The 106,387-nt window shown below is 41.4% G+C and overlaps 6 protein-coding genes, 1 long non-coding RNA gene and 1 other non-coding gene across 51 annotated transcripts; 5 read left to right on the top strand and 3 right to left on the bottom strand.

The window, feature by feature from the left end:
• Nucleotides 1–21,732: 21,732 nt before the first annotated feature.
• Nucleotides 21,733–29,190, bottom strand: LOC4335559 (fatty acyl-CoA reductase 1). Its single transcript, XM_015779783.3, has 10 exons — nt 29,067–29,190; nt 27,860–27,963; nt 27,050–27,249; nt 25,789–25,889; nt 24,232–24,421; nt 23,980–24,141; nt 23,509–23,590; nt 22,707–22,973; nt 22,466–22,593; nt 21,733–22,121 (listed from the first exon to the last, which is right to left on the bottom strand). Exons 1-10 carry the CDS (start codon nt 29,143–29,145, stop codon nt 21,941–21,943), a joined length of 1,494 nt encoding a protein of 497 aa, XP_015635269.1. The 5' UTR covers nt 29,146–29,190; the 3' UTR covers nt 21,733–21,940.
• A 10,114-nt stretch (nt 29,191–39,304) lies between these two features.
• LOC9267440 (uncharacterized) lies at nt 39,305–49,858 on the top strand. 38 transcript variants are annotated; one of them, XM_066309389.1, is made up of 13 exons: nt 39,305–39,528; nt 40,189–40,290; nt 40,398–41,276; nt 41,438–41,554; nt 41,685–41,810; nt 41,892–41,936; nt 42,060–42,165; nt 42,249–42,489; nt 43,552–43,642; nt 43,742–44,835; nt 46,724–46,823; nt 46,946–47,098; nt 49,151–49,858. In XM_066309389.1, exons 3-7 carry the CDS (start codon nt 41,096–41,098, stop codon nt 42,110–42,112), a joined length of 522 nt encoding a protein of 173 aa, XP_066165486.1. In that variant the 5' UTR covers nt 39,305–39,528; nt 40,189–40,290; nt 40,398–41,095; the 3' UTR covers nt 42,113–42,165; nt 42,249–42,489; nt 43,552–43,642; nt 43,742–44,835; nt 46,724–46,823; nt 46,946–47,098; nt 49,151–49,858. The 38 variants fall into 38 exon arrangements, with proteins under 38 accessions (XP_066165486.1, XP_066165479.1, XP_066165474.1 ...); XM_066309382.1 differs by having other exon boundaries at nt 43,742–46,630; XM_066309377.1 differs by lacking the exon at nt 49,151–49,858 and adding an exon at nt 47,693–48,001.
• On the top strand, nt 44,173–46,156 carry LOC107280629 (uncharacterized). Its single transcript, XM_015779318.1, has 4 exons — nt 44,173–44,605; nt 44,677–44,778; nt 44,878–45,366; nt 45,882–46,156. The coding sequence occupies exons 1-4, from the start codon at nt 44,173–44,175 to the stop codon at nt 46,154–46,156; spliced, it is 1,299 nt and encodes a 432-aa protein (XP_015634804.1).
• Nucleotides 49,859–51,214: 1,356 nt separating the features above from the next.
• Nucleotides 51,215–51,353, bottom strand: LOC112938823 (small nucleolar RNA Z247). Its single transcript, XR_003242143.1, has one exon. It is a non-coding gene; the product is annotated as a small nucleolar RNA Z247 (small nucleolar RNA).
• A 3,097-nt stretch (nt 51,354–54,450) lies between these two features.
• On the top strand, nt 54,451–68,467 carry LOC9271365 (phospholipid-transporting ATPase 2). Of its 5 annotated transcripts, XR_001545613.3 has the most exons (26): nt 54,451–54,813; nt 55,259–55,442; nt 56,196–56,409; nt 57,164–57,280; nt 58,139–58,231; nt 58,305–58,479; nt 58,615–58,781; nt 58,987–59,091; nt 59,853–59,950; nt 60,047–60,189; nt 61,285–61,381; nt 61,467–61,576; nt 61,692–61,856; nt 62,467–62,621; nt 62,758–62,838; nt 62,939–63,059; nt 63,761–63,864; nt 64,331–64,462; nt 65,365–65,518; nt 66,386–66,503; nt 66,621–66,794; nt 66,909–66,960; nt 67,238–67,338; nt 67,455–67,582; nt 67,653–67,803; nt 67,910–68,467. XR_001545613.3 is itself a non-coding variant. In XM_066309356.1 (25 exons), the coding sequence occupies exons 6-25, from the start codon at nt 58,359–58,361 to the stop codon at nt 68,156–68,158; spliced, it is 2,625 nt and encodes an 874-aa protein (XP_066165453.1). In that variant the 5' UTR covers nt 54,451–54,813; nt 55,259–55,442; nt 56,196–56,409; nt 57,246–57,280; nt 58,139–58,231; nt 58,305–58,358; the 3' UTR covers nt 68,159–68,467. The 5 variants fall into 5 exon arrangements, 3 of the variants coding, with proteins under 3 accessions (XP_066165453.1, XP_015636805.1, XP_015636808.1); XM_066309356.1 differs by lacking the exon at nt 67,238–67,338 and having other exon boundaries at nt 57,246–57,280; XM_015781319.3 differs by lacking the exon at nt 67,238–67,338.
• A 555-nt stretch (nt 68,468–69,022) lies between these two features.
• On the top strand, nt 69,023–74,174 carry LOC107280628 (pentatricopeptide repeat-containing protein At2g13600-like). Its single transcript, XM_015779317.1, has 2 exons — nt 69,023–71,020; nt 74,160–74,174. The coding sequence occupies exons 1-2, from the start codon at nt 69,023–69,025 to the stop codon at nt 74,172–74,174; spliced, it is 2,013 nt and encodes a 670-aa protein (XP_015634803.1).
• Nucleotides 74,175–84,215: 10,041 nt separating this feature from the next.
• LOC136356381 (uncharacterized) lies at nt 84,216–85,418 on the bottom strand. 2 transcript variants are annotated; one of them, XR_010741138.1, is made up of 3 exons: nt 85,195–85,418; nt 84,723–84,771; nt 84,216–84,598 (listed from the first exon to the last, which is right to left on the bottom strand). It is a non-coding gene; the product is annotated as an uncharacterized lncRNA (long non-coding RNA). The 2 variants fall into 2 exon arrangements; XR_010741137.1 differs by lacking the exon at nt 84,723–84,771.
• An 8,744-nt stretch (nt 85,419–94,162) lies between these two features.
• LOC4335556 (70 kDa peptidyl-prolyl isomerase) lies at nt 94,163–98,145 on the top strand. 2 transcript variants are annotated; one of them, XM_015778615.3, is made up of 12 exons: nt 94,163–94,435; nt 94,560–94,646; nt 94,749–95,009; nt 95,449–95,523; nt 95,622–95,702; nt 95,826–96,020; nt 96,119–96,384; nt 96,472–96,597; nt 96,676–96,822; nt 97,405–97,532; nt 97,615–97,735; nt 97,833–98,145. In XM_015778615.3, the coding sequence occupies exons 1-12, from the start codon at nt 94,219–94,221 to the stop codon at nt 97,884–97,886; spliced, it is 1,758 nt and encodes a 585-aa protein (XP_015634101.1). In that variant the 5' UTR covers nt 94,163–94,218; the 3' UTR covers nt 97,887–98,145. The 2 variants fall into 2 exon arrangements, with proteins under 2 accessions (XP_015634101.1, XP_066166169.1); XM_066310072.1 differs by having other exon boundaries at nt 94,560–95,009.
• Nucleotides 98,146–106,387: the final 8,242 nt, after the last annotated feature.

Below are 106,387 nucleotides of genomic sequence, written 5' to 3'. Positions count from 1 at the left end.
GCTCCGCGGTTTCGGCGGAGAAACAGTTCAAGTTCTCAGCCAAGCACTTTTGCTAATAGCCTTTGGCTCGGGGGAGAACAGACGCGAAGAGCAAATACTGTTCGATGTCGTCGACATCCCGTACAACTACAATGCCATCTTCGGGCGTGCAACCCTGAACAAGTTCGAAGCCATTTCCCACCACAATTATCTCAAGCTCAAGATGCCCGGCCCGATAGGGGTGATAGTAGTCAAGGGGCTTCAGCCTTCGGCCGCTTCAAAAGGCGATCTAGCCATAATCAACAGAGCAGTGCACAGTGTTGAGACCGAACCGCATGAACGGCCGAAGCACACGCCAAAGCCTACCCCTCACGGCAAGATAACAAAAGTGCAGATTGATGATGCCGACCCCACAAAGCTCGTATCACTGGGGGGCGACAAGGGCGAAGAAGAAGTTGAGAGTATCCTAGAGGTGCTGAAAAAGAACATCGATATCTTCGCCTAGAGCCCTGACGAGGTGGGGGGTGTCCCGGCGGATCTCATCATGCATCACCTAGCAGTCAAGCCAGACATTAAGCCAAGAAAACAAAAGTTGCGCAAGATGTCTACCGATCGCCAAGAAGCGGTGAAAGCCGAGGTGCAAAAATTGCTCAGGGCGGGGGTTATCCAAGAGATTGACCATCCGGAGTGGTTGGCGAATCCAGTGCTGGTGCGGAAGTCAAACGGCAAATGGCGCATGTGTGTCGATTTCACAGACCTGAACAAAGCATGTCCGAAAGACGACTTTCCCTTACCGCAAATCGACCAGCTTGTGGATTCAACAGCTGGATGCGAGCTCATGAGTTTCCTGGATGCATATTCCAGTTACCACCAGATCCACATGAACCTGCTCGACATCCCCAAAACATTCTTCATCACTCCATTCGGCACATTTTGTCACCTCAGGATGCCTTTCGGCTTAAGGAACGCAGGAGCAACTTTCGCCAGGCTGGTGTACAAGGTCCTTGGCAAGCAGTTAGGGCGGAATGTGGAAGCTTACGTCGACGACATCGTCGTAAAAAGCCGCAAGGCTTTCAACCAAGCGATCGACCTGCAGGAGACATTCGATAGCTTGCGCACAGCAGGCATAAGGCTGAATCCGGAGAAGTGCGTTTTCGGCGTCCGCGCAGGCAAGTTGTTGGGTTTCCTTGTTTCCGAAAGAGGCATCGAGGCGAATCCCGAGAAAATTGATGCCATCCAGCAAATGAAGCCTCCGTCAAGCGTACATGAAGTACAAAAGCTTGCAGGCCGAATAGCGGCACTCAGCCGATTCCTCTCAAAGACAGCTGAAAGAGGTTTGCCCTTCTTCAAGACCCTACGGGGCGCAGGAAAGTTTAATTCGACACCAGAGTGCCAAGCAGCATTCAACGAGCTAAAGCAATACTTGCAAAGCCCACCAACTCTGATAAGCCCACCCCCAGGAAGCGCACTGCTATTATACTTAGCAGCTTCGCCGGTGGCAGTCAGTGCTGCCCTCGTCCAAGAAACAGAGTTCGGACAAAAACCGGTCTACTTCGTCTCCGAAGCACTGCAAGGAGCGAAAACAAGGTACATTGAAATGGAAAAGCTCGCTTACGCCCTAGTGATGGCTTCGCGCAAGCTTAAGCACTACTTCCAGGCCCACAAAGTCATAGTAACATCACAGTACCCCTTGGGCGAAATACTCTGAGGCAAGTAAGTCACTGGCCGGCTCAGCAAGTGGGCGGCAGAGCTATCCCCGTTCGACTTACATTTTGTTGCACGCTCTGCTATCAAGTCTCAAGTGCTAGCCGACTTCGTAGCTGAATAGACACCGGTACATACCCCCGACCCCGAGCCCGCCGAACAATTCTGGGTGATGTGCTCTGACGGCTCGTGGTCGCACAGGGGAGCAGGCATTGCGGCTGTCCTATTTTCGCCGAAAGGTGTGCCGATTCGGTACACAGCAAGACTACAGTTCGACACAACCAATAATGCAGCAGAATACGAAGCCGTTCTCCTGGGCCTAAGAAAGGCGAAAGCACTGGGAGTCCGGCGCCTGCTAATTCGAACTGACTCCAAGTTGGTAGCAGGCCATGTTGACAAATCCTTCGAGGCAAAAGAAGAGGGAATGAAGAGGTATCTGGAGGCTGTTCGGTCCATGGAAAAATGCTTCACCGGCATAACGGTCGAACACTTGCCTAAAGACCAGAACGAGGAAGCAGACGCCTTGGCGAAATCCGCTGCTTGTGGTGGCCCACATTCGCCTGGCATCTTTTTCGAAGTCCTACATGCTCCAAGTGTGCCCATGGACAGCTCAGAAGTCATGGCAATCGACAGGAGAAACTGGGTGAAGACCCATATGATTGGCGAACCCTATTTGTGAAACACCTTCAAACTGGCTGGCTTCCGATAGACGAAGCAGAAGCGAAGCATTTGCAACTCAGAGCCACGATGTATAAGATGGTCTCGGGTCAGCTTTACCGCTCCGGGGTACTTCAACCCTTACTTCGTTGCATCTCTTTTGCCGAAGGCGAAGAAATGGCAAAGGAGATACACCAGGGGCTATGTGGCGCGCACCAAGCTGCAAGAACAGTGGCCTCCAAAGTATTTAGACAAGGAGTTTATTGGCCCACTGTGTTGAAAGTCTGTGTTGAGCAAATCAAGAAGTGCGAAAGTAGCCAGCGTCATGGCCGAAGCCAAACCGCGCCCTAGTATGATCTGCAGCCCATTGCGCCAATATGGCCCTTCGCCAGATGGGGACTGGACATCATCGGGCCGTTCTCGGTGGCGCGAAACGGGTATAAATTCGCAATTGTAGCTGTGGAATATTTCTCTCGATGGATTGAAGCCGAACCCCTTGGGGCAATCACTTCGGCAGTAGTACAGAAGTTTGTATGGAAAAACATTGTTTGCTGTTTCGGAGTGCCAAAAGAGTTCATTACTGACAACGGCAAGCAGTTTGACTCTGATAAGTTCAGAGAAATGTGCGAAGGGTTTAACCTGGAAATCAGGTTCACGTCGGTCGCGCACCCGCAGTCAAATGGGGCGGCCGAACGTACAAATGGCAAGATCCTAGAAGCACTAAAGAAAAGACTCGAGGGGGCAGCGAAAGGCAAATGGCCAGAGGAATTGCTATCAGTTCTCTGGGCCCTTCGGACGACCCCCACAAGACCAACCAAGTTTAGCCCGTTTATGCTTCTTTATGGCGATGAGGTAATGACCCCAGCAGAGCTAGGGGCTAACTCACCAAGGGTTATGTTCTCTGGGGCGAAGAGGGGCGCGAAGTATCGCTCGAACTCTTGGAAGGGGTAAGGGTCAAAGCGCTCGAGCACATGCACAAGTACGCCACAAGCACTTCGGCAACTTACAACAAAAAAGTTCGACCCACGGAGCTGATGCCTGGTCATCTTGTCCTAAGGAAGAAGGCGAACCCAGTAGCGGTTGGTAAGCTTGAATCAAAGTGGGAAGGACCGTACCTCATCAAACACAAGTCCAGGACGGGATCTTTTCGCCTAGCGACACTCGAAGGCAAGGAGTTCGACCATTCCTAGAACGCCGCCTCTCTCAAGCGTTTCTATGCCTAGAATGGGTGGCACCCAAATCGCCAACTTGTAAAAATGTACCTGCAGTCATGTAAGCCCGCTAGAATGGGTGGCACCCAAATCGCCAACTTGTAAAAATGTACATACAGTCATGTAAGCCCTTCGGCACTATGTAAGCCTTTCGGCAAAGAAAAAAAAAGAAGAGAGGAAAAAGGAAAAAAACTGGATGTAGGGCTATTATCCACCATGGAGGCCCGAACCAGTATAAAATCTCTGTGTCCTCCGCCTTCTTTTCATTTTTTCGTGTGATTGATAATTTGTGGAAAAACCCCAAGGCAAACGCCTGATCAGCGAAAAAGGCCAGGGGGGAGAAACAAATCGGCCGAAGCATCGCTCGCCGAACGTTGAAACCGCAACAGCTTGTCTCGGAAAATAACTAGCCGAACGACGTTACGATTCGATCAACATAAAAGCAAAAGTGTCTCTTTCGACACAAAATGCTACAGATCGAAAACGAATGACGAAAAGCTGAAAAGTCAGTACACCTATTTCGCTAATATACGCAAAGGGGCCGGCATGTTCCGACCTAATAAAAGCACAAAATGTGACGATGTGAAGAATAGCGAAAAGGAAATAAAGCACGTTCTTTATTAACTTCGAAAAAATAATCGAAGAATAGAAGTTTCACAACACGATACGCGATACGATTCACCTTACAAGTAAATTACATCTTCGTCCCCGTAATCACTATCCCTCCCTTAGGCATGATCAGGCGAACTAGGTTCGTCATCACTACTAATATCCTATACAACCTTAAGAGGAGTAGGGGCGAAACACAGACTAAACTGTAACGACGCTGAAAGATCGTTTCCTGAGGTTTAGTCTTCTGATGGTTTCGCCAAAAGCGAGCCATATCATCCAAACGTCTTGAATGAACAAGATCGTAATCTTCTAAGGTTCGCCCGGGGTGCGCTCGCAGCCAGTCGGCAACCTTGAAATCCTTATAGCTGCGACCATTTATCTCCATTTCGCGATAAACAGGCCGAAATAGACATCGCACCTTCGGCAGACCCTTCACTGCCACAAATTTCTCGTTTTGACTTCGCCAGCTCCTGGAAGGGGGCCGGATGCACGACTTTCGGCGAACCCCCTGATGGACAGTGCAGAAAAAGCAAAACACAGCTTACATAGTAAGGGGGAGGTATGGCATAATGCGAGATGAGCGAAATAATAATATGCCAAAGACTTTGATCATCAAAAAGTAGTTAAGATTGTGTCATATATTCCAAATATACAAAAAAGCCTTTTTTAAGGTTTGGCGGCAGCCTGCCGAATGTACATCATTCGCCTCTCCAGGCAAACGCAAAAGAGGGTGGGAAACTACAAAAATCTAAGGAAAGGGCGGAGGGCCTCACACCTCTGGGTGATCCTGTGCATCGCCTCCAACCTCTTCGCCTGCCGCGCCCTCTCCTTCGCCCCGATCTGCCGCCTCCGCCTTCGCCAGTTGCTCCAGAAGGCGCGCTTTGGCAGCGGACCGGCCATCTTTCTGCCAGAACTGTTTTCGCCACGCGCGAAGAGCGGGCGAAATGTTCTACGCACTAATCTCCCAGTCCCCCTTCGCATAGGTAGGGAACTCGGCGACGTGCTCGCAGCCGAACTGTTGCAAAAGGCCTAAGGTGAAGGCCGCCGATACACGTGCACAGCAATCGCCGTACGCGGTGGCACAATCCAAAACTGATCCGCCAGCCTGCTGGGTCCATTCGGAGAAGTCGAAGGCTGAGGCATCCTCGGCAGGGACCCCCCGCACCTTCACGCCCATATCGGTAAGGGCGAGGCGGAGCGTTTGGCAAGCCGTTCTCGCGGATTCGGTGCTCTTCGCCATCTCCCGCGAAAACCGCTGCGACTCCTCCGCGGCGCTCGCTTCGGCCCTGCTAGCCTTCTGGCGAAGAGCCTCGATCTTCGGCTCAGTAAGGTTGTAGTAATCGATGAGCACCGCCGAATGGGCCTTCTCCTTCTCCAGTTCGGCCTTGAGGTGATCAACCTCGGCCCTGGCCTCTTTCCCCTTATCCAGCTCAGACTGAAGGCGTTTGACTTTAGTTTTCGCCTCCTTGAGGGTATTGGCCAGGGCCTCCACCTCCAGGTTCTTGCGGCTTATTTCATCGTCCTTGGCCCGAAGACGGCTCTTAAAACCGTCAAAACGGGTCCGTACGGTTCGCTCCGTCGAACAGTGAGCCGCAAGAACCTAGGTGAAAGATAGGAGTGGGCGAAAAGAACAAAAGATCAATTGTCAGACGTAAAAAACAAAGGGGACGAAGAAGAAAACGAAGAAGGAAGAAAAGGCATACCCGAACCGCCAGGCTTTTAATGGTGGAACACCCCTCGTCGAACTCATTAAGTTCGGTGAACAAGCTCGGGGTGCCGGCGGCAAAGACAAGGTTGCTCACCCCCTCCACAAAGGGAATAAGGTCCGCCCAAGTCTCGAAATCACCAGGGGCGAAGTGGGGCGCCGCAAAGGAATACTCCGAGGCAGATGCTTCGGCGGCCGCACACTTCCCCTTCGCCTTGACTAGCGGCGAAATAGCTGGCTCGCGCAGAGGGCTCCCCAGCAACGCCGAGCGGAGCGAGAGGAGCAGTCGAAAGGTCCAAACTGCGGCCAGCGGGCGAAGTTGGAGTCCCGTCAGAAGATTCGTCGTCGCTGAAAACGCGGGCGATGTCGACGAGTCCTTTCTATTTAGAGACTTTCTGCACCGGACCTCCCTTCGCCGCCTTGCCCGAGGAGAACGCAACTAGGACCTTCGCCCCTTCCAAATCCTTCCGTCGAAGGGGGGAGCTGTTCGACTCCACCCCGGTCTCGTTGTGACCGGGACTTGAGGTAGCAGTGTAGCCGGGGGTGTCGACGCGATCTTCGATCGCCTCGTTCGAGGCCTTATCGGCCACGGCCTCCTCCTCTTCCTCCTCTCCTTCCTCCTCGCCGTCGCGTTCTTCGGCATCGTCCTCGTCGTCGGCGTCGGAGTCCGACGAAGCAGGAACCCTTCGCTTCCTAGGGGCAAGCTTCACTTGTCCGCGCATTCACTTTCGCGAAGGCCCTGCATCGTCGTTAGCTTTGTGGGGGTTTGCCCGAGGAGGCAATTCGCCGTTGTAAACCCGGTTCGCCCGCTCAGACGCTTGTCGTGTTAGCAGCTGGCTATACTCGACGACTGATACGTCGCCGATCATCCTGTGGGTTTCGGTTTCAGCCTGGTCGAGGGTCAACACTGCAAAAGTAAAAGTGTGTAGCCATGTTAAAAGTCAGACAAGACAAAATAACAAAGCACAGCAGTATATAGCAAAACAACAGTCTTATTGTTCGTCCCCTCAGGAAGAATCAGGTTCGGCAAACCGTCAACCTCTTCGCCTTGATCAACCGTGACTTGCCATGCCTGGGAGAAGGCAAAGATGCGAAGCATACAGAATTCCTCTACCAAGTTACGGCAGCTAAGGCGGGAGCAAACTTTGCGCAACAGAATGAACCGCGCCTCCATAGCGCTGTCCACGGCGATCTTGGGTTTCCGGTTCGGCGCGATCGCCCTGCGCCGGCACCGGAGCGCTTTCGCCGAGTCAGAACCAGCCTCGAAGGGGATGAAGTGATAGAACCACCTAGCCATCCAATGGCGGTCCCACTTCGACATGACAGCGTTCACCGGCCAGAGATCAGACCGCTCGGGACGAACGTTGAAGTTCACTCTCTCGAACACGGTCTTCTTCGTCCCAGCTAGGGTAATCACCATCTTCGAGTTCACGGTGGCGAAGAATATGGCGCCAAAAAGCTCGGCGTTAGGCTCAAACCCCGAAGTCCGGCATGCCCAGTCGAAAATAGCAATCCGAAAAAGCGCCGACGGGCTCAGCTGTGTAAGTTCCACCTGGAAGAGGCGAAGGATCTCCGGCAACAACACGTTGCAGGGAAACCGTAGCCCTGCCTCAAAAAAGACGACGAACACCACCGTCCGATTGTCGATTGGTTTCGGTACCACGGCTTTCCCTGGGGCGAAGGCCTGCCCCTCAACCAACGCCCCAGAGCTGACCAGCTTCGCCAGCTCGACGTCGTCCATAAGAGAAACCCCCAAAAAGGCGGTACTGTCGTCATCGACTCGGCCGGGATCCGGCCCTTTCGCCGAAGCAGGGTTTGGCTTGCGAGGGGCCATGGCGAACGGTGCGTTTGCAATGGCGAAGAAAGATAATGGGCGAAACGCTTGAGGGGTCAAGAGATGTTGTGGAAGAAAGAAACGGAGGAAGAGAGCGCACGCGGTAAAATGGCAAGTGTGGCGGTGAAAAGGAAAGAGCGGCGGGAATATATAGCTCACCTGGGCGACCGTTCGCCTACCCACCAGTAATAAAGCACCACGTGTAGCAAGGGTAGTCGAAATGGTAAATTCCCACCGTCCGAGCGGCACAGTAAAAAGCCCACGAAGGGAAAGCCCAATACTGTTCCGTTCGGCCCGGGAAAAGAAAATATATAACCACCAATCGCAGGAGGCGAAGCGCGGCAAAATAATAATAGCCGCACAAGTAACAAACTTCATTCGCAGGAATAATGTAGGTTTCGGCAGGGGCATCGGTCGAAAGGGGGCGCCGCATACCATACCACATGGTTTGCACGGTCTCGGCCGAAGCTCCAATCTCACCCTTGCCCGTGAGGGGCTTGCTGGCGGATGGCATGAGGCCCCTCGACCAAATCTGCCGAAACCCGTGGCGAAGGCTATGAAGCAAGAACGGCGTGAGGCGAAGAGTCGTACGAGTGCCTTGCTAGGCCAGAGGCGTCTCAGGCGAAGGGTGCAAGGCGAAGACTATTTGCCGAAGGAAGACGACTTCGCCATAGCAAGTTCACCCCTGCGAGGGCCGAAGAAGCCTTTCCGGCCCATCAAGCCTAGGGGCTATAGGGCCGGCGATCGCCAGACGGCCCATCAGGGGCCCATGAGCCCCTATAACATTATGTACCCCTGTAAATGTCCCTTTTCGTAAGGGTAATCATGTAAATTCCCCTGTATAACCTAAACCCTAGTAGCAAGAACCTGTAATGGGGCTATAAATAGTCCCCTAGGGCCATGTAATGGGGGGATAAAAAAGAGAGGAAGAAATTCAAGATTCAATACACCTCGTTTCCTTCCAAGCACTGTTGAGTAACCACGTCTTTCGACGTATGCAGTTGTCATTTCGACAACAAAATATTTAATACATTTTAGGATATACATATATTTCACTATTAGTCCTGTATACCGATGAAATGTCTGATACACATGTATTTCATTATTTGTATTTATATATACTTATATGCTTATAAATGATATCAAATGTAACTACATAAACACAATCTATTAATATCTTTCTCACATACTATATCATAATATTTTTTGCACAAATTAGTGATTTAAGATTTCAATGTTTATAACTGATAACAGCAGCATTACCTATACTTATGGCGAGCTTACGTATGCACTACTGTAGTTTTTCTGTTCACTTGATGTAGGATTAAATAATAGAAAAAATATGCAAGAATGAATAGAAACTGACTATCACCAGTATAATGAATTTTATATATATGGGACTTGTAAATTGGTATAATCTACGTCACATTTTCCCCCATATAATTGCTAGTTTGGAAAGCGTATTCATAACGAGTTTCAATACGATCCAACTGATAAGTACGTCAGACCTTTTGAAAAAACCAAAGTCAGGATCATTAAGCAACATGAATTTCATCTGTTCATTTTTTTTCTCCTGCATGTATATAGACACTCCAAATAGCATAGCAGGAGCATAGTACTGCGGATCACATGAGAAGTGATAAGGTATATATGGGGGAAATTTGCAACCAAAACTCGTTTTTTCTTCTTCACTGAGCCAGCAGCCATGCACCTTTCTGTTCTTTTATGTTCTTTAAGTTGCATGTATAGACACTCCAAATAGCATAAGCAGGAGCTTCGTGCTGCGTATCACATGACAAGTGATGAGCTAACTGGGAAATTTGCAACCAATCTCCTTTTTTCTTCTTCCACTGAGCCAACAGCCAAGCACCTTTCTGTTGTTTAAGTTTCTTTCTGTTCTTTAAGTTGCCATGACATTTGAAAACAAAGCTCTGTTTTGCTTCTTCCACTGAACCAACAGCCATGCACCTTCCTGTTCTTTTCTGTTTTTTAAGTTGCCATTTTGATTAAAAAAAAGGATTCAAAATCATGTGCTTAAAACCAGATCTCACACACAACTCTTTTAAGCCATGTTCGTCATATATCCAACCGCTCATGATAAAAATTATAAGTACATATAGATTCATGACATTAAACTTGTAAACTAGCATAATCAAATCATATGATCTATATATGATCTATGCATATATACAGGACAACTACACATAAATATTCCCTCCGTCCCATTTTAAGTGTAATAGTGAGTTTCTATATCCAATGTTTGACCGTCCGTCTTATTTATAACAATTATGAAAAAATTCAAAAAAAAGAAAAAAAGTCATGTATTACTATTCATGTTTTATCATCTAATAATAATAAAATATACTATTCATAAAAAGAATTTAAACATTGAACACTGAATTCTACAACTGCACTAAAAATGGCATGGACGAAGTAGATCGAATCAACAGAACATGGTGGAATTTATATATATATTTTTTAAACTTGATAAAAAAAATTTCTATATGATACAAATCCTCCAGAATTTCTACTAGACTAAAACCGGCTGCCTCGAGCTTGCAATGTGCTGCAGGCTGTTGCCCGGCCCATTTAGTTTAGGTCGGCTCGGCTCGGCTGCGAAATTATCTACTTACCTCAACATTGAGAGAAATTTTCACGCCGTTGCCATTGTGCGACGCATCCGGCGACCAAGAAACCCTAGCGTCGTGCCCGGTGGATCCTGGCCACCGCCGCCGTTCTCCACGGCGAGCGGAGCCGCTGGTATTCCTCTGCATCCTCCACAACGGAAGTGGGTTCTCGCCGCCTCAAGATCCCCTCCCCACCGAGCATCCGTCGCGACAGCCCCCTCCTGCCGTTGGAGCTTCTCCGCCGAGTGCAGATGATCTTCGCCGGCCTCCATCGCCGTTCTGCCAGTACTCGACGATCTGCTTCCTGTTTTTCCTCTCCGACCTCGACAAGGCGGAGCCCCATAGCGCTGCCGATTTTGGCCTCCCTGCACGTTTGGTTAGGGTAAGTGCATCTGGACCCCCGTTTTTATAACAGGAATCAATCATGTAAACATTACCATTTCCCTGGATCAAGTAGTCTGGTACACACGAGTTCATGGCTGAAATATCAAGTGCGCATACACGAGAGTCTAGCGCAAATTATTACATCATAGGTCCGCAGGGATAGTCTTAGAGCATAGGACCAAATGGTCCAGAATACATTTCAAAAGCAGAAGTAAATAAGGTAATGGAGTTAAGGCAGCGGCATGCCATTACCAGAGGCAACAACCATAACTAAGACCTAATGAGTGCCACCATCTTCAACACCCTCCTGGTAGTAGGCGTATGGATCCTCTGAAGCGTCATCTCCAACTTCTGGTTGAGTTTGTAAATTTGCAAGGGTGAATACCAACCATACTCAGCAAGCCACCACAAGAACAATGCTTATGATAGAAGGTATTCAAGGAATGTCAATGGTTCTTTGGCACAAAGCAAGTTTTGCAATTCTTTTGACAAGCCTAAGACCTAGCATAGACTAATCAAATTTTGTACCAGTGTTCCCATATAACAACGGCGGTTCTATCCACCATCCATTGTGATCCTAAGGATAGCTTCTCATCATTGGGTTGTCATTGTTTTCTGAGGACGTCCACCTTCCCTCCTCTCAGGAAGTGGCTCTATCAGCATAAAAATCATCATGCAATATCCTATCCCACACAAGTTAAGAATTTAGAGTCTAGCCAAGTGTAATACATGTCCTGGTGCTCAATAACCGCGAGCACGGCTATTCGAATAGATTTGGTTTACTCACACTGCAGTGGATGTACACTTTACCCGTACTCCGCGACTGCCCAACACATGAGACGCGTCACGGCAAAGCCTTTCAATAACCTCGCATTGGCAGTACCCGCTCCATGAACTTACATCCTCATGCATTCTAGGCGTCCATGTTTCTAGCAGTGAGAGGAGTTCTGGCGCTCCCGGGAAGAGAAGTTTCACACACATATTAAGTTATGGTTTAAAGTAAAGTTCTCTCTCGCACACTCATGGTAGTCCTACCAATGGTGACACCGATGTAGGAGCACGCCTCGTGGCCCTACCTCAACGGTTGCCCCACCGTAGCGCACCTGCCTCACTCAACGGGTGAACCATCTATACAGGGATACTGCCTCCGCTTGGCTATCTAATCCGTTGGGTCTATACCCATTCGAGAAGTACGGTTGTATGGGGGTTGTTTCATGCTTAAATTCATGGCTCGGTCCTTAATTGACCGGGGACGGTCCTAGCTTTTTCCAGATACCACCCAAATCCTTAGTCTGCCCTAGTCGAAAACAGTTGTTTAGTTTATTTTTCCTTTCACAAATCATGTCATCAATATCATGGCAATGTGGCGCCCATGTCTCCACATGCCGCGTCTCAATTACCTTCCCAAAGGTAATTGCCCAAGCATATAGTATTTGATAAATATGAGTATGCATGAATCCAGAGTAGCATTTCTAAGCATTTGTCATAGTTGACTAGGGACTCATACGTAATCATGGTTACAAGGATTTAAGGGGTAAACAATAATCAAAGCATAGCATAATCACAAGTAGGATGTTCATCATTGCATGCAATTTTATTTGTAAACAAAATAATTTCGCAATTGGGATCATCATGTTCAAGGAATAGTGATGACTTGCCTTGCTTGTAGTCCTGCGGGTCTTGATCCTCGCTCGAATCTGCAACTCCCTCGGGGTCTAAAAGTACGTGCGCAGAAATTGATTTTGAATTCGATTAGAATTCAAATAAAATCCAAATAAATCCAAATAAAAATCGAACGCGAATTGATCTTTTTATAACGATTATATCATTTGCGAAACAAAGTTATTCCGATTTTAGATTTATTCAACCTAAGATATTTTGCGATTTAAAAGTACCTTCTAAGAATTCAACGCAAAATATAACTCTTAACAAATAAATCCGAATTTCTACCACGAATCTCCAAAATAATCTACGATAATATGAAATTTTGCAATTCTACGACTAAAAGTAATCTACAATTAAATCCCTATTATTTTAATTTCTAAACCTCCTTAATCTCTCCCCTAATTTCTCTTTTAATTTTTCCTCTCTATTCTCTCTCTTCTTTCTTTTCTCTCCCTCTCCCTCTCGGCTTCTTCTCCTTCCTCTCTTCTCTCTGCCTACTGAGACCGACACAGAGGGGGGGGTGGCGGCTTACCGACGACGACGGTGCAGCGGCAAAGGGGCGCGGCACACGGCACGGCACACGGAGCGGCGCAGCAGCACAAAGGCGGCGGCACAGTGGGGAAGAAAGGGGAGGGAGAGGGGGATGGTGTGGGAAGAAATGGGGAGGGGAAGGGGGTATTTATAGGTGAAGGGGGAGGGGGTGGCCGGTTTAATGACAATGGGACAGCGCGGCGCAAGGGGCTCGAGGTGATGGCGACGCGCGGCGACGGGACGGTGCGGCGGCGCAGGGCTCGGAGCGGCGACGCGACGGGCGATGGCGATGGCGCGGCACGGTGATGGGACGGCGACGGGCAAGCGGCGTAGCGCGGGGCTCGGTGTGGCTCGGCATGGGGCTCGGCGCGGCGGGGGTAGCGGAGAGCGGCGACGGCGACGGGCGCGCGGCGATCAGACGTCGATGGCGATGGACGGCGACGGCAGCTCAGGGCTCAAGGCCAGCAAGGGCGGCACAGCAGTGGGGAGGGAGAGGGCTAGGCTAGGACCTCATTGAGCACCTTAGGCACAATGAACAGTGCTAGATCCTATTTAGCCCTATTTAGCCTATTTCTTATACAATTTTGATCCTATAAATCCTAATCCTTCTTAGATAAATGTTTAACTACATCTAAGCACTAAATTCACATGGCAAATGTCCGCAATTACTACCACCCATTTATTATTTGTATACTTTGTATTTGAATTTTAATTAGGGCTAATTCTTATTCTATTGTAATTAAATTTAATTATTACTAATACGGTCGCGATAATATTTTATTTATTTCTAACCTCACCTAAGCTCCATTTTAGATTATAATTCTATCACACATTTAATTAAGCCTTTTTAGGATTTATTCCGAACTAATTCTTTATAGTAAACGATTAATTAAACTCCACAATCAAAATCCAATTAAAATAGGTGAACAAATCCGGCATGATGTAATTTATTTAAAAAGTTTTTGAAGGTCCGTATTTTTAGGGTTTCGGTTTCGTTGGTCGAATTTTCAGGGTGTTACAGTGCATTCCCTTTGATTTCTCCTTTTATGTGCGATTGGATTATACGTGGAACGCTTAGATAGGGAACTTGTGGTTTGCGATCTCATAATTCTTATATTATGCTTATGTTAATCCAATGCTTCTGAGATAAAAGAAATCAAATTCGTCTTTGCATGTCTGTACCAGAATATTTAGGCAAATTTAAAGAACGGTATCTTTTATGTGGAACATGTGGTTTTCTAAAATTTACTTTTGAAAACCACATAAATTAATATATATATATATATATATATATATATATATATATATATATATATATAACTATTATATGGCACCTTAAGTGCTACGTATCTATGTGGCACTCCTCACATCATCTTTTTAACCCTCACCCGAACCTGATAAATTTTTAACTCGTGCCTCCCCCCAGCATCCCTGCATCCCACCGTATCCTCTCTCTCAGGTTCAAATAGGAGTAATTTTTTTACTCATGCCAATAACTCTATTTATATATTTGTGCAACGGCTCAGCTTTTTATTTCCATTTTCTCTCTCCCCATACCTTCTCTGTTTTTTCCGCATCTGGGATCCAGAGCGGCGATGGGCTGGCCGGAGGCAACCTTCATCCTTCTCTTCCAGCGACGGGTTGCTTCAGCAGCGCTTTCTCATCTTAATCATCACGGTTAGATTGGTGGTTTGTGCCCGTGAGGTAATTAAGGAGGTAGATTATGGTTGGGCATGGTCTTCTCTTATGCATTTGAGTTTTCTGCAACTGCTCTTATCCTATTTGATCAATTTTACATGTTTGATCTCATTTTCAAGAACTCGATCCATTGATTTAAGGCCAGGACTTCTAGTGACATTTTGTTTGATAGGCTAGTAGGTTCTGCAAGAGGGTTCAAACGGAGCAGTTGTCCAAAATTGGTTGTTTTCCTTTTAGATGTAACTCGTCCTTTCTGGATCGATAAGGCTTGTCAATTTGATTGCTAATACATAAACACTAATCTGTAATCATTTTTTTTTATTTATCTTGCATTCTCTCTCCTTTTCCTGTTGTGCCGCAGCTGGCGCAGGCACGAAAATACCCGCCGCTTGCCCAAGTGCTCGTCGGCCCTTGGTCTCATCGTCCGAGCCTCCATCGATCTGCTCCGGTCGTTTCCCTCACTGCCGAGAAACAAGCTATCAGATTCAGATTGGGTGACATAGGTAGGCATGTCACAATGTGATATAGGTAGATCTCGGCCCTACAAAACAAATTCAACAGCTAAGATATATTCATTCATGTCATCATAGGTTAAAATTTAACTCCATTAAAATTTTAACTCCTGAAAGTTTACTCCCAGTAAAATTTTAACTTCTGCGAGTTAAAGTTTAACTCGTGATATCGTGGACGAATCTCAGCCGTTAGATTTATTTTGGAGGGCTGAGATTCACCCTGTGTCACCTCGTGACGTGCCTACCCTATGTCACATAATCTGAATCCCAATTCCCAAGCCATCATAGATCGACGCCCACGCGATCTTGCATACTTTCTCTGATTGTAAAATGGTGTAATTGCCATGTAATTTTTTTAGTCGAACTGATGCAATGCAACACTATGCATGTGTATTATACATGTATTATCCTGATGGAAAATTTTCTCTGATTTATGAGGTGCACACTAGAGTAAAATTTTCACTCATAAATGAGGTGCACACTGGAGTAAATATGTTACTCCACGTGCTAGTAGTCTTGTACTCCTGTGAGTAAAAATTTTTCACAACGTTACATAAAATTATCGAGTAGTAAAACTATTACTATCGTATATAACGGTAAGTAAAAAAATTACTTAAGGAAAAATGGCTCCATTCGTAGCACAAGATCCTTCTTTAATCAGAAGGACTGTGTTAAACGGTAAAAAAAATTACCGAAGAAAAAATGGTTCGATTAGTAGCACAAGATCTTTTGTTTAATTAAAAGAACTGGACGAGGAGAACAAGAATCACTGCGTCTGATGAGGATGAGTGGCGAGCGCAGATGTGGGCGGGGCGATCGGAAAACAGGATGCATGTGTTAAGAACAGAAAAAAGTGGAGAGTAATTTTTTTACGGGAGACCATAATAAACTGGACATCACATAGCACGTGGAGTAATTTTTTACTTAACAAATCAGGTAGAAACCCAAATAAAGTGGACATATATAGCATGCACAGTAATTTTTTTTTACTGAAGGAATAGGGATTTTTTTACTCGTAAGGATGGGAAGGGGAGATCTAGTTTGGAAAGAGAAGAAACGAAAAATCAGGAAGCGATCACGATAAAAAAAGTAAATCACGGAACCAACGAGAAAATAGGCAGCAACATAGTAATTTTTTTCCTGAGATGGCAGGGGGAGGGGTATCGCTAGGAACGGAAAATCGGGACGCGGCGCCACCGTCTCTCTCTCTCTCTATATATATATATATAGGACACTCATATGGGGCACCATGGTGCCCGGGCACCATGGTATCTAATGCACAAAATCACTCAAATTTTTTAAAATTTTCAAATTGTGAGTATATACCTAGTTATAATAATTTGATTCATAACTATACTTATCAACAAAACAACTCAAATTTAACTTTATTTCACAATACATGATTACATACCTAACTAATTATATGTATGGATGCTATATACCTAGAATCAAAATCTAACAAAAACAAGTTCAAATTCAGTTCAAACTTGCTTTAAACTAGTTAGTAAAGTAGTTAATGTTAATACCTAGGTAATTGAAAAAGTTTCATACTCATTTGAATTGGGTATATACTCAATTTCAACAATGGTACCCGGGCACCATGGAGCACCAAACAAATTTACTATATATATATATATATATATATATATATATATATATATATATATATATATATATATATATATATATATATATATATATATGTGTGTGTGTGTGTGTGTGTGTGTGTGTGTGTGTGTGTGTGTGTGTGTGTGTGTGTGTGTGTGTGTGTGTGTGTGTATGTATATGTATATGTATATGTATATGTATATGTATATGTATATGTATATGTATATGTATATGTATATATATATATATATTAAATTTGTTTGGTGCTCCATGGTGTCCGGGCACTATTGTTGAAATTGAGTATATACCCAATTCAAATGAGTATGAAACTTTTTCAAATATTTAGATATTAACACTAACTACTTTACTAACTAGTTCAAAGCAAGTTTGAACTGAATTTGAACTTGTTTTTGTTAGATTTTGATTCTAGGTATATAGCATCCAAACATATAATTAGTTAGGTATGTAATCATGGATTGTGAAATAAAGTTAAATTTGAGTTGTTTTGTTGATAGGTATAGGCATGAATCGAATTCTTATAACTAGGTATATACTCACAATTTGAAAATTTTGAAAAATTTGAGTGATTTTGTGCATTTGATACCATGATACCATGGTGCCCGGGCATATGAGTTTCATATATATATATAGGGAGCGTATCCTATGCACACAAGCATAGGATACGCTCCCTATATGGTATGTATATATATAAGTTAATATATACTCATAAATTTAGATTTATGGTATGTATATATATTACAATCCTCCTAACTTTCTAATGTTCTATCGGATATTACAAAATCTAGGACGCAGGGTGGGGGTTGATGAATAGGTTTTCCATCGTAGTAGAATTCTCCCGCGGGATCAATAACCTGATCCGTGATAAATCCCATCAGTTGTTCTTCAACAGACTTTATAAAATCATCATGGGAGAGCCGCTCCTCCATCCAAATAACCTATCTTTAGAATTAATGAGATATAAATATATGAAACCAATAAGAAATCAAGACATAATGTATGAATGATGTTTACGTACATCACTACAAGAAATCTTATGATAGATAACGCTTCATTTACGTCATAAAAACATAAAATTTCGTCACGTTCATAATCTGTGACGCTCGCGTGATGAAAATTCATTCGTAACCTATCATGCGTCTCTAATGGCGTTCTATGACGAAACCTTTTTTTTCGTCATTAATCTAGTGACGATCTTTCTGTCGTCATAACTTTGTGACGCTCATATTCGTTATTATCTAACCTAAAGAATATCATAAAATATCTTATGGCCCTTTAAAATCCATGTATTGAGCACCCTTATTATGGGCTTAGCCCAATGGCAAGCTCGACTAGATTTTAGCCTAGCCCATCTATGATGTGAAATTCAAAGTTTGTGAACTTCAAATAGAATTTTTTTATACAATAAAGTTGTATAACCCATCTAGATCTACAATTTTTATTTTGGTCATTTGTTCATCCGATAAGGTGATAATAACATTGTTCACAAATATTACATATCTCCCATATGGTTTCATAAATTATAAGACAGATGTGTAAAATTTGTGAACAATGTTACTATCACTTTGTCGGATGAAGAAATGACCAAAATAAAAGTTATAGATATTGATGAGTTATACAACTTTGTTGTTGATGACTTTTTCAGTTGAAATCATTTAATATTCGAAAATATTGTTTGAAGTTGTCATAATTTAAAATTCAAATTCAAATTATTGAAACAAAGTCATATAGCAAAATGACCAAAAACAAAAGTTGTAGATATTGATGATTTAGACAACTTTGTTGTTGACAATTTTTTCATTTGAAATCATTTACTACCCGAAAAATTATTTTAATTTCAAATTATGGAAAATTCAAACAACATTTTCAAATACTAAATGATTTCAACTGAAAAAGTTATCAACAACAAAGTTGTATAACTCATCAAGATCTACAAATTTTGTTTTGATTATTTTGCTATATGACTTTGTTTAAATAATTTGAATTTGAGTTTTAAATTATGACAACTTCAAACAACAATTTCAAATACTAAATGATTTAAACTGAAAAAGTCATCAACAACAAAGTTTTATAACTCACTAATATATATAACTTTTATTTTGGTCATTTCTTCATCCGATAAAGAGATAGTAACATTGTTCACAAAATTTACAACTCTTATAGAGATGTAATTTTTGTGAACAATGTTACTATCACTTTGTCAGATGAAGAAATGACCAAAATAAAAGTTATAGAAATTGGTGAGTTATACAACTTTGTTGTTGATGACTTTTTCAGTTTAAATCATTTACTATTTGAAAATGTTGTCTGAAGTTGTCATAATTTGAAATTCAAATTCAAATTATTGAAACAAAGTCATATAACAAAATGACCAAAATAAAAGTTGTAGATCTTGGTGAGTTATATAACTTTGTTATTGACAATGTTTTCATTTGAAATCATTTATTACCCGAAAAATTATTTGAATTGAGAGGAGGGAGGCAAATGGACTTCTCGGCGAGGGAGGAGCAAAAGGGCTGGGCCGGCAGCCTGAAGAGAGAGGAGGGGAAGGAGAAGCCGGTCCGGGGAGGGAGAGAGAGGTTGTGGGCTGAGGGAGGGAAAGAGTAACACTTGGGTTGAAAAAGGCCGAAGTACAAAGCGAGGGATTTTAATTTGTTTTCCATTTATTTTAATATATTAAATGAACTTTGTGGTATTAAAATTAGTTACTGGGCTCCGTAAATTCACGGAAATTTTCAGATAATAATTTAGACCACGTACAATATTACAAAAATATTTCTGACCATGATTTTTAAAGGAAAATTTTAGTTTCCTCATTAATTCACTTGATTAAATTGCTTTAACTTTTAATATATTTTTATAGAAATGCATTATATAAATCTGTGGCATTTGATTTTTGCCCTTATGACAAATTAATATTTGTCACAATGTTCCATTGAAATACTTTATGACGATTCCTAGTTGGTATTAATGACGAACACCTTTTTTTTCGTCACTAAGCCACCACATCTCATACTAATCGTCATAAAATGGAATGTGCTGAGACGAATAGCTCCGATGTCACGAGGAATTCGTCACAGAAGGTCATATTTCTTGTGGCATCCAGATTCTTGTCACTATTGATTGCATGTGTATAGCTGTGCATATAAGTGTAGACATAGTAGCCACAAAATTTCATCCCATGCTCCTGTTTAGGATACTAAAGGAGAAACAAGAGATTTAATATACATTCCTATTTTAGAACAAATGATTGAATATAATTTTGGAGCATGTACTAACCAGAAAATTCATCCTCACTTCTAGTTTTTCATCCCAAACCCCGCGGATGAGTGTACGGAACCGTGCCCATGCCCTATATGCAGTTGCAAGCTATGATTAATTATCACAGTTTCCTAGCTATGATTATGGAGGTGGAGTGTATGTTAGTCCTCCTAGCCTTATCAGGTAGCCTTATCATCCCCATGTTGGGCATTCAACAGTTGATGTCTTGACCTAACTAGATATTGAGGATCACTATCAACCATCCCTTAAAGGATCAGAACACAGCAGACTAAGTTGGTTGAAGTGGTGGCAAAATTGCTATTATAAATGGGGAGTGGAACAATCCATATGGGATGTATATTTCAAGGCAAAATTGTCTACCGAATACCTTAACTTTGCGGTCTTAGCTATACCGTAAAAGTATATCTTTGGGAAACAAACTATTGAGTTTTGGTTTATGGCAGCTAGTTATGCTACATATAGAGCAATCAATTTTACTTTCTTCTGCTCCAGTATTATAGGTGTCGGTTCCAGAGAACCGATGCCTACAAGGCTATTAGGGATGTGCTAGCAGCCTTATAGATGCTGGCTGCCATCTAAAAATCACCACCTATGTGAGATTGTAGGTACTGGTTCTAGCTTAGCGCTGGCAACTATGGGGCTGCCAGCGTATCTCTGAGAGCCTCATAGGTGCTGGTTCTAGAAACAACACTAATGAGTTAGTGCTAAGAGCAAATTTAATAGTATAGCCAACTACTAGCTCCAATTCATTTATAGCCAATCTAATAGCTCATTCATACAATAGTTACCTATAAACATATACTACACCATTAATATATGGTCCTACCTCTCATATACACATAATGTATATATTGGAGTCCGTGCTGCAGCTGGCTACAAATATGTAGCCCGCTTTTCTTCTCTCTCTTCTCTTTGCTTCTCCACATATTCTTACAGCTGATTTGTAATCTGTTATTGTACTCGCTCTAAGGTAGTTGTAGTAATCACCATGCAAGTTTAGCAATCATCGTAGTTATCGGATCAAAAGCAACAACCAGACCCTGATAAAATACTGCTCATTAATTATACCGTCTTGTATGAAGCATAGAGCGGGTACAATAGCAGGCTATAAGCTAGCTGCAAATATATTTTAAGAAGATAAATAATGAGAGAGAAAAGCAGCGGGCTACAGATTTGTAGCCAGCTGTAGCACGAACTCCAAGACACACTGTGTGTATGATAAGTGGGATCAGATATTAATAGTGTAGTATGTAACTATTGTATAAATGAGCTATAAGATTGACTATAGATGAATTGGAGCTAGTAGTTGGCTATACTATTAAACTTGCTCTAACGTGCATTAGTTTTTCACATGGTCCACATCGTCTAAACTTTGATAATCATTATTAATTCCTTTCATAGAGCATATGCTGCATATCATCAATATTATACGAATTTGACATCAAACGGAATATTTTTTTTGTACACGAGTCTAAGTGCCACTTATATGGCCCTAATTCGACATCAAAGGATATTAATGTTATGGGATGGATTGTTACTAAAAAAACTGATGTGTTTTATTTTCTTAAATACATGTGCACTCTAATTATATTCACCAATAGTAATGAATATAATGTCTCCACCGAGAACACGGTAGCACATGAAACAGTGCTTAATTTAGAGTAAATGTTGGCAACTGTGCAATACATTCTGGGAAGAATAGCAATGACAACTCTAGTGGAGCACCAATATTTATAACATGAATGTTTTATAATAGCAATGGCAACAGTGATAGTAAGCGCTCTCACTGCCATAGATGAGAGTTCCCACCCGACATAGATCACTTATTCCACACTATTTTTTCATATAATAATAGCAATATTTTCAGCATGCAAACTAACACCTTGCATGTACATCATCATCTAAATATGTTTTTATGCACTGCGTGCTTTCGTCTTCTGGTTATTGGCATACTTTATAGCAGCTGGAATGTGGGTGTTCACGAGGTATGAGCTCCAGTTAATGCACTTAGGATCAAAATTAAATATGGATGCATCATCATTTTGGTCCATAGCCGTCGCCTTCCACAGTTTCCTCAGGTTGGTGTCATCAAACCTTCATCAAAATGTATATATGCATGCAGAAGGAAAATCAGCGTGTAGGTAAATCAAGAAAGAATGCAGTTATTGATTTATTACCTACTTCAATGAATGGTAGATTTTTTAGTAAATAAATGTTAAAAAGCATGTGTAATTTATTATAATTCTAAAAGGGGCATTCTCAATTATAGGAACATCATTAGTTCTAGAGAAGTATAGGAAGATTGTCTTGCTAAAAAGAATGTGCTATTTTCTTCTGTAAATGAGAGTGGCAGGGGAACCTCAAATTAAAACGTACCAGAAATTAATACACAGTTTCCATCTTTTGGTCTACTAAATGCACATAAGAAATAAGCTCACCATCCTTTGAAGAATACATATGGGGCATACAGCTTTGCCACAGTCATTAAAATGTTGTAGCCTCGGTTAAGCTCATAGTAGTTCTTGGTGTATATCCCTCCCAACAGTACATTTGCTGCACGCATCATCTGCTTATTATCACACGATCAACATGCCAAAGTCAGCAAGTCAAATCAATTTGTACCCAAACTAGGCTGGGGATTTAATTTCTGGAACTAATCAAGAAAGGTATTGTCTATACCTCCAATGGTACCTTGTACCGTAGAATCATGTATGCCTGGAAGTATACTAACCTATTGAACGTTAAAATTTTTTCATTTTGTATTGCCTTCCCATCTTTACTTGTACGTGGATTTTTGTGAAAGTATTTGTACAATGATTCTTCAATAAGAGATAACGGTACGGGATTTTGGTGAGAGGAAGTCACATGGTATATCACTTGAGCTTGTTTATTCCACTGACTGTTTATGGCTGCCATCATTGCGTTGATCACCATATCCCCAGGTATCTGTGTAATTTACAAATTTCGATAAATAACCATATATATATATATATATATATACATATATATATATATATATACATATATATATATATATATAGTAAATTTGTTTGGTGCTCCATGGTGCCCGGGCACCATTGTTGAAATTGAGTATATACCCAATTCAAATGAGTATGAAACTTTTTCAATTACTTAGGTATTAACATTAACTACTTTACTAACTAGTTCAAAGCAAGTTTGAACTGAATTTGAACTTGTTTTTGTTAGATTTTGATTCTAGGTATATAGCATCCATACATATAATTAGTTAGGTATGTAATCATGGATTGTGAAATAAAGTTAAATTTGAGTTGTTTTGTTGATAGGTATAGGTATGAATCGAATTCTTATAACTAGGTATATACTCACAATTTGAAAATTTTGAAAAATTTAAGTGATTTTGTGCATTTGAAACCATGGTGCCCCATATGAGTGTCCTATATATATATATATATATATATATATATATATATAGTGTATATTGTGGTTGGGAAATACTCACCAGGTCAAATATAACACTACCATCAAATATAAAACATGGAAGGGTTTGGTCATTGTATGCAACAAATATGACATCAATTGTCCTGCAATAAAAGTTTGTAGCATCAAAATATTCAATTAATTGGACTAGTAAGACAAAAAACAAATAATTGGCACTCAGCACAATATATGTTTTCTTTTACAAATGATAAATAATTCTGCAAATAAAATTGCAAGAGTGATTTTTTTTAAAAAAAAATAACTCCTAGTACCTAAGACATCAAAAAAATATTACATTTAAAAATAGAATTGTACAATCAAGTAACTCCTTAAGGACCCTAAATTTCTCAAAAGGTAATTATTTCTCAAATAGCATCTAATTATACTGCAGACAAGTAAGGTCAAAGGGTTGGAGTTAATAAATTAGACAATTATTTTTTATAACCAAGTGTAGCAACTAACAACGACGTATAACACAATAGAATATATCCACCTAGTTTGTTCTATCCACCCAGGCATTGGTTCCTGAAAAGTGCTTGTTATCATGCTTGGCCGGACGATGACAACGGGAAGGTCTTGTCCCAATTGTTGAAGTAACATCTCCCCCATAGCTTTCGTCAGTGTGTATGTATTTGGCCAACCAAAGTGCACGGCCCTTCACAAAAATCATCATTATATCATATTATTCATACCCATGGCATTATTTGAAAGCTATGAGAAATTAAAAAGATTCTTTATTTAAAACCTTTCAAGCCCAAGTTTCCTCATGGTTATTTTTTCTAACTTGCTGTCACTGTTTATTCCGAGTTCTGACTTGATCTTGTCCACTAGTTGCAGCTCAGCTTCAATGTCCAACTGGTAATCCAGTCGTAATGCTGTACCGATCTGGAATGGTTTCTCGAATATCTGGCCTGCTTGCTCACCGGCTACATAAGCTGTTGATAGCAAATTCAGAACATCGCCTCTTTGACACAATATATACATATATATATGTATGTATGTATATATATATATATGTATATATATGTATGTATATGTATGTATATGTATGTATGTATATGTATATGTATATGTATATGTATATGTATGTGTATGTGTATGTGTATGTATATGTATATGTATGTGTATATGTATATGTATATGTATATGTATATGTATATGTATATGTATATGTATATGTATATGTATATGTATATGTATATATGTATGTATATGTGTATATATATGTATATATATATATGTATATATATATATATATATGTGTGTGTGTGTGTGTATCTGTGTGTGTGTGTGTGATACAATGTACTATAAAAGTGTTGCTCATAGAAACTTTCGTTTTACATTGGCCAGTTTGTGGTGCAGTGGTGGATTTGCAAGCAAATCACTAATATTAGGATTTTGTTGCTTAGGGTAAACTATGATACTGGAAAGGTTGGAAGAGCCAAAGATGTTGTATGAGTGGTGGTGCCACACAGAGAGGGCATATTAAAACATAAGTGGGTCGATAAGATTTGAGGGATCACATGGTAAGCCAATCAGAGTTGTGTACTTTTGGTGGTAAGGAAGTGAGCTGTGGTTGTATGGAGGACATGGGCCGTGGTGTGATATTGGCTGGACTCGTCATGCATGCACGGATAGGTGAAGTCAGAACCTTTTGTATGAAGTGAAGCCATGAGTTTAAATGTGATGCTATGCATCAGCTGGCCACTGTAAGAGCTGAGCTAAGCTATTGTGGATTTTGGAAAATAGGTTGTTACAGAGGCAAGGGGTAGGAGATGGTTATATAGTGGTGGGACGAGGGTTTTGTATTGAGGAAATAAAACATTATGATGACTGAGAATCAAAATTCTGAAAGTTGCTCAAAATTTGAGCGGTAAAACTGAAATTAGAATAAATTTTGCATGACAAAAAATACTAACCAAAGGAGTACCCTATAGAGGGATACTAAAGTTTTCGAAATTTTGTTCCGAACTATTCTATATGGAACATGTAGGTTGGGATGTGTTGGCAAAGATGTCAGGAATGAAGTGTAAAACATGTAGGAAATGACGGTTTATAGAACTTAAGGTGGAAAATTAACTGATTTCTATCGGTAGTAGTTAACTAATCAAGAAAATCTGTGATGAACTCCCATTTACAGAACTAGAGGTTTTGCATGTTCTAACGTTGAATACTACTCCTCTGTCTTAAAATAGATCCTAGGATAAGATGAGATAGGTCCTATTCAGATATATGGTACTGTTAGGTGATATGCTATTATTTGGTCTGTTTTGGGGTAGATGAAGTATTTATATAAGCTTACCGGTGGAAACATGAAGCACCATCTTGAGGTTATCACACTGCTTTGCAAACTGACATAAATGCACGACTCCTGTTGTATTTGTTGCTAAAGCGACATCATACCTGCACACAGTGATCCAATGAGATTATGGCATATCTATACCTATACTAATTAGGTACTTTCAATGAGCTTTCACGTTAATCAGAAAGATCTAACCATTAATTAAGAAAATTGTTTAATCATATCTGTTGATTTTTTATAACCTTCGTCATTATAAGCCTATTACTATGTTCTTCTAAAACCATCTAAGGCCTATCTCATCTCATCGTCTAGATACACAATGCCCATCATTCACGTAGGCACATGGATGTAATTTAGCAGATTAGATCATGGGAGTGCCACACACGATGGCCGGAGTGGTGTGCTCCTGCCATCGGGATAGCGTCCACGTTGACCTCCATCGCTCTTTACAACCTAAGGATTAGTTGCGATTGTACAGGCACAGCTTCACCAACACTCAACCCTAGAATTCATATCATTCGACTCATAATATAGAATAACACATATATCCAGGTACATACATATAGCCCGGCCTTCTCATGCGTTCAACTAATTGGTCTGATCGATTGCGTTGCGGAGACGTTGATCAGCTCATAGATCTCCATCACATATCCAAATATCTTTCTTAATTCGGATCCTTGCATTACCCTCTCATTGCAGCAAAGAAAAAGGGGAGGGTTCAATTCAGAGATAAGGCATTAGACTCCACAAATTGACAAGATTGCTTTGCAGTAGAAAGAGATCCATTCATGGTCATCGGATCGTATTCTATCAATTATTATATTCTGACAAATGTGAAGATATGTCATGTTGTAGGGTTTTAATCTCACTAAATGAAATGTCATACAGGGTAAACTTACGACATGTCGAGATAGAATAAATGAGTTTCATCTAGATGAAACTTGGTTTACACATTTAACTATGCCTTATAAACAGAATTAATGAAACCACTTTGGGACTGAATTATTTCACATCCTATGCATTGGAAATGGAAATAAATTAAACCTCATTGTAATTAAATAGTTTCATAACATCATTCAATAATTAAATGCTATGAAAAGCATATGAGATCACGAAATAAAATTATGCATTGAAGACACATTTGTTTCATTCAGCAACCCAAACATCTTTAGATTATGAGGCAGTACACAAGGAAATAACAAATTGAAATCCCCACGAGAACGATGTTATATATCAATCTTCAAGAGATATATATATATACCTCTCCATAAAGTTTGTCGTTGCAGCTCCATTGACGATGATATCTACCTTCTGGGATAACTGCAGGATGTCATAACTCTCAAGCCCAAAGTTTTCATGCGTCACATCTCCAGGTAGAGCGTATATTTTTTCCTTGATGAAGGAGTGGAACCCAGCACCGTATTGTTCTCGCAGAACATCAAATAGACCATTTCCTACAACCTATACGGCAACAAGTAAACCAGTTTGATTAATCCTCTTATTTATTTCACCGAAGCTCTGGCTATATTATACATAAGGTGCACTTGTTTTTAGCTACTGCCTATTGGATTATCGTGGGCATGCTTCTTAACCGATAAAAGGTGCCACTTTTGGAAAACATTCTATATGGAAGTTTCTTAAATTCAGTTTTCAAAGTTTGTAATATACTGTGCAATACTATATTGGATGCCTTTTGCCGGTAAGCTGACAGTAGAGATTTCATTAAGGCAATGAAATTAACAGCCTCATTTTTTCGCTTATGTTTATACTTATCAGCCAAAATTTAAATTTTTAACCTGAAATTTGGAGTTGATTTTAAGTTTATTTTTCAGCCTTTACTTTTAGATCGCTAAAAACACGAATATAAAAGTTTTATTCACAAATTATTTTTCGCTTGCAAATATGCCGTTTGGCTTATTCCATGGACCCGTAAGCATCCAGCTTCTGTTACTACGAATTAATTAATTAAGATTAGCCAAGCTGTATATATATGTTAGGATAGTAACACATTTCAACGTCCAGAACCAGTTCAAAAACTGAGAAAAATCTGTGGGCTCGTTTGTACTTGTACCTCAGTGAGAACACGTTCCTCGGCAGCTATGGCGTCCGGAGCACGAACTAGCAGGTATAGCTTCCTCACCTCCGGCTGAACTCGTAGTATCTTCTCCACCAGCACTGCGTACGTCGTAGACAGTAATAAACATGTGTAGCATTCACATATGTACAAACGGACATACAAGTTCTTTTGAAAATAAGAAAAACCCACATCATTAATTATTTTCCACCAATAAAATTAAAGCTTTTTTATAGCAGGCTAAAAGGGAATTTACATTATGTGCTTTTAGATCAACAGGCTTTGACCGACCGTCTATGAAAATATTATACTTTTATAGAGAGTATGTTAAAACAATCATCTCAAAAAATTAAATAGCCTAACCCATCCACATGTAGAATTGTGGCCTAGAAAACCCTCTATGCAGCAAAATGGAGGGCATCTACGAAAACATTTTTTTATAGTAGTCTACAAGTCATTTTTTTCTCACTATACATATTAACATCAAGGTAGCTCGTCTTTACTTTTTCCTCAAAGCAGAATGTTTCTAGCTAATTTGTAATGTAAAACACTTTACAAACATGTCGTCAAGCACTACTGCAGAATCCCTCTTATGGGATGGCCCATTGGTGCCAGTTCAACCGAAACCGACATCTTTTCTAACGTATAGTATAGGTACAGATTAGAAAAAAAAACCAACATATATAATATAGGTGTCGGTTGTTAACCTAAAACTGAACTGTCACCTATAGTTCAGTGACCACACACCTTTACATTGATACCAGCTATGAAACTGACACCTATGATAAATTTCCAATGGTGTCAATTAATAGAGGATAACCAACATCTATGGTGGGCTTCTAATCGGTACCAATTAATATGGGGTCGAGTGTATTCATCCTTATCCAATAACTGCAAAGTATAAACAGCTTCATCTTTTTTTACACTAAGGCCCAATAACATTTTATTTACACTATTGAGTGGATTATTTTTTACAACTCCAACTCCACGCCAGAACGTGCAATCGAGTTTGCAGAAAATGATAGCTTTCTATATACTCTGGATCGATGATGATCAGTCGAAAAGTTTATATACTGCCCACGGTGAGATAATGTATAAATACCAATCAATGAAGCCATATGACATTATATATGCGAAATGAAAATCACCAAAACTAGAGATGAACACACATAATATGAAGACATATTTTAGCTAGAGAGAGTACATTTTCCCAGGAAGCCAGTAGCGCCGGTGATGAGTATAGTCTTGTCTCTGAAACGCTCCGCTATGCCTCCTGTCTCCATGGCGTATCGATATATCTTCCTAGAGCTCGCAACCTCTCTGTCCTCAGGTTTGTGTACTAGCGCCCGTATTTATAGGCCACCTATTAGTCTGTGTTCTTTGCTCATTGTTTCCAACATCTCTCCCTCGTGTTCCACGTGCACGCTTTTTCAAACCGCTAAATGATACGTTTTTTTCAAAAAGTTTCTATATTAAAGTTGCTTTTTTAAAAAATATCTAATACTTAATTAATCACGCGCTAATGGACCGCTCCGTTTTCCGTGCGGAGGGAATGAGTTCCCAACGCACATAAATGAATGCATCTCACACACACATCCTTGGACTATACGTGGCCAACCCAATTTTGGGTTGGTTAGACAGGAGGTTCTTGAAAACTCTCACGCACGCAAAATGAAACGACTTATTAGCGCACGATTAGTCAAGTATTACTTAAATAATTCTGAAAATAAATTAATATAATTTTTTAAAGTAATTTTTCTATTGAATTTGTTTTTGAACAAAATGTAGTCATTCATAATTCGAAAAGCATGCAGAAAAAAAAAAGAGGAGAGCACAAGTTGATAATTTAGGTTCACTACAAAACACAGACATAAATGGATCCGAACAAACTCCATGCTGCACGGGGGGGGTGACGCGCAACCAACCATATGCATGCTACTCGATCACTCCATTCGTCATTTTTGGTTTTCACGTCTTGTATTATTGACATATATTCCGTTATTACTAGTATCTAGTATATGTTTATAAATGACGTTAAATATAACTACACGAAAACATATATTGTTATTATTATTCCCTTTCCTATACCGTACTGCCGTTCTTCTCAAAAAAGAAAGAAAAAGTTATTCTCTGGTTTTCCTTCCCGTTCTCCGCATCCCATTCAGAAATTTAGAGTAGAAAGTTAATTACTCTCATTTAAAGAGTAAACTGTCATCACGAGTTAAAATTAAAATTTCTTATCTTATCCGTTCAGATTATTTAATTTGTAGGAGTGATCTACATTTGCGCCACTCCACCGGTCAAAAAACGAATTGTAGATATTTGATATTTTTGTCAGGGAAGTGCAGTAACTTTTTTACCGCAGAATGGTAGTAACTTTTTTATGTTTTAATTTTATTAATTGACGATTTCCAAAAAAAATTTTAAATATGAACCTTTTATCCAGCCTGGTGACCAAATAACTCTATCACACCACGGGTAGCTGGTGTGGTAGCGTTGCCCTGCCACGCCAGCCTCTTATCACGTCACCACTGCAGACGTGGCCAAAAGGTTCAGTTTTCGGAAATACTTTTTTGAATGGTCTAATAATAAAGCATAAAAAAGTCTAAAAAAATAAAAAAATCCACGCGGCTGTGTTGAAGACGCGGGCTTTGGCGAGGGTAGGCAGCACTCACGCGGGATGCTTGCAGGCACCGACCACAAGTTGGCAGTTTGGCACGGATTAGAATCCTCTGACGTGAAGTCAGAGGAACGTGGTGACTGACATGCGGGCTCCACCGCTCACGGGCCCACCTGTCAGTGACCACGTCAAGTGGAAGTTCACATGAGAGGATTTGATTCCGTTTGGCACTTGGCAGGGAAGCTTGCACACCAGCAACACAAGCAGTGCATCATCCAGCGTCAATATATATAATATTACTCTCTCCGTTTGAAGAAATATTTTTGGCAACATTCCCCAAAAAAAATTGGCAACAGAACCTAAGGAATTTAAATTTTAAATCTTGATCACTGGAGTGACTAAAAAATTTTTGCCCCGGCCACTACCCTAGTTTTTCAATAGAATATAGCTAATTAAACACATTTTGGTTAGTTGGTTCTACACCTACATGTGGTTGCTGGCAGCGTGGGTGGGTACGACACAAGTAACCGGGACCCTGGGACACAGGCAGCTAGGACACAAGTAGCTGGGACAGGCAGCACTCGCGTCGGATGCGTTATGGTGATAGGCGACGTACTGTAAAGGTCTTCTAGGGAAAATTAAAGTATTTTCGTAGAAAATTTGTAAAATTTAAATCCAATAGAAATCCTTAATTTCTATGGAGCCCTTTAGTTTGAAGGATTTGGCTAGAAAATTTCCACAGGGATTTATATCTAATCCTATCTTAAGTTGCAATACTTTGGGATAGAAGGAAATATCTATAACTTTATGATTAGATAATGCTATGGGTGCCAACGGTTGTGAACTGTCACATTCGCACGGATGCAGCAGCCAGCATCGCCAATACATCCTATATAGGTAGAGAGCTTAATTATCGTCCATACTATAGACGTGAACTTCACTACATTATGAGAAAGGTATATGTTCAACAATGAATCGTGATATTTTTTGCGTATATTTCTGTATTACGTTCCTTTTCAATATTTATTTGAATACAGATGTGTTCTGAACGGATATCGTTTAAAACAACAGACATAAAATATTTATTTAATTGATGGAATCTTTTTTTCATTCTTCAAGTTATGACTTGGACTATAACTTTTTCTCAGTATGCTAACAAAAAATATATTCAAACGTATTTCGCATGACAAAATATAATTTGAGTTGTATAATCAATCCATAAAACTAAACATTTAGATGTACTACCAACTTATTGGTGTGGTATGCCAATATTTTTAGATTGAGCCTATATTTCTCACGTATAGGAAGGCATGGTTAATTTACTTGTTATCTATGTCTTGCTTAATTATATATTTGATCGATGATAGATTAATATTGTGTGGTGAATATAGCAGTAGTCACTACTACGTATCTGAGTGTCGGAGAAGTGCGAACAGGTATTCCCATTCCCTCGGATGTTCAAGGCCTACTTGAGGTCCTACCAACACCTATAGATATACATTTTCAAAGTGTCAAGAAGAATATCAATACTTAAAAAGATCTACATCTTCAAGGTATTAAAAAGAGTATCGAGAGCTATAAATATCTACATCTTTAAGTTGCTGAAACAGGTTTGTTATGACGGCGCAGGGGGACAACGCTCCGGCGAGGAGGGAGGGGCAGCCGGAGGAGGACGACGATGGCGTGCTCACTGTTCACTGGCGAGGACGAGCTTCCCACGGACTTCGAGCGAAAAGGAGGGAAGGCCAGGGAGGAGGTGGTTGCGAGGCCAAGGGTGGCGGTGGCGTGACGCTGAGCTGCTCCGGTTGACGGGAAGGGGAGGCCAGAGCTCACTGGCGCAGAGGAGGCCGAGCGGTAAGACAGTGGGGATAGCCTTGGCTTGCTGGGTGGTGGCAAAAGGGGGCGACGAGGAGGAGCAGCGCCAATTATAGGCCGGAGTGGGAGGGAAACAGCCGGGGAGAGGAGGGGAACGACCCTGGAGCTCGCCGGCCTGCCATAAAAGGTGGCGGTTCACCGGAGATTAAATTCGACGATGAAAGACTGAATCAAAAGGATAAAACAAGGGGGAATTGATGAGCAGGAGGAGAGGAACCGATTTTTTCATTCAAATGGAAAGGAAGATTTATTTTAGGTTTTTCTTTTCAATAAACTATGTTAATTGTTCTTATTGCTTAATAAATATTCTGGTGCTCTGAAAATTCAATAAAATTTGAGGGACCAATTTAGAACATGGAGAATTTAGGGAAAAAAAATACTCCAAGTCACTTTCAAATTTTTCTTAGTGTTTGAGATTTCTTTTAGATTTTTAATTATTTCTATTACTCCTTCTAGAAAGTGATTTTTAACTTGGAATGGATATATCAGGACGTGACTCGCCCCCGAGATTCAGAACGGCTAGCAAGAATATAGGTATTGGAAACAATGGCTGACTTCAAACGTGATGCGAATACACTCACGAGGGGTGGCCCGATCTTCACGGCAGTAGGTTCAAGACAAAAGAGCGCCGGTGTAAACCGAAAACAAGAGGGTAACTAGCTGCGAGCAGCAAGAGGATAACTAGCTTTATACCTGCCAAGGTCGGATGCGACCAAGTGGTGAGGGTGAGAACGATCCGAAGCCTCCTGGACTCTGACCCGTCACACCGAGCAACCACAGAACCACGATCTGGAATAACTAGCTTTATACTTGCCAATGTTGGATGCGACCAAGTAGTGAGGGTGAGAATGATCCGAAGCCTCCTGGACTCCGACCCGTCAAACCGAGCAATCACAGAACCACAATCCGGGACTAATCCATATAACGGTGCAGCCGAACTGGAAGCCGTAGAGCACGAACTAGGGGGCACCAGAGGAGCCTTCTCACAAGTCCAAAAGAACTCACAAGAACAAAGGGGTAAGACACTTATGTAGTCTTCAGCAATCTCTCATACATGAGGTTTTCAATTGAACAAAAGTTTCCTAATGGATGGAGTAGAGGGGTATTTATACTAGGAACATCCCTCCTAGCTGAGGTGTGAACATAAGAAGCCACGTTTTGGTGCTCAAGGCTAACATAAATCAGAATGTAAAGAGTTTTCTCGGGTTCGCGCACAGCCCTTCAGCTCATGCGCAGCTTTCAGTAAAAATGCCATAACTTATTATTGGAAAATGATATTGAGGTGGGGTTTGATGCGTTGGAAACTAGACTTGTCCCTCTTTCCAACCATGTATGCCATGCACCCCGTCTCTTGACTGGCTGGATCGCACAAGCCTAGAAAGTTGAGCCTTTGCAGCGTAAACCATCTTCTTGTTGGCGTAAACAGCTGCTGGTTAGGCATGGGCTGATTCCTCCTCAGCGTAACCCCTGTCATCCTTAACGTAACCCATCTTCATTGGCATAGTGATGATTTCCTCGGGTGTAAACCTTAGCAATACAAAGGTAGAGCATTTAGGTAGTATAAAATTCTCACTAAAATTTGGGTTAAGTTGAGTAAAGAGCGAGTTCACCTCTTGTTGTATTTTCCTAGCACGGTTGCGTGTAATTGGACCATGATAAGCTTGATCGTTCTTGCTGAGACGTAATCCATCAACTTGGTTTATGTCATCTTCATTTTCTTCATGTGATGTATGACGTAAACCATCACCCTTGTTTACGTAAAGTGTAGCTGGGATGTCCTCATCAAAACGGCCGTCAAATGTGCATACGAGCTTCATTTTTGGCCTATGGGCTTGTAACTTCATATGTGACCTAGGCCCAAGTAGGGCCCATGTGGGGTGCGCCCCAATCTGGTGGAGCACGACCCTAGGACCCTCTTGGTCGTCATCCCACCGCCTTAAATAGCTAAATACCCCTTCAGGGTTTCTCGGATTTTGTTAGATTAAAATTTTAGCCATTGCTACTTTACCTTGTAGTTACATGTGTTAGCTAGACCACCTAAGTACACGTCTTTGGAACCCTACCTTATCGTGAGCTTTAATTCCTATTTGCAATTCAGATTGTTTTTTTCTTATTCTTGCTTTTTTCTTCGATCTGCACCGGCAAGATCAACAACCATAGAGAAGTGTATCAATCGCTAAGGCGCAACACAATAACATCTTGTACGGTTGTAGTAGGATCGTTAACGTTTTTCACAAATCATCGTTATCTTTCAACTCACTGAAAGATCAGGCCAATCAAAGTCATGAGTGTATCAAGTGGAGCTCAGGGTTTATCACGAGCTATCCCTTAATATTTTCTACACTACTGTTTGGTGAGTATTGCAATGCAGTATTTCACATTTAAACTGATATCGCAATAATTAACCATCTCAAGTGCTATAATTTTTGAACTTTTTCCCCTACAGGCAAGTATTTCCTAGTGAACTCGGGTTATCTGTGTAGGTATGGATTCCTACGTTCGTACACACATGTCTACTACCACATGGATGATTTCGATGGTGACGAAGCTCCACAGACGGTTGGGAAGGAAAAGACTTTCAACTACATGCATTCTGCTATGCGTAATAATATTGTTGAAAGTGCTTTTGGAGTTATGAAAAATCAATGGAAAATCCTAAGGGGACTCCCATTATTTCCTGAGTGGGAGGATCAGACGAAGATTATACTTGTCGCATTTACTCCGCACAACTTCAGACTTGATAGTGATAACCCGCACTTCTAGATGCAGAATTCGTTATACAACGGGTTCCAGAACATACCACAGGCTCCACCCTTATCTCAGTGGTACGATTCACCGAACAACGCGGAAGCAATGAATGTGGTGCGTGAATCTATTTCAAATCAGGTGTATAATGGGTAGGGATGTTTGTTTCCATCGAGTAGTACTGCTGTGTGCCTCTTCAATATAGTTATAGTTGTGTCAAAATTCATAAGTGTCATGGGTATGTATCCTCAATGTATATATTTGTGTGTGATGTTGAGAAAATCTATTCCCTTGTTTGCATAATTAATGCACGTATTAATTAAATTATGTTTGTCACATATACACTGGTGGAGAAAGGGTCTTTAACCCTGGTTCGTAACCCCCTATAGTCCCGATTATGTAACCGGGAGTACGAATACGTGACTAAAGATGGGTATCTTTAGTCCCGGGTGAAATAACTGGGACTAAACATCCATCTTTAGTCCCGATTGGTACCGGGAGATGGATAGGGCCACGTCCGGGTTGGTATTTTTTTTTCTTTTTTATTGTTTTCTTTTTTGTTGCTTGTATCTATTCCCCCACCCAAATTCCCACAAATCATGCACAACAAAATCATCCAATACATACACATCCACAATCCACAAATCAATCATAAAATCATCCCCAAATCAAAAAAAAGAATCTCCAACAAAATATACAAATCATTCACTACAAAAAATTCACAAAATAAAAAAAATCCACAGCCATCGCCGGCCGCCGCACCGTCGTGCACCGCCTCCCGCCGCCCCCCCCCCCCCCCCCCCCCCCCGCGCGGGCCAACGCCGCCATCGTCGGAGGGGGATCACTACAACATGATTGATTTTTCTAGACGCCATCCCATTTTGTTTCTATGCAGTCCGTAAGTTGGACCGCACAGAAAAATAGAGGGACCGGAGCCGGGTCGTCGACCCCACAGGAAAATCAATTTTTGTGTGTGGGTCACTTAATAGGCCCACACGTGAAAATAAGCTTATTTTCACGTACGGGCCTCCTAATCTACCCGCACACAAAAATAGTCTTCCCTCCCATCCAATTTAAAATTTTTTAAATTTTTCTCTCCCCTGGTCCCTTCTCTCCTTTCTCTCCCCCTTATCTTCTCCTCACTTTCCTCTCCTCTCACTTTCCTCTCTCTCTGACCTTCTCCTTCTCCTCCTCCGGTCGGCTCTCGGCGGTGGGCTCGCGACGGCGGCGGGGCTTGGAGACTGGACGGGAGCGGTGTGCGCGCGCCGCCGCCCCCGCCCGACCTTCTCCCCCTCCTCCCGATGCTCGCGGGCGGCGGACAGATGGGGGCCACTGCCGCCGACGACGACAAGGAGGCAGTGGCTGGGAGCGGCGGCGGCTCGATGTTCTCCCCCTCCTCCCGACACTCGCGCGAGGCAGCTGGGAGCAGCGACGCCCTCCCCACACCCGGATCCAGCGGCGGCGGCTGCCCCCCGCCCAGATCCGGCGATGATGGCGGCCGGCGCGGTGGTGGTGACAGGGTGCCCGGATCTAGGGTTAGGGTTTCTATTTTTTGAAAAAATTTTCCCAGATTTTTATTTTCTCGTGCGGCGGCATAACCACCCACATGCGAAAATCCGATTTTCGTGTGCGGATGCGCCACCCGCACGAGAAAATCACAATTTTCCCAGACGCCTCGTTCCATACAGGCGAAAAAACCACACGCAAAAATAGCTATTGTAGTAGTGATGAGGAGGAGTGGGGAGGACTTAGGATTGAGAAAACTGAGGGGAGGAGGCCGGTTGAGAACAGGATTAGGCTCGCTAGGGGAGTAGACTTGAGTCGCGCGGTTGCCAAGGAAGCTGCCTTTTTTTCCTCAGTTTTGATCCCGGTTTATATAAACACCCAGGGGACTTAAAAATAGATCTTTAGTCCCAGTTGTTGTTACCAACAAAGAGTCCCTAAAGAAGATAGTAGAGGGGTCTAACACCGGCTGCCATTTATTGAACCGGGACTAATAATGATCTTTACACTACAACAAAAACCTCGTATAGAGGCACTTTTGTAGAGACGTTTTGCAAATTGCTTCTAAAATCAGAAGTTTTATAGTGTAGAGACACTTTATAAAGGCACTTTAAAAATTGCCTAGAAAACTTTTACTCTAGAGACATTTTTAGATCAGTTTGTTAGATTTTATCTCGTAGAGGCATTCTTTCGGCACTATAAAATGCGTCTAATATGTAAAGGCATTTCGTTGAGACATTTTAAACTATGTAGAGACACTTTCTAGAATGATAATATGTACTAAAGGACTAAATATAAGTAACTAGAGGAACAAGCATATAAGTAATGACATGGAGTTGAGTTGGTTAGTGTATTGAAGATTAAAATGATTTAATCAAGAGATCGTGAGTTCAAGACTTGTCGAAACCAAGGAAACTATTTTATTATCTTTTTTGGATTGGTTTTATATGTTTGCGGTACAATTTAATGTCTCTAGAAAATGCCTCTACCATCTTATAGACATTTTATAAAATATCTCTTCGTTTGTAGAGACAATTCACCATAAGACACTTATTAGACATTTTTTAAAATGCCTCTACATTGTTGTAAAGTCATTTGATAAGTGCCTCTACAGTACTAGAAAAATGTCTCTACAAAGCATTTTTGTTGTAGTGTTAGTTTCGGTTGGTAAAAAGTACCCCTGAGCTTTTGAACCGGGACTAAAAATAATTTTTAGTCACGGTTTTTTATCAACCAGAACTATTGTGCTTTTTGGTCAATAAAAAAAAGGTTTCTCCAGCAGTGATAATATCATGTATTATCTGCACTCCCTCCTTTCAATAGGTCTTCACGCGGAGCTGGAGCTGGTGCCTGCACTGACGTTACTCACCTCGATAAATGGTAATCAACTTTCCAATTTACTGAGAACAAACAACAGTGCAGCAGCTGTTCAGCGCTGCTCGTATCGGCACATTATAATGAAAGAAAACTAATCTAGATTAACGTCGACGGAGCGACGGATTCGTGTTGATTAGATCGCGCAAAACGGCGATAGGGAGAGTACATATATATGCGTTGGAGTTCTGGTAGCTGGATCCTAATTACACGAGATAATGACATCCTGGGCTAACTACCGGCTACCTTTAATCTCCAATGCATACGAATTACATAACAAAACCATGTATATACTCTAACACTCCCCCTCAATTGAAACTTCTTAAGTTGAGATTGTTTCTGAAATCTTCAAACTGTCTCACAGCCAAAGGCTTGGTGAACCCATCTACAACTTGATCCTTGGAAGAAATATATTCTATCTCAATTACTCTTTTCTCTGACAAAATGGTAGTCTACTTCTATATGATTAGTGCGTGCATGAAAAACTGGGTTAGCAGATAAATGTTTAGCTCTAATATTATCACACCAAATCTTAGCAGTTCTAGGCGTCTCAACACCTATTTCCTGTACCAATGTTTGTATCCACATAATTTCAGCTGTAGTATTAGCTAAAGCCTTATATTCTGCTTCAGTGCTAGATCTGGAGACTGTAGTCTGTTTTCTTGCACTCCATGACACCAAGTTTGACCCAAGATATATAGCAAAACCACCTATAGATCTCCTATCATCTACACAGCCTGCCCAGTCAACATCAGTAAACTCATTTACCAGCATAGAAGGAGATTTATGAATCTCTAAACCATGACCAACTGTATACTTAACATTACATATCTCAGAATTCTCTTGACCACTGTCCAATGTGTTAGAGTAGGAGCATGCAAAAATTGACGGACTTTATTTACTGAATAAGCAATATCAGGCCTAGTCAAAGTTAAATATTGCAAAGCTCCTACTACACTTCTATATTGTGTTGCATCATTTAGGCCAAGAAGTGTATCTTCGTGGGCTGAAAGTTTTTCTGAAACAAGTAATGGGGTACTTACAGGTTTACAATCTTGTATCCCTACTCGTTTGAGCATGTCATTTGCATACTTTTCTTGTGTCAGAATTACTCCATGATCTGTCTTATCATATAAAATCCTATAAAGCTAACGTCGGTACTGTACACTGTAGATCCGGCCGCGCGGCCACGTCGCCCCGAAATCAGCCGCGTCCGATCTCCTGTCCAGCCATGTGTTTGCATCGTATCGGGCCAGGTCAATTGAGCCCACCACCCAGGCTCACGACAGGCAGAAGAGAAAAAAAGGGGCACCCGTGAACCAGCCGATTCCCCATTCTCTCCACCGCGTCGTCGCCTCCGACGGCGCCGCCGTTCCCCTTTCATCTCGACCTCGGGCAAGTAGCTGGCATCGCTCGCCGTCGTCGCTTCCAGGCGAGGCCATCGGCGGCCGCCGTCGCTTCTTCCTAGAGACCGCCGCCGTCTCCCCACACCCGCGCGGCACCCCGTCTTGCCCTCTCCCTCTAGGGTTTTCTTGGGCGTCGAATCGCTGTAAGCCCCTCGATAACTTCTCTGGTTGTTTTGCTTGGAGCTCCAGCTCAGGGAGCACGGCTTTGATTTGGGGATCGTGCCTCTCCTGCCTCTCTGGTGTGGAGCTATCGGTGTCGCGTTGTTTTCTCTTAAGCTAGGGTTAGTGCTTGGTACTGTAGGTGGGAAAGCAATTTCTTTTTTGGAGGGATGAACTCCTGGCTTCTTCTCTAGATGGTAGCTTTGATTGGCTGTGCCATGGAATTGCCTGCAATGCTTGATAGTTTTGGTATCCCCTGTGTACAAAAATTATGCGTAATAAAATAGTTTGGAAATTTATTCACTGAACCGTTCGCTGAGTTATTTTTGGCCTGCTGCCGTATTTGATAGGTAGATGCAATATTTAGCATGATCTACTGGCTTTGTCCTGGTTGTAATCACTCACTTAATTGCTTTGCAAGTTCTGTTATAGGATGGAATCTGTTGCTTTTTGTGCTTTAGTTGATTGGTCTTAGTAAAGCTTATTTCCATTCTTAATAGTTGAAGCTATATATTCCATTGTATGCATGGGATGGTGCAGCTTGCAGTTAATAATGCCCGATGCGGTGTTGTGTGATTCCAGAAATACCAAATGTCTAAGCTTTATCTACACATGTAGTGATATTTTTTGTGTTTTATATACAGAAAAGCTTCAATTAAAGATGGCTTATATGTAACAACATGAGCAGTTTGCCAGCATCAGATCGGCTTTGCATCCTTTCTTCTTGAGTTCCGGCGTCACATCGTGTTTGCATTCTTAAACATTTCATCTCGATTATTTGTTTTTCTTCACCCATTATATTTGCTCATAGTTTATCGCTTTCCTTTCATTTCTTTTTCACCGACCAGAACAGATCGGGCCTCTTTTCACTAAATTGGGGAAAAATCAACAGAGTGTTGTTCTTGGCTTCTTGAAAATGCTATCGGCTCCACCTAGAGTGCACACCCGCTTCTTGAAAAATCAACAGAGTGTTGCTTACTTACTCCATATATATAGACCATTGCGCATATTTGCCTTTCCTGGCAATCTTTTCCTGCTCTTTCTCTCTCTCTCTACTTTGGTCACGGCAAGCTATTGTTAAGAATGCCTTCAGATACTATTAGGTTCAACCAGGGGAGATACTATTGTCTAATTTATATATAGGCCAGTCATGGTCTATAATTTTTATGTCAACCTCCTGTGTTGTTTTGTATCAAATTTGCTTATCGATGATTTATCGTTACCATATATCATTGCCTATTGTTGCGTTGATTAATATGTACCTCTTGATGGTAGATCGTGCTTGCTCCTATTATTACCATGGGTGATTCTTTTCTCAGCTTATATGTATATGTTTTTGTATTCTCGTGTAATATTCTAGCTCTTAAAGTAGCTTTGTATAGAGGGTTACATATGTTGAGTTATCTTCTCATTATTTATATTTCCTTTTATCAGTTCGTTGGTTCTCATTACTACCCAGTTTGTTACCTTACACAGTGTTATACCCCATGCCAACATGCAATAGATTCTTTGTTAGTTCCCACTTAATTTCAGCTCTAAAACTTTCAGATTATGTCTATGCCTGATGGAAAATCTCTGGTTTGTGCACGCCTTAAGCGTAAGCGACCAATATTAGAGATTAATGATGGTGAGCTACATGAATCGCTATCAAACGATGCCGATGACTTCCCCACAGCCTTCAATTTCAGATCTAACCGGCCTGTTCGACGCCGTTTGTGTACTCAACTTGCTGGTATATATGGCCACCATGGTGCTTAATCTTTTAAAACACCTCTGTGTGCTTGCTGCTCATTCTTATATCTTAATAAAAATATTACATTCACAAATAATGTTCTCCATCTGCCTTCACAGTGCACCCATGCAATGTAGCTAATGCTATTCTCTTACTTATAGAGACTAATGATGGTGAGTTACATGGATCACCATCAAGCCACGCGAATGACTTCCCCACAGCCTTCAATTTCAGATCTAACCGGCCTGTTCGACGCCGTTCGTATACTCAACTTACAGGCATGGCCACCATTGTGCTCAATTTTTTTTTAAAAAATTCTTATATTACATTCACAAATAATGTGCTCCATTTGCCTCCACAATGCGTCCATGCAATGTGCCTAATGCTATTCTCTTACTTATTCCTCAGATTTTCCTCGCCCAGATTCCGCCATGGCTGCTCAATCACGTAAAAAACGTAAAGCATATATGTCAGAGCGTTCTAGGGTATTGCGACAACGGTTGGCACATTCATCATCTTCCATATATGATAAAGGTGTCTGTACTGTGTCTCAAATTTACAGTTCCTTTTCTTTTGCATATTATGTGCCTAATATCCTAATATTGCCTTCCGCAGATGCATCGTCTTCTCATACCACTATCCCTACAAATGGTCATTCCCGTAAGTCCATCGCTAACATATATTTTCCCTGTTTGTTCTAAGCCATATGTATTCGAACACATTTTGTTTCTTGCAATTGAGAAGGCATACACGATACATACTAATTTGTGTTGATTCTCGCAGACGATTCGTATGTGATGCTCAATCATGATGTTATCTCGACTGTTCGATCATGACTGCTCATCAAACTGCTCGATTGTAAATGTTCAATCTCGATGCTGGTCTCGATGTATACACTCTTGCCTCAATAGATTTGTACATTTTACACTAGAATGAGAACTCGAGCTCACATTTCCCCCTTTTTATTGTCAGGCTCTGTTTTCTCACCATTAAACCTTGGTCCACCAAGTCACACATGTTGTTATTGTGGCGCATTATTTTGGTATGAGGAGCGCATCGACCGACGGCGTCACACAACAAGACCGTTATACAACAAGTGCTGCAAAGGAGGAAGTGTTATCTTGCCTTCCTACAAGCCACCTCCAGAGCCTTTGCATAGTCTGCTAACTGCGGTGGATAGAGCTAAATCAGCTCATTTCTGTGAGAATATAAGGTACTACAACTCTATGTTTGCTTTTACATCAATGGGGGTGAATGTGATTGATTCTATCAATGATGGTCGTGGTCCATATACATTCAAGAGAAGTGGCCAGCTCTGCCATCGTATTGGGTCGCTCCTACCAAAAAGGGATAAACGACCAGAATATGCTCAGCTGTACATATTTGACACTCAAAATGAGCTTATGAATAGATTGCGTGTTGGCACCTATAAAAATAGAGCCTTCCAACCTAACGAAGAAATTGTAGCTGCTCTCATGCAAATGTTTGATGCCCATAACCCAATTGTCAAGTTATTTAGGGTTGCCCGTGATAGGCTTTCTAGGGCAGGTGCACCCGATGACCACTATTTTATAAGATTGTTTGGATCTCCTGACAAGCATGGCGATATATTTAATGCTCCAGTAGCATCAGAGGTTGTTGGATTAGTTGTTGGTGACTTAGGTACAAGTGATATTGGACGTGACCTGATGGTAGAAGACAAGGCTGGCAATCTAAGGAAAGTTAAAGAAGATCACTGTAAATTTATGGCGATGCAGTACCCAATTTTATTTCCTTATGGAGAAGATGGGTATCATCAAAACATTGCATATAGACAGTGTCGAAGATCAGCAGGGATTAAACGGAAGCGTGTCACAGAGGTAGAATATTATGCCTATAGGCTTCATGATAGAGGTGATGATTTCAACACCCTAACGCGTTGCAAAAGAGGTACACAAGCCTATGTTATTGACGCATATTGTTGCATGGAAGAATCTCAGTTGAGTCACTTTAGGACTAAATCATTTCAACAGAAATATAGAACTGCTCCTCTCAAAGAAATTCATGATACAATACATAGAGGCATTATAGAAGGGTCTGAAGCAGGCCAAAGAATTATAAAACCTTCTTCCTATGTTGGAGGGCCACGCTATCTATACCAAAACTACCTTGATTGTGTTGCTCTTTGTCGAAAGTATGGTTGTCCTGATTTATTTATCACTTTCACATCGAACCCTTTATAGACAAAAATTACTTAGGCTTTGGCTCTAATTCCTGGGCAACATTCATCGAACAGCCTGATATTGTTGATCGTGTGTTTCATATGAAGCTGCATCTCTTCATCGATGATATCACAAAGAATGAATTTTTTGGTCCAATTACTGCAGGTTTGATACATTACTTTAATTCTAGACATACTCCTTTTATTTACCTTTCCATTTATTTTAAATATGTTTTTCACTTTATTTATTTATGATGTTTCGCAGTTGTATACATTATCGAATTTTAGAAACGTGGTCTTCCACATGTCCATATTATTTTATGGCTAAAAAAAACTGGTGCATTGACTGCTGATGAGGTTGATAAGTTCATATCAGCACAATTACCTGATCCTTCTGTCGATCCAATTGGTTTTGATGCTGTATCTGCATTTATGATTCATGGTCCTTGTGGTGAGGGACATCCATCATGTGCTTGCATGGTTAACGGCGAATGCTCTAAGAACTATCCAAAAGAATATTGTGAGAAGACAACAATCTTACAAAATGGACATGTTAGATATGCTCGACCAAAGAATAGAATATCTACCAAAAAGAATGGTGTTGCTGTTGATAATGCATTTGTTCTCCTGCATAATGTGGATTTATGTGTGAAGTACCAAGCACACATAAATGTAGAGAGAGTTAGCCGTGATGGGATGGAAAAATATTTATTCAAGTATTTTACCAAAGGTTTTGATTGTTCAAAGGTTGGTCTCCAACGTAAAAGAGCATCCGGTGAATCATCTACCTGTACCAAAGGTGTTAATGAGATCCAAGATTACCTAGAGTGCAGATGTATAGCTCCCAATGATGCAGCTTGGCGCTTGCTCCAGTTTGAAATTCACCACACTAACCCTTCTGTTGAGCGTCTTCCTGTCCATCTACCACTCGGAAACAGTGTAGTATACAATGAGGATGACAGCCTAGAACAAGTATTGCAGAACCCATGGAATCAAATTACAAAGCTCACTGCCTGGTTTGAAGCTAACAAGACCTATCCTGAGGCTGTGTGCTACACATATGCAGAGTTCCCAGAGCACTTCACTTGGCATGCTGATGGAAAGTATTGGGATTATCGACGTGGTACTGGTAACGTCGGAAGACTAGCCAATGTAGGCCCTAACCAGGGGGATTCCTACTATCTTCGTATGTTGCTATAGTGAAGGTGGCAAGGTCGTACTCAGAGATCAGAACAATTGAAGGCCAACAGTATCCAACATTCCAGGCTGCTTGCCAGGCTCCTGGTCTCCTAGGTGATGATCGTGAGTGGTTGTCCGCTATAGTTGATGCAGCGCATTGGGCTCTTCCATACCAGCTCCGTGAGTTGTTTGTCACACTTCTCCTCTTTTGCAATGTTACAGATCCATTGGCTTTATTTGAAGAACATTTTTCTAGAATGGGTGAGGACTACATGCATCGCATTGGGCATAGTATGACATACCATTCTACACCTTTTACACAACATGTTAGATCATTTGTTCTTGCTGAAATTGACAAGTTGCTTAGAAATTCTGGATATAGCTTACCACACTTTAACTTGCCTGAGCCCATTCTTACCAGTGCATGTGCAGTTGGCAATAGACTTTTAACAGATGAACAAGCTTATGATATTGATAGGATATCAGTAGAAGCAGCTGAACAACTCAATCAATTGAATCTGAATCAAAAACATGTTTATGATGTTGTCCTTCAATCAGTCAACAATTGCATTGGTCACACATTCTTTGTGCATGGCTATGGTGGTACCGGGAAGACATTTCTTTGGAATGCTTTGCTTAATGCTGTTAGAGCTCAAGGAAAAATTGCTTTGGCTGTTGCATCATCTAGCATTGCTGCACTTCTTCTGCCAGGTGGTCGCACACCGCATTCCCGCTTCAAAATACCATTAGATATACAAGAACATTCACTCTATGCTATCAAAAAAAAAAAACTCATCTAGCCCAATTGATACAACAAACATCTTTAGTTATATGGGATGAGGCACCTGTCAATCATAGACATTGTTTTGAAGCTCTGGATAGAACACTAAGGGATATCCTATCCTCAAATGATCCATCCCTAGCTAAGAAGCAATTTGGAGGCCTCACAGTTGTTTTCGGAGGGGATTTTAGGCAAACACTTCCAGTACTGCCTCATGCATAGAAATATGAGATCTTAAGTGCATCTATTACCCGCTCTTATTTGTGGTCCCACTGCATTATTCTGCATCTAACTGAGAATATGAGGCTTCAATCACCGTTGTTGTCTGATACTCAGCGAGATCACCTTAAAGAATTCTCAAAATGGCTTCTTCATATTGGAGAAGGAACATTGCCTGATAACTCTCCTACTGATAGACATGATACATGTTACATCAAAATTCCAGGATACTTGCTTTTGCCACCTGAATCAAGAAATATTTCATCACTGGTATCTTTTGTGTACAATGAATCAAGCATTTCAGATATGGTTGCTTATTTCTGTGAGCGAGCAATCCTTGCCCCAACTAATGACATAGCTGCAGAAATCAACTCCCACATGATATCTCAGTTGCCAACAGAACAAATGTCATATTATAGCTCAGACATCATAGATGATAGCACAGCTAATCGTGCTACACTTGAGGCCTTTTATCCAGTGGAGTTCCTCAACACAATATAAATGAGCGGCTTGCCAGATCATTGCTTGCAATTAAAAGTAGGGTTCCTATAATGTTGCTCCGCAATTTGAACCCATCAAAGGGCCTTTGCAATGGAACAAGACTCATAGTAACTCAGCTAACTCACTGTATAATAGAAGGAGAAATAATCATAGGAAAAGCTAAAGGATGTAAGGCATATATACCAAGGATAGTAACTACATCTACCGACAAAAGGTGGCCCTTTAAGATTAAGCGTCGCCAATTTCCAGTTCGAGTTTCATATGCAATGACTATAAATAAGAGACAAGGGCAGACACTTAGTAGGGTTGGAGTTTATCTACCTAGCCCGGTTTTTTCACACGGTCAGCTCTATGTTGCTTTCTCACGAGTGACATCCCCAGATGGTTTGCGTGTTCTGATAGATAACAACCCTCCTGAACATGCAGAAAGCACTCAAAATGTTGTCTACAAAGAAATTTTCGATGGTTTTACATGTAAGCTGAGCTCATAAGTACTATGTTTATGTAGTCTAATATTTTTTCCCCTTATCAAAATTGAATAAACATATTGTTTTCTATTTTTTGCAGGCTTCTACTAACTGCAAGCATTTCCCTTTTGGTTTCATGTACAACTACTGCCCACTGTTTACTGAATGACTTTCTTCCTCAGTTAATGATGCTTTTATTGGTGGGCCAATCTTTTCATGTTTGAGATGTCTTTCCATCATCCTGCATATTATTTTTATTCGTTCCCTTTGTTGTACTATAGTTACATAATCATGTGAAAGTTAATATTGTCATATTTTGCAGATTCACTGCTTATTCAGACTCCATGCAGTCCAACCTATGAAATGTGCCTGATTTCCCTGTTTTGTGTACAACAATAGAAGTACACCCTTCTTTCCTCTTGACGTTGGGAAACAACAGCGTTTTGGCTCAATCATTCACTTTCCTTCTCTCTAGGTGAGTATTAAAGGTGCACATGAACTAGGTATATAATTATTGGTCTTTCTTCAACTGCCATCCATAGAAAAGTTCTATTAGTTTCTCTGTTATTTTTTATCCAGATATACCTAAAATTTGTATTTATCTCTATGGTGCTGAGAATTGATATGTATGATTTTGCATTCTTAGAGAACTAATCAATTAACAACGTCCGTTCTTTTCAATGTCCATAACCACAGTTACAAAAAAAAACCCGTCTATTTTCACTATATGTGATCGCACTGTACAAGGCCTACATTTGCCTATATGTTTTCTTCTTTCCTGATCATCCATGGTATTTTTTTTCATGCAACATTCATTATTATACATCAATTTGTAGATCTCCATTCTATCTAATTACCCTTCTTCAATGTTACTTACAAATGTGCTTTCCAGTCGGAATACCTTTTCCTTCCAATGTATATCATCGTAGCAATGTATCAGTATATTCCAGTTTAGTCATATAATTAAACATTACTGCTAATCCATATGAGTGGTTACCCTTGCCCTTATGTCTATATCCAACTTACCTTCATATCAGACCCAGCTAAATTATTTCTTTTCTCTTCACAGGGTGCATCTTGAACTACTAGAATATTTACCGTGTGATGTGCCTCATTTTGTGCGCGCACGTGTGGATCATAACATGATATTGCTATATATATGCATGACTGATACGTCTATGTGCTTTGCCCGTGTATACTTGGCTTCGATAGTTTCTCAGACCTATGAATATGTTCTTTAAATATTGTTATACCATTCTACAGTCAATCTGTTAATCAGTTCTTATATGTTATTCGAACCCCACCTCTACAATCGTATATTAGTAAATGTTTGTCCTCAATTGTTTTAATGAAATATGTATATCCATCTTATATGACAGTATGGAATAACTGCAAAATTATGGAATAGCCTGAGTTCCAATTACGCCCGCGGCAACGCCGCGGGGTCCCTACTAGTTTACCTCAATTCCTAGGAAGAACTGCAGTTCTCCCAAGTCTTTCAAGGCAAAATCTTTAGTAAGATCCTTTAGCAGTGTTGCAGTTGCACTGGGTACAGAACTTACAACAATTATATCATCAACATAAATCAACAGGAAGATAGAGACATTTCCTTTACTATAAAAGAATAGAGAGGTATCCGCCTTTGATGGTTTAAAACCAAGTTCCTGCAGTTTAGTACATAACCTTGAATACCAGGCCCTGGGCGCCTGTTTAAGCCCATATAGAGCTTTATCAAGTTTACATATATGATCTGGATATTTAGGATCTTCATATCCTGGTGGTTGCCTCATGTACACCTCTTCTTCAAGAATTCCATGAAGAAAAGCATTCTGCACATCTAACTATCGCAAACTCCAAGATACAGCAATAGATAAAATGGTTCTAATAGTAACTGCTTTAACAACAGGACTAAAAGTATCCTCATAATCAATGCCATACCTTTGTTTGAAGCCTTTAGCAACCAACCTGGCCTTGTACCTATCTAGGATACCATCAGCTTTTCTCTTCACCTTATACACCCATTTGCAGTCAATTATATTTGTTCCTTTCTAATAAGGGACTAGGTGCCATGTGTTATTTTTCATCAAGGCATGATACTCTGCATCTATAGTATCTTTCCAATTTTTATCAGTAAAAGCTTCATCTAAAGACTGAGGTCCTGTTCTTTTCTCTAACAAGAGTTGGATGAAGATTAAGATTTTCGTGTCACGCTTTTCAAACTGGAAAACGATGTGTTTCGTGCGAAAACTTTCTATATAAAAGTTACTCTAAAATATCATATTAATCTATTTTTCAAGTTTGTCATAATTAAAACTCAATCAATCATACGTTAATACCACCTTGTTTTGCGTAAAAAAAACTTAATCTTCATCTTTATCTTCATCTACAGAAGAAAAGAACACCACCTGAGACTCACCTAACGCAGAGAAACACCCCCACTTCACTGTGCCATCTGTGTAAATTTTCTCTTTTCTTATACCACTTTGAAGCCTTGTTTTTGGTCTGACCGGAGCATCTTGCTGCACAGATGATCCTGGAGGTGTCAGCTGGTACTGTTCAGGAGATCAATGGCGTCAGACTGCGTGTTGTCAGCATTGGTGCCGTGTAAATCATGCATGCCTGCCTCAATTTCTTCGTTGGCTCCACTGACAAACAGCTGCACATGATCTGCAACCTCTGTTGTGTCCACCGTCGCCTGTACTTGAGCTGGAGAACCTGCTCCCGAGATTGCCTTGCCTGCTGTGTCTGCACGGTCCGCGACCTTGGAGTGGATTCTTCATCAGAATTTCTCCGTGTACATCCTCCTGCGTCCCAGCACTACTATCTGCATCATCTTCTGCTACATTTTCTCCAGAAAAATCATCAGATGGCTCATTAGGCGCAGTATTAAGCATATGATCAATACCATGTTCTCCCCCTTGATCAGTACAGTGTGGGACAAGGGAGCTAGGCAACAAAGATATCTCAGCACGGAGACGAGCTCCAGCATTAGAGTGAAGTTGGGAGAAAGGAAAAACATTTTCATCAAAGATAACATCACGGAATATATATACTCTCCCGGTAGATATATCTAGACATTTGAAACCCTTGTGAAGGTGACTATATCTAAGGAAGGCACATTGCTTAGAGCAAAATTGTAGTTTATGATTGTTGTATGGTCGAAGGTTAGGCCAGCAAGCACACCCAAAAACTTGTAAAAATTGGTAATTGGGTTTTCGATGAAACAATTTTTCTAGAGGTGTCTCAAATTGGATCACTTTGCTAGGGGTTCTGTTTATGAGATAGGATGCAGTAAGGAAAGCTTCATCCCAAAATTTTAAAGGCATAGATGCTTGAGCAAGTAGAGCAAGCCCAACCTCAACAATATGGCGATGCTTGCGCTCTGCTGAACCATTCTGTTGGTGAGCATGAGGGCAAGATACATGATGGGTTATCCTAATTTTCTCAAAGAAAGAGTGGAGTTTTTCATATTCTCCTCCCCAGTCAGTTTGCATGGCAATAATTTTGTGACCAAGCAATCGTTCTACAAGAACTTGAAACTCATGGAACCTTTGAAAAACATCAGATTTATACTTAATAGGATAAACCCAAGTAAACTTGCTATAATCATCAATAAAACTCATATAATATTTCTTGCCCCCAACAGAATCAGGAGCAGGACCCCATACATCAGAATAAATAAGATCCAAAGGATTACTTGAAAAACTAGATGACTTGGAATAAGGTAGCTGATGGCTTTTAGCCTTCTGACATGGATCACAGACTGACTCATCTCTAGACTCAGAAAGACATGGTAACTTATTTTTACTAATTATTCTTGCGACAATAGAAGTGGAAGGATGGCCGAGGCGACTATGACATCTTGTGAAAGATGGTATGACACTGTAGGATTGCTTGGATGTGCTGGAAGGCAGTGGATAGAGACCCCTGTGACGCCTCCCCCTAAGAATTATTTTCTTCGTGGCCAGATCCTTAACCAAAAAATATTTAGAGTGAATCTCAAGGAATGCATAATTATCTTCAGCAAGGCGAGATGCAGAAATAAGATTTTTCGAGGCTTGTGGAACATGAAGGACATTTTTTAAATGAAGTGTACGATCAGGGGTATAAATCAAGGAATGACCTATATGCTCAATTTTCATACCTGCGCCATTTGCAGTGTGAATTTGATCGGTCCCCTTGTATTTCTCCCGGGTCGTCAGCTTGTCCAGCTCGCTTGTGAGATGATCTGTAGCCCCAGTATCGATATACCAGTTGGTATCAAGACCATAGGCGTATGCGGCAGCAGCTACATGTCTTTCGCCAGGCACGTAGTTGGCATCAAAGCGATGCCAACACTCAGCAACGACGTGGCCTCTCTTGTAGTAGACCTGGCACACAGGGCGCGTGTCAACACGCTGCTGGTTGCCACCCCATCCACCGCGGTTTCCTCCTGTGCTTCCACGGCCGCGACCACTGTCACCATGGCCACGTCCAGGATTCGTTCCGCCAGCAGCGCCAATGGCACCGCCACGAGGGATGAAGTTTCCACGGCCGCCATTGCCGCGATGTGCTGCATTTGCTGAGCCTTGTTTTCGCAGATGTAGCCTGTTCTCAAAGTTGAGCAATTGTGCATACAATTCTGTCATAGTGATGGGTTCAACCCTCATCCCAAGAGCAGATACAAACGAGTCATAGTCGCCATCTAGGCCGTTTACAATATATGCAATCGTATCTTCCTCATCTAGAGGTTTTCCAGTAGATGCAATCTCATCGCTATAGGCTTTCATCTTGCCAAAGTACTCAGAAATTGACATTGTACCTTTGCTTGTTGTTTGGAGGGCGAGACGCACGTTCAACGTGCGCGCGCGTGTTTGGGATCCAACCATGTCGCTGATTGCTCTCCATGCCTGCGCCGAAGATCTTGCTCCGGCCACTTGATTCAATATATCACGTGACAGAGGAGAGGAGGAAGCCGAGCACCTATTGATCGGCCGCGAACCACTCCTCAAAAGCTGGATTTTCCACCATTGTTGTCTTCTCCCCTTTCTCTCCCTCTTTCCGCTCGATCTGAGCAGCTAGCGCCTCCTTCTTCCCGGTGATGTAGCCCTCCAGTCGTGCGCCACGAACAGCCGCCAGGATTTGTGCTGTCCATGCCGCATGATTCTGCTTGGTGAGTTTTTCAGTGACGTGCACACCGAAGAGAGGATTGCCGGTGGAGGTGGTAGATGAGGAGGAAGCCATGACAATCTATGTCGAAGGCTCTGATACCATGAAAGAAAACTAATCTAGATTAACGTCGACGAAGCGACGGATTCGTGTTGATTAGATCGCGCAAAACGGCGATAGGGAGAGTACATATATATGCGATGGAGTTCTGGTAGCCGGATCCTAATTACACGAGATAATAACATCCTGGACTAACTACCGGCCACCTTAATCTCCAATGCATACGAATTACATAACAGAAACATGTATATACTCTAACATATAACGCTGCCTTAGGCCATCTACAATGCTCCACCCTGTCCTGTGGTCTCAAGCCTCCACGTCGGAGCCGAGTCGAGCTGGCAGTTGGTGGTGTGGTTCTGCAGGGCGTAGCTGTGCTTGTAGAGGAAACAATTTCGTCTCTGTTCTTCGGCTCGGGAGCCGCGAAGCCACAGCTTGGGGCCACACGCTGGGAGAGAACCGTAGCCTCGTGAAGCGCTTGGGGAAAAGAAGAGGTCAGGGAGAACTTGCCGTGGTGGTCTCCACCGCCACCGAGGGCACGTTGCCGCTCCACGTCACCGATGAGGTCGTGTCGCCACTCCCAAGTCGCTGTCGTTCACCGCCATCGCAGATTCAGCGAGGTCAGATCCGTCACCGTCATCCAAATCCGCTGCCGTCGCCCAAAGAGAAGGAAAGGGGGAGAGCATGCAACGGTGGATGGGGAGGAGTGGGAGAGGTGGCATTGGATGTGGAGGCCAGCTGGGGAAGAGAGCGGTGGGATGGTGAATAGGGAGGAGGGGAGAGGCGGCGCCAGATGTGGAGGCCGGCGGTGGAAGAGGGAGGCGCAGTGGTGGATGGGGGGAGGAGGAGAGGCCGCGCTGCGGTCGTGGACTCGCGGTGTCACGGAAGAGAAGTGGCGACGATGGTGTTTGGGATAAGGAGAGAGAGTGGGGTAGGAAAAATTGAGAGGATGACAGTGGGATGTATAGTTTAGGGTATCTATCTATTTCTTTTTGCTGTTATAAGGTCTAAAATGTAAAATTTCTAATTGATTGAATAACTAGGAACTGACACATAAATAACGAGGGGTTGAAACAAAAACATACTCAATAGTGATCTCCATGGTAGATTGTATTGCTTTCATGTGGTCTTATCCTATTTGGGATGTTGAGACCACTGATACCCGTGGCCTCCATTGTACATGCCCTTATATAGGTGGTGTTTGACTTCGATAGCTAATCGGTAGTTGTGACCTTTGGGATTTAAATTTGTTGCGTGATTTGGTGTTGTGTTGTTATACTAGTTGATACCTTGTGCTTTGCTGCGGGATATGTGGAAAAATACATGTTATACATTATACAAATGGTAGATGTGCATATTTAAATAATGTGAAAATGATGTGAAGATAATGATTTAATATTGCTTACATATTCAATTCTAAAAATACAACAAAATTTTAAACGATATATCATGTTTACATGATATTTAAAAAACTTTACATAATAGTAGATGATAATGTGGCATACTTACATATTAAGCTTTAAGAGTTAATGGGCATAACATAAGATATGTTGAAATCTGGCATGATGTTCCGGTGTCCCATGCCTTCTCGCATCGTGTGGAAACTGGATCGGTTTGGTGTTGCTCGTTGAGTCGTCTCGCAACATACGGACGAACGGAAGAATGAATTGCATCTCCAATATATAGGTTAATCATTTGCCCATACCTCATGCCCTGATGGTAGTACGGGGTTTCTTGGATGTGTTAGTAAGAATGGAGTCATACGTTAGAATCATACTTCCTCCGTTCCATAAAAAACTAACTTAGTATCAGATGTGACATATCCCAAAACTATAAATCTGGACATAAATTTATCTAAATTTATAGTATTATAAAGTCTCACATTCGTTTTTCATTGTGACGGTGGGAGTATATACACCACGGTTGCGGAAAAATATACAAACATGATGATTTGTTAAATTAAACAGAATTGCCATATATCATTTGACATAAATTTGGGAATGGAATCTTACATATTTTAGACCATTAAATCTGTGCCAAGATTCGTGCATCGACTTCTTCTCCTCCATCTCTGGCGGACTCCCCTTTTTCTCTGACACCGGTGACACCCCTAACTTCGGCAGGGAGCACGCGGGTTAGGGTTTAAGGTTAGGGGAGGAGGAAGATGGGGCTTTTCTGGGGCTTAGAGGGATATCCATGGGCGGTGGGTGGTTGATACGGGCAGGCGGCGCCGGCGTTGGCGGTAGGGGAAAACGGGCCGGGACCTTGGGGAAGAGAAGAGGGATGGGTAGAAGGCTGGCTGGGAGGTCCTCGCCGGCGCCGTTGACTCCTTCCGGCCACCCAACGAGGCCGGGCGACGGGTAGCAGCGCGAGAGGCGAAGGAGCATTCGTGTGAAAGCGGCGGCGGCGGCGGCGGCGGGTGGACTAAGAAGTTAAGAAGTAGACGAATAGTAGGTTTTAGTTACGTTGCACGAATCTCAAAGTGATCAAATGGTTCATAATTTGTAAGATTTTGGGAGGTGTTTTTCTATCAAGCCCTAAATTAAAATTCGAGAAATTCTAGCCATCCGATCAATCCCCAATTCCCCATTCCCCAACGCTCTCCTCTACCGAAGCGTCGCGCTGCACGCTAGAACAACGCTACAAGGTGTCGTTTGCGTGGACCCGACGCCGCCGGCTTCCGTACGCTCCGCCGCCGCTGCGCCCACTCCCTCGCGGGCGCGCCGCTGCCGGAGCCGACGTCCCCCCCCCCCCCCCCCCCCCCCCCCGCGGTTACGCTACTCGCCGCGCGCGCTCACCACCACCACCTCGCCGCAGCGCTCGGTTCAACCTACTCGCGCGGGCGCGCGCGCGGGAGAGAGAGAGAGAGAGGGGGGCGAACCTCCCGGATCCTCCCTGGCTCCGCCTACTCACTTCCCTCCGGAATACGCTTCCCGTCCAGCCGCGGGGACACCACGCAATGGAAGAGGGATGCGATGTATGGTGCGATTCTCTTGCCGACTTGATTTCCGTTCGTTTGTCAGTGTGGGAAGCTTCGGGTGTAGAGGGGTTCTTCCATTTCCTAAGAATTCTTGCAGGCATTGTGCATTTTTTATTGGAATAAATCTCGAGCTATGCGCCGCGGTTATGTATAGTTTCCTTTATAGGAATAAATCTTGTGGATTTTTTTTGTTTAGCAGCTATCAACCTACCTGTTTTTCATGTCCTAGTTGGAGACTTGGAGTAGCATTTATGCGTTTTGTTTCCTTAGATATTATTAGTACTACGTTGATAACACATTAACAGATCGCATTTCAGATTTTGTAAGAATACGGGCAAGCATTAAAAGAACACAAAAGGCCGGAGGCTACAAAATTCAAAATGTGTGCTAGAATTATTTGTCCTTCAACTTTGGTACTTGTGAGTAATCATGTCTTTTTATGTTCAGATCTTTGACTGTCTCTTGCCATTGAAGTGATCAAATGGCACGGAATTGATATCGTTGTCAAAATGAAAAGATTCGTCTATATCAATGATGATTCATGGCAGGATTCCTATTGTGACAATCGAATATCAAATACCAAATATAATCTCTGGAATTTTCTCCCTAAGAACTTATGGGAGCAATTCAGGTTTGGACTTGTTTCCTGTGCTGACCTATAAATACACTTTCTGATCTTGGCAAAATGGACACACTATAGTTTTGCTACCCTGCTGTAGGCTGTAGCCATTTTATTTCACAAACTGTATGCCTACCTGTGAGGCTGTCACATTTTGTCTCAATTTATTGCAAGTTACAGCTGTATCCTTTTCGGGCTAACCTGTTGTAACATCCGTTGGTTGGTGCCACGTGCTTATTGTTAGTAGATAAAGTGAAATCCAATGGAGTTTAAGATGTGCTTTTGTGAAGCCTATGCTGCTAGTTATGACTGTTCAGCCTGCATACTGCAATTGCTAAATTGTATGCCTGTGTTATTCAAGATGGAGTCAAACCAGGCTCTTCTGTGTTATACTGCATGCTATTTGTTTATCTGGAAATGGCCATAACAGCTTATGTGTCTTCAAATAAACAGTATGTCACTAGGTTTAATTCCATTAGATTTGCAAGAATCGTACTAACCATAATAGATCAAACCTCCTGGGCAATTCATTTACTGGAGTTCATCCCCTTTGTAGTTTGTACTATAGATCTCTGTTCTGCACCATGAGACCCAGCTGACTAGCACTTCTTTAGGATTTTGTCAAAATATCTGCAGGGCCTTAGTGCTTATGTTTTGTTTATTAACCGTGAATCCATTGGTATATCTATGCTAAACCACTTTTCTTCTTTATGCGTGTCATAGAGATATCGATTTTAATTATAACCCATTTCTTTGAATATTCAGGCGTTTCATGAATCAGTATTTTCTTCTAATCGCCTGCCTTCAGTTATGGTCAAGTATCACACCTGTTAGTCCTGCAACTACATGGGGTCCACTTGCCATCATCTTCATAGTTTCAGCTTCAAAAGAGGCTTGGGATGATTACAATAGGTACCTTTCAGACAAGAAAGCAAACGGAAGGGAAGTTTTGGTGGTAAAGGATGGCAACCATAGACAGGTTTTTGTTTTCTCTGTTATATTTTCTGTTTTTTAAAACCGTAGTGAAACTTTGTCTAAATCTATTGTAAGTTTACATCAATATTTGAATTCATTATGTTATTGCTGGAAAGTCATTTGTCAGCCATGTGTTTTCACTTGTCTAGGTGAGATCTGCTGCCTGAAGGCATTGTATTTGATATTAGTTGGTGTTATATGAAAAAGGAAATTCTATAATTCCTTATTTGCTTATGTTTTCAACACCGTACTCCAAAAACTGATAAGATGGAAACCCTACATGTTACTTGCTGTTCAGTTCGCATTAAAAATAACATGAAAGATAATGGAACTCGTGAATGGCATTGTTTAGTCTCGTTCTATTTGGAGGTTGTAGTAGCAAAACTTATCTGAGAGCTCAGTTTACTCAGCCTTTTTGCATGATCTGCTGCCATAATAACCATTCAGTGGCTAAACTGTATTGATCGTATTTAGGTAAATAAAGCCTTAATTCTTGTAACCATTTTAAATTTGCAAATTCATCTTTATTGACACTTGTATACCCATTGATACATTTTAAGTACCAATCAGTATCTGCAAATGTAAACTGTAATTAAACCTAGGAGTTGTTGATACTGAGAAACGCTAAACATGTATGCAATACGGAGTTTTAATGTGCATGATATTCTTCATTTGCCAGAAGTATTACATTTAGGAGCACTTGAATTTACACACTGAACATGTAATTGTCTAATAATCAGATATTTACATGCTTTTAGATCAAAGCACAAGATATCCATGTTGGAAATATAGTGTGGCTTTATCAGAATGATGAGATACCATGTGATCTTGTTCTTATAGGAACTTCTGATCCTCAGGGCATCTGTTATGTTGAGGTAAATGAAGTTATTCACAACTAGCAGTTAATAACTTGCATTCTTCCTATGTTTATTTCCTGGACCTATAGGGATTAATAATAGTAGCATGTGGGATGTCCATAACCATGTTGTTAGTGTATTCGCTTGAAATGCTTGTACATGGCAACACATCAGAATATTGTGGAATGTGTACTTTACATATATTGACCATACACCGGGGCATATCCTGTACAATAATAACAGGCAAAATGATCTTTGTGCTAAAAGCAGCTAGATCACAGACCTGAGATTTTATTTCTACATGCTCGCTGTTCAGTGGGTTAGATGGTGCAGTTGTGCAAATTTAGGGACTTAATACTGTGCCTTATCTCAGGAGAAATTAACCTTCACAATTCTTGCAGTAGTTGATTTGGCTGTAGTGATCAGTGCACATTTACCAGATTTCAATGGATTGGCGTATTTCTTATACAGCGTGGCTTTATAGTGGTTTCTTAGAAGCACTTCTATTCTTCTATATATGAATGCGTTAATTAACCGATGGCATTCCTTATATTTTATTAGTATCTAACTATATTTTCGCAGCAATCAATACCAAATTGTTCTCAGTTTGTCAAACCCAGAGCATATGATATATGCAAAATCTCTTGCGGTGTCACTCCTTAGTAGATGAGAAACTTGACATGATGAACTTCCTTGCATTTATTTTTATCCTTGATCATATCTCTTTGGCTTAGGTGGTGGATTTATGTTGGTTTACGTGAACAGTGTGTTTTTTCAGATCCTTAGTTTTACCTAATGCTATCAGAAATATATAATTTTCTTTGGCTGCCGTAAATCAAGCTAATTCCAAATTATTGTTCCAATATTTTACTCCAGACAGCTGCTTTAGATGGTGAAACTGACTTGAAAACAAGAATTGTTCCTTCTATCTGTGCTAACCTTTCTCCAGATCAATTAGGCAGAGTCAAGGTGAATCTTTCTTCTACTTTCAATTCGTTTTGTTCTCTTGCACCTTTCTGATTGTACCCCTCTGAATTGGCAGGGTGTAGTTGAGTGCTCCAACCCAGATAATGACATAAGAAGATTTGACGCTAACATGCGCTTGTTTCCTCCTATCATTGATAGTGAAAAATGTCCTTTAACTATCAATAATACTCTTCTTCAATCATGTTACTTAAGGTACACAGAATGGGCGTGTGGAGTTGCAGTTTACACAGGTATACCTAGAACTTGAAGATACTATGCTTTTGTCTAGATCATTGATGATTTGCTTGCTCTAAAATGTATCTTTTAGTATTTGTGTACAGAAGACACCATGTAACGCATGGTTTACCTCCTAAATCATTTTCTAGGCAATCAAACAAAATCTGGAATGAGCAGGGGAACCGCAGAGCCCAAGCTCACTGCTGCTGATGCAATGATAGACAAACTCACTGTTGCAATATTTATGTTCCAAATTGTTGTTGTTCTTGTTCTGGGTTTTGCTGGCAATATCTGGAAGAAGAACCAGGGTCTTAAGGTGATATTTCTTCCTGAATTCTGATAACCATTGTCCTGTATTAGAAAAATCACTGTTACTTTCATTCATATTATGTTGTTGTGTTGTAGGCTTGTAGCTTCTTGAAGGCTCTTCTGTTATATTTTATAATTTTGAACTGTTATGGATTGCATGTAATGTTATGTTATTCCTGTTCTTGATCTGGTTATTTTCTTCCTTTGCATAGCAATGGTATCTGCTGTATCCTGTGGAAGGACCATGGTATGATTTCTTGATTATACCATTGCGCTTTGAGCTATTGTGTTCAATAATGATTCCTATTTCAGTGAAGGTATGCCTAATTTGAGTTATTGGTTTCACATGTGGTACTTGTTTTGAAGTATGCCATGCCGCGTACAATATGATGTTGCAGAAGTGATTTCTCCCCCAGTCCCCCCCCCCACATACATTAAAGGAAATATAAGAAGAATTTATTAATAATGTTTCGCCATGTGCATGATAGTGTAAAGAAAATAATATTTCCCTAGATATTTTTTTTACAAGTTCCTGTTTGTAACATGTGATTGAACATATATAATTGATGGCCAATTCAACTCCAGTACCTTGTTGACTTCTTTGGCAGCGGGGACCTCCTCTAGATAGCCACCTGTTGAGCCCTGTACTTGCCTGCAAGCCTTGTTTGAAAAACCTCAGATGCTCACAGCCTGGAGAAATCAGTAAACTATTGAGATAGCATGATATCGTGCTAATTATACACTGATGTAGATGTTCGCTATACAATGGTCACTGGGAAGTGATTGTTGTCGATTATTTGTTAAAGGGACTTGACAAGGGTATTCTTCACCCCCCCCCCCCAATGCATCATATGGATGAAGCGTGCCAGAACGTCTACACTGAACAAACACATACAATCCAAATTTTTTTCCCGTTGTTGGATACTTGGTTTGATTCTAGACAATCCATTTATCCATGTACAAGAAGTTAGACCAGGCAGTGAAAACAAGCTATTTTTAGTGTTCGGTTATGTTCTTGACAGTATTTCCTGCAATCCTTGTAATTTTCAAAATGTTTTTTTTTATGCACTGGTTGTAGGTAACTCTTGATCTGTCTAAAGGTGTATATGCAAAGTTCATTGACTGGGATGAACAAATGTTTGATCGGGAAACATGTACGCCTGCTCATTCAGCTAAGTATGTGGCATGTTATTTCCATATGTGTGAATTTAGATTTTTCATCCAACCTAGCTATTTATTTTTTAGTACAGCTTACATAAGTGTCTCTTTCAGCACAGCTATTAGTGAAGACCTTGGACAGGTTGAGTACGTTTTGAGTGACAAAACTGGAACGCTGACAGAAAACAGAATGATTTTCAGAAGATGTTGCATAAGTGATATTCTGTATGGAGAAAACAATGAAGATGCTTTAAAAGGTTATCCACTTGTGTTCTAGCTAGCAGCAGAAATTCTCTTTTCTCTGGGCTTAGGCCCTGTTTGATTCAGCTTAGGATTATTATAGTCTGGATTATTAGGAGTAAGCTGAAACAAACAGATAGCTTATTATGATAGATTATTATAATCTATAAGCCAGATTACTATAATTTGGTAAGCCACTCTAAAAGTGCTTTCTTTAGATTATTGGGTGGCTAACAGCTAACAAACAAATAATAATCCAGAGAAACAAACAGCTAGCAGCTTATTCTGTATTGGCTTATTATAATTCAGCTTATAGTAATCTAGTTCTATAATCTAGATTACAATAATCTTAAGATGAAACAAACAGGGCTTTAGTGTGATACAATGTTATTTGTTCATGAACTGTCTGACTTTCTTCAGTGGCATGTCAAATGTTGATTCACAAGTGTTGGGTTAAATAGGAATTTGCAAACAGCAACAATAGATGCTCCCCATTTGTAAGTCCTTACAATACATTGTAAACTCAATCAACCTTCTGTTTCTGGCTCAGCATATGTGAAGGTGTCAGGGATAATAAAGGGGGTGTTTGGTTCATTCCCTCACTTTGCCACACACACTTTAGTCATGCCACAGCTTCTTAGGTGTGTATTTGTTCTGTTCCCACAGTTGTGTCATGCCACACTTAGCCTTAGGTCCCACTTGTCATACTCAGTTTAGAGCTAACTGTACCACACTTGTGGCCAACTATTTTCTAGCCACACTTTTGCTTCATGCCACAATTTTCCTAAGCTTGTGGCATCCTTAGGCATCATCCAAACATCCGCTTAGGTGCCTGGGTTAACACTCATTTTTTGGAGATTTTACCTTCTATAAATGTGCCTGGGTATTAACTCGTGCTTTTTAAGTAGGTGAATTGTTCATGCATTACATCTAACACACTAATCTTTGTTTCAGCCTTTCAGATTATACTGCATGATACCTTTTTCTAGGTTGTAGGAACTACACAGAATTTTTTCATGGATTTGTTCAATTATATTATCAATATTGATATATCATTTATTGGTCAATATTTTGTTTTGCTCTCTGACTAATGGTTTTTCCTCTCTAATTAGATGCCAGACTTCTAGATGCTGTTTCGCGTAACGATCCTGATATTGTCAAATTTCTCATGGTGATGGCTCTTTGCAATACAGTTGTTCCTATCAAAAGGTAAGTGGCATCTTCTTCATGTTACAGTACTGAACTTTGAAAATACCTGCTGTTTAGTTGTTCCTTATAACTTTCCTAATTTCAGCAATGATGGTACTATAACATACCAAGCACAATCACAAGACGAGGAAGCTTTGGTCACTGCTGCATCAAAACTAAATATGGTGCTTGTGAGTAAAGACAGCAACACTGCTGGTTGGTATATTTTTGTTAGATTAAGATGATATGACAATGAATTGCTCTAACTAGGTTGCTTTTTCTTATCTCAGACTGATTTTTGCTTTCATTTCACTATTTTCTATTTCTACAGAGATTTCTTTCAACGGTTCTAAGTTCTATTATGATTTGTTGGATATTTTGGAGTTTACTTCCGATCGCAAAAGAATGTCTGCTGTGGTAAAGGATGTCCAGAGTGGGAAGATCCTTCTTCTTTCTAAAGGAGCTGATGAAGCTATTCTTCCTCGTTGCCATCAAGGTACATGGTATAACAGGGAAAACTGCATCGTGTTTATGTGATATCATGCATGTACACCCCTCCAGAGTAATTAATCCATTTCGCTTGAATATAAATACATTCTTAGGTGTCATTTTCTGAATTTAATTATCTCGAGGCAAGAGTAATTATGCTTGTTCTAACTCGAAACCTGTCTTCTGGTAGATAAAGATCCCTCCAGAATTTTAAATGGAACAGCTTCCTTGTTCTGATACTGATGGAACTAATTAATTAAACAGAATATCGCTCTTAGGAAATATATATATATATGAGTAATGTCTTAGTTCTATTCATACTATAAAAAATTATAGTCCATATAATCCTGTGATGTAAGGCAGTAATGCATCTTTATGTGGATCAACTTATCTATTACAAACATGGGATATACCTATTGCATACCTTGACTAGGGAAAATATTACCAACCTTTTAAATTTGGGCATCAAACTAAATTGGAAAATTCCCAAACTTTTTGGAGGCAGTCATTTATGTAATGTACCATCAGATTTCAAGTCTAAACATGATCAGTACTAATGGACACTAAAGGTAAGATGTGCTGCTAATTTAGTTAGCGTTTTTCTCCATATGTCACAGGACAGCAAATTAGAACCTATCTTGAGACAGTAGAAATGTATTCTCAGTTGGGCTTGCGAACATTATGTTTGGGATGGCGTGAATTAGAAGAAGATGAATACAAAGATTGGTCCAAAACATTTCAAGATGCTAGCTGCTCCTTGGAGAACAGGGAGGTAAGTTGTTGAGCCTGACCTTGGCTATTATTTATTGTTTAACTATTTTCTGTATCTTTTGTTGTTCACACTGTTATCTCACCAACTTTAACTACTGTATTCTTAGCTAAATATTGCAATGCTTCATCATATGTAGCGTAAAATTGCCGAAGTATGTCACCGTTTAGAGCAAGATCTTCAAATTCTTGGTGTTAGTGCCATAGAAGACCGTCTCCAGGTATTCACGACCTTCCATTTTTCTTAGAATAAGTAGAATTACTTGTTGCAATTGTTATCATTGCATTCTTGCACCTCTAATAGAGTCTTGTGGCTAGCAGGATGGTGTGCCGGAAACCATTAAATTGCTAAAGAGTGCCGGAATCAATGTGTGGATGCTAACTGGTGATAAGCAACACACAGCAATTCAGATTGGACTTCTTTGTAATCTCATAGCACCTGGTACTGCATTGTCACTAGAAATTTGATATGCATTAAAATTGAGCATGCTGTATAGGCTACTACTCCATTAAAATGCATTATCCTGTAAAACGACAACTGTTTCCCGACTTTGCTTGCATCATTTGTTTTTAATGGCACTTTTTTTGTTTGGGTTGTTATTTATTAGTTCTTGTACTCACCTGTTCAAGAATTAGAGCTTCATCTAGGTGGATATTTAATCCCTTAGTCCATTATCTTCTTTTTTTTTAGTATAAAATGATTTCATTTCTACTGTATGGTGCTCAAGTGCTGGTCTCTTGGGTTACAGCTAGAAGAGACCAGGGTACCTGTTCTCTTGGATATGTCAAAATGATTAAGAAAAATGTTCATCTTATTTGTATTGTAAAATTGACAAGTCAGAAAGTGCTACTGTATTCAGTATTTTGTTATAAGCAGGACTCATCTAATAAGCATTTTTTTAAAACTAGAAAGATTGTCAGTTAGGCATTAGATCAAGATTTATCTTAGTGCCCATCGGCCTGCCTTCTCAGTGTGACAGAGAGCGTCGCGCTGTTTAGATTCAGGACCATTCCTTGTTATTTCATCTACTATAATCCAATCTATCCCCATTCATCCCGAATCTTGTCCACATAATCCTTGCCCGTGACAAAGATATTATATATTTTGCTATAAGCAGGACTCAATTCTTGTATCACTTTCAGAGCCGAATGGTCAATTGTTGTCTATCAATGGAAAAACTGAACACGATGTATTAAGAAGCTTAGAGAGGGCATTGTCAACAATGAAGTCTATGTCGGTAACAAAGGTATTGCACCTTAATCAAGTATTTATCAAGTTTTGATGCGTAGCAATGGGCTTCCATTGACTAGTTTTATTATATAACTTTAGCCTATCAGATGTTGAAATAATAAAATTGCTTGTCCTGGAATGTCTTTCTTTCATATTTATGCCTTCTGTTTGAACTATCTGATCATATTTCTCTCTCTCCTTATTTTTCATTTTTTTTATATTTGTATATTTTTCCTTTCTTCTTTCATGTATTCATGTACTTATTTTTCTTTTCAAATTATTTAATACTCCCTCTGTTTTTTTTTTTAAGATGTTTTCGAATAGTCAGACCTTGAAATCTTAACTCACTATATGTACAAAAGATATTAAGATTTGATATATGGAAATGCCATTAGTAGATCTTTCATGAAAAATAATTTTTACATGATTCACTCCTTGTTTAGGCTGAGTAGGATTATCTATTGTTAAATTTGTTTATGCAGGATTGTGCATTTGTTTTGGATGGATGGGCACTTGAAATAATTCTAAAGCATTCCAAGGAGTCCTTCACTAAGCTGGCCATGTTGTCAAGAACAGCGATATGCTGTCGAATGACACCCTTGCAGAAAGCACAGGTTTTGTTCTTTCTGTACTGTTATCTGCTTTCTTGTCACGTAAATGTTACTACTTCCGTCCCAAATTACTTGTCTTTCTAAGTTGTTTGGCATATTCTAAGGTTTGGAATAAATGACTACAATACCCTTATAAAATAATTTATGGTTGAGGATAGAAGGGTGGTTGAGGGGTAGAATAAGGAGAAATTTGAGTGTGATGTGATTGATGGGACAAGTAGTACTTGGGAGTGACAAGTATTGTTGGACAAAATTTGAATGTAGGAAGATAACTAATTTGGGACAGAGGAAGTACCCTAGATAATTGAATGTCAATCAGTGAACAATTAAGTCCTACTTGTGCTGGCCTAACATTATTCTGTATTCCTCATTTCTCATTATTTTTAGTAGAACGAAGGAATGAGTGGAAGCACATCATATGTTTACTTTGAATCTGCAAGAGGTTACATACTATACTATTGAAAGGCCTCGACTGAAAAAAAATGTCACAGATATTACTAGGTTCAGTTGTATATGCAACTTGAGATGTTTTATTGGAGGTAGGATTTGTGCTGTTGCTTTTGATGTACTCCACCTGGTTTATGATGTATCGCAGTTGACATTTATACATACTTTTGACCATTCGTCTTGTTGAAAAGTTTTGTGCAAATGTGCAAAAGTATAAGTTATGCTCAAAGTACCTTTAATGATAAAACAAATCACAGAAAAATAAATGATAATTACATATTTTTTTAATAAGATGAATGGTAAAACGTATGTCCACAAGTCAACGGTATCATACATTAAAAATCTGAGGGAGTAATTATTACAATTGTACCAAATCATGAATTCACAACTCATGCTTTTGATATATAGGAGTATCTTTTAGTGAATTAAAATAAATAACATCCTTCGCATTTGTGCAGCTTGTTGGGCTCCTGAAATCTGTCGGTTACCTAACTCTAGCAATTGGTGATGGTGGTAATGATGTAAGAATGATTCAAGAGGCAAACATTGGAGTTGGGATTAGTGGTAGGGAAGGGCTACAAGCTGCAAGGGCTGCTGATTATAGCATTGGAAGTAAGATTTTTTTTCGTTAATTTTGCAAGTTCCTATTTTGTAGCCAATGTTTAATTTGCATATTGTGCTGTGTTAGCCTTATTGATCTGAAATGCATATTTCATAAATCTTGCATGAGCTTATTTTTTTAAAATAGATGCAACAAATAATTTATTTATTTTTAGAATAACTGCAGTTCATTGTAATGGTTTGTACTTTTGATAACTGATTCATGTGTAGCCAGAGATTATAAAGCTGTTTTAGGCCTTGTTTGATAGCCCATAACCTACCCAGGATTTTTGCTCCCAAACAAGGACTTGGAGCTGTTTGTAGTGCAGGAATTTAATTGGAAATAGTTCAATTCCTGCAGGAGCATAAAAATTTTCTGTGTTCCAGACAGGGCCTAAGTGTGGCGCATTTTATATAGGCCCTAGTTTTCACCAGTTGTTTGCAGGAATCATTCAGAAATAAAAAAAATGAATTTAAATTATAAATGAATAAATGTTAAAACATTAGATCTGTGTTGGTTTGGAAAATATGGTGTTGGGATGGGGGGCTGACATTTCTTGAAATATACAGTAATAATCCAATCTTTTCAATGTTGGATCCATCGTATTCACTAGATTTCAAAGAAGTGCAGCTAGACAGTTCAGCTCATTCTTTATATTCTCAAAAAAAATAATCTTTGCTTCATCCATATGAACTACCAGATATCACTTTTTTCATTGGCAATAGTTTTGTGTTCATAAATGTCTTTGCTTATGTTCTTTCTTTTTTTTGTATTTTCCCTCTGATCTTATTATCATGTTTCACGTGATATCCAGATTTTTTATATTTTCGATAACTCAAAACGTTGCACTATGGATGTGCTTTCTCATTGTTTTTCAGAATTCAAGTTTCTCAAAAGGTTGATACTTGTCCATGGTCGATATTCATACAATCGTACGGCATTTATTTCACAGTACTCCTTCTACAAGTCACTCTTGATATGCTTTATACAGATTCTGTGAGTCTCTTGATTCTAATCCTCTTTAGTTAGGAATATCTTTTGCTGTACTGAGCTTCTGCTACTGCTTTGCTTTTCCCACCGCCACCTGTCAATGCTGACCTAGCACTCTTTTAGTTTCTCCTTTATATCAGGACTCTCTGGAACTAGCTTGTTCAACTCAATTAGTCTGATGGCCTATAATGTTTTCTATACAAGTCTTCCTGTGACGACTATAATTTTTGACAAGGATATCTCTGAGGAAACAGTACTGCAATATCCCCAGATTTTACTCTATTCTCAGTCTGGAAGGTTAAATTGATTATTCCCTTTCCTTGCTTTTGATTAATGGATGACTTCTCAAAACATGCTATATAGTTGGTTTGCATTAGTATCTGATATAATTTGTTTCCATGTCTTTGACAGGCTTTTGAATCCAACTACATTTGCTGGATGGTTTGGACGATCGGTTTACCATGTAAGATTGTATTATTCTTTCATGTTTTATTTACATTGAAGTGTCTTATAGACTCGTGTTCTATTACTGCAATTTTTTGTGGACGATACAGACATCTTGTCAACAATTAGCTTACATTTCCTCGTCAGGTTAAGCTTCTAGGTGAATTGGTTAGTGCATGCAAATCAGTAGGCACGAACTTGCACTGATTGACATATACATGTACCTTATTATGCTGAAAAAATTTGTATGCGATATAAACAAATAGCAAATGTGTTACAATTTACAAGTGTTTCAGATTAAGCATTTTAACTGGTGCCAACGTGGTGATGGAATCTGCCATGTATGATGTTCCTAATTAATCAATACCGGCAAAATGGCAAAATCAAACCGAACCAAGTAATAAAAGTACTTTAAGTCTACTGTTCAGTTTGCTTCTAATTTCTAATTTCTAAACCCTCGAGGTGCATTTGAAATTTAATCTTACATAGGATTCTAATTTCTTGCAATTTCAGGCACTTGTTGTATTCTTAACTACAATCTGTGCATATTCTGATGAAAAAAGTGAGATTGAGGAACTCTCCATGGTTGCGCTATCTGGATGCATTTGGTTGCAGGCTTTTGTTGTGACACTGGACACAAAGTAAGTTCTCACTCGTGCACTTCATGAGGATTGGATTGTGAATCACTGAAATCATCTTTTGCTTCTTCAGCTCATTCACTTATCCGCAAATCATTCTCATATGGGGAAACTTTATCGCCTTCTACATGATCAACTTAATAGTCAGTGCGGTACCAACACTCCAAATGTATACTATAATGTTCCGCCTGTGTAGCCAACCTTCGTACTGGATAACCATGGGTGTAAGTCTACTCTTCTTTTACGATACAATCGTCGTAAATCATGATTTATTACTGCAGCCTAACCTTACGCTTCCTCAAACCATCTGGTGAAACCATCTTCTTGCAGCTGATTGTTGCGGTAGGAATGGGCCCGGTGCTGGCTTTGAGATACTTCAGGAACATGTTTCGACCTAATGCCATCAACATACTTCAGCAAATCGAGCAATCCAATGGACATACCCATACCACCAGAAATATGGAGTCACGGATCATATCTGCTGGCAGTTATCTCACCCATTTACTAGCCGATTCGCGTCGCAACAGGGGCGCTACCTATCAGCCTCTTCTTTCAGATTCTGTAGCATCTGACGGATGATCTGCTGCACCTATCAGCATCAGACCTTGGCAGCTTGCGTTAACTGTATCTCTTACCAGTGCAATATGCTAGCATGCACACCCATAGTCTCTAACAGCAATAGGATTTACTGATCACACAAAATTCTGAGAGTCAAAGCACAGAAGAAAGTTTCGCAGGTTCATTGCAAAAATGCTGCAATGCCTGGAATTCAGGAAAAAAAATACATGTGTTCCAAATTATCCCAGATGTATAGTTTTGCTGTTAAAACAGAAGTATATATGGCTGTTTTGGTTTGATGGCAATTATTGCCCTACCAATTATTTGGTACTTCGTTCGTCCCAAAATATAAAGCTTCTAGTATTCAGAATTTGTCCTAAAATATAACAACTTCTCCATTTACATTCTCTTATTAACCAATAACAATCTCGCACCATTTAACTTCACCTAGTTTCTTCCTCAACCAATTATAACATTATCCTATTTAATTCCATCTACTTTCTTAATACCCGTGTTCAAGTTTAAACTTCTTACACCAAAACTATACACCAAATGGTTACTAGATAACCATTTGGATCGGATCTAAGTTCGCCAATTCTACAGGGTTGGGGCAAATCAACCCAAGAAAACAGCTACTGTGTCGAAGCATGTCCAAAATTTGGTGCTACTAACCTTATTCCTTGCATTGCATACCACATTGTCAAAAAAAAAAAAAAACAGAGAGAAACCAACATCATCTGTTATCCAAATTGTCCAAATTCATGTGTTCCAAATTGTCCCAGTTGTTTTTTAAGCGTACTCTATTAATACAACATCAGAATTGTAAAAAAAAAAAAGGAACTAAAAGCCAGCCAAACGAACCAATCCGAGGCGTCTTCGCGGCATATGCTCTCCAAGGCGAGGCATTTCGCCCGGTGGAAACCAATACCGCCGCCGCCCACCCACGCAAGAAGGCTATCGCCGCGGCCACCGCGCCGGCCCTCGTCGGCCGCGACTGAGCCCGAGGCCGAGGCCGACCAGGATGCAGGCGCCACCACCGCCGCCGCCGCCGCTTCGGCCGAGCAGATCGGCTCGGCCGCACGCGGGGTGTTCGACGGAATGCGGCGCCGGGCCGCGCTGTCCTGGAACGCCACGGTAGCGGCCCACGCGAGGCGCGGGCGCGTCCGCGACGCGCTCGGGACGGCCGCGCGGATGCACCGCTCCGCGGCGGGGCTCGACGAGGCCACCTACGCGTCGGCGCTCGGCGCCTGCGCCCGCGGGCGCTGCCTCCGCATGGGGTGGCAGGTGCACTGCCAGGTGGTGAAGTCCGGGTCCGACGACTTCCCGGTCGTCGGGGCATCTCTTCTCGACTTCTACTCCTCGTGCCTTGATCTCGATGCGGCACGGACGCTCTTCGACACCCTTCATGCCAACAACGAGCTGCTGTGGAGCCCCATGGTCGTCGCGCTTGTCAGGTTCAACTTGCTGAGTGACGCCCTGGATTTGCTTCAGCGGATGCCACCATCTCGTGATTTGTTTGCGTGGACCGCCATCATCTCGGGCTACGCGCGGGGCGCTAACGAGTACTGTTGCAAGTCACTGGAGCTGTTTGTGCAGCTGCTGGCTGAGGATGGTGTCATGCCCAATGAGTTCACTTATGACAGTGTTTTGAGGGCTTGTGTGAAGATGGGAGCATTGGAATTTGGGCGATCGATTCACGGATGCTTGATCCAAAGTGGGTTTGAGTCGGAGCAGTTAATCACGAGCGCTCTTGTCGATCTTTACTGTAGGTCTGGTGCTGTGGATGATGCTGTGATGGTTTACAATGGCTTGCAAATGCCATCCCTGATAACATCCAATACACTCATTGCAGGGTTTATATCAATGGGCAGGACAGAGGATGCTAAGTTGGTTTTTTCGCAGATGACAGAGCATGATTCAGGTTCCTATAATCTGATGATAAAAGCGTACGCTGATGAGGGAAGGCTTGAAGACTGTCGGCGGATGTTTGAGATGATGCCTCGGAGAAATATGGTTACCTTGAACTCCATGATGTCAGTGCTTCTCCAGAATGGGAAATTGGAGGAGGGGCGGAAGTTGTTCGAACAGATAAAGGATGAAAGGAACACGGTAACATGGAACTCTATGATTTCAGGTTATGTTCAAAATGATCAGTCTTCAGAAGCTCTAAAACTGTTTGCGGTCATGTGCCGATTGTCTATTGAATGCAGTGCTTCAACGTTTCCTGCTCTACTGCATGCATGTGCCACAATTGGTACCATCGAGCAAGGCAAAATGGTTCATGCTCTCCTATGCAAGACTCCATTTGAGTCCAATGGCTATGTTGGGACAGCTCTAGTTGATATGTATTCAAAATGCGGCTGTGTGAGCGATGCACGGGCTGCATTTAGTTGCATTATGTCACCCAATGTTGCTTCTTGGACATCACTCATCAATGGGCTTGCACAAAACGGCCATTGGATGGAAGCTATAGTACAATTTGCAAGGATGCTGAAGAACAATGTTAAACCCAATGAGATCACCTTTTTGGGCATCCTGATGGCTAGTGCTCGCGCTGGTTTGGTTAACAAGGGGATGAGATTTTTCCACTCTATGGAAAGCTATGGAGTAGTTCCAACTGTGGAGCATTATACGTGTGCAGTTGATCTTCTTGGTCGAGCTAGACGTGTAAGGGAAGCGGAGAAGTTCATCTCCAAAATGCCTATACCAGCAGATGGTGTGGTGTGGGGAGCCCTTCTTACTGCCTGTTGGTACACAATGGACTTGGAGATGGGTGAGAAAGTTGCTGAAAAGCTGTTCTACATGGGCACGAAGCACATATCTGCCTATGTCGCTATGTCAAACATCTATGCTAAGCTGGGGAAATGGGAAGATGTTGTGAAGGTAAGAACAAGGTTGAGGAGTATCAATGCAAAAAAGGAGCCAGGGTGTAGTTGGATTGAGGTGAAGGATATGGTTCATGTATTCCTTGTGGAAGATAGGAATCATCCAGAGAGAGAAGAGATCTATCTAATGCTAGAAGATTTAGTTTCTAATATATCTTACTCTGAAACTGATGATGAAACACATGGTTATTATCTCGAGCCTGCATCATTAGACCTCCTTACTTCCCAGAAAAGGCTAGCTAACCAATAGTCAATAGGCAAGTTGAATGGAATTAACATTTATGTACATATTTCATTTTGCAAGGTATTCTGTACAGATTGTAACATCTCTTTTGGCACAACAATTGTTAGCTCATTGAATGGGGCAATCTTGGAAGAAAGAACGTATTTTCGTTGTTTTTTTTTCATATTTTCGTTGTTTCGTTGTTTTTTTTTCATATTTAGACATATTTCACCCTAAACGGTTCACTTGAAACGTTTATGTGCCAGAATCCACAGTCATCTCAATCGTTTTTAATGTCTTGGGATAGAAATGATTCATCTTTTTAGTGGTTTGTGCACAAAGAACAAAATGAAATTGTTTTCACACCTAATAGGTGTAGAAGAATATCCATATATGGTATATGATGGTGCAAACATGTGTCGTTGAATTATTTTGTAGCTTTTTTCTTCAATTCGGACGATATGCAAAAAGACAAGTGTTGTCCAGACTTGAATTTATATTTGTTTTCGGATTCTACCGATATAGTTTAGCTATGCATATTTATAGAATGATCTAATATATATTGATATTTTTTTATCATACTTCTTTGCTATTTAGATGTGTTAACGACCAAATTTGGTAAATTATGCATTGGATTTGGGGTTAAGGCTGAAGCAGATTTGGAAGGAAATCAATAACAGAGACAGAGCAAAAATCGGCTTCGGGACTGCATCGGCTACGGTGTGCATCGGCAGATACCGAATCGGACAAGGTAAGCCGATGTAGCTGATTCCGGCAAGTTGAGATCGGAATCATTGTTGGATTGAGTTGATGTGCTTCATGAGGATTGCCACGTGCGGATTGAGTTCGAAGAAGGCAATTGTATCTATTAATTAGGAATAGTTTGTTAGTTTTCTTTTATCTTTAGGAAAGTGTGTTTAGAGTCCAATAAGGACTTTATATTTCTGTTTTATCTTTAGGAAGGTTTGTTTCTTGTCCGACAAAGACTAGTATCTACCCACGGGTATAAATATGTACATCCGGGGTCTATGTAAAATATCACATAGATCAATACAACTATTCTCGACGCATCGCCACCCTCTTTACCGAGGTTTTTACTTGTCATCCGATGCAACTTGGCACCTGACGCGGGGCTGCATTGGCTTTCGATCTTAGACGAAGGGGTAAGTCCTACGTTCCGCCGGCCCTGGTGAATCTATCGGCTACGTTGGTGTTGTTCAAGGCTGCATCGCTTCGATCTCTTGGATCGCTCTGGTTTGGTTGATATATTTGCCTACCTGATATCTCAATTCTATCTCTAGTTGCATTGTGTTTAGAGACGCATCGGTTTAGTCGGAACTGTCTCGGTTAGGTCTGATCTTCTGTTTTAGCCGATATATCTCTACAATTATAATGCTGTTGTAAATAGATTTGTTATATTCATCACATTAGACATATCTATCGGCTCATCGAGTATTAGATTATCATATACAATCTCGTGCTACATCGGTTAGGTTCGACCTACTAGATTGTTGTTGATAATATAAATCTTGTTAAGCCGATAGGTTCATGCTAATGTTTTATCGGGGTGCTAGCCGATAAGTTATCTGGACGTTGCATCGGCTCATAAGGATTGCATATACATATAAGTTGGATTTAGCCGATGAGAACAATGGTTTCACTATTGAATCTAATCTTGTGGATTTTCTGACATCGGACCCCCAGCCGATGTATGCTTTAACCTTTGGATCGATGCTTATTTATCATATCATTATTAGCCGATTGGTTTCTACTGGACTATATTATTGTTATTTATCATCATCAGCCGATCACCTTTATATCATTATCTACATTGGACATATAGCCGATTGCTCGAATCCCTATCGCTATCGGCTGGTATCGGCATCGGCTGGAATTACTCTATCGGCTTGTCAGCCGATCGGCTCATTGATCTTAGATTTGTATATCTTGTCAGTTGCAGGGTCAAACTGACTGGCACACCCGTATCTCATCAACCTTTGGACATGCACTGTAGCTAAGCAGATCTCCCAGGCCAGTGTATGTTTTTCGCATCAACGGGATGACACATAGATTTTTTTTTTAAAAAAGAAAACATTGTAGGGGAATCCCCCACAGTAAATGAATTTATATAAAGATCAAAAGAATAAATTTACAATAGGCTTAACCAATCCGAAAGAAAATTCCTATCTCCTAGAGGTAATCTATAAATAAGGATATAAAGGTCCTTCTTAAAGAAACCCCTCCAAGAAGAAACAGATGGAATCACACCATCAAAGATAAGCCCATTTCTCTGATTCCAAATATTTCAAACCACATAGAGAATTTTTTCAACAAAGTGCCAAGACCGATAAGTTTGTTTTGCTTAAAGCAACATTTGCTCAAAAGCAAGAGATACATCCCAGACTATTCCAAATTGAGCCCAACACTGAGAGCTGAAAGGACATTGGAAGAAACGATGCATGAAGGTTTCTCTAATTCCATAAGAACACAAAACACAAGTTAAATCACTGTTCACAGGTGCACAATGCTTTCTATCTAGCATATCTCGGGTATTTAATCTGTCAATTAGAAGCAGCCATCGAAAAACCTTAACTTTCATAGTGCATTTACTTTTCCAGATCCAATTCAGATAACCAGGAGCTTGAATATACATAAAATGGATTGCATATACTTTTCAAGAAGAGAAAGAAGAGTTTTCCCAAACATAACTCCGTAAGTCTCTATCATCTGAAAGTTGACACAAAGGATCATTAGCTGACATTACCAAATATTCCTGAAAAGCCTGTTCTGACGTTGGAAGCATGAAGAGTTGTGACAGCCCCTTAGTAGAACTCATAAAAACAGATTCCTTTGTATTTTTAGCGAAAGAGTAAGCTCTTGGATAAATGACTGATCTAATCTTGTTGTTCCACAGATCATCCCAGAATAAGCAGGATTTTCCATCACCCACTTTACATGAAGAAATCCCTCTAAAAATGTCTGCAAACTACATCACATCCCTCCACCAAAAAGAGCCTCTCTGGGAAACGTCATGAGGTACTTTATCAATATAGTAAGAAAACCAAACCAGCTTAACCCATGGAACAGGGTGCTTATTATAGAATTTATGCAGATTTTTCATTAACAAAGCATTGTTCTGAAGCCTGAGATCAATTACCCCTAACCTCCTCTTTTCTTTGGCTGACAAACCGTCTCTCAAAGTACCAAAGAATTTTTAGTAGAGTTTATATGAGAGCCTCTCCATAAGCAATGCCTTCTAGCTCCCATGAAATTCCATGTATGTACATAAAATTTTATGGGTTGACTGTGATATATTTCTTATATAGAAAAGTATAGGCATACGAATCTTAATTTGTTTGTTTAGTTATAAATAGAGCAATAGTTATATTAGAAATCAAATGTGTAGCATGTAGCTTAATCATTTCAAAATTATAATTATTAATTATTTCTCTTTTCGCTGGATAGCTAAATAATATGAATGGGGAGAGGAATGAAGAGCGCCAGTTCAAGCTAGTGGGAGGAGCAGACAGTGATACGCATGTGAGGGGACGGGGAGGGGGAGATGAAGAATCCTTATTTTCTTTGAGATATATGTATTGGGTTCATAGGTGGAGGCGAAAGTAGATGGAATTGTTTGCAAATGAATGTGGTGTTCAATAATTGTTAATACTATTTGGTGAGAAAAGGCATAATACGGTTTAAGTGTGATAAATTGTTAATTAAAATATTGTTAATATGTGATGTAATAATTTTTTCTTTTATTATAGATAAGATAGATGTGCTATGTTTTAAATAACCATATTGATCGTTTGTTTTTCTCGATGATAGGTGCCTATGTACGTACGTGCCCTCTTTTTTTTTATCTACTGTGTGTTTGCTTTTTTCTTTTTTGCATTTTCTTCTCCTGGGATATGTACGTACATAAGTTTTTCTTCCTTTTTTCTGGTGAATGTGTACATATTTAATTATACTAGCATAATACACGTGCGTTGCAACGGATTCTAAATAATATTCATTGACATAAATTAAAATCCAAAACCATATATTATAGTTGGGCATAAATGATGAAGGAAATATAAACGTATAAATAACAACATCAAACTACAAATAACTTTGTTGGGAATGATAATTCAATATTAGGAAAATTATATGACTTAATCCTATTTTCAAATTTAGCTATAAATAATTTAATATAGAGAAAACTATAAGTTACAATAATTTTTAGTGGATCAAATAGTGCTAAATCTAATAATGTAAATGAAAAAACAACTTAAATTAGTTAGAAATTGAAAAAAACTTCTTTTAGCCCACGTATGAAAATCTGATTCATTAATTCTGAACGGGTGCTTGTTTCATTGATATAAATTAGAATTTTTCATGTTCTATTCATACTCCATTTGTCTTAATATTATGTGAGTAGTCTAGGATCATGGTTGGATAGACTAAGAAAGAATAATGCCCAACATAAGCTGTTCATTGTTTTCCCTAGCTCAAGGCGAGAAACAAAAGAGGAGGGAAGATGGGTGTCGGTGCTCCGGCGACCAAACGATGGTAAGGAAAGTGGTAGGATGTATCCCACGATGTGACTCGTTCATAAACGGTGGAGGTTGGCAATGAAGAAACCAGAACAAGAGGGATGCAGGGGGGCAAAGAGGGAGAAACGACAACGACGAGCTCTAGTGGTGAACACAACTGGATGAGTGTGTCAAAACTAGTTCCCGGACGAGAGGATTCTGTTTTCCTTGAACACGCAGGAGAAACCAAGTAATATTATTTATCGTCTTCCCTAACCAACACAATAAACAAAAGAGAAGAGAAGAAGGGCAACGGTGCTCCAACGACCAAACGGCGGTGAGTATGGTGGTCGAGTGTGTTCCACAATATGACTCATCCAAAGATAGTGGTGGTTGGCAACGAAGAAAACCAGAACAATGGGCATGAGGTAGTCAACAACATGGTCCCGATAGAGAGAAACAACAACGGTGATCTCTTGTGGTGAACATGACTGAGTGAGTATGTCAAAACATGTTTCCAAACGAGGAGGTTCCGTTTTTCTTGAATGCGCAAGAGAGAGGGAATGAAGGGGATGTTGGTGATCCTTAAATGATAATATTTGACCGTCAATACCTGCAGATAATGAAATAAAATGTGGTATCCAACTAGTGGTAGGGATTATTACTAATCAATTCCACTAGTGTTGGTGAAATATGTGTATGCAGGTATTTTAAGGAGAAAACACACCCGGCATACAAGGAAACACACCTCTGGCCAATCAGACACAAGCACACGGATTGGAGGGCCCACAAGTCAGGTGAAACTGCCATGGAACAAGACATAACTGCCATAACCACCATCAGGGCCCACCAATCAGTGACCCCGCCAAAGGAGAGGCCAGGAGGTGGGGCCCACGGTTCGGCCGAACCACCACAAACTCCCCTCATCCTGGCCTTCCACGTGTACATTCCTGACGAAGTCCCAATGATGGTTGAGGGCATTTTGGACATTTCCCATAGCTATAACCGTTATATAGAGGCTATAAATAGAGCTCCTCTCCCTCACTTCAAGACACACAACTTTGAGCTGAATTACAAGAGGCTCTATTGTATCTTTTGTACATTAGAAATAGATGGAGAGTGAGGGGAAGCTCCGGGGGAGTACCCAAATACCCATGCATTGCAACGGATTACTGAGATAGTAAAATTAAGTCCTTGTTGAACAAATATATTTTTAATTGGTTGAAACAAGACCTTTCATCCTAAAAACAAACAATATGCCATGCCTAGAAAATTAAAGAGCTGTAGTCTACAAAGTACAAATTCACCCAAATCCTAATATCATTGCCCACATGTCAATGATGGTGGCGCTGGCAAACTCACCAACAGCACTACTATCTTTTAATAAGTGCTATAAATATGATTTCTAATTTATTGGATTTACTATCTCAATTTGCAAATAGTTGGCACGGAAACTATTCATCTTTCAATTTTGGACACCTATCAGTTTCGCATAATAAATTATAAATACTTAAAAAGTTGCCACATTATCAAAGTATGTTGCATCCTAGATATAAGAATCAAACTATCATTCATCATAAAGTAACCATTCAAAAAATATTGACGGTCCAAGAAAAATAATAAAAGTCAATAGTGCCAAATATGTGTAACATGAGGGAGGTAGTACTAGTTGTCTGTCCTAGCACTGCTCTACCACCGGCCTTCTTGAACCATGATCTTTAGAGCTAATAAAAAATGACTGACATTTGACACAACACATATAATCATAAATGTAATTAATAAAAAGAAGATATTTCAACAATGGCAAATTTCCACCAGCAGCTGCACTATGAATAGCTCTAGAATCACACGACATGTCTGTCACCTCAGTTTTTGATAGTAAGCCCTCTTATCCACTGAAACAGCAACCTTTGCAAAGTGACCACCAATAGAATCACTAATCCAATATACATACCTGTAAAAGAGGGAAGGCTGCACATGTAGGCATTATTAAGGAGCTCATTTACTAGGGATGGGTCTGCAAACAAAGGATAAAATTTAGTCTGCAAATATACCCGTTGTAATCTAAGTACTGAAGATAAGCAATTTCAGGTTTAATCAAACTTACAGCAGTTTCATAACCCATTATTTTAACCAACCATTTCAGCGTAAGAGAATTTTTCAAAAAAATTTGACATCTTCCTGAAATTGATAGACATTCCTCGTATCCCACATCTTACTATTTGTTGTGTTCCACTGAATTTAGAATGATAATAATAAGGCTAAAATGGTCTTTTCATTTGAAAATTTTCTCCTGATTCTCGTTTGGATTTGAGACTTCGTTCGAACAAAATTTTGAAACGTAACAAGCACCTTGTCGAGTTCCTTGGGATTCTCCCACTTGTGTCCCTCGGCGAGCACCTTCTTGAAAATGTCGCCGTACTTGCAGATGTCCTTGACACTAGCCTAGGAAAGCAGCTCGACGTCAAACCGCAGCATGGCGTTGGGCGGGATCGCCGGCGGCGGGCCGACCTCACCGAAGGCCAGCTCCGTTTTCGGAGGAATTGGCGGCTTGCTTGCCGACGACGGAGATGGCTTTTCTGCTGACATTGTTGTCACTTGCCGTTTCCCACTGGGCATGCCAAAAGCGTGTTGATGCGAAAAACACACACTGGCCTGGAAGATCTGCTTAACTTCAATGCAGGTCCAAAATCTTGCCTTTAGGTTCGTGAGCGTGCCAGTTGATTTGATCCTGCAATCAACAAGAAATAAAGACAAAAGAAACCTCGGGTAAATTCATAAACGATAGCTGATCGGCCAGTCGTCGATGACATATCATTTATCTTCAAGCCGATGTCATATGTGAATCGATCGGCAGCTATAAATAAGCAAGATAAGACTAAATCTACTCGATCGGCTGTAGATATTAACGCTATATAATCCTTCTGTCGATGTATATTTAAACCAAGTGATTGGGATAGATCAGACGCCATGCCGAGACAGTATAAATCACTTAGATTGAAATATATATTAACATAAAGATTATAAACACTTATAGCATAGCCGATCAGATATATCTAACATGTATCGGCTAGTACTCCGATACCACTCTGCGTTAAGATATTAAAACAGAAAATATATCAAACAGAAGCCTAATATACTTTATTACGATAAGATCTTAATATAAAGGGCAGATTTAGCATATCAATCAAACATATAAGACATGAAGCTAAATCAGGTAAGATCGGCTGAAACCCTGATACTAACTCTCTCGATGATCATAAAACAAGCCAGATATCATAATTATAAATACCACTTAATAGATCGAACTCAATCGATGTAGCATTAAGCATAAAGACAAGTATGAGATCTAAGCAAGATGATGAAAATCTATAAGAGATGGTAGATACATGATACAATCTAGATTAATAACAAAAACATAATTCTACCGATTGTTTCCTAACGATAAGAACCAGTCAATAACAAGTTATATAGCGTAACTAGCATAGATTGCAACATGTATATGATAACTCGACGGATTACATAAACCAGGTTAAAGTACCATAAAGATGGAAGCATTAACCCTGAGAACGCAAGCCGCCATAACAAGTTTTACCTCTAGTTGAAGATCGAATCGATGCAGCTCAACCCGAAAGCAAGAACTCGTCAAAATAAACGAAAGTAAAAAGGGTGGCTATGCGCCAAGATTGTATTGAACGATTATTAATTGATTTCTTGGGTTCTGGTCATATTTATACCCAAGATACAAAATATGTCCTTGCCGGACACGACACTTAACTCTAACAAACTCTAAGATACCATAAGTCTTTGCGGCAGATTTTTGCCCAAACATATCTCTAAGGAAATTACATGAAATATCCTAATTAATAGATACAATTGCCTTATCCGAAAGCTTTATCTCCATCATGGCAATCCACATGAAGCACTTTGAACGATTCTGGAAACAACTTTGAAACCATCTTCATTAGAATCGGTTGCATCACCTCCATCGGCTGTCTTTTGTCCGATTCATCTTAGATGATGCATACTCCAGCCGATACCTTCACAGCCGATGCATACTCTGTTCTTCGAATCGATCTCTTTATTGAATCCGCCTCGATCCCAATGTTGAATCTGGTTCACATCTTACCAAATTAGGTCGTCAACAGCGGGCTAGCCAATTTTCGCGTGCAGGTGGGCGGCCCGCACGCACCCAGTGGTCTGGGAAAATCGCGATTTTCGCGTGCGGGTGGCGCGCCCGCACGCGAAAACCGATTTCCATGCCGCCGCCTAGCCAAGGCCCACCGCCATCACCCTCGCGGTCGCCCGCCGCCGCCATCGCCCTCGCGGTCGCCCGCCGCCGAACACATCTCACATCACAAGAACACACATCACAAGAAGCATCACACATCAACAAGAACACATCACATGAACACATCTCACAAGAACAAATCACACACAAAAAACACAAGTAACAAAGAAAGGAGGGGGAGAGATAGATCCGGTCGCCTGTCACCAACGCATGCCGCCGAATCTGCAAAGGAGGGGAGGAGAGCCGCCGGATCTTCACGGGGAGGGAAGGGAGGGAGTGCGCGCCGCCGCGCGTCGCCGGATCAGCCGCCCCCTCCCCCGGATCTGCAAGGGGAATAAGGGGAGGGGGCGGGCTCCGCCGGATCCACCGCCCCCAAGCCCCCCCTCCGCCGGATCTGCACTGGGAGGAAGGGGAGGGGGTGCGTGCCGCCGCCGCTGTCGCCCGCGGCCGCCGCCGCCGGATCCGCCGCCCCCTCCCCTGGATCTGCAAGGGGAAGGAGGGGAGGGGGCGGGCACCGCCGGATCCGCCGCCTCCAAGCCCCCCTCCGCCGGATCTGCTAGGGGAAGGAGGGGAGGGGGCGTGCACCGCCACCGCTGTCGCCCGTGGCGGCCACCGCCGCCTGCTCTCCTCCCGCCGCCGTGCGCCGTGCTGTCGCTGTGGAGGGGAGAGAGAGGCAGGGAGAGAGAGGAGAGGAGAGGAGAGGAGTAGAGTGGGAGAGTGGTTGGTGGAGCGGGCGGTGGGAGGTGGGTTAAATGGTGGGCCCGTGCGGGGTGTGCGGTTGGCTTAGGACGCCCGCACGGGAAAATCAATTTTCCCGTGCGGGCGACACCCCACCGCCAGTTCTCTATTTTTCTATGCGGTTCCACTTACGAACCACATGGAAACAAAAAGGGGGGCGTCCAGGAAAATCAATCGTTTAGTAGTGGTTAATTAGCCTTTATTGGGAAGTAAGGAAGTCTAATGATGCAGGCTCGAGACAATAACCATGTGTTTCTTCATCAGGTTCAGAATACAAAGATATATTAGAAACTAAATCTTCTAGCATTAGGTACATCTCTTCTCTCTCTGGATGATTCCTATCTTCCACAAGGAAAGGAATACATGAACAATATCCTTCACCTCAATCCAACTACACCCTGGCTCCTTTTTTGCATTGATACTCAATCTTGTTCTTGTTTACACTTAAATTTGGCACCTGTGGACGAAATAGGGGAAAATTGCCAAAGTTTGAAAAGTGACGGATTTCCTTCATAGGGACGGTCAGACCACAGGTGTGTGGGCGGTTTGACCGGCTAATAGGGCCGGTCTGACCGCAGGTATGTGGGCAGTCAGACCGTCAGGGTCCGAGTCCGAGTCTGTTTTCGTCGGGTCTCGGATTTCCTTACTCGGGAAGGCATGTTTCGTGTTTCCTTTAGTTTCTATCTCGAGTTGGACGTGGAGAAGGGCCTGTAGAGGGTAAGACCAACCCCTATTTAAGGGACAAGGCAGGTTTATTGTAAAACCCCCGAATACAATCTACTTGAATCGTTCTTTTACTATGTTTTCTATTTTACCCTAGTTTTAGTCCATCTTTGTCGGTTTGTGCCGTAAACCGTCCGCCGCCGCTGCGAGAGTGTGACACCTCTTTGTAGGTTTGTCCTGAAAACCTTCCGTTTTACCCACGAGACGGGTAATTATCCTCATATCGATCTAAATCAGCATAGAGGCTGATTTTGATCTCTAAATCGGCTCCGCTAGCCGGTTTATCTTTTCTTTTTACAAAACCCATCTTGATTTGGCCCTTTGGCTTGATCGAGGTGGTTGGCGACTCCATATCACCGCAAGGCGTTTAGGTGTTGCGATCGTACTTGTCGACTTGTCAAAAAAGTTGCCAACACAATTTTTGGCGACTCCACTAGGGAACGATCTAATCGGCATATCAGGGCCGAATTTCGTTTAATCTAATAATTACTGTTCATCAAATCAGGAGTTTCGGCTAAATAGCTGAAATCAATCTACACTGTAATTGCTATCGCTACGCACTGGTTCTTTTCGCCGAATTAATCCGTTCGGCGGCGAAGTTAATTATCTGGTCGTCACTGAATCCATCTGAATACTTGCCGTCCAGCACGCCGCGTATACCGAGGATCATCGTCAGGAGGCAGAAGCCGGCTCGACGGCCTCGTTTCTTTGTGTTTCATACGGCAACAGAGAAAAGATCAGGCTACTAGAGCCGATCTACCGAGCAACAGCAGCAAGAACATTGTTTCCTTTTATTGCTACACACTGTTACCGAGAAGAAATAGGAAACAGAGCAGCCGATCTTATTTCAGATCGGTTAATTTTGTATAGTTTGCTACAGTACCGAAGTTACTGTTACGTCCAGAAAAATCAACAAAGGCTAGTTTTAATAAAATTGGCTAAACACAATAACATATCAAGACCGTATATTAATCTATTCGGTCAGCGATTTCGGCTATGATCTGTATGACCAGATTTAATCAAGAAATTTCTTCATTAACTATAACGAGCGGGAACGAGCTCAACAATGTTACTACACAATACATTAGGACCGATCAAGGCGTCGTGAAAGGAAACGTCCCGCTACCTCAAGTTGTAGTTTCACCGAAGGTAACCTCCGATTCATCCAACCCATACTTTGCTATTCAAAAGGTTAATGATCATTATGTAGATGCATATGCTATTTCTAGTTTTGCTCCTATACAATATGCTTATAATGCTATGGGGGGGCGTCAATGGGTGATTATACAGCCGATTACACAGGAATCGGCTATATGCAAAACCTAGCTAACGGTATGACCGGTCATGACACTGGTCTAACCGCATCCTATGCCGTTCAGACCGTACCTACCATAGCCGGTCAGACCGTCCATAGCCGGTCAGACCGTGCCCTATTTAGCCAGATCGGACCTCCTGTGGCCGGTCTGACCGCACCACTGATCACCGGTCAGACAGGGCCATGGGCCGGTCAGACCGGTTTCCTGGGAGTTTCTCCAGGTTTTTATACCACGACTAGCAGTACTGATTTTAATTATTATTCATCACCTGTTAATACTGTTAGTCATACTATTCCACGTATCCCTAATGCCTACAATGATATTAATAGGGGATATCCTCCCGATACTAGGTATGGCCAATATAACAATATTGTGCCGCAACAACCACCTTTTAGGCCACCAAGTCCACCACCAGATCCACCAAAGCCTGAAACTGCGGAGGATTGGTTTAGAAATACTATCAGAGAGAATTTCGCAAAGCTAAGGAATCGTGCTAGGGAGTACCAAAAGCCGTATCCTGATTTTTATGATATTAGGCAGCATATCCTGTGCACACGGGAGTAAAGCTGCACTCGTGTACACATGCGTCCGGATCCGTTCGATCGACATCCTACGGCCAAGTCTCCTAGCGTGGCAATTTTACGAATACACGCCCGCCTCCTCCACTTCTGTTTTGCATAACAGCCCATCTGGTACCGCCTCTTCAGCTGATCTCGTTAATCACGGCGCTGATATGCTACGCCTCTTCAGCTCCTCTTGTGGTTCCATGCGCGGCGCGCCGCCGGCAAAATATTTCATCGAGACGAAGGGGATCGTTGTTTTACTCTCAGATGTCTTCTGTTCATCCGAATCTGGTGACTACTTCGAATCATTCTACACCATCAAGAGACGAATCATTCTACTACTTCGAACCTGATGCTACGGTATTTTTAGTTTCTTCTCATTCATATCGTTCATATACAGGCTAGTTAGGGATAGCTGGTGCTGGCGTGCGGCTGCTCCATATTGCATACATCAAGAGACAAGATTAGATTGCACTAATTTTCGTTCAGACTAGCTACAGATTTCCATAACCTGACAAGTACACTGTATTGTTGTTACTTCTCCGCTTCCCTTACACGTCTAGCTCGACCAACAAGATCAACCGCACACATATAATGCTCCACAGTTTGAACTACTCCATAGCTTTCCACTAGTGAACGTGCACGTGCAAGGCACGTTTTCGTAATATATATTATTGCTGATCATATATATACTGATACATTATTAAAGAATCGTCATAGACACTGGTAAAAATAAAATTATTACATTGGTCATTCATGAAATAAACCTAATTTGTTATTTTATTACATAGCAATGGAATGGAAAAAATGTACAGGACAAAAATGTGAACCGATTCCATCACACATCCAATCAATACCATTCAAAATCATAGCTAGTCAGTTAGTGGCCAAGTTCAGTTTGTGGAAGTCCACATATAAAGATTCAAAGTGTAGACCTAGAAGGTGTATTAATCAGTGACCAACTGCTATAGTTACATCACAATATATCCCAGAAAGGTACTGTAAATTATAGGACAACAAGAGATTATATGAACTGATGCAAACATATTGCTGCAGAAACCTCAGCTCCCTGTCGGCATTTCCTTAGACAACAAGAGATTATATGAACAGTAAATTGTAGGCATTTCCTTTTTTTTTTCCTGGGGTTGCCATCATCTCCTTGTCTATGGTGCTTTACTTTTTGCAAAACCTCAGCTCCTCAAGTGCACCTGAAATTGAGAAAACATGTAATGTTATACTGTATCAAGATGCAATGCAGTAGATAAAATTTAGGGACATCTCTCTTATACAGTCAAATAAAATTTAACTGGACAATAAATCTCTAGGATGTACCAGGCGCTAGTTGAAGACCCAAAGTTCATGACATAGCCGAAAAAATATACTGTAACATGCAGAGATAAAGATATATTAAGAAGATGATAAATCCCAATGCTTTCATGGTAGTTTTGCAGTAAGTATATATATAGATACATACATATTACAGATTGTGAAGTATCCCACCTCCACAAGGGTCATTTACAGTAAGTTTAATAATCGTCAGTTATACCATGTTCCATAGTCCATAATATAATTGAGTTGTCAAACTAATACATAATATATACTGTAGATATGACCATGCATATTAATGATAGAAAGCAAATAGTCTGAAACACTAATAAAGGTCTTCAGATAAGTTGAAATGATAGCATGCTAGCATATTGCTGGTTAAAAATGGCTAGGAATAGAGAGCACAATAAACATATCCCACCATGATCAAGCACCAACTTCAATCAGATCGGTCAACCTTGTTTTTTCATTATTTTACCTCTTGTGAAACTCTAGGCACTCTGCGCACAGCACGGGCGCAGGTGGCGGAGGGGCACAGGGCTGCCGGCGGCGGCGCACGGCGGGCTGGGCGCAGGTGGCGGCGGGGCAAGGCACAGGCGCAGGCGACGGCTGGTGGCACAGGAGCGGATTTCTTTCCCTCTCGTTCCCTTCTTCCCAACCTATCCAGAATATTCTTGACCGTTTGCTCTCTTTTACTGAGCCTCTTTTACACGCTGCATCCAACGGCAGGGGCTGAATTTTGGTTGCATCCAACGGCTCATATAAAACATATGACGTGGCTTAATATTATTTGAGAAAGCTTGTTGCTTTCACATATTTAGATATATTGTCCATCAAGCAAGCTGCTGACAGCTTGAGAGTAAGGATGAATGACAACACACAGCTCATACAGGAGAACTGAGAAAGCATCACCTATAGAAACAACACCATGCCTGAAATTGCACGTTACTCATCCTCGCTCTGGCTACAGTTTTTTATAAGAAAAAGTACGAATGACACCCCCCGAACTATCGTGTTCGTCCGAATTACCCTCCTGAACCACAAAACCGGACATTCTTCACCTCAAACTATGCAAACCGGATGAATTACCCCCCTCGACCCAATCCGCGGTGGTTTTGGACTACATGGCGTACACGTGGCAGTTCAATCAGCATTTTATTTATAAAAAAAAAGTGGGACCCACATGTCACTCTCTCTCTCCTATCTCTCTCTCACACACACACTCTCTCTCCTCTCGGCAATGGCGGAGTCAGCAAGCGCGGGGAGGCGAGGCGAGCCGGCGGCGGCAAGGCAGTGGAGGAGGCGAGCGGCGGCGGGGTGCGGCGGAGGAGGCGAGCGCAGCGGCCGACGCCATGAGCGACAACCAGCCCCAGCCCGACGCCGTCGCCATCTCCCCCCGCCCGCGCCGCGTGCCGTCGTCCGTCGCCCGTCGCCGTCGTCGCCTCGAGCCCCGTCCGCGCGCCGTCACCCCGCGCCGCCTCGCCTCCTCCGCCGCCGCTCTCGCCTTCTCTGCTGCCGCGCTTGCCTCTTCCGTCGGTGCTGAGCGCGTGCAGGCGCATGTGCCGCCGCCGCCGCCGCCGTGGCGCGAGCAGGTGACGGCGTGGGGCATGGTGGCGGCACTGCTCACCACGGGGATCATCCCCACGCTCAACGTTTCCGCCACACTCCTCGCCTTCCTCGCACTTCGCGGCTGGACACACGCGCCCGCCCTCCTCCCCAGCGGCGGCGCCTCGAGCCCCGTCCGCGCGCCGTCACCCCGCGCCGCCACGCCTCCTCCGCCGCCGCCTCGCCTCTCCTCGAGCAGCGCGCGCTCTCGCCGCCGCTCGCCTCCTTCACTGCCCTGCCCCGCCGCCCTGCCCCGCTACTCGTCTCGCCGCCATGCTCGCTGCCTCCGCCGCCGCTCGCCTCGCCTCCGCGCTCACTGCTTCCGCCGCCGCTCGCCTCGCCGCCGCGCTCGCTGCCTCCGCCGCCGCCTCGCCTCCCCGCCGCCGCTCGCCTCGCCTCGCCTCCGCGCTCGTTGCCTCCGCTGTCGCCTCACCGCCGCCGCTCGCCTCACTTCCGCGCTCGCTGCCTCCGCCGCCGCCTCGCCTCGGCTCCCCGCACTCGCTGCCTCCGCCATTGCCGAGATGAGAGAGAGAGAAAGTGTGAGAGAGATAGAAGAGATAGAAGAGAGAGAGTATGACATGTGGGTCCCACATTTTTTAAATAAATAGAATGCTGACTGGACTGCCACGTGTACGCCACGTTGTCCAAAACCACCACGGATTGGGTCGAAGGGGGTAATTCGTCCGGTTTGCATAGTTAGGGGTGAAGTGTCCGGTTTTGTGGTTCAGGGGGGTAATTCGGACGACCGCGATAGTTCAGGGAGGTAATTCGTACTTTTTCCTTTTTTATATGAACCTGACAGGTGGCATTCCACTATTCATAACTAAGAGGTCAACAACGTAAGGCAACATTGCAAAGCAATACTGTTTAATGATTCATACAGGTCTCCTATGTAACTACCTGAGCCAAAACTACAAAAAAGAAGGGGGCAAGAATTTTTATCTGGGTCATGAAAGAACTGGTTCATAATGACCTATAAAATCATATAACTCTACACAGATGCTGTAAATTCACAAGCAAACAAATAGGCACTGTGAAAGATATTTCGAAAAAAAAAAGGTCAGGAAGAGGCACCCTACCCTTCATCAAACCTCAAAGCCTCGAGCTACAATAATCATATTGCCATCCATCCATGTACAATCTGAGCAAAAGACAGGGCAGTGAATAAGTGAACAGTGTGACAACCAACAATTGCACACACCATGTTCAAATCAATCCACAATGTAGTAAAATACTTTTCAGATTATTTTTTCTCAAATACACATTTCAGATTATGTATCATAAAAATAGTTTCAATATAGTAAAAGGCATAGGTAGTACTGAGGAGGTTTCATACATCTAAAATATTCACACATAGATCTAAAAGAGGTTTGAATTATCAAATAGAAATCGCCACTCACAACCATCAACTTGAAAGTCCCAACTCCTAAAAGCCAAAATCTATAGAATTCAATATTAGTTCGATTGCCAGGTTTCTGAAATTGTAATCTCTACTTCTGTCAGTCAGTCCCAGTAACACCAAGTTGAAAATGTATTAATGAGGCGGCAGTGAATTAAAAGCAAGTCCAAGCCAACAGAACATCATGTATATAGAAGTGATTCCTTGCGTAAGTTGAAGTCTACATGAGCAATGAACAAATATAATTGATGTTTGCATGACTCAGATATTAAGCAAGATAGGGGAATTATGGAAGAGTTGAGCACCTTCTTTTTCTGTTACAAGAATTTTTCACTCAGACAAAATTCTTCTTTGATAACACTTTTACTGAACCCAGTCCATATATATATATATTTTTTGACCAAACAGTAGACACGTTAGATGTAAAATGACCCAAATCGGTCCCCCAAAAAAAAGAGCAGTACCGCTGCTTCAAGAACAGCCACATTATCTGTGGCTGTGATAAGAGATCTCGCTTGAGACTGCGGAGATAGCGGCCGTCGGAGTACAGTTGGTCGTCGTCGCCTCGTCGCCCGGCTGCGATCCTCTGCTGGCTGGCCGTTAATGTGGCGGGGTCGATGGTATATGCTGCGGTGTGAGCAGACCCCAGCTCTCTTTCCTCTCCGTCGCGGCGCGAGCAGGGAAGCAGGGCAGCTCCAGCGGGAGGCGGCGGCGGCAGGCTGGAAAAGCTAACGCGCACGTACGCGTTGGCGGCGAGCGTTTCCGATTGTTTAGCCTAATTAATTAAGTGATTAGTAGATAATGACGGTAATTAAGATATGATTTTTTTTTTCCGGAAGATTTTTCATACTAACCGATTGAAAACTTTCAAGTTAGATTTGAAAACTTTTGAAGTCAAATTTTAAAAACTTTCAAAACTCAATTTGAAAATTTTCAAATCAAAATTTAAATGTGTAATACAAATTTTGAAAACTTTCAACTCATATTTAAAAACTTTCAACTCATATTTGAAAACTTTCAACTCGAGATTTGAAAACTTTCAAGTACAGATTTGAAAATTTTTAAGTTAAGATTTGAAAAAATATGAAAACTTTCAACTTGAGATTTGAAAACTTTCGACTCAGATTCGAAAACTTTCGACTCCAATTCGAAAACTTTCGACTCAGATTTGAAAACTTTCGACTCGAGATTTGAAAACTTTCAGCCCAAATTCAAAAACTTTCAACTCGAGATTTGAATACTTTCAAATCGGATTTAAAAATTTTCAAGTTAAGATTTAAAAACTTTCAACTCAAAACATTTTGAAAAAAATAAGTGTGCTAAAGATTAAAAAAAAGTAATCAGAAAAAACGAAAAAAAACCGGAAAAAAATCGCAAAAGAAAAAGGAAAAAACAAATCGCGAAAAAAAAAAGAAAAATGGGCTAATGGGCCGGGAGGCCCGGGAGCAGCTGACGCGCGCGCACCAACTAGCAATGCCCGCGGCAGGCGTGCAGCCGCGCGCGAGCGGAGTGGATCGGTTTCGAGGGATGCAGCTCGGTTTGGCTAGGGTTAGGGGCGGCACGGATTGAAGAAGGAGGTGATGCGGGTGAGCAAGAGCGGCGCAACGGCGGTGCGGTGGAGGCGGGGTAGGAGGAGGTCTCGCTCGTTAAGCCGCCTCCACGGCTTCCCCCTTGCGCAGCAACCAAGGCAGCGTCGAAGTCGGAGTTAGCATCAGAGGCAGCGGTGGCGGCAGCGCAGGTGGAAGGAAGCGGCGGAGCGAGCGGGAACGGGGAGGATAGCACCGACGAGCGGCATGGGGAGGCGGAGGGAAGAGGCGCGCGACGTGAGGAGGGCGGCACAGGCGTGAGGAGGGCGGCGCAGGCGGAGGGAAGCGTCCGAGAGAGCGGTGGTTTGTGGGTTTTCTCTTTTTTTTTTCTTTTTCTTTCTCCCAGACGATGTGGGTTCGGTTTGTGGAGACGTGATAAGGAGTTGGTCCAGGTGGCTGGGTGGGTTGGATCCAGGATTGTAGGATTGGAAGATTGCATGATTGTGGATGAACTTGTACTTTTTATATTAGTATAGATGGAGTGGAAAAATCTCATCCCCTTGCTAACCAAACCAACGCGAGCACTAGCCATCAGTAGGCCCACTAGCTAATCAGCGCAAACGCCCTACTTCTCGATCTAGCGCGCATTTCTGGCCCACTTCGTTGTGTTTTATTCTGGCCCACCAGCGAGGAAGTGAGAGGAAACGCTGATTAGCGCGTAAACGCTAACGACCAATGCACACGTGACACGTGTTAGGTTTAGTCTTTTTTTCTGTCGTTACTTTTCTTTAGGAAAACGCTCATTTTTTTCTTCCACGATTATTTAAATTTTGTCACCGCATGCATCTTTTTTTCGTGATATTTTATAAATTGATTTTTTTCATCTTCAATGTCCATTGAAAGTTTTTAAGATTTGAGTTGAATTTTTGAATTTTGAGATGAAAGTTTTCAAATTTGACTTGAATGTTTTGAATTTTGAGATGAAAGTTTCAAATCTCGAGTTGAAAGTTTTAAATCTCGAGATAAAAGTTTTCAAATCTGAGTAGAAAGTTTTAAATCTTGAGTTGAAACTTTTCAAATCTGGGTTAAAAGTTTTCAAAGTTGAGTTGAAAGTTTTCAAATCTAACTTGATAGTTTTTAAATCAAGATTTGAAAGTTTTAACATCAGAGTTGAATTTTTTAAAAAAAATTAAGTTGAAAATATTCAAATATTGACTTAAAAATTTTTAAATCTAATTTTAAATCTAAACTTGAAAGTTTTCAAATTTTAGTTGAAAAATTTTCAAATCGTAAATAAATATGAGTTAAAAGTTTGTTTCAGACAAAAGAAAATAAGAATGAAACTTATGCATGGCAGTTTTTTATCAAAAAAAATGAGTGTGGGTTTTCTTATCCAAAATTAAGCGCTATTAGTCCTGCGAAACGCGCGGCGCCTCGATTCATGTCACGCACACGCGAGGTAGGAACCCCCAAGAGAAATTAAGATGATTAGTGTTGATATCCTCGCCACGGGAAGCTCACTGATGTGATACGAAGGAGGTTAGTGCCAATGACACTGACACTGTCACCGAGAACCTACTCATAAGAAATAATGTTTACATTTTAACCTTTTTGAAAAAAAAAATACGAATAGATCCTCGGCACCAGTGTCATTGGCACCGACCCCTTCACTGAATTAGCTTCTATAAGAGGTGAGGGTGTCAGCGCCCGCATTATTAGTGCAGAGATATTGGACCTCCACGCCAACATCACCATGAGTAAAAAAAGATTTATTTTTAGAATAAGTTTTTCCAGATGTGCATTTATAAACTAAGTTTTTATAACAAGTACTAAAATGAATAAAAGTCCAGCTGACCCAGGACCCTGAGAAAATTGGGCTTTGAGATGGGCCTTACTTCCTAAAGCCCGTGGAAACCTCAAGCAGGTCCGTGGCATTTCTCTTTTTCTTTTTCTATTTTTATAAATAACTAGCAAAAATATCCGTGCGTTGCAACGGGTGAAAAGTTCTAATGATAATATACATTTTTCATGCATAATCATGTCAATGACAATGTTTGTATTTTAACGAGCGACTTGTCTTTCTATAAACGATTTTTTTTCTTGTGCGATTTTCTCAAACCATTTTTAAAAAATGGCGCATTTCTTTCTAACAGATTTTTCCTAGCATGTTCTTTTTGTTTTTTTACTGACGACGAAAACCATATTTTTCTCCCTTTTTTGCTTTTCTTTTCTCGTGTGTTTTTTGCATGTTTTTTCTGACAATTATTTTCTCGTGCGTTTTTTGCTTGTTTTTTTCGAATGTTCTTTTTTGTTTTTTCCAATACAGGAGAATATATGACGAAATAAAAACCGTGTAATAGATGACAAAAAAAATGGATGGATCCTATCCAGCTCAAGCGTCCATCAATTTAGCGTTTTTTCGACAGATTTTTCAGAGCGATTTGTTTTTTAATAGATGATGTTTTTTTCTTATACGGTTTTTTCAAACCATTTTTTAGAAATGGTGCGTTTTTTCTGACAGTTTTTTCCTCGCATGTTTTTTTTAAAAAAATTTCCGATGTTTTTTTAAAAAAATTCTGATGAAATAAAACCGTGTAGTAGATGACAAAAAATGGATGGATCCTATCCGGCTCAAGCGTCCATCAATTTAGCTTTTTTTTTCTTACAGATTTTTCAGAGCGATTTGTTTTTCAATAGACGATGTTTTTTTCTTGCACGGTTTTTTCAAACCATTTTTTAGAAATGGCGTGTTTTTTCTGACAGTTTTTTCCTCGTATTTTTTTAAGTAATTTTTTTACCGACGATGGAAATAATTATTGTTGCGTGTTTTTTTTTATGGAAAATGGAAAACCTTTTTAGCGTGTTTTTTTGCGCTTTTTTCTAACTTTTCTCACACGTTTCTTTGAACCTTTTTATTGTCGTGCATTTTCTCTTTTTAAATAGTTAGATTAGATTAGACATAGCAAAGAAATATATACTGATTAGAAATCGGAATTTGGTTCGCTCTTTTCATTTTTATCTCGCGCGTATTATTTATTTTATACGAACCAGCTTTTTATTTTTTACGAACCATTTTTTTCTTCTTAGAGAATCGGATGAACTTTTTAGATGTTTTTTGGGATTTTTTTTATCTTTATAGCAATCAGACCTTTTTTTTCCTTTTTAAAGGAATCAGATATAGCATTTTTTTCACCATTTTTTTTTGCCTTTTATAGGAATCGGATCTACGGTTTTTTTCCACTTAGGAGAAACGGACTTTTGTTGTTGTTGTTGTTTTTCTTTCTTTTTCTTTATTTTCTTTTATTGTGCGGTTTTTCTTTTTCTTTTTATGCACCTTTCTGCCTTTATTCTTCCCCTTTTATTATTTTTTAATAAAAACGACCTTAATATCTTATTTCAAACTTATAGGGACTCAAATGTAAATATAAAAATTATAGGGACTTAAATGCAAAAGTACAGATCCAAAAATTAAAATCATATAAAAATGGAATGCTCTCGACGATAGGTTTCGTTTTTACATACAGATCTTTAATCCGGCACATTAATTTTATTTTTCATTTTTAAGGGTGATTTGGATAAGAGTCGGACTTTTTTTTTTGAGAAAATCCCTTATATACCCCTGAAATTTTTACTAATCCCTTCTATACCCCTGAATTTTGCTTACTTCCTTATATACCCCCAAAATTTGATTTTGATCCCTTGCATACCCCTCCCGTCAGTTGACCGTTAGTTGACCGTGTATTTTCTATAAAAATGACCATTTTACCCTTGGATGAACAAAGAAATTCATGAATTACATTATTAAAAATATAAAAGCTTCTCGCATGAGACTATTATAGTTATGAGTTTGTTGTGCGATGCATTATTTATCCCAAAAAAATATTTTTAGATAATGAAATAAAAAAAATACGTATTTATTTTTTAAAAAAAAGGTCATAAAAATGAGGAGCATTCATATAAAGATAGGTATACCAATGTTCACAACATTTTTTTTTATGAATGCTCCTGATAAAAAAATCCATTGTCCTATTAAAATTTCAAATAAAAATTTTAATTTTTTACATTTATTTTATTTTCAAAATTTATGTCAAAATTTTCTGCACTAATTATTTAGTCTCATTAGTTTTATAAAATGCACACGATGTGCACTCAAACAAAATTTTCAATTATTTTTGAAGCTTATATTTAAACCTAAAGCATCAAGGGCAAAAAAGACATTTGCAACCAAACGTAACATTAAAATGATGGAAAATGTAACGGTAGGGGCATGGAAGGGATCAAATTGAAATTTCAGGGGTATAGAAGGGATCGGGTAAATTTTAGTGGTATAAAAGGGATTGAGTGAGTTTTCAGGGGTACCCAGGGAATTTACTCTTTTTTTTTCCCTTTCATATAGCAAATCGGTAGGAGTCGGACTTTTTTTAAAAAAAATTTCGCTATTTTTTTTTGACCGGACCTGGAATCGGTAGAGTCGGACTTTTTTTTTATTTTTGGATCGGACTCTTTTTTCGCCCAGTTTTTTTCCCAAGGTTTTTTTTAGCCAGTTTTTTTTCGCTCTTTTTTTTTTATCGGACGTTTTTTTTTTCTCCCGGTTTTTTTCTTTTTTTGATCGGACTCTTTTTTTTCATCCGGTTTTTTTTCGTCTGGTTTTTTACGGATGATAAAAGCACCTCTTGTTTTTTTAAAAGTAAGCAGAGATTACGGCCAGTTGGACCTTCCCTTCTGGAACCATCCACGGCCTTCCAAACCCCTCCCGCCAACCCCCGTCTTCTCTCTCGAACCATCCGTCCCCAAAATCCGCCTTCTCCACTCTCCACCCTCGTCCTCGAGCTTCGTCGAACACTCTAGAACCTCCATAAATACCCACCTCCACCACACTATTATAACAACCTCGCCTCCCTTCCCTCGCTCTTCCCAAGTCACAGCTACGCACGCACGCACGCGCACCACGAACCAGCACGCGCACCACCCAATGGCGGACGACGCGTACGACGACCTCCCAATGGCCGGCGCGGAGGAGGAGGTGGACGACGTGATGAAGGACGAGCTCGACGAGGAGGGGGACTCCTCCTCCCCCGTGGCAATGAAGGTCGGGGAGGAGAAGGAGATCGGGAAGCAGGGGCTCAGGAAGAGGCTCCTCAAGGAAGGGGAAGGATGGGATCGCCCCGAATCCGGCGACGAGGTCCAAGGTTAGTAGGCGCCCACCATGCCTGTGATTCTTCATCCTCCCGTTGATTCGAATCACACGAATCCATTCAAGCACGCAGAGCGTTGAATAATTCGAATTTTTTTGTTTGTTTTTGTTTATTTCAGTTCACTACACCGGCACTCTCCTCGACGGAACCAAGTTCGATTCCAGCCGCGATCGTGGAACCCCCTTCAAATTCAGCCTCGGCCAAGGTGCGGATCGGATTCCCAATTTCCCCCCACATTTCGTCGCAATATTCACCATAGTTGAATTGAATTGCCGAATCGTACTGAATTTTTTTGAAAAATCTGCAGGGGAGGTGATCAAGGGGTGGGATGAGGGTATCAAGACGATGAAGAAGGGGGAGCAGGCGGTGTTCACCGTTCCGCCGGAGCTCGCCTACGGCGAGGCCGGCTCGCCGCCGGCGATCCCGCCCAACGCCACGCTGCGGTTCGACGTCGAGCTGCTCTCCTGGGCCAGCGTCAAGGACATCTGCAAGGACGGCGGAATCTTCAAGAAGGTGCTCGCCGAGGGACACAAGTGGGAGAATCCCAAGGACCTCGACGAGGTGCTCGGTACGTTTCAAAATTTTGTTCGAACGAAATCTCAAGTCGAAACGAGAATCAGGAGAAAATTTTCAAATGAGAAGACCATTTTAGCATTATTGTGATCATTTTAAATTCAGTTCAACACAGCAAATAGTAACATATGGGGTATGATGAATTTCTATGAAATTCAGGAAGATGGCAAGTTTCTGAAAATTTCAAATTGGAAGACTATTTTAGATTTTTGTTCTTCTCATTTTAAAGTCCGTGAAACAAAGTGAGACAGTAAGATAAGGGGCAGAAGGAATTTCTACAAAATTAAAGAAAAATATAGGCGAATTTCGAAATTGCATACACTGATTGGTGGTTTGGTAAATTGGTATCCATCAGTGAAAATTCTCTTATACTGAAATGGTTGCTAAACTTTTTTTTTGAAAGAATGGTTGCAAAACTTGTTCTCTATTTGCAGTCAAGTACGAAGCGAGGCTCGAAGACGGAACTGTGGTATCGAAATCTGACGGTGTTGAGTTTGCTGTCAAAGATGGTTTGTATCCCCTGCATCATTGAGCCTCTGCAATTCAGAATTTAACCCTGAAAAATGCCATGTCACTCTCCGATGAACATAATTCTGTTTATCTTCAGGCTATTTCTGCCCGGCGCTTTCAAAGGCTGTCAAGACGATGAAGAAGGGCGAGAAGGTCCTCCTCACTGTCAAGCCACAATGTGAGTCAATCGGAGTCCTCCTTTCAAGAGATTTTGCAACTAATCTATGTCTTTGGTGGTAATGTTCTGATGATCTTGGAAATGGCATTGTTGAGTGCTGACATGCACTTTTCTGATCTGTAGATGGCTTTGGTGAGCAAGGCAAACCAGCTTCTGGAGCTGAAGCTGCTGTGCCGCCAAATGCTACCCTGTACGTCGATCTTGAGTTGCTCTCCTGGAAGACGGTCACTCTGATCGGCGACGATAAGCGCATCCTGAAGAAAGTCCTCAAGGAAGGGGAGGGCTATGAGCGCCCTAACGATGGAGCAGTAGTTAGAGGTGTGTGCTGCTGCTGCTAATTCTTGCATTTGTTATGGTTCTATTGTACCTGCACACTTGCAATGTGTTCAAGAACATGGTTTGTTGTGCTTTTGCAGTGAGATTTATCGGCAAGTTGGAGGACGGCACTGTGTTTTCCAAGAAAGGGCATGATGGTGATGAGCCATTTGAGTTCAGGACAGATGAGGAGCAAGTCATCGAAGGGCTGGACAGAACTGTGGTCACCATGAAGAAAGGAGAGGTTGCATTGGTGAGATTACCACCTCAACATGCTTTCGGATCCACTGAGACTAAGCAGGATCTTGCTGTTGTTCCTGCAAACTCCACAGTCTGGTATGAAGTTGAGCTTGTCTCATTCGAGAAGGTAATCCATCAACTCCTCGTTGTTTGTTTACCTGTCTCTTGATTTTGGTTGAGCTGAAAGTGATTAAAAATTCTGGATTTCGCTCAGGAGAAAGAATCATGGGATTTGAAGGACAATGCTGAGAAGATTGAAGCAGCTGCCAAGAAGAAAGATGAAGGGAATGTGTGGTTCAAGATGGGCAAGTATGCTAAGGCCTCCAAGAGATACGAAAAGGTAAAAAATTAAAATCTGAACCTAAAATAAATTCTAAATTTATTTGCTTAATACTTCATATTTTTTGCTCTTGATTAGGCTGCGAAGTACATCGAGTATGACAGCTCCTTCACTGATGATGAGAAGAAGCAATCGAAAGCACTCAAGGTTAGTTGCAAGCTCAACAATGCTGCTTGCAAACTGAAGCTGAAGGAATACAGGGAAGCAGAGAAGCTCTGCACCAAGGTACTGTACGAGTTCTTGGTGTTTGTCTTGTTAATGTAGAGGTTCTTAACTGACAATGTAAAAACAAGAGTAAAATACACCAGCGGTCCTTAAACTTGTCAGCAGGTTTCACTTAGGTCCACGAACTTGTAAAGCGCACATCAAGGTCCCTAAACTTGGTTTATTGTATCATTCCGGTCCAAAGCCGTGTTTGACCGTGGTCTTGTCTACGTGGCACGTCACGTGGATGATGACATGGATTTTTTTTTATATTTTTTCTCCCTTATTCTTTCTCTTTTCTCTTTTATGAAAAGACGATGACATGGACGATGACGTGCATGAGGCATTTTCATCTTTTCGACAAGGAAGAAAGAGAAAAAAAGAAAGAAGAAGGGAGAAAAAATAAAAAAAATCTATGTCATCGTTCACTTGGCGTGCCACGTAGGCAAGACCACGGTTAAACGCGGCTTTGGACCAGGATGATACAATAAACCAAGTTTAGGGACCTTAATGTGCACTTTGCAAGTTCGTGGACCTAAGTGAAACCTGCTGACAAGTTTAAGGACCGCTGGTGTATTTTACTCAAAAAACAATGCTGTGCAGGTTTTGGAACTGGAGAGCACAAATGTAAAGGCCTTGTACAGAAGGACGCAGGCATACATTGAGCTTGCTGATCTGGAACTAGCAGAGTTGGATGTCAAGAAAGCACTGGAGATTGATCCTGACAACAGGTGAAGCTCAAGTTCATCAGAACATGTTAAATACCACCATATCTCCATAATTTGTGACTCACTGTTGCTGTTCTCTTCTCAGGGATGTGAAGATGGTGTATAAGACATTGAAGGAGAAGATCAAGGAGTACAACAAGAGAGACGCCAAGTTCTACGGCAACATGTTCGCGAAATGGAGGAAGCTGGAACACATGGAGAACAAGGTAGGTTAATCTGCCACTATTGAGCGTCTTCCGGCCACACTTACCTCAGCTCAGATGCGCTTGTTTCTCACCATTGTTGCTTGTTGAACTGCTGCAGAAGGTGCCTGGGAAGCAGGAGGCACAGCCTATGGCCATTGACAGTGCCGCTTGAGGATTAGCTCTGCTTTCTTTTTTCTGAACCTGGTTACTGCTAGTACTACTGTCTCTACTGGTTGTATGAGTATGAAATATGAATGGAAAATGGTAGTTAATTTGCCCTTTGCTTGATAGTTGCAGTCTTTGCAACTCTGCACCCATATGTGCTCAGCTTTGTACGAGAAGTGGTTGCCGTCATTTGAAGATGTGATGCTGTGATTGTATTGTGGTGTTAGAAGAGCAAAAATGCCATAACGACACTTTGGACTGCGCTACTAATGTTGTTCTTTCTTGTTTCTATTGCAATATGGTATAACATCTGTGCCTTGTACGCAGGACGTATGTCCCGACATTGTTTGTTTGTTTATGAGAAGATTGTGAGACTGAACTATGTTTTGTTCTCGAGGCAGTAGGCCACAGGTGACACGTAGAATGATTTACAGACATAATTTATGGGCTTGAAGATGAAGATAGGTTTACGCACAAACACAAGAATTAAGGAGGTTTGGACTTGTAATTCAGACATCATATGAAGATTTACAGTTCGGCTTATTTGAGCTTAGAAACAAAAAACAGTTTTATGAACTTATTTTAGCAGAGTACCGGAACGCACGAGCCGCAGTTTGGTTACCGATTCGAGTAGGGACTAATACAGAGAATTGAAACGTAATCCCACAACAGAAAACACCAAACGTCCTGACCTCTCGCCGGGAAGAAAGGTGATCGTAGCCGTAAATCGGTCGGCCGAAATCCACAATAATCCCAAATCTATTAAAAATCGGGACTAAAGAGGATTTTTAGCGTAAATCGGTCGGCCGAAATCCATAATAATCCCAAATCCATTAAAAATCGGGACTAAAGATGATCTTTAGTTTCGATTGGTGGCTACAACGAACATATGCGATCTTTAGTCCCGTACGTATCAAGGGATTTGTGGCCGACTTATGGCTCGGTCGAACAACTGTTTCTACATGGGCTTAATTATAGCCATGAGTATTGATTATCAGGGCCATTAGGGGTAATAGGCCGAGGAGGCCGAATGGCACAGATTATACAAGTAATGGGCTGCTCCTCGTTCAGGTGGGCCTCAATTCCAGTCCATTAACATGTATGGGCTGGTATTTAAAACTAGGACAGCCCACACAAGTGGATGGGTCGGGAACCTGGATTTCGGTCCAATCCAAGTAGGGATAAGATGTGCCTAAAAATTACGGAAGACAGCACATGGACAAAGTGGAGAAGAGTGAATTGAACTTATGCCTATGTTTGGTTTCAATATGAGGTGGGATGTGTTAAGGTCCATCCATGCTTTTTAAGGATGAAATGGTTATATTTTTTATTTTGTTGAGGGGAAGGAACGAAATTTGTTTTTTTTTGAGAGATACAATATAATGCATTGTAATGACCATATTTTTATTGGATAGAGGAATGAAGGTGGGATACCGGATAGGGATGCCTCCTCATATTGAATTGGTGAGGTCTTATGAACGATACATGAATACATACATGTTAAAACAAAGAGAATTTTGATATCTTTTTTTCTAAAAAAAAGCCATATGATTTACATGAAAGAATAATATAAAAGCAGTAACTATATTTATAAGGGCATATTTTTAAGAAAAGAACAATTAATATGTTCATCATAAATTTCAATAATTATATTGTAAATTTCATATACTTATCACACTATAAGGCTAAAAATTACATTGTAAATTTTATGTATATACAGTGTATTAATCTAAAAATTACATTGTAAATCCACATCTTACAGCGGAAGAAAAAAAAAGATCAGATGGATAGAACTTGTCGCAGTGTGCATGCAAAAGAAATCGAACGGATGGAGACGAAACTGACTGACATCAGAAAAACCGACTGGAGAAGCGCGGCTAGGGCTACCGCACGGCACGCACGTGGGCCGCCCGTGCGCGAGCTGCCGAGGTGGGGATGGATTCAACCGCCACTTTTTTTCCCGGATGAGACTATCTCGAATATTGAAGGTATATACTCCCTCCATTTCAAAATGTTTGACACTATTGACTTTTTAGCACATATTTGACCGTTCGTCTTATTAAAAGAAATTTTGTGAAATATGTAAAACTATATGTGTACATAAAAGTATATTTAACAATAAATCAAATGATATGAAAAAAATAAATAATTACTTAAATTTTTTGAATAAGACGAATGGTCAAACACGTACTATGGTGTCAAACATTTTGAAACGGAGGAAGTATTTTTTAGAACCATTCTGCTAGTTTCTCAACCAAATCATAAAGTTGATGTCCACGAGATACCTAAAGCTTAACGTGTAAGAATAGTATTTATTAGCACTTCTAAAATCTACGTGTAAGAATAGTATTTGTTAGCACTTCTAAAATCTACATGTAAGCACATGCTACATCAACTTATTAAGTACACAAAGCTTAACATTCAAGCATATAGTAATATATCTACAATTTATTTCATTTTAAAACTAAATATACGCTTGCTAAATCATCATTCTCAAATAATTTTTATAATATTTTGATGTAAATTATTTCATCATTTCTCCAATATCTAACATAATCCCGCGGCAAAGCATGAGACATCATTAGTATATACAAAAGTTGGGTATCATCCTCTTATTGCTATTAGTATAGCTACCAATTAATACATGATCTATCCTCTTATTACTCAAACACATCATCAGTAACTATAGTTATAATGATAGTATATTGTTATGATAGAGAATGTGAACTCCGTCCGTCCCCGCGTGCCTGTGCCCGTGTCCGGGCAGTGCATATGACCCGCGACGACGACGACGACACTTGCACAGTTCCATTCTCCTCCTCGATCCCTCTGCGGCTCTGCCGTCTTCATCCTCTAAATTTCCTTGGATTCGACCTCATCTCATCCGCGCTTGTAACCAGAGCCCGATCAGGTACATGCGCGCGTGGCTGCAGACCCGGGGGGATAAAGGCCATTAAACTCCATAAAAAAAACTCAATTCCTAAGTTTCCGTGTACTACGTTTGACTGTCCATCTTATATGAAATTTTTTTTATGATTACTATTTTTATTGTTGTTAGATAATAAAACAAGAATAATATTTTATACATGATTTATCTTTTTAATTTTTTTATAATTTTTTTAAATAAGACGGATGGTTAAATGTTAGACACATAAGCTTAAGAATCGAGTTATTTTAGGATGGATGGAGTACGTAGCACGCAACGCGCGGCGCGGGGCGCGGGCCGCGTGCGCGCATGTGTTTGCCCGCACGCCGTTCGGTGCTCGCTCGATCACGTTACGTACGATACGGCGGGCGCTGCACAAGCCAGATATTAGAGCAAGTTCAATAGTATAGCCAACCGTTAACTCTAAATTATCTATAGCTAATCTAATAGTCCATTAATATAATAATTATCTATAAAAATATACTACATTATTTATACCCGGTCCTACCTCTCATACACTCATAACGTATTAGAGTTCGTGTTGCAGCCGGCTATAAATTTATAGCCCACTTTATTCTCTCTCTTCTCTTTTTTTTTTAATATGTGGTTATAGCTAGTTTATAAACTGTTATTGTACCTTCTCTTATAGAGATCGATGCAGCTAGCTAGCAATAGTAGCGCGGCCGCCCGCCCGCCCGCGGGTTGGGTCGTGCATGCGCGGGCGCGCGAGCGGTCGGTCTCGCCACGTGATGCCGGCCCAATTTGCCACGTGAGGTATGCGTGGCGTTGTCATGTGCATCTGCATGGGACTGGGAGGGAGCCGCGTGGCATATGGGCGTGGGTCGCAGCCCGGCGGCCGCGCGCCGGCGGGCGGGCGTCGCTGTTGCCGATGTCCGCGCACATGGCGCCATGCACACGCCCACGGCGCGCGCGTGCATGCGCCGTGCGATGGACGACCTGGTCAAGCATGGCTGTTGCTGGCCCTGCACGAGGAGAGGAAAAGGAGGAAGCATCCTTGCACCTGCGCGCTCGTGGACTAAACAAAGAAATCTATAACTGAATATAATAAATTCTATCTATAATAAATATAGATAGAGATATATCCAAATTCGTATTACCAGAATGTGTCACATCTAATACTTATTGGTTTTTTATAGGAGCGGAGAAAGTACTTATTAATTGTGACTCACTAGTAGTACATGCACCTAGTTAACATAGCTAACTGCCACGTACTTACGTTATAGCACATGCATGCTTCTACGTGTATGCCACAATTAATTTCGATAAACACATACCCAACAAATACATATCACTACTTAAAAAAATATTTTTCATGGCGATATCCTATTTTTTCTACTGGCCATTTCCTCTATCCCATAATATAAGAGGTGCACATATTCTAAAATTTAATTTTAAAGACATTTGACCAACAATTATTATAATATAAATTAAATTTTATTTGCTAAAATTAATATCATTGGATTGACATTTAAATTTACTTTAAGATGGTTATAATTTTGTTGCAATAAACCTTATAGTATATGAAAAATTATAAGACAAAAAATAGTTTTGAAAACTATGTCAAGTTTGACTGTGTCTTATATTATAGGATGAAGGGAGTATATGAAATCTCCACTTGCAAAATTGTACCATGGAGGTGGTGGGTTTAGGACCGCCAGCGAAAACCCATTTCACGGGTGGTTGCTTAAGAAGTCCGCTTATAAAAATAACCCCTCTTAAACAAATGCGAGCAAAATATTCCCAACAATCATATCTTATTTGATAAGGGGCATAATAGTTTTTCTCCATTAATCTTAATCATCTTTGTTGAAACCCCTACAAATAATTATATTTTGAAACGAATAGGTAATGTGAGCAAAAATAAAACGCACCATCAGTGACACGATTCGAAGAAGCGACGGAACATAGATATATATATATTCTAAATTGCAAGCTTACAAATATCCCATCTTCTCGCTTAGAGCTGATTATAAACCGTAACTCTTGCTAGAAAAAAGCGGATAACTTTTGTATATGTATTCTTAGTGTATAAAAGCCAATGTTAGAAAATAAACTACGACGAAAGACATCAAAATCAACTCTAAAATTAATATTTGAAATTTAAATTTTGGTTGCAGCTGATTATAAACAAACTAATGTAAATAATGCAAATTTGATGTTAATAGATTTATCATTAAACAAACTATCATAATACGCTTTATTTAAAACATTTTCTTCTTATAGATATTATTGGTTAAAATAGCATCTCGAAGACGTGTCAAAGTTCAAAAATGCTTATAATTTTTGGACGGAGTGAGTATGTGATAGATCACTCAACAAACATACAATAAAATTTAGCATCTACATGTTGCAATGAAAAAATTCCTTTCCAATATATGTTAACAAGCTATTGTTGAATTTCTAATTAACAAGCTATTGTTGAATTTCTTTTTTACTTGTAGAAGTTAAATTTTAACATGTTTGTGGAGTGATATATCACATATAAATCTATCTTCTCATTTTTTAATTATTTTTCATAACTATTTAAATAACATGTAAATAATGAAGTGATGTCCATTCGAGAGTTTAAAATCAACTCCCGCGCAAGCACTGCTGAATCCTACCTGACTACAGAACATATGCTCTACAGTACATTTAGGCGCCGTCATTGTCTTGTAGCTAGGATACGCTGAGCAAAAACAGAGAAGAGAATAGAGACTGGCTTAAACTAACGAACTTCTTCAGATATCCATTTTCCTTCTTCTCTTCAGAATGTTCAGAGATGAACACTTGAACAGGATAATATATTCGCCGCTGAGTGAGATATTCAGAGTTAGATGACCATATATTGGCACACACAGTGGGCAACACATGAATATATGCATCGATCTAGTCAAAATTCGCATCAATCAAAGTTACCATGCTGCATTATGTTTAGTTCCACGCTAAAATTAAAAGTTTAAAGAAATTGGAACGATATCTGTGCAGAAAAATTCGATATGATGAAAAAGTTAGAAGTCTAGAGAAAAAAAAAGTTAGATTCTAAACAGAGCCTCCATCTGCTTGCATTCAGCTAGAGAGCTAACAACTGAAAATTCTATAGACAGAAAAACACAAACACACACACAAAAAAAGTCTTGTCATCTAGGCTAGTCTATGCTTCTTCTAGTCAGTTGCGATGTAGCATTGCGTAGCCGGCGCCGGCGGCCTGCAGTATATGCTCGTGCCTCGAACCGCCGCCGTCGACGACCATTGCTGCAAGTGCCTCGCCGAGAAAGCACAGCTTGGCTGCAGGCTGGAGGACACGGCGGACGACGAGCTCGCCGTGTCGTCGAGATCGTCGTCGCCGCCGCCGCAGTTGTGCTCGCGGTGGCGCAGCACGACTACAACCGCCGCGTCGACGACGCTGTGTTCGCCGGCGATGGCCCTCCTCTTCGACGACATCGACCGGGCCGTACAAGTGCTGTAGCCGCCGCCGACGCCGCTGCTACCGGAGTCGTCGTCGCCGTCGTCGTCGTCGTCGTGGCCGGTGTGGCAGCCGACGAGGTGATTCCGTTGCCGGCGTTGCTGCTGATGCCGATGCTGATGCCACACCTCGTCGTCGTCCTCGTCGCGCATGCGCGGCGGCGGGCCGGAGGAGGCGTCGGAGACCATGTCGTCGTCGTCGTCGTCGTCGTCGAGCTCGTGATTCTTGCGCGCGTAATACTGCCGGTGGCCGCCATTGGAGTGGTCGAGGTAGAGAGTCCACCCCGACTGGCACCCGCTGCTGCTCCGCGAGCTCGTCTCCATGAGAGCTTGAGCTTGAGAGCTTCTATCCTGCCTCTCTAGTCTCTACGACAAGCTAAGCTAGCTAGCTAAGGTGTAGGTGTACGTACGCGTGTACTGTACTAGTAGCTAGCTAGATCAGTGATGGAGGTAGAGTGGCGATCGATCGAGTATAAAAGAGGAGGGAGAGGAGTTGGGGATCTCGAGGAGTAGTGGAAATGGATCGTTGCCAGCTTGTGTTTTATGGGAGGCGCGTGCATATGCATATGGTTTGGTTGATGTCCACGGACATCGGGACAGACAGGGTGGGCACATGCGTGCGTGCGTGCGTGCGCGGCGCGACGGCCGACGCGAGCACCGCACGTGCACGCACCCCATGCGTCCGCGCAGTCCGGTGGACGAGGCCACTGGACACTGACCAGGTTTATCACTCTCCTCACTCCTCAGTAAAGCAGAAGGATCGGCTACCTATATAGAACCGGTGCATGCGTCTGTTTGGGGGAATTGTTATGGAGAAATGAGAGTTTGAGACCATTAAGTCTAGTATTTCGTTGGTGGACGTGAGAGTTTTAGGAGAGACTAGGACAAAGAGTTCAAGTGTAAACTCTCACTTTTTCAATACCGGGATATGACCACGTATTTGGAAGGGAATTTCTCTTATAAGTATGACGAGATAAATTTGAACTGTACATATGGGTGATAATTGATCCAAATTTTTGGTCTAAAAAACTATGAGGGCTACGTAAAAAAAGGATTTAACTGAAATTTAGTAGTTCTAATGCTCGAAATATTAAAGGGTTGAGATGGGCTATGAAAGGGACCATGGGCCTCAACCCATTATCATCCCTAACTATAAATGGCCAAACGGGCCACCCGGGCCGGGCCACCCACTTGCTAGATCAACGGCCAGGCACAGCCCAATAAGACTTGTGGGCCATGACGGGCTAGCCCAAAGGCATGAAAGCCTATTGTGCTCCTTCTTGGAAAAAGTCTATTTTACCTCCCTCATTTCTTTCGGCCATCTCTTATATGGCTGGAGTAAGTCTATTTTGCATCCCTCATCTCCTTCGGCCACCATACATGGCTGGAATTATTCTATTTTGGCTCCCTCGTCTATTGAGCTCCCTGATCTTTGGACTGTGTTGTGCCGGGCTGGCCCACCGCGCCGAGGCAGAGGCCCAGACATGGTCCAACGGTCGGGCCATGCCGGCATGTGCCCAACACCAATCGGGTTGGGCTATCGGGCCTCAGGCCTTTTGGCCAACTATACCAACCCATAAATCATCACATAAAATTCAATTTATGGGATATTTCCCATGATTCTCATCTCTATGACTAAACAAAGCAAGAAGAGTAAATATGAAACTCACTCCAAAAGCGAATCCCTCCCCCAACTCCCAAAAAACCCTTTCCTTCTCTTACCAAACATGCTGAAAAAGTTTCATCTCACCCTCTTATGTTTTCTTTATCTTTTTAAAACCATACCCTCTTACATTTTCTAGAATATGGAATCTACTTTGAGATTCATGCAACCCTCACAGCCTCAACTCCCATCAATCCTTCGATTCCCTCAACGGTGCCAACAAGGCCCGCCAGACCTCCCTCCTTTCCTCCTCCTCAAGCCAGCGTGCATCAGCAAGGTGCCCCCTGCCACACTGGCTTTCCTTCCTCCCACCATTGGAGAAACGTCATCGGCGTCCCAGCCTTCAAACCACTCACTATACTATGCCCCTGCTCTTAACACCGGCCCATCACCTGCTGCCACTATCGCCTCACCACCCACCCGTTCCAATGCGCACCACTGAGCTACCGCCTCC

The sequence above is a fragment of the Oryza sativa genome, chromosome 4, assembly GCF_034140825.1.
Source record: "Oryza sativa Japonica Group chromosome 4, ASM3414082v1".
Taxonomy (NCBI): domain Eukaryota; kingdom Viridiplantae; phylum Streptophyta; class Magnoliopsida; order Poales; family Poaceae; genus Oryza; species Oryza sativa.
The sequence above is the reverse complement of the archived record's forward strand: the minus strand, read 5'-3'. Positions and strand labels throughout refer to the sequence as shown.

Excerpts from the sequence above, each read along its gene's own strand:
- LOC107280629 (XM_015779318.1), top strand. The coding sequence starts at position 44,173 with ATGGAAAAATATTTATTCAAGTATTTTACCAAAGGTTTTGATTGTTCA. Across the intron at positions 44,606-44,676 it reads GGATTATCGACGTGGTACTG|TGAAGGTGGCAAGGTCGTAC; the intron begins GTAACGTCGGAA and ends ATGTTGCTATAG. Across the intron at positions 45,367-45,881 it reads TGCTGCACTTCTTCTGCCAG|GATACTTGCTTTTGCCACCT; the intron begins GTGGTCGCACAC and ends TCAAAATTCCAG.
- LOC107280628 (XM_015779317.1), top strand. The coding sequence starts at position 69,023 with ATGCTCTCCAAGGCGAGGCATTTCGCCCGGTGGAAACCAATACCGCCG.
- LOC4335556 (XM_066310072.1), top strand. The coding sequence starts at position 94,219 with ATGGCGGACGACGCGTACGACGACCTCCCAATGGCCGGCGCGGAGGAG. Across the intron at positions 96,021-96,118 it reads CGATGGAGCAGTAGTTAGAG|TGAGATTTATCGGCAAGTTG; the intron begins GTGTGTGCTGCT and ends GTGCTTTTGCAG. Across the intron at positions 97,533-97,614 it reads GAGATTGATCCTGACAACAG|GGATGTGAAGATGGTGTATA; the intron begins GTGAAGCTCAAG and ends TTCTCTTCTCAG.
- LOC4335559 (XM_015779783.3), bottom strand. The coding sequence starts at position 29,145 with ATGGAGACAGGAGGCATAGCGGAGCGTTTCAGAGACAAGACTATACTC. Across the intron at positions 27,964-29,066 it reads TACTGGCTTCCTGGGAAAAT|TGCTGGTGGAGAAGATACTA; the intron begins GTACTCTCTCTA and ends CGACGTACGCAG. Across the intron at positions 25,890-27,049 it reads ACGACAAACTTTATGGAGAG|GTATGATGTCGCTTTAGCAA; the intron begins GTATATATATAT and ends CACTGTGTGCAG.
- LOC9271365 (XM_015781319.3), top strand. The coding sequence starts at position 55,321 with ATGAAAAGATTCGTCTATATCAATGATGATTCATGGCAGGATTCCTAT. Across the intron at positions 61,382-61,466 it reads ACAGTTGTTCCTATCAAAAG|CAATGATGGTACTATAACAT; the intron begins GTAAGTGGCATC and ends TCCTAATTTCAG. Across the intron at positions 66,961-67,454 it reads TTGGACGATCGGTTTACCAT|GCACTTGTTGTATTCTTAAC; the intron begins GTAAGATTGTAT and ends TTGCAATTTCAG.
- LOC9267440 (XM_066309359.1), top strand. The coding sequence starts at position 42,084 with ATGATGTTATCTCGACTGTTCGATCATGACTGCTCATCAAACTGCTCG. Across the intron at positions 42,166-42,248 it reads ATCTCGATGCTGGTCTCGAT|GCTCTGTTTTCTCACCATTA; the intron begins GTATACACTCTT and ends TTTTATTGTCAG.